The following is a 116,386-nucleotide window of genomic DNA, read 5'->3' as shown; positions in this document are numbered from 1 at the left end:
GAGAAGATGAAGGGCGTGATGCTGACGGAAGGCACAGGATGGAGATCAGTCGTGACTGCACGAATGAGGATGGTGGTCGTGACTGTTACTTGAGCAGACATCGTGACTGACGACTGGGCCTTTGGAAAAAAAACAACCGTCTGAAAAGCAGGAGTCGTCCAGAGTCCATAAAACAACCTTCGTGTAAATGACATTAATTTTCGCACGCTTGTGAAGGAAGCGTGAGCGTGGAAAAATAAATACACAAATGAACGCCACACGACAAAACTCCGTTATTAGGATGTACCTGTGTGTGCTCTGATAAGGTGTCACCGTTAATGCTCAATTATTTATTTATCTGATGGTGTGTGACCACAAGCCGATGCCCCCTGGTTTATCTCCCCCGGCCATGACTCCCTGCGTATAGACAAACCCCATCATCATAGTCCCCGGTGGCCCTTAACACACAATGACAATTTATTTACTTATTTTGGGGGTTACATTTCATTTTCTATTGATTTTATTGAAGCACTTGTGTTAATTGGCTATTAAGGGGGTCATAAATTGTACTTCCCCTCTTGCTACTTTATTTATTTACTTCATTTAATGTATGACATTTTATTTAAGGAATTCCAGTTAATATTGGACCTGTTTTTTTAAGTAACAGTACCAACCATCCATTGTTTGTCATAATTGAATGAATTTATTTTGTATTTTTCCTCAGCACAACATCACCTCATTTATTTATATATTTAATGTGATTTATTTTCCTAACGGTGCCCATTGGCCATTTAATGAATAATTCCCTCATCACTATAACTCTGTATTTTAGTGAGAGCCATAATTGGACCTGTTTGCTGGAAGTGAATCCCACCCAACACAATGCTACTTCATTTATACTTCATTTATATTATTTCTATTTTATTGAAGTATACTGTAACCGTGCCAGTTATCATACGTTATGTCATAATTTTACCTAATTAGTTCAACCTACTTTTAATTTTAAGTCCCCATTAGGCCGTCAACACTAATAAAAATAACATTTTTAATGTATTTTGGTGACTTAATGTATATGTACTCTACTTCTACGAATGCAAATGAGCCATTAAGGGGTCATCTCTGTCATATTTGGACCTGGCACCCTAATATGGATTACATTACACATAATTCATCTTTTCAAGCGGAAAGAAAGAACAAATCCTCCTTTTATCTTTTTTCAGGAGAAATGAGACTATCAGGAAGCCCTGTGTTGAAAATATAAATAGGTCAAAAGCTTAAACTGAGCTTTTGTTTCTTTCATATTGTCTATATTAAAAAAACACCTCGATAGCCATGGTTACAGTATACTACCTCACGTTCTCACGTTGTTACATGGTTGGGTTTTTTTGCCCTCCACACGCCTATATAGCCCACGACAGCCAAATAATAATGAATCATTTCATAAATAATGGCTTTAGGGGCTTATCGGGAATGAAGAGGCCGCCGCCGTGAGCTTATCTCCCTCGGCCACATTGCGGCCTGTGTTCCGCTCCCTCAGCGTGGGGAGCGCGCACTGCATGCTGCGTGGAATAACTCAGTTCCACACACGCGCGCGCACACATACACACGCACACACATATACACAAAACACACACTGGAAGTAGGAAAAAAAAAAACGTCAGACATGGATGACCCACTCACAAAATGGCTCCACTTACACGGTAGCATCAACAACACCACTCCGACGGTAAGTGTTCAGAATGGACATCTCTTCATTTTTTAACATATTAATCGTCATTGGGTTGTGTTTTTTTTTTTATTTTAACGGCACATCTTGTCGGAATTCTGGGAGCTTCAAACGCCATTGTGCTACTCGGTGCTTCGGACTGTGCAGGCTAATAACGGATGCGAGGCCTGAGGAAGATTTAGGAGCAATAAAACACAATTTTTATTGTGTAGAGTTATCTAATTCGGCTTTTTTTAAAACCTATACGATTAATTTCGATGCCCGTTTTTTCCACTACATCTGCCTTCGATAAAGCTGCTCAAAATGACATTAAAAAATATCATGATTGCTATATGCTATTTTTTGCCAACTGGTTTGACCATCAACACATAAAATAAGCGTTACGGAATTGGATAAAGAATAGTGTGATTACATAAGTACCCAATCGTTTTAATATACACGAAGCGATGTTGAAAATAAAAATGTACATGCGCACATAAATGTAATCCTGGCACTATAAATACATTCAATGTATTGTTATTTTATTTGGAAAAGGGCGGTATTTGTCTCATTTTTTCTTAGAAATGTGAAATATTTGCTATTGCAATAATGTTTATTTTAATGCATTGTGTGTTTTCCCTGTTAGCACATTTCACATCGTCGCATGAGTGATGACTAAATCGTCTTATTTTGAACCGGACCTATTGGAATAACATAAAAACGGAAAGAAAATGATGGAAAAAAGGCAACCGGACCTTTGTCCTGGAAGTCCAGATGCAGAGTCCGGTCCTGGAAAGCCTGAGGACTCGATCATCATCACCAGACACATGGAGGAGGAGGAGGATGAGGAGGAGGAGGTGAAGAGGAAGAAGAAGAAGAAGGAGGAGGGGGAGGGAGAGAGGGCAGAGGAGACGGATGACGTCCCCCTGCAGAACTCGACTAACGGGACCGTCATCATCATCAACGGCGTTGCCAAGGAAACTGCCTCTCACGACGACGCCCTTGACCTGAAAAGGGAAGTGCCGGTGATCGAGCTCTCCAGGAGGGACGCTATAAAGGCGCTGGAGCAGAGGGCTGAGAGCCATTTGGTGCCCATCACGGAACTTCGCAGACCTCCACCGCTGCCGCTGCCGCTGCCGCACACACAACGAGACGACGCTCGAATGGTCCAGCTGAGCCCAAACGCGTTTCCTGTCCCGGCCCGGGCCATGCTCTACAACCTGGCGCAGCCTCTCGCCGCCATCAACAGGTAATAAAGACACAAACGGAAACAACAACAAAAAGCCACCATCTTTAGTCAGGAGTCATATTTTATTTCATATTTAGCTGGATTTATGTTTGGTGAATATCGTGCAGATATTGATAATGTATAATGTGCAGAAATGAACATTTTGATAGCCACTGCAGATTGATGATGTAAATGGGCGTATTGCATTGCATGTCCTGTATGTGTGTGTGTGTTCATATCATCCTTAATGGATGTGCACATTATCAGTGTGTGTTCTGCTATGTGCAAAAAAACAACCATATGTGTCTATTTTGCTGCTATCTGACATACTGTAATAACAGTGTGCAAATAATAACATTTTATAATAATAACGCAGACATAGCGTGCATGTGTATGGTGTAACAATGATATTACATACAGTATGTTAGTGGTCTCATGCACCTTGTCTTGTCTTCTCTGACCGCAGTCTCGCAGGGGAGTCTGAGCAGTACAGCATGTACCCCAGCAACAGGGTAAAACGCCGCCCAGCGCCTTATGAGGTTGAACTCGACGAGGGTAGGCGCATTTTAGATCTTTATAAGTATGGTAAGACGCACTTTTGCTGTGTCCTGTTTCTAGCCGCACCTCAGTGTTCCCCTTCCCCATCTTCATTGTCATCCATCCCCCTGACGTGGATCTAAGTTTGCAGAAGATGCTCTGAAATCACACACAAAAAATAATGGTGTGAAATGAATTAAAGGTGGAAGTGGGGTTTTGTGTGAACCACCAGTGCCCACTCACACTGCCATAGCATGCGTGGTAGGAGGATGGGGAGTAGATGGGGGGGTGGTGTGCTGCTTCTACCACTTCCACCTACCTCCATGCCAAGCATTTACTGCAGAGTGGGCTGAGGGATTAAGATAGGCTGGGTGTGTTCCAAGGGCGACAAAAGCCTGGAAGACACCATGGATGGGGGTGTGAAGATATGACGGCACGGGCTGTTTTTTTATATATACTGTACAGTATTTATTGTGCACATAAATAAAATCATCACCAGGACACAGCATAGAGTAGTTTTTCAAGTTTGTGAGCATGCATTAAAATACACTTCAAAAGCGATCCCCGCGTTTCCCCAATTTCTTATCCCTTGTGTTCTTAAGGGGAATGTCTGAGGTCACCCAAATGTCTTCTCTGGACGCTGGTCAGCTTCCAATTTGCCGTCATCATAAGACGGGGGGTGTTTATTTACTTCAACCACAAAGAGAGGACTGGGCATGAATTAGACGCCCTGGACAGAGAATTAGATTTATTTATTTCTGAAATATGAAAACTTGTCATACATAACAACTTCATTTTTTACCCTCAATAAGGATTACGGCGCACATGACAAAGTGGAAAGAAAATCTCTTTGACCACATGCTCATTTATAGGCAAGTAAATGCATTTACTGCCATGCCGATGCTGCCAATTCCGATACCGATCATCCATGAGTGAGATTGGCCGATCACGTGCATTAACTGTACATTTTTCAGTGTATTTATGATGACGGGCATTGGTCAGGGGTGCTGTTAGACAATTCCAAGGACCCCTATTTAAAAGAAAAATGGGGCAGTGTTTTTGTGCAAAGCAATTTTTTGCACTATTTGACACAAACCTGAAGTTTATTCGAAGCATGTTATAGAAATACATGGGATGCAAATAGTTATTATTGTATTAAACTCAAGATAACAAAAATTAACAGAGTAAATTCAGTGTCCAGGTTGCAAGGGTGTCTCCAATGTTCACCACCATTAGAGCTGTATTTAAATTTACATTGTAAACTAATTTATTAACTAAGCAGCTCTCCACACAAACAGTGTGGCCATCGTCTCTATGCCATTTGGTGCAATCACATAAAGGCAGAAAATCTGAATTCAACAGTTATAATAAAGAAATACGAAGACTTGAAGCAGGTCGAGTGGTTAGCATGCAGACCTGGGTTCGAATCTCCGCTTTGCATCACTGTGTGGAGTTTTCATGTTCTCCCCGTGCATGCGTGGGTTTTCTCCGGGTACTCCGGTTTCCTCCCACATTCCAAAAACATGCTAGGTTAATTGGCCACTCCAAATTGTCCATAGGTATGAATGTGAGTGTGAATGGTTGTTTGTCTATATGTGCCCTGTGATTGGCTGGCGACCATTCCAGGGTGTACCCCGCCTCTCGCCCGAAGACAGCTGGGATAGGCTCCAGCATACCCCGTAACCCTAGTGAGGATAAAATGGATAGATGGAAGACTTGAAGCAAATATTTTATGAGCAACTCTAAATCACCTGGTGAGATAGGAGACCCCTGTCATAGCATCAGCATCCTACAGCTGGACACAGCTGTGTTTATGTCCATAAAACAACCACATACAATAAATAATTAGTAAAATTACAATAGAAGAGTAAAGTTGTTCCGTGATACTTGAAAAACCCCATGAATGTGATATCCACTTGCTCCAAACTAAGCGCACTGCTTGTTGGTTTTAAAAACAAAATGGTAAAAAGTCATATTTGGATTCCACAGAGCAGAAGTTAGGCGGATACCTCTAACGAGTGATCAAACAAGCTGGCATCGATTGGCGAAGCTCGTCTGAAGGTCAACATTAACGGTGTCGTTTTGCTGGCAACATTATGTAACACAGCTGACAACCAGTCGGTTTTGTGATTGGCTTTGAAAGGTGTTCATCGATGTAAGATGATCACATGTGTTTTTTGGGGCTGATATTGATCTGTGGCCAATTGATCAGCTCATCCCTTGATTTACTAGCAGCAAGGAACATATGGGCCGGCCAGCATTAACGCTGCTAATGCGTTATAGAAAAAAAACTCAAAAAACAATAGAAGTAACACAGATGTGTTTCATTTTACAGCGCATGCAGACGTAGATAAAGCCAAAGGATGCTGACCATTCATAATACCCCAAATATCATCTTGTTGTGTTAATAAGCCACATCAGGAGGTTGCTGACAGGCTCAGTTCTTAATGGCAATGTTTTCTGTCTGACCCAGCACTAATGAAAGACCTTTGCGGTTCTTTGTTTAGTAGACCGCCCAGTAACTATGGGAGAAAGCAGTTAATTGAAAAGAGGCAGAGAATGGATGATTCGTATATACCGAAGTGGAATGAAATGATGTTAGCCACATTGTACCGAACAGTTAGGGCCGAGACACGTGGACCAATTTCTCTTTCGCTGAATGCATCTCATTAAATTAGACGGAGGTTCAACTTTGCACATTTTGCGCTGCCTTATAGGTATGTTATTGCCAGAAATTGTTGGTCGTAAATCTTGCTGATACACCACAGCCATGAGGATCAATTTCCTTATTTGCACGGCTAATGACATGTACCACGGTGCTTTCTTTGAAAATCAATAGGTGGATTTTGATGTTTCGATATGATCATCCATCCATTTTATATACTGCCTGTACTAATAATAGTTGGGAGCCTATCCTAGCCGACTTTGGGGCAACAAATGGGGTACACCACAGACTTGTTAGCAGCCAATCACAGAACGCTGAAGGATAAACAACCATTCACACTCACATCTATGCACAATTCACAGTCTCTAATTAGACTAATATGTATGTTTTTGGAATGTGGGAGGAAGCTGGACTACCTGGTGAAAATCCAGGCAGCATATCTTAAATGTGATTCATATCTAAGAGGCCTGACTCCAATTAAATGTGTTTCTTTCACCATGACCCATTTCCGTATTGTCACTCGAATTGTCATACAGCGTATGTCTAGCTATTATTTATTCCTAATGTAGTTTTTCTTTTTGCTGTCGCTTCTCCTAGCTGGCCAGCCAAAGATCGTCCGCCGTATCTTCACGAACAGCCGTGAGCGTTGGCGGCAGCAGAACGTGAACGGTGCATTTGCAGAGCTTCGTAAACTCATCCCTACTCACCCTCCGGACAAGAAGCTGAGCAAGAACGAAATCCTGCGTCTTGCCATGAAGTACATCAGCTTCCTCTCCAACCTCCTGGAGGACCAGGACGGAGGACGCAATGTTGGCACCACAACTGAGGGGGAAACCGGGATCATCGTCGGGCCCCATGAGGGTGTCCCCCAGGGTGGACCGCGTCAGGACACGGTGGTAGGCTTGGCAAGGGATGACGTGCTGGGGACAATGTCACCTGGTTCGAGCTGCGGAAGCTTGCCCGACGGCGACGGCGAGGGCAGCCCAGAGAGCTTCATGGAAGATCAGGACTCGCCTCCAGCTCCGAGGACTCTACCGGCGTCACGGGGCCCCGCACTACATCTTGCTGCTCGGGATCTGAGGCGCAATGGGCGCCTGCTGGATGGCTCTGGTCGGCGATGATTCTGTCGCCACAACAGCAGGAACGCAACACGTAAGACTCAAAGTGGGACTGAAAAAGGGTGCGAAAGGGTGCATTCGTTGAAAGCGTTGTTACCTTTGAGAGGTGGACCTGTGAGACAACATAGACAACATGGGCCTGACAACCTACTGTACCTTCCTGTCTCCACACTTGACGCCACTGACTGGCTGGAATGATGTGGAGATTCAGTCCAAACAACTTGTAAATTCTGCATGTCTCTTATTTTTGGAGTGTAGATTGAAACATGTCTTTGTTTGGACACAAGAGTAAATGTCAGGGAAGCATAATTGAATGGAGCCCAAATCCCTTGTCTAGATATTTAAAAAATGTAAAAAAATAAAAAATAAAAAACACCAATGTGCAATGAAAGTAAAACCAAACAATAATGACACAATATTGTCCAAAGTGAAGCAAGATGTGTTGACTTTTAACCACTGCTTAAGTGATAATACTATTGGTTACAATAAGGTAAAGCCAATTATTCAACTCAAATTGCCTAAAAATGTAAAATAGCCTGTTCTCATAGAATTTAGAAGGACTTCACGGCATACGACCGGTTGTTTGTGCATGTAGAGTGCACAGGCATCATGATGCTAATGTTAACATTTAATGGGATTTCCTCCCTAAATGCTCCTGAGAACACACTAACACTCACACGGAGTCCTATCATACTTTTGCAGTGGTGTCTTGTAAATAACTTTCTATTTTCCACTGAACAACGTAATGTGGTTTAAGATGTACCTTAGTGTGTGTTTGTTACATTTAGGCCTACTTGCAGAATTGCAGAGAGGAGTCGGGTGAAGAGCGAACGGCCGAGCGTCGTACATCAAATGTTGGTACCATTTACTCCTGTTCCATTTTCAAAAACAGGAAGAGATGATTTCACTGCCTGAAGGTGAATTCATGTGCTTGGGGAGGTACAAGAACATGCAGCGATTGTCGAGGTGTACAAAATATGGGTCACGACATTGACTCATGGAGTCATTTGGACATGAATGTGTGTGTTTTTTTGTAGTTTAGTAAGGTACACAAATAAATCCCTTCATTGCCACATTTAAAATAAACACACACAATCACAGCACGCACACGCACAGTGTTAATATCATAACAACACCAGCAGTCTGACCGAGACAGTTAAATATTGCTCACTGTTGTTTATTCTTTTTTCAGCAGAACTTAGTAACCTATATTGGTACCTTTGGTGACTAGATGGTATTTTATGAATTGCGGTAAAAGGGAAATTGTACGTTTGGTAATGACATATTTGTTGTATGATAGATGTATCTATAAATATATCCAATGTTGAATCCATGGATTTTCTACAAAAACCTCTGAATAAAAGATGCAGACAAAAAAAGCCTTGTTTATGTGATCTCCATCTAGACGTATTAGGATATTATACAAAAAACTGGACATAAATATGTGTATGCAAGGAAAATGCTTGAATATTATTTCTACACCAAACAGAAAATAAACAAGTCCAAAAATTCGAATATGTTTTCTATGTTTCCCTTTGATATACACACAGTAGTATAAAACGGATACAATTGGCACATGTGCTGCTTTTCCACTGCACTCAGATCAGGTCTACATGCCTCCGTTCGAGGAAAACCACGCCGCACGACTGCGTCAGTCAGAACTACACAGGCTAACAAACAACAACAGTATACAAGGAGGCTGTATGTACTTCTCTGTGTTAGCCGTTTATAACTGGACGGATGCTCGTTTAATTGAAGAGAAGAATGAAGGTATCCAGAAAACGGACTACTGCAGCAAAGTGGAGACTGTGGAGTATAATACTGTAGCGTTCTGAGTCAAGGCACACCAACATGGGTTTCAGATACTAGTATAGTATGTGTTTTTGTTAATGTAATTCTAACTTTCGCTGCTCAGATATTCCAATGAATCGACCAATTACTGACCAGTATTGGTTCACCTCACCGATAAGTTATGGGTTCACACTTATACCCTACAAACTACAACCATGATAATAAACTAATGTCAAAATTGAGCATGACATATCAGCCATGTTGAAAGTGGCATTATGCTAGCGCTTTTGCTAAAACCCCAAGCTCGTCATTAGTCTCCTGCATGGACGCTGGAATCCTCACTTCCTCCAAGCAAGTGACTACTTCCTGTGGAGGTCATCATGGCTCAGTGACCTACAGGATATCCTGCCATTGTGAAAGTGCTTTTGGACAGCCTCTGCTACACTCGTCTGCATGCTGTTGTGTCTGCACTGTGCAAACGAAGCTCCCACTCCATTAGAAGTTAGTTAAAAGTCATCTTTCTTGCACTTTTTGGGGTATTTCAACAAACTGGAATTGCTTCCAGGGGGCATGGGAGCTATGCAGGTGTTTGAAGACCTGCAGTGGGCTGGGCTGGAGCTCCACTGAGGGCTCTCTGGGTTAATCCTTACCTGCTTGCAAAAACTCACCAAAAGAGAGGGCTACAGGGAGTGTGTATGGGTCGAAAACAGCGACGAGGAGAGGAGCCATGTTTGTTTGCTTGCGAGTAGGGGTGTGCGCTGTGCATAAATGTGTGTCTGTGTGTTTATCAGCTCAGTGCAGATGGGTGGCTGAGTGGCTCTTGCAGCCAAATGATTCAGTATGCTAATTAGTTGTTATCTGTGCTGCTGCAGGAACAATATACTGTCTTTCTCTCAGTGGGAATCTAGCCTGCTGGGAACAGATTACACTGCACACACACTGCCGTGCCAGCGGAGTTATTTATATTTTCACACCGTGTAGTAAAAAAAAAAAAAACATAACATAAATGCAAACACACACATATACACATTCACAGATAGGCCTATAAACAAACAAGAAGGATGGTTTTTAAACACCTTCACCAATAACAGCAACATACAATTTGGGGTAATTTGAGAGAAAATTGTTCTCACTTCAAAAACTATCCATATGGACTTTTATCTAAAAGATTACAATGTCGCCTTTCATTTATGAGAGTGCATTTATAAACTCTTACAATTGAGATCTATTTGTTTTACGAAGATTCTTCCCCCCCGGTGGACATCTTATTAGGTACACATGAGATGCAATACAAGATGGATATTAAAAAAATAAGTCATTGCAAACTAACAATACTTACTTTTGAGGGGAAATAATGTAGCAGTATATATTGTATACTGCTGTTGGAATTTGCAGTGGTGTTCAATTGTGCTGCATCATACAGAAAGATGTTTGAAATATTTTCAACACCTCTTCATTAAAGAGCTTGATTGCACCTGCACATTGATTAGTACTCTATTTTATAGATCCCAAGTACCACCGCTAATTGTACACATACTGAATAATAATCCCAACAATAATAATAATTTCTGCTTTGAGTGTTGGAATAATGCCCTTTTGTATATATTGTAAGTGCAGTTTAATTATCTGCTGTGAATCACGTACGACTATATTACAAAACACAGTATCCATTGTTTTGAGTTAGTATTGTCCTGTGTGTAATCGTAGAGTAACTATGCGTTACATCGTAATACAATTGTTTGAATAAATATGCATTGGACAGACGATTTTATAAAGTTTGACATAAATGATTGTAGAGTGAAAATCTTAAAGCTCAAAGTACAAATGATGCACAATTAAAAACAAAATGATTTTGCAATATTCATAAAACATAGTATTCCATTGTAGGATCCTATTATTTTCGAACTGTAAATATGAAAAGATGTATTAGTAAGGATACAGAGTGTTGATGATAAATTATAGTATTGGACAAATTTTTCACAAAAACGTATTTGAAATGTCTGACAATTTTGTATGCATGATTATGATGCTTTAAACAGCTTAAAAACTTTTCTCTTACAAAACTTCCAAGGACCAATAGACTCAAAAACAGCTTCTACCCCACAGCAATAACGAAATTCAATAATAGCCAAAATAGTTCTCATGCTACGAGGTAACGTAGGGTCTGTGCAATGTGAATGAAAGTAGGCTTGAATGGATTGTATGGATGCATTATGAACGGATGTCGGTGTCACCTATTTATGTTAATGTTTATTTAGGCTTTTTATATGTTTGTAGGCTCTTTTTATAGCTTTTATGTATGGTCGTCAATCATGCACTCACTGGTTTGCACTTTAATTTTGTTGTATCACAACAATGACAATAAAGATATTCTATTCTATTCTATTCCACAAGTGGCGAACACACACACACAGTCGTCCCTTGCACAATAATTTTTCGGTAATGAATTAATTATTGCTGTGGTATACTATGGTCTATTATCAGTCAAAACATATTGAAATAAGTGATAAGTAGTATTCTGGTCACAGTGGCAGTAATGACACAAAACACTGATGAGACATTACCTTACATTACATTCCATTACCTCAACACTGCATGATAACATGAAATCAGCCATGACATGTATGACGCAATAGAGTGGAAAAGATCTATTCTCATTCCGTACGGAAGTGGCAAGTGGTTTACTCGTTAGCTTGCTAACTGGCGGCCGTCTGCAGTTCTTGCAGCATAAGAGTTGTGCCGTGTGATGTAAACACTAAATAATAGGATTACAGGGTAATGTTAAAAAACATATTTAGAACAGCTCTATTCTGGAAATTAATTTAGTCGAGTCAAGTCTGGAACCAATTTACTGTTTTAAACGAGGGACAGCTGTTCATGTAAAACATGTGATGCACAATGAACAACACGTGTCTGTCTCCTTTCCTCGTGTTGGCACAAGATCAGTTCAGGGCTGCGGTTCATGTGATGATGCTTTCAAAAGCACTAGGAACTTTTATGTGTTGGACACCACCATTGGGGGCCTGCTAGATGGCCTTGTGAGATGAATCTGAAATCTGAGCGGTCCCATTACTCATAGTAAGTATGTGACATGGGCCAGCACTACAGATTCTGAAGGCCCTGGGCTGATTAGATTGATATGGCAACTAAGAAGCTGAAATCTGACGGGGAAAAAAAAATCTAACATACACATACTGGAAACAGTGCAGACCAGAAAAACGTTACAAAAAGAAGATATTAATACAATTTCATGGAACAAAAAAACATTATAACACATATAACACAGTTATAAATATAGGTTAGTGTTTCTGATGCTTGGAGTGCGGAACCAGGAAGTAGTGACTTTCCGGAATGGTCTGACAAATCTTAAATAACTTTGATCAAACGTAGAATTACTCTAGTGTCCGCTTGAACGCCAATTAAAAAAGTAGTCACTTTCAGCATCCGTGTCTTCATGGTTGAACGCACAATACATAAACCTCCAGCAAGATGGCTGCAGTGTACCAACTTATCAACAGGATAGCTGTTCAACCGAGAGCAGGGGTGCCCTTGACACTGACTCCGAAAGGTAGTGTGGTTCACCTGCATGAGGTTACGTCTTTTTTCACAGTCAGGTGATGAAATTGCAAGTGTCTGCACTCATACGGTGGTTTGTACAGATAATTATATAGTTCTCTTGGGGGGGGGGGGTGTCTGACCCCTAAGGGCGGACATGACAGTAAATAATTGACAACCACCGCTGAAAAAGTGAAATATATATTTTTTAAATGTGTCTTGTAGATGGATTGCTGTTGTGTTCGGGTGAATGACTTACTGCCTCTCTGTGGAGAGATATGGCATTTGTAAAAGCCAATGCCATTTTTCACTGTATGCTGAGGACACAGCCAAGTATAATTTATGGTGCAGCAGAGGGTTATGGCTTACATGTGGTATTGTGCAAAGTGTGTTTCCATGGGTGTGCAGCATCAATGAGGCTTTCTTTTCTTATTGGAATTGGCTTAATGGTGAAGATTATTGAACGTGAATTGGTCTGCTGTGTCCTGGAGGATACAATTCACCTTCACTACAACCTTTTCTTAAAGAGAAACAAAGGGAAGAGCTTTAAAGGTCTAGAAATAAAATTCATCAAAAAGAACTTGGAAAAAAAGTAATATGAAGGGGAAAATGTTGCTATATGCTTATAACTAAGACGAATGCATATTTTCAACATTATTACCCCGTTTGCTTGTTTTCTATTGGATTGAGACCTAAGCAGCATGTGCCCTCTAGCGGCATTTGTGTGCAACATAAAGACATTAAAATGTAATAAAAGCCTATTTGTCCTCATCGCCTGGACAAATTACCCCACGATTCAACTTACTGTTTCTAAATAAAACATTCTTTATACACTCAATCCATTTGTCTATTGTCTATATTTGTGATATTGCAACATAATAAACCGCCAATTCAGATACACATGCATGGAGAGATGCCAGTTATAGGACTGCTAATCGGAACTACTAATAAAACTCAAATGAAGTAAAACTTTGAAGCCCTTTGAAGACCCACCAGGAACTTCATGGGGAGGAACAAACATATATTTACAGAACATTACTGCCACCTAGTGGATTAAGTATGTGGTGAATAGTAATTTGTACTAAATTCATGTTTAATTGCATTGCTCATACTGTACTGAGTAGCCAGGCCTGTTTTGAAAATGCCAAAAAAAAGCAAAACACACTGATCCTTAAAGGGCCATCCTTAAAGCTCCATCCTTAAAGGGCCAGCCTTAAAGGGCCAGGCTTAAAGGGCCATCCTTAAAGGGCCAGCCTTAAAGGGCCAGCCTTAAAGCTCCAGCCTTAAAGGGCCAGCCTTAAAGGGCCATCCTAAAAGGGCCATCCTTAAAGGGCCATCCTTAAAGCTCCAGCCTTATAGGGCCAGCCTTAAAGCTCCAGCCTTAAAGGCCCAGCCTTAGAGGGACAGCCTTAGAGGGCCAGCCTTAGAGGGCCAGCCTTAGAGGGCCAGTCTTAGAGGGCCAGCCTTAAAGGCCTGCCTTAAAGGCCAGCCTTTAAGGGCCAGCCTTAAAGGGTCAGCCTGAAACCTCCAGCCTTAAAGAGCTAGCCTTAAAGGGCCAGCTCTAAAGCTCCAGCCTTGAAGGGCCAGCCTTCAAGGGCCAGCCTTAAAGGGCCAGCCCTAAAGGGCCAGCCTTAGAGGGCCATCCTTAGATGGCCAGCCTTAAAGGGCCAGCCTTAAAGGGCCAGCCTTAAAGCTCCGGGCTTAAAGGGCCAGCCTTAAAGGGCCAGCCTTAAAGGGCCAGGCTTAAAGGGCCAGCCTTAAAGGTTCAGCCTTAAAGGGCCAGCCTTAAAGGGCCATCCTTAAAGCTCCAGCCTTAAAGCTCCAGCCTTAAAGGGCCAGGCTTAAAGGGCCAGGCTTAAAGGGCCAAACTGTATGAATTTGGAGCCTTTGTTGTATTAAGCGTTTCTATGTTGTCTATTACCTTGCACAAGTCAGTCCTATTGGATAAAGGTGGTCTTTGGTCATCCGAGCCCATGTCCTCCATTCAAGTAGCTCTGGAAAAAGAGACAACGTGTTGTTGTGGGAAGCTTTATATTTGGGTATAATGCTTTACAATATTAAGTGGGTTAAGTGACATCAAGACATTCGGTAGTCCTTCAAACCTATACTAAAATATAATTCCAAAGCATTTCCAAATTTCATCAGTATGAATATGCTAGCAATAAAAACAAAATCCATCCATGGCACCCAGAATGTAGTCATTTTTGTTAGGTCACATGATAGCCTTTCCCGGGACCTACAGTATATCACATGACTCGGCCACTCAATTACGTCATCCTAAGTATGGGGTCAATGCATTATAACTATTTCCCACAATGCGTGTCTTGGCACTTATTGTATGAAATTGACATTTTAAGATATCAAATCCATGGTTTTGCTATCTTAGCTCTCTTTTCAAGGAGAGCTCATCCACACTTTCGCTTTAACATCCCATTCTCGCGATATCTGGTGTCATTGTATTGATAACGCTTACTGGTGTTCACTCGTGTTGTAAAATGCAAAGCAAAGCAAGATATCTTCCAACCAAACCAAAGGAAATTCTTGGTATAATAACGCGGTGCAAAGCTTGAGGGATGCGGAGGGGAAATCGGTGGGAGACGTTGTATGATTACACCGGAAGTGAAGGTTACTTCGTACGGAACGTATAGTTTCATGTAATGACTCATCTCGTCTTGTGACGTATATTTGACGCGATGTGTTACAGCAACATTATAGAAGTTTATGGTCAAAATTAGCCGTATAACACCATATCCGTTCTGTCTTTTCAAAATAAAAGCTGTTGTATATACACCTGCACCGGTTTAGAATACATCCGCATTATTTAGCCTTCTGGCTCTTGTTAGACAACATATAAACACGGGGTTTTCTGTTGAAATGGCAAATTGATACAAAGTGGGCAGGGAAACTGAGTAGATGAAAAGAGTAAGTCGTGGACTTGTGTGACCCACCCCCCCCCGTGTCCGCACTTCGGAGTGGGTCCCACCCACCGACATCCGTCCGGTTTCTGTAATGGACCCAGAAACATCGGCTCAGGTCCGGAGTCATTTCGCTGTCGATTAGTAGCGACGAATGAGGGTGAACCGTCGGTGTAATAGCACCCAGCGCTTGTCGGCTCGGTGTGCAGCAGCAGCATCCCGTGCACAGTGTGCAATGCGGCCAGAGAAGCTCCAGCAGGCCTCGGTGGTGGTGGTGCGTTCAATGTTCCGTCAGCGTGTAGCGCGTCTGTTCATGGAGTGAATCGTGCAAAGGGGAGCTGAGACGGAGCGCAGCTTGGCGGCGTGTGATGATAGGAGACACGATGACACTCTTGTCACTTTTGGGTCGGATCATGCGTTATTTCCTCCTCAGGCCGGAGACGTTGTTCTTGCTATGCATCAGCCTGGCCCTGTGGAGCTATTTCTTCCACACGGACGAGGTGAAGACCATCGTCAAGTCGAGCCGGGATGCCGTCAAGATGGTGAAGGGCAAAGTGGCGGAGATGATGCAGAACGACCGCCTGGGAGGCCTCAGTGTGCTGGACGCAGAGTTCTCCAAAACATGGGAGTTCAAGAACAACAACGTGGCCGTGTATTCTATACAAGGGAGGCGAGACCACATGGAGGACCGCTACGAGGTGCTCACCGACATCACCAACAAGAGCCACCCGTCCATATTTGGCATATTTGACGGTCACGGCGGAGAGGTAAGCTGGTGGCCTGGTACACCTCACTGCGTCATTGGGTCCCGTCTAGACACAACACATGACAGTCAGCATCACTGGATGCAGTGCTAGTGCACAGTTTATACGTTAGTATGTGTTATGTTATCATTAACGGTTTATAGGCCTCACCGGCTCTCACTTTTTATTACCCCTTTGTCGAACGGAGCGATTCCCATCCTAACCACTGCATTGTTTCTTTGTGTGCACCCCCCTCCCTTCTGCTGGATTCCCCACAAAGAAAAAGTGTGTGTGTGTAGGCTTTCCTTCTTCCATATACTGTTGTCATGGGTCAGTCGATTTTCATGGCCCAGTCCCCAAGGAAGTCCAAACATATTCTCTAAAAATAATGTTGATTACTTTCCGGAGCACCATTTCAAAACAGTCTGTTTAAGGATCCTGGTCAGGAAATATTGGTAAGGGAAAATTCAGTTGCAGGGTCAAACTGTGACCATCATAAAAGCTGTAGGCTTTGAACGTGCATACACGTTACATCACATACAATTTATAGTTCTACATGTCCATAAGCAAAGCTTAATTGACTGCAGGCTTTGTTTTTAAGTAATATTTCAATCTTATGCTCACCGTTTTGATAATGCGAAATGGAGGCATTAGGGTTTAAGGAAGAGGCAGCCGACTTCATGCATCACACTTTACCTGTCAAGGGTAATAATAAAATGTTTGCTGTGTAGTACAGTGGTACCTTGGTTAACATGTTTTTCAATGAACACTTTTTGCCTTGGCTTGCATTTGCCTGCTTATTTAGTGTCCAAAATCCTGTTGTGTTTGTTTACACCGCCATCTTGGATCACGTGGCCAAGACGAAATCTTGCAATACTTGCACGTGATTGTGCAATGCAGTGTAGGTCATTTAGGTTGTTAATATCAGAGTTGTAGCGAGATACACAACGTAATAAACACATGAGCCGCACAACAGAGAAAGGCAATGGACCATTCCGGAGACAAGGGCGCAAGACCTCCAAATTTTCCGGGTTAAACATTATTTCAGAGGTATGTACGGGAGTGGCTCCATCATCCCGTGTAACAGTCAACCCGGCGACGCCTAGTGGGTGACACTCATTTTGCCTGTCTCATTTTACTCATTTCGGGTTCCAACAACAAAACCTAAGCATTTAAACTTAAGGTTATATGTTCATGGCATCCACAGTCAAACATCGCACACGTCACCACCCCGGTGGCTTTCATTGACGGCTTATTGGGTTTTTCCCCCCCCAACAAAAGTAGGTAAAAGTAATGTTAAACGTTCAGTTGTCCATCATTTGTAATTATTTTTGCATCATTTTTCACATGCAAAACTGAAATTATTGTCGATAGAATTTGTTTTGTCATAACATTTTAATTATTTGGAACGGATTAATTGGATTTACGTTATAGGAAAATTTGCTTTGGTTAGAGTCTGTTTTGGTTTGAGTTAGAACTTCTGGAACGGATTAATGATGTTAACCAAGGCACCGCTGTATTAAAAAAAAACAAAAACAACAATAAATTGTGTATGCTTTGTGAACTCCGAGGTCTCGAACTTACAGCGGTACATGTGCCTGGAAGATTTGCTTTAGTAATTGGCTGTTGTGTGACTTTAAAAGCACTTTCTGTCTGGGGGGGTGACAGACCTTTATAGGATTTGTTTGCATAAAAACACAATACAATGATGCGGATTTCCTTGTAGCTGTTGTATGTATGTACAGTATGTTCCAGTCTATTTCTAAAATGGTTCAGCAGACTCCAGCAAATGCCATCGGCCTCATGCAATGAAGAAACAATTTCAAGTTAAGGAACTAATTTCCTTAGGAATTTGTGTACATGAAAAATAAAATGAAATCCTTTTTTGAATGTGGTTGACCCTGCTGTACAGCCATTGCAGAACTTGACACAATCTCCCTCCAAATAGTGCATCAGTCTTTCATTTCCTGTCAGCTCTAAATCTCCTATAACATGGTCTCCTTAGCTTGTTTTTAATGATGTTGCAAGATACACACACACACACACACACACACACACACACACACGTGTTTACTCAAGTAGACCGCACCATCTATTCCTGTCCTATACAGACAAATATTTAACAACCCAAATAACATTTCTGTTTTTCCCTTGCCATTTGCTTTCCTTCCTGTGTTTAACTGCATGTCAATTACTGTATATCATTTTGTGTTGCTGAAAGTGTGTTTTTCACGAAATTTAATACGAATATTTATGGCTCAGAGCGGACGTCAGCTGCATTTTGATTCATTTCCAACTTTCCTTTCAGCAGCCTGCAGCAAATGATAAGGTATCAAATATCATTAAAGTAAATCGGTCCACATGCATAATTACCATTTAATAATCAAAAGCAACAGAAAGGGAGGACTTCCTTGTGGGATTATTAACATATTGCATCAAGGTTGCATTGAAATTGGATAAATTAAATAAATAAATTAGATAGTGTTGTGAAAGTGTTTACTTATTTTTTTAAGTGTTTGTCACACTTAAATGTTTCAGATCATCAAACAAATTAAATATTAGTCAATGACAACACAACAGAACACAAAATGCAGTTGGCAATGAGTCTCTTACGACGCTGTGGAGGAATTCTGGCCCACTCAACTTTGCAGAATTGTTGTCATTCAGCCACATTGGAGGCTTTTCCAGCATGAAGCGCATTTTAAGGTCATGCCACGGCATCTCAATAGGGTTCAGGTCAGAACTTTGACTAGGCTACTAGGTAGAAATCAGGTCTACAGTGCAATCTGTTTGGCAAATGTTCTGTTTTAAAAGCTTAAAAGGAACTGATATAATTTAGTAGTTTAGTAGTAATTTCACAGCAATTTTCCATACTTTTCATTTATATTTGAGAGACCTACCTGATGTGCAATTAACTCAAGAAGTTTGTATTATTTTGAGGGTATTGTTCAGTGTTTCTCAACAAACTAAGATTAGAACATTAAAAGATGTATACAGTGTTTTTTTTTTATTGTTTTCGGCTAGAATTGGCATTTCAAAGATCAGTGATCATTAATCCAATGAGGTTCATTTGCTCTATCATAACAAACAGTTCTTGAAGAAGACTGCAGATGAGCAGTCAAAACTAGCTGCGTGGAAAAACTAGCCAACACTGGTCTGAAAAACTGTAGAATCGGTGATCATCGACCATCATCGGTGCCTTGCCTACGGTACCTTATAATGCTGATATTAAGCCTATGAAGACCAAAAAAAGTTGTTTTTTTTCCTTTTTTGGACCAAGACTAAGTCTGATTATGTGTGACGTTCCAGCTGTTGACCCTTTCCTGTGTCTTTCACCACCCCAGGCAGCAGCAGACTACGTGAAGGCCCACCTCCCTGAGGCCCTGAAGCAGCACCTGCAGGCATTTGAGCGAGAGAAGAAGGAGAACCCTCTTTCCTATGCCAGCATCTTAGAGCAGCATATCCTGAATGTGGACCGAGAGATGCTGGACAAGCTGTCTGCCAACCATGATGAAGCAGGTCAGTAGGAGTCTGAGAAGGAACAGGGAAAGTGCATGTAAACAGTAAATAAAATGAAAATTCATTCATTCATTTTCTACCGCTTTTTCCTCACGAGGGTCGCGGGGGTTGCTGGAGCCTATCCCAGCAGTCTTCGGGTGAGAGGCAGGGTAGCCAGCCAATCACAGGGCACATATAGACAAACAACCATTCACACTCACATTCATACCTATGGACAATTTGGAGTGGCCAATTAACCTAGCATGTTTTTGGAATGTGGGAGGAAACCGGAGTACCCGGAGAAAACCCACGCATGCACGGGGAGAACATGCAAACTCCACACAGAGATTGCAGGGTGGAATTGAACCCTGATCTCCCAGCTGTGAGGTCTGCGCGCTAACCACTAGACCGCCATGCAGCCCTAAATAAAATCAGGCTACACAAAATAAGCAGGTTCTCCAGGACCAATGTTGCTATGGTAACAATTTACAGAAATTGAATAAAATCCCACAACTTCACGCGCATTTTCACCAATCAAATCCGTCCCTGAGGAGTGGTCAAACCAATCAAACGTGTCCCTGCATCGCCCACCTTTGTCCTCGCTTTCTTCTTTATATTGACAGAAGTGTTGACTTGTGTTGGTCGTCGTCTCTCCTTTACCTGCAAACATCATGTTCATCAGTTACCAAAGGCGGGGGTAAACTACATGCAATGGGATGGGACATGGTGAGGGTTTATGGTCGACAAGCACTTTAAGCATAAAACACCCACATTTGCAACTTGTGCACAACAGAGCAGGAAATAAATGCCAATTTTAAAAGGTAATAGTGACATCTAATCTCTAATATCTAATATCCGATTCCAAGAGCACTGACCAACAGCTGCGGGTCGGCATATATCTCTCATGAAACATTTATTTTTCCTCTTATCCGATTTCTTTCTACTAATATCTTCCCTAGGAACCACATGTCTGGTGGCCCTGCTGTCCGACAGAGAACTCACAGTGGCCAACGTGGGTGACTCTCGTGGTGTGCTGTGTGACAAAGATGGAAATGCCATTGCACTATCACACGACCACAAACCCTATCAACTCAAAGAGCGCAAGAGGATCAAAAGAGCAGGTAGATAAGAAGAAGAAAAAAAGATTAGGATTGTCACTGTGATGAATATGAGACATTTCAAGTACTTTGCTGCCACCTACTGATCTGTTCTTGAAATCCCATCTTTTCCATGTCCTCCCGTAGGCGGCTTCATTAGTTTTAACGGATCTTGGAGAGTTCAGGGAATTCTGGCCATGTCCCGCTCTCTCGGGGACTATCCACTGAAGAACCTGAACGTGGTCATCCCCGATCCAGATATTATGACCTTTGATCTGGATAAACTGCAGCCGGAGTTTATGATCTTGGCGTCAGACGGCTTGTGGGACGCTTTCAGTAACGAGGAGGCAGTGCGGTTTGTCCGCGAGCGCCTGGATGAGCCTCACTTTGGTGCCAAGAGCATCGTCCTTCAATCTTTCTACCGCGGTTGCCCCGACAACATCACTGTCATGGTGGTCAAGTTTAAAAGTGGGATGGGAGGGAACAAGGCTGGGGACTAGGTCAAGTCCATGGGACATACAATAGAACAGGAGGACAGAGATAGGACAAAGCATGAATACTGTACCAGCTGGACAAATACCTGATTACGTTTGGCTCTTATATTTCAGACAAAAAAAAAAAGTACACAACCAGCACATACTAGACTGGCCTCACAGGCGCTTCTTCACAAGAAACAATTAGTGCCTAATCACACTTTACTTTGCGGCTGCAGGGCGTGAAAAAAAAATGGGGAAACACCAACAAACTGCATTTTTCATATTTCCCCAAATCGTGACCTCCACTCCAGTCCACCTGCCATAATCTTCGGGTGCTGACTACACTTGAACAATCCGCCACACCTCAAATTGATGTCTCTTTTCCAGAACACGGCATTTGTAAAGCTGAGGTTTACAGAGGCTGTAATACAATATGTATAATAATACACAATATACAGTCTATATACGGTAATGTCATGCATTAGTACAAATAAAGGCCTATCCCAAATAGACACTTCTCACTCTCTGCAGTTAAGTAAATTAATCCACCTGTGGCCACTATGAGTATGGAATAATTTGTCCTTCCTTCCAAAATATGATCAGTACAACTTCATGATAAAAAATCATTTTCTTACATATCAGCAGTTTTAACCTGCAATTCCTCAGTAAAAGCAAGAGGATTTTAATGTACTATAGAATCAGATCTGATTCAGTACTCTGACCTTTATTTCATGCTCGTGCACGTCAATGAAGCTCATGAACAAAATACACTCTGGCAGCACATTAAGCACTGGCTATGAGTTACATTGCACTGCAGTGCAGCTGCAGCGCTACAGTGCAACAGTAATATGAGAAGCTCCTCGAGCAATAGGGCTGGGGGTGTCAGCGGTGACTGTTCATAGCTAAATTACGGTAAACCATGACTCATCACTGAAAAACTGGAATTTCATAGGGAAAACGGAAGTTTTTAGGACACAGTATTCCGTGCAGTTTTTCATTTAAAATTCTCTTGAAAACCTTTATGAAAAAGTCCAAAGCATTGTCGCCCTCCCCCGAACTTGACCTTTATATGCCTTACTGGGGTTTCTTGTGTCGAGCAGATTGCCAAGTCTGTTTACTGAATAGTCATTTTTGTTGTTTTTTACAATAAAATACATACTCACTTTATTTTGAGAGAGATTTCATCATTCATCACGTTGGCCTCGCATTCAGTATAAAAAACATCTTTACATGAAATACCACAATTGCTCGTAATGATTTGGAGTACATGATAAAGGTGTGGGTGCGTGGGTCTTCTCCAGGTACTCCTTTTCCTCCCACATTCCAAAAACATGCTAGGTTAATTGGCGACTCCAAATTGTCCAATTGTCCAATTGTCCATAGTCCGTATGAATGTGAGTGTGAATGGTTGTTTGTATGTGCCCTGTGATTGGCTGGCCACCAGTCCAGGGTGTACCCCGCCTCTCACCCAGGATAGTCGCCAGCATATCCCTGCAACCCTAATAAGGATACACAGTATTGAAAATGGATGACTGGAATACCAAAATAGTTGTGAATTGGATAATTGATTAATCTTGGATTCATTGTTGCTACATATCTATTTACTAAATCTGGAAAAAGCCGGGAATACTATGGAATTTTCAAATGTCAAATACATGTAAACCCTGTATATTGGTTTAAATAAAGTAAAAATCACTGAATTTGCACATTTCATGATCAATTACAGGGCAAAAACTTAGGATGAGCTGCCATAATACACCATAACGTTCTATAACATGTTTACACATGTTTATGTGTATGTCCTTAATGTAAGTGTGACATCATTATTCCTGCAGGTAAATGTAATATGTGGAGGTGCTTGCCGTATTCACTTCAACCTGAAGGGGTGTGTATTTGCATGAGCTGGAAGGTGCTTGTCACTGCCTTCCTTCCATAGAGAAGACAAGACAATTTGTTTGTACAGCAGCACAAGCTAGAGTGCAGCAAGTCAAATGCATTAAATATATTTTTCTTTGACTGCCAAGGTGGATTATGTAGCCAAACTGACTGGGAAGTGATCAGACTTTTACAACAAAATAAACTTCCCTGGAAAACAAACTTCGTACAGAAATGTTTTTGAGTTAATAAAAAAAACAAACCAAATGGGACTAAAGGAGTCACTGGTCTCAATGACACCAACAGCTAAGTGCCACAACCGACATTTTAAAGAGCATGCAGAGGTAGACAAAGCTGCTGGATGCTGATCACTCATGATACTTTATTTCCAGCTACTGCTATCTTGTGGTGTTAATAAAAAAAAACTACGTAAGGAGGTTCCCTACAACCACGACTGTTCATTTTTAGTTGACGCCGCACTAATTAGAAGCATTTTGCACAAATTGAAGCATTTACAGCAGGGGTCTCAAACTCAATTTACCTGGGGGCCACTGGAGCTAGGGTCTGGGCAAGGCTGGGCTGCATTAAGTTTTCAAAAAAAAGAAAAAACGCATTTATTAAAAACAGAAAAATATACAAACTTTTTCAGTGCTTTGGTTCCGATTTTCTACAATAAAAGCTCTGATAAAACATTCCACTGTTCTCAAATATCTTAATTTTTATTTTTCTGCACAAAATGAGATGAAATGTAAATAAATAAATCAAGAATGAAGAAAATCAATCAATCAGTAATAAATAAATAAATATAATAATAACAATAAAACGGCAAATAATAAAAACTTAAGAAACCACATATAGTTGGTGGGTAGACAAATTATTTTTTTCAGATTAAAATGAACAAAGCATTATTAGAGCCCTGTAGACATGACAAAACACGACTATAGTCACATTTATACTTTTTTATTTACAACATATTGCGCAACTGCAGGGTCTTGAGACACAAACTAGAGAGCGAGTGACTTAAATGGTAGCTTTCAAGTTATTTCCTCTAAACTTAAATAGCCAAAAACTTACCACTTCCACACGGACAGGGAGGATAACTATTAACAGTTATTTAACCTTTAACATGAACATTAATCAAACGTAATAATTTTTTCTGGGTACATGATACCATACAGCATCCATATCAAACTTGCGCGGGCCGCACTAACATTAAACTTTCATATCAAGGCGAGGGCCTCAAACTAGTGTCCTGCGGGCCACATTTGGCCCACGGGCCGCATGTTTGAGACCCCTGATTTACAGTAATTCATTTTACAATACATGCACAGCTCTATCTCCAGGTGATTTTATACAGTAGAATTACGGAACAGCTTCCAGAAGGGTGAATCAAGTCAATCCAAGATTAGAAACAACCGTGACGATGATCAGTGTGATGACTGTGCCGCCCTAACCGTAAACAACGTCAACAAGGCACACAAGCCGGAAACCCAACACCTCAGCCTTGCACGGCCCTGCACGTCCAAGTGATGGCCTGCGCCAGGTGGACGGACTCAGAATAGTCCGGACGGGACCAAAACAGATCCCGCTTTGTACCTTCAAGTGTCTGGTGACCATTAAACCAACAGCGTCACACTACTGCTTGCCGGGAACACTTCAGGGTATTTTGTATACGGATTTGACACCTTATAAGTGAGTGAAAGCAACCAGGGTAGCATTTTAAAAAGGAGGTAGCCATACTTGACAGGACTAATACAGCTTTGTTTGGATTCATCAAATATGGGTCAGCAAGGTTCCAAATCTCCAGCAGAAGCTCGGGTGATTTTCCAGCGCTTAGGCACGGTGGATTTGTGTGCTTCTCAAAGCCAGGTCGTGTGCATCCAGCGGGCCATCAACCGAAAGTCGACGCAGCGGCCTGCACTGGAGAGATCAACGGGCTGCACGCCACGGAGCCACAGCCGCCGAAACACCACAGAGGGACTGGTGTATGTAATGGACAACCCAACCGGTGGCGTATGGGTGAAGCCGAAAGAGAAATGGACCAGAACTTGATGCACATTTTGCAACAGCAACTGAATCAAGCGAAGAGGAACACAAAATGTGATCTTGTTGATCTGCGTCGACAAGAGCGCCAAGCGGTGCCCTTTGACGTGTAGTACAGATCCATGAAGATTGTCTGGTCCGCTCTGGAGGAGAGTGGATGAATGACATTTATTGATTTACTTATGAGACATTCATGTGCTCATTGTTCACTAAGGAGAACATGAAGCCTGAGTGGAAGTGCAGAGGATTTGGAAAACACTTGTTTACGTGACCGTGAAACTGTTTTGGGAGAAGTCCATATTCTTGACTGTTTACAATGAAGACAGCACTGTGTTCAGGTAAACACGACAGGGTTTATTGAGTTATTTTGGTTGGCACAGATTCATTTATTTACTTAACTGTGTTGTATGAGGTGATGGTATTGGGATTAAAAGCAATACAGAAGTCACCAAAGGGTCAAAGGTGCCTGATCAGAAACTGTATTTAAGAAACTCGAATATGCTTCGATTGAAGACAGTCAAAGTTATTCAACAAAAATTGCAATGATTTACTTTAAAGTTGAAAGAAGCTGTTAAATGTTCTTAATTGTGGCATTTAATAGTGTTGAAGCTGTACTGACAATGATTTCCTGGTTAAGTGTCTCACGTTGAGCGAGGACACGCCTAAATGTTGTTTAACTTGATTGTGCATTGTCTTGATTGCTATTCTGACACTCTTCACAAGTAAAATAACTTCTCAACTTCTCTAAGTGTTTTTTTAGTGTTATGTCATGTGTGTTTTGACATGTTGGAGTATCCTATTTATATATTTTTGCAGAATGAATGACTGATTGAGTTCTCTACTTTTATATTCCTTGCATACCACTGTCATGGCGGGGCTGAGATGATTTATGATTGTCGGCCTGCGAGCCACAGTGTGGTTTTATTTACATGAAACACTGCAGTGATGCACCTTATTTTTGTTAAATGCTAATACTAAAACAGTTTTGTTGGCGATGTTTGAAAGTCATATCATAAAATGTGGTTACTCGTGCCAAGAGAGCATGATGGTCCAGCCCAAAACTGTTATGTTTTTGGCTGTAATTTTACATAAATATACAGTCAAAATGTGAAGAAAAAAAAGTTGTATCCCAAAGAGAGAAAAAAGTAAAATAATAAACTGGAAATGTTGCAATTTTAGTAGCATAAAGTTCAAATATTAAAGGCATAATACCGTTTTATTAAGTGGCATGAGAAAAAACAGTTGTGATGTTTGCACAATTAGGTTGGGGGGAAAAGTTATTGTAGCGGAGAGGCTTCTCGGGTTGTGAGATCGTCTCCCAGGATGCACTGGTTTGGAGCGGTCAAGGGTATAGAGCAGGGGTCTCAAACTCAATTTACTTGGGGGCCACTGGAGCTCGGGTCTGGGTGAGGCTGGGCCGCATCAGGTTTTCCAAAAAAAATAGTAATAATGCATTTATTAAAAAAACAATTTTTTTTTTAAAACTTCGCTTTGGTTCCAATTTTCTACAAGAAAAGCTCTGATAAAAGATTCCACTGTCCTCAAATATCTTAATTTTTATTTTTCTACACAGAATAAGATGAAAAATAAACAAATCAAGAATAAAGAAAATCAATCAGTAATAAATAAATAAATAAATATAATAATAACAATAAAACGGCAAATAATAAAAACTTAAGAAACCACATATAGTTGGTGGGTAGACAAATTATTTTTTTCAGATTAAAATGAACAAAGCATTATTAGAGCCCTGTAGACATGACAAAACACGACTATAGTCACATTTATACTCTTTTTATTTACAACATATTGCGCAACAGCAGGGTCTTGAGACACATGCTAACTCGCAAACTACTAGAGAGCTAGCGACCTAAACGGTAGCCTTCAAGTTATTTCCTTTAAACTTAAATAGCCAAAAACTTACCACTTCCACACGGATAGGGAGGATAACTATTAACAGTTATTTAACCTTTAACATGAACATTAATCAAACGTCATAATTTTTTCTGGGTACATGATACCATACAGCATCCATATCAAACTTGCGCGGGCCGCACTAACATTAAACTTTCATATCAAGGCGGGGGCCTCAAACTAGTGTCCTGCGGGCCACATTTGGCCCACGGGCCGCGTGTTTGAGACCCCTGGTATAGGGGGTGTGTTCAAATCAAAGAAGGAAGGTTGGACCTCTTCTGGTGATTTTATTTAGGTTATGATGTGGTACTGATGAGGCATACATACAAAGACAAATACACAATAAATGATAAGTAACGTAATGTAACTCATATTACACAAGTATAATGATGAGCTAAAGGCACGCTACACACAGAAATTCAACAAAGAAACCAAGTAAACATGAATAACGGTTAGTAATAGTTAGCTTAAATACTGATAAGGGTGAAAAGGGTGCCCAAACTACTCCACAGCTCCCACAATAGCTCCCACAATAAAGCCAAAAACTCACCTTTATGCATTCACGCACAGCATCAGCCTGGTGATATGATGTATGAGGCGCAATAAGGCTCAGAGATCTATGAATTGTTCAACCGAAAAAACGTCCCGCACTGTGCTGCGTTGACTGACCGCTGAACACCGTAGGACAAACGACACTGTAAGCCGAATATACAATGCAATGTGAATTCTAGGCTTTCGAACAGTCACATTGTTTATGAAATTAATATTAATGCGTTTTCTGTATACTAAGTAACAGAATGTAATCTTGAACTAACACTGCAGTCTACATTATGGGCTTTCTAACAGTTATATTATGGAAATATAGTCCAAATATCACAAAAGGAAAATAGATTACTTCAGTAGAAAGTTTAAATATTTGGAAAATAAACAATAAACAAAAGACAAGCTGAAGTGGCCAAGACTGAAGGTCATATTAATAATATTCTTTTTGACCTATGTAACAAAGGTGAGCTGCAGTTTAGTCTTGAGATAATATATATCAAGATGGCCCTCATTGCAAAATGTTTGATCCCCCCTCTGCAGAAAGAGTATAGAGGAATATTGTGTTCACTTACTGTCAATATTGATTGTATCGTCTGTGTTACTTTGTCCGCTTATCAGCTCAGTTAATGGTTCAACTATTAAGACAGACGCTTCTTACAGGATATGACGTCGCATCAAGAACACACCTTAACATCTCAGGTAAAAGTTGACGGACAGAAAGCAAACAACGTAACAAGTAACAATAGCGAGGCGCATATCTGCTGTATTCATCTGAATGGGCCAGCGGGGAACCAAACATCCGGAGGTCCGGGTCCTCCTCTTGGGTCTGGACAACGCGGGCAAGTCGACCCTGTTGTACAAACTGAAACACGGGTCGTCTTTCAGCACGGTCCCCACCATCGGCTTCAACGTGGAAATGCTCGACGTGAAGAAAAGGCGGAAGAACATCGCACTGACCGTGTGGGACGTGGGCGGCCAAGCGCAAATGCGACGCCACTGGAGGGGCTTCCACCAGGACACCTCGGCTGTCGTGTTCGTGGTGGACAGTGCGGACCGGGAGCGCCTGGAGGAGGCACGACGGGAGCTGGAGAGTACGCTGAAGAGCGAGCACCTGCGCGGCCGTCCACTTCTCCTTCTCGCCAACAAACAGGACATCGACGGGGCCATGACGGTCACTGATCTTAAAGAGGCGTTCAACCTGAGGAGGATCTGTGGAGAACGGGAATGGTTCGTACAGGCCTGTTCTGCCTTTATGGGCAACGGGCTGGACGACGCCCTGAAACGGCTTAGCCATATGGTGAAACTCCCGTCAGAGTCTGCCGCCACCGTCAAAGAAAACTTTATGGACACAATGGATTACCTTAAAGCCAAGTCTCTGAGACGTTAAATGGACTACACTTGGCTAAGTTTCAACTGAATTGAATTGAAACTCATGAGAACTGTACTATACTCATTATGCTACCCTTTTGCAGTTTGCAGCAAAAATAATGCATTATCATGCACAATTTAAACACAAAAGATCGACAAGAGTTAATAAAAAGTCGACATGCAACACTAAAGAAATAATTATCACCAAAACAAAAATGTTTGTCCTGTATGGAAAGTTGACCATTCAGTTCTTTTGCTAAAAAAAAATATTAAATGATCTATTTAAAAATATGCGTTCAAATAACAAGCAGGGGGCACACAATGTCCTGCAAAATGACCTTATGCCATCTAGATAGTCTTATGGTCTTATCTTCCATCCATCCTCTATGCTGCTTATCCTCATTAGGGTTGTGGGTGTATGCTGGAGCCTATCCCAGATGACTTTGGGCAAGAGGCGGGGTACAGCCAGCCAACCACCGGGCACATATAGACAATATTCATATACCTATGGACAATTTGGAGTCGCCAATGAACCTAACATGTTTTTGGAATGTGGGAGGAAACCGGAGTACCCACGCACACACGGGTGAAAACATGTAAACCGGTGTCATCTTCAATTAGGACAAGATTGCTTTCTGAACAAGTTGACAAATCAAGCGTATTGGGAAATCAAGAAGATACCCTGTGGAAATACATTATGGTTGTCTACAATAATACATTTCTAGTTCTCACTTGACCTCATCCAATATTGTTTAGGACATTTGTTCTCCAATGAATGAATACACAAGTGCCATTTCATTTCCTCTTGGTGGATTTTTGAACTGTCACATACATTTCTGTTCAACTTCCTCACGCCAGTATGTCCACTTCCATCTGGTGTGCTTTGGCAGGCTAATTCATTGCAAGTAAAACATGAGGTCTGGTGAACTAAACAGTGAGCTACCATTAAATGGAGTCTCTGTGATAAGACACCGCTCACAACACATCGACTGTAATGTGATACTTGTTATGCTGTAGAGCTGAAGATGCTGTAGGCAAATAGAGTTCATCATGAGTCATCTCTGACTTTCTGATATTCCAGAAATGGAGCACTTGACATAAATCCTCTGGAATATACTATAGGCGTGTATTGAGTCACATTTTTGTTGACATTTATAATAATTCTGTTATTCCGTCATCATTTTGATGATTCTTGGTTTAATAAATGTTTAACGTAAATAAACATGGAACATTTCACAGGGTTTATGAGTTAGTTGTATTTTATTCATATTAAATACCATCCTGCATCTGTAGCATTATACTAAATGTACTGTTATGTTGCTGAAATTACTTTGCAAAAAAAATGATGCCCATCTGTCTATATGTGCATTATTTACACTATTGTGTACCATTGCGCAAAGAGTGAGATTCAATAAGGCAACTTATAATATTGATAGTGATTTGATTAGGAATATACTTTTGTTATTGTGGTTGTAAAGCTACACTGTAGGTGTTTTTAGTATTTATGCTACTTTATTTAGCAAAGTCAGATTATTATAGAAAGAGCTCCCGGTATGATGTTGTGCAATTACCCAGCACAACCTCCAAGAAGAAAACTGTCTAATTTCTGACAAAATCTGTAATTTTGCTGCTTTACCTGAACAAAGTGACCATATTGAGGGTTCCTCTGAAGCTAAAACTGAGAAAAACGTAAAGTTATTAATAGTTTATTAGAGATGTGCTATCAGGTATTGGTAAATTATTCAACAACATTAGCAAAGCCATTAAAGTCAGATTGCTACTTATGCAGCATCATCCTCATTAGCCAAACTGTTCTTGCTTACGAGACAATATTCCTTCAAAGGGCATCAAATTATAACAAGTCTTTCCTTTGATTAAAAAAAAGTGTCCTTGTCAGGTAGTTTGTCCCACAGAGGAATTGGGCTGTCCATACCGTACTGTCTCCTCGTATGTTGGCAGATGTTTGCACTGATCATACGTGGGAAGATTAGCAATGGTTCCACCGTCCAAGAGACTGTCCGGAGTGGAGCTCCCCACCAGCAGCTCCTGTGATGTTGTAACAGCCGGGTCTCCACTGTGTGCAGGGTTGAGCTGCCTGGACCTAGAACACAACACTCGCTGCACCAAGTATCCCAAGGCAAAGAGAAGAAGCATAATCAGAACACCAGAAAGTTTGCGAGTCACCATGGCAACGTGGTAGTAAGTCTTGTCCTCCAAGTGATTGCAACAGGTTCCCGCACTGGTGGTGGCGTTTCCTCGAGGGCAGCATTCCTGGCCATCTCGGCAAAGAGCGTGTCCGCATCTCTGGATGGAGTGAACAGACGTGCCAAGAAAAAAGCAAATGGTGAGGACAGCCAACACTGAAGCCATTGTTCCAAGCGATCCCGTGCCCTGATAGGAGAGAGCGGATGCAGAAGAGACAAGTCACTCACTGAAGGATGTGGAGACTGACGCATCATTATAGTGTCCACAGCGAAGCACCTCTCTCTGAGCAAGTCCCACTGCCTGTGCTCTGCACAACATAAAAGTCCAAGTGTATTTTGGAGCATCACAGATTTATTACACACTTAGTGGGCCTGTTATAGCCCACCAGTGAATTGCAACCGAAACATTACATGCAATGGCTTATTCATTTTCTAAGAAAGTAAACAGGCGCCCGGGAAATCGACCAGTCGTTTTATCAAAGTACTGCAACATAACCAATGATTTATCATAGGGACATGGGCCAAAAATGGCTTCAGAACCATGGACAGTACTCAACACCCCAAGAACACAATGTGAGAGATGCTGACCAGAGGTGGAGGAGATGCTCGTAAAAAGTATTTGTAGCCCACAGCAAAGGCCCCTAGGTATAAAATCTTAATGGATTAAAAGCTTGTCAACAAAAGTGGTCTTGTGCAGTAAAACGCTCCCTGGTGGTGTGCTGCTGTTGCATGTTTTAGGAATTAATAGTGCAGGTGGTCTGCTTCCAGCTTCCCAATTATTCGTCTGGAGATTGTTTTGTACTAAAGAACTTCCAAATAATGCAAATAAAAATTGGAATAGACACTGTACCCCGCCTCTCTCCCAAAAACAGCCATGATAGCGATGATCCAGGCCACCCGCGACACTAGTGAGGATAAGCGACATACAAAATGGATGGATGGCATTACCACTGAATGTATAGCCTCCCATAACACCAACTTCAAATGGATGGCTATTTCTCCAAGACGGAGTGTATGTGCACACACTATAGACATGCTGGGCTGTACACAGTTTTTTACGGTCGGAATGAAAATGTTTCAGTTTAAGTTCACATTCCAACAAACGGTTGTCCAATTTTTATTGTATTTTTTTTAACATATGCAAACCATACGTGTATTAGCTGTTTTTAAAATGTAATTGGAAACTAAAGCATGACAGACAGACCAAAACTTGCTATAATGTGTAAGTAACATGCAACAATGATATACAACCATAGCTTTGATGTTGATGCTGTTAAAGGCAACTTTTCATGCTACATCAGGGCCCCTGCACAAATAACCAATCAATAAAGTGACTACATGATGGGCAGTTTGTGGGTGGTAATGGAAGGAAGTGCTCCATAATAGCATGCCTGCTTCACTCAGTTCAAAACAGCAGATATGTCGGATTGATCAGTGGACGCCGAAAGGATGGATGTGCGGTGTTTGTGTACTTGAGCAGAAATAGACAGTGCATCTCTCCCATCCATTTCTGTTTGTTGCGCCTAATGAGGTTGAGTGCTTAGAAACCCAAGACTAATTAAATTTAGTTTGCAAAAGTCATTTTGAGCCCTGAAGCGACTGAAAGCTGGAGAAATTCAGATGAGTAGGTTAAAAACAACAAAGCATGGCTCATGTAAAACATATATTGGAGAAACATGTACAGTGTATCAAACAGGGATCAAATGATCTCAGTGTCCTGCGCAGGGCGCCAAGTGACCTCCATGGATTCATCTCCCAATTGGCACCTCAAATCAGAGAAATTGCCATTCAACCACGATAGAGGTCCTGATGCAAGTATTGTTAGAGACTGTCTATTTGACAGTAAGAGGTCCAAACTGGATGATTCGCTCTGTAAAAACAGAGAAAATGTGTTATTAAACACAAAGTCACATCTGTCCACTCCAAGTAATTTGATTTAGTTTGGATTTTACAGTTTACTGCATATGATCCTGTTCAGCTACCAAAAGTAACAGTGGAAACATTAAAGACACTTACAGCCACCTAGTGGGGGGAAGAAAGAAGGCACGTTTGGGGAGAGGCGTTTGTTCAGAAGTACAAACGGAGGAATAAAATAGAATAGAGGCTGATATCTGAGAATATGCGGTAGGTTAATGAGTCTGACAACTTGCACATGAATGTTTGAATGAACAACCAAATGACCATAAACACCATTAATACAATTAACAGTGTCCCCTTTTTCAGGCCAAAGGACCAATCTCATTTATCTGACATCACAATTGGTAATATATGGTAAACCGTGATATGCTCCTATATTTTTGCATGAAAAAAAATAATTTGGATAGCACCTTTAAAGCATGTAGTCACCTGCTTTAGAGTTCATCAGTTCAGAAAAGGAGTGCTGAGATTTGTGACCTGGGAACATTCTTGGGCGGACCTGCAGAAAGCTGCTCGACTGTTTTGGGTTAGTCACAGCAAAATTCCGCATCGACTTCATAGGCTGCTTTGTTTCTCTCTCTGTGGTCGTTTCTTCTTTGACTGCAAGAGGATCACAGGTTCTACAGACATGGTCTTCCCCATCCACTGACCTCCATCTGAACATGGAAACAAAAGCTATAAAAGGGCACACTTTTCTGAAAGAGAATAAGACGAGATTACTTGTTGTCAACAAAAGAGCAGGCCCTGTTTTGAGAGCTGACTGCTGACGTGGTTGGGACTGCCTTCAACCAGCAGGTGATGTAAACCTTGGGAATATACAACTAATCAGTCATTTCCAGAACATTACATCTGGCTTAGGGCACAAAGAGAACATGCAGTTCATCGAAGGAGGACGTTAACCTGACTGCTGGGCCCTTGGTGGAACCTAAACGCGTCCAGCTGAAATCGAAGCGTGTGCTCTTCAACCCTGGACAGGAAGTGAGAGCTGGAGTTTGTCAGGAAGGCATCAGTGAGACATCTAGTGGGGAGGAGGAATAAATGGTATCAAATCAAGATAGACATTCATTCTAATTGCACAGCTGCATGGCAACACCATGATCAGGTCCATGGGGTCTCGCTGTTAGCACTCACCCATTACGCTCAATAAAGTCGTATCTTGCCGTGGACTGTGGGTCAGTGGCGTCTGTGGCCACACAATGGTCGACATAGACTCGCAGGGGTTTGTGTTTGCGGACCACAGCGGACACTTCAAAGTGCATCGGGTCGCCCAAGTAGTACGTATGAGACCGCCTCACAAACTGCCAGTTGTCTTCAACATTAACAGAATTTCCATTTCAATATAGACATTTGTAATAGTGTTATATTAGATTACGTTATACAGTGAAGAAAATAAGTATTTGAACACCCTGCTATTTTGCTATTTCTCCCACTTAGAAATCATGGAGGGGTCTGAAATTTTCATCGTAGGTGCATGTCCACTGTGAGAGAGATAAACTAAAAAGAAAAATCCAGAAATCACAATGCATGATTTTTTAACAATTTATTTGTGTGATACAGCTGCAAATAAGTATTTGAACACCTGTGTATCATCTAGAATTCTGACCCTGAAAGACCTGTTAGTCTGCCCATTAGAAGTCCACCTGCACTCCATGTATCATCCTGAATCAGATGCACCTGTTTGAGGTTGTTAGCTGCATAAAGACACCTGTCCACCCCATACAATCAGTAAGACTTTAACTTGTAACATGGCGAAGACCAAAGAGCTGTCCAAAGACACCAGAGACAAAATTGTACACCTCCACAAGGCTGGAAAGGGCTACGGAGCAATTACCAAGCAGCTTGGTGAAAAAAGGTCCACTGTTGGAGCTATCATTAGAAAATGGAAGAAGCTAAACATGACGGTCAATCTCAATCGGAGTGGAGCCCCATGCAAGATATCACCTCGTGGGGTCTCAATGATTCTAAGAAAGGTGAGGAATCAGCCCAGAACTACACGACAGGACTTGGTCAATGACCTGAAAAGAGCTGGGACCACCGTTTCCAAGGTTACTGTAGGTAATACACTAAGACGTCATGATGTGAAATCATGCATGGCACGAAAGGTTCCCCTGCTTAAACCAGCACATGTCAAGGCCCGTCTTAAGTTTGCATATGACCATTTGGATGATACAGAGGAGTCATGGGAGAAAGTTTTATGGTCAGATGAGACCAAAATAGAACTTTTTGGTCATAATTCCAATAAGCGTGTTTGGAGGAAGAAGAATGAAGAGTACAATCCGAAGAACACCATCCCTACTGTGAAGCATGGGGGTGGTAGCATCATGCTTTGGGGGTGTTTTTCTGCACATGGGACAGGACGAGTGCACTGCATTAAAGAGAGGATGACTGGGGCCGTGTATTGTGAGATTTTGGGGAACAACCTCCTTCCCTCTGTCAGAGCATTGAAGATGGGTCGTGGCTGGGTCTTCCAACACGACAACGACCCGAAGCACACAGCCAGGAAAACCAAGGAGTGGCTCCGTAAGAAGCATATCAAGGTTCTAGCATGGCCCAGCCAGTCTCCAGACCTGAACCCAATCGAAAATCTTTGGAGGGAGCTCAAACTCCGTGTTTCTCAGCGACAGCCCAGAAACCTGACTGATCTAGAGAAGATCTGTGTGGAGGAGTGGGCCAAGATCCCTCCTGCAGTGTGTGCAAACCTGGTGAAAAACTACAGGAAACGTTTGACCTCTGTAATAGCAAACAAAGGCTACTGTACCAAATATTAACATTCATTTTCTCAGGTGTTCAAATACTTATTAGCAGCTGTATCACACAAATAAATTGTTAAAAAATCATGCATTGTGATTTCTGGATTTTTCTTTTTAGTTTATCTCTCTCACAGTGGACATGCACCTACGATGAAAATTTCAGACCCCTCCATGATTTCTAAGTGGGAGAAATAGCAAAATAGCAGGGTGTTCAAATACTTATTTTCTTCACTGTAGAAGTGTTTCCCAACTGTTTTGTCGTACCATTCTCCAAAAGTAGAATGTAACTTATTTTGGTGCAGTTGTTGCACAAGTTGTCTCCCTGGGGAAACCAGCTGAAGTGCACAAGTTCCATTTTATTGTTTGCCTTAATATGTACCCATGCAACTTACTCCTCAGGGTACGCATACCCCTGTTTGGGAATCACTGCAGTATAATATAGGGAATATGAACAGGAAGCTACCAGTCATAAGGCGCAGACGGAAGCCTATATAATGGTGAGCTGAGGCGACAGAGACCCAGGGTACCCAGGTGGGATACAGGGAAACTTCATCCACTGAATACTTTCTGGAAACAAGAGTGTAATAAAACGGAACTGTAGAAAACCATACAAGTACAGAGACAAAGTAAATCAAGTCACACAAATAAGACTCACTTGTCAAAATGGCACTCAACTGGGATAGCTGCTCCATCCAGTTGAAACAAGCCATCAGATGACTGCTCGGGCGAGTAGATCAGCACATTAGAATAGATGAGTATGTCTCCAGTTGACTGGAACGAAGGAATAGCGGAATGAAGCTAGGGTTAATGTGTATTTTCAAAAGGTAAAATGCATTCTTATTGCGATTAACTTTACTTTATTGTACCACAACAGCATTAAACAGTATAAACCAGTGACCCTCCCCCCTCAAGAAAAAAAATTATCACCAGATATGTCACATCATATTGTACCGACCCTGACGTGTTCATGTTGAGTGTCTGACTTTTCCGGGTGACTGTGAATGCACCAGGTGTGGGTGGCGTGTTGTTGAAGAAGCACTGTTGAGTTTCTGGCTGTGGTTTTAGCGGCATGGTTACGGCGGACAGTAGCCATTATTGTTGTGCAATAAAAAGCTTGTTATCGACCACAGTCGTGTCATTTCCATAGCGTCCACAACGATGCTACAATATGCAGCTGCTATGGCTTTATGAGTAGTGTTCGGTCTTAAACGGGTAAGACATCATAAATGTTATATGTTTTGCTATGCAGACCACGTGACTTTATGGAGGTGTGCTGGACCTGGCCCCTGTGCCTCGTTTTATATCTGTGCTGTAAACAGTGGTGTGAATTAAAAATCAAACAATACGCTATTAGTTGATATACAATTTCAAGCCAAAATACAATCACTTTATAACTTTATAATAAAAGGAAATACAGATACCGAGAGTCGAGTTCCACAGTCCAGCAGGTCTGCCAGGATAGTCAACGTCCCCTCTTCAGTCTGGGAAGCACGGCACGACCGCCCTTCACTCGCTGGTTGCGACCCCAGATGCAGATGTTCCGGTTTCAGCAAAAGGCCCGTGTCGAACAAGTCAGCTTGAACCACAACCTCGATAGCGTCGGAGTGACACTTCACACTCACAGGTTTCGAATTACTTTCGTGTTTCTGTGTCGAGAAAGGAGACTGGACAAAACCAGAAGACGCCCGACTCGGGCCTTGAACTTTGAGGGAGCCGTACGATGCATAGCGGCTCTCTGTGACGGTAAAAACAACAAGGACAAATGTCCAGCACCGGTAGATTCGGGACTTGTTGTGATTCATTGTTAGGATCAAATTCCTAAATGTTCATTAATCTGAAACATGTGACCACCGATACCTTCACATTTTAAGTAACGTTTCTTCTTCGTGGTGTTTATTAGCGACATACCGTTAATGAGCCAAAATTGGCGCCAGGTGGCCAGCTGACTGGCGTCATATCCGGTTAGGTTCCGGTTCTTTTCACGTCCAAATGTAAATACTTTTTGTTGCTACTGGTTTATATTTATACTCACATCTAAATCATAATGTAAAACGTAAGTTTTATCAATCACATTTTGTTCATGAGCTATTAACCAACACAGTAATCTCACGTTTTCCTTACAATACTGGAGGTAAATTCTGTTCATTTTATGGACTCCCTAAAATAATTCGGTTCATTTGAGTCATTATATGCTAAATGTCGAACAACCACCAACTAAAGAGTCATCCAAAAAATGCGTGGAAACGAGTCAGTGAAACAATTTCAATAAATAATTGGAGTCTGTATTTCCTGGGACTACCCATGCTTTTCGTGAGTCTGCTGACTGAGTAGCAGCCAGACTGAGAACTCATTGGATCCAAGTTAATGGAGGCCTTGGACTCATGATTCTTGATTCAGTACAAAGATTCGACTCATTAACCTTGACCATCTCTAATGTGTTGCAGATGTTTTGTAAAACAACGTTATTTAGACATAAAACAAACAGTCCACACATTTAAAATGTTTAATTTCTTTACAATCATCATACAGTACATGGCATACAATAGAAAAAGAAAGTTGACAGCATGTAAAAAGGACACACTATTCATGACCAATAAGTGGTTGCTTCCTTCTCTTTGGCATCCTTCATGTCCATATTCTTACATAAAATAGATATGTCAAGTGCAGGATTTACGAATGTTTTGTTTTACAGGTTTATGCTTACCTAGCAAAATGAGCCTCACAAAAAACACACCGCATGTTTATTTTGAGGCAGTTCATCATACCTCTATTTTTGCTCTGTCACTCCCATTTCGCCCCAAATCTCTATCCTGCATGTTTTCCGTGACGTATTAGAAAAAATAAAAAAAGCACAAATAAAGTGTGCACTAGCAGCATTTTTTACATCCAGTTTTGTGTGATTTTCAGTAATGTTGCAGCATTAGAACGTCACATTGAAGCTAAGCTGCAAATCAGCGCTGTCTTGGACTGACAGATTTAATTATTTTCTATTACAAGACTCAATTTCCGTGCATCTGCTCCCTTCCAAACCATCATTTCGTACTGAAAATGTACATTGAAAAACCAATGAGATGACAAATTGGTCTCCGGATGGAATTATGTCAAGAAGATTCGCTTAATTCTTTGAACTAAATCCAGCAGTTATTATTACTACTATTATGAATCCAATGGGAGTGAAAAGCCTATCAGCTGTGCCTGTTTAAAACTCCCCTCCATAAGCTTCATTTATGTTCTTGGACGACATCCAGTGGTGCAATACTTAACTATATGCTCTCTTTTTTTCCTCCAGAGACAGCACAGATGGAGTTTCCGTGGCAACACAAGGGACAATCGATGGAGTGAGTACTAAGTCGGATGGCGTGCAGATGGACACACAGGAGGAATTTATTTAGCGTTGGCTTTCTCTGCCTGGTGCCGCTGGTGGCTGTGAGCATGTCTGTCATAGTAAACACAAGAGGTACTACATAGAATTCCTACAAAACCAAGGAGATGCGAGTGCTTTTACCTGGTGAGGTCTTCGATGTCCACCAGCATGGCATCCTGCTCTACATGCTGCTCATCCCTCATTAGGAGGAGCTGCACCAGCTCCTCATTTAGACCTGCATCCAGATCATATGATATTGAATGTAAATATGGAACATAAAAGTTGTTCATTTATAATCATAAGGCCATCTCAAATAAATCTGCTCAATAAAATGCCATAAACAAATGTACTTACTCTGGATCTGCGAGTGCATGTCATTTGTGATGACTTGGAGCTGCCCAAGACTCATATCCCTCATGTCCCCTCGCCTCAGATTCCTTTTCATCAAGCCTTCGCTGATGTGAGGCAAGTGGGGAAGCTGTATGCACATCACAGATGGATTCATTTATATTGCATCCAGTGGATAACATGCGCTATTGAGCATTATGGAAATGCCTGTAGCATAATGCCTTTGAAATGATTTTTTTTCTTGTGGGATTGAAGTCCACCTTAAAATCCTGATCCAATTAAAGAGGATTTTCATGTAAAACCCTGCTAAATACTCCTATAACCTGCAAGATGACTAGTCCTACAATACTAGGCATTTAGGATGTAATCTGTGGCGCAAATTCTTACTGTGAATATTCCAGACTCACCAGATCTGCCACAGGTGAGCGTCTGTGTAGCTGTATTTGCCTTTCCACCTCCACCTGCATCTTGGCCATGGGTCTCGCCAGAGCCAGTGCCACCCGGGCCTCCTCCTGGAGCCTCCGCTGCACCCGCCAGAACCCGCCGCAGTCATCTAATGGATCTGAATCCTCCTCTGCTGTGTCTCGATCAGATAACGATGAGCTCTGCTTGCTCTAAAGAGGAAGATGACGTGATTATACATTGTGCAGAAACAGGAAGTGTCTTACTGGACATTTCATTAAGTCCACCTGCACAATTTGAGGTTACAGCTATTCCATCTAATAAAGCTAATACTGCCATAAGTGCAATTCTAAAATACAACAAGCACAATAAGCATTGTCACACTAGCACTGCAGAGTGTACATCATAATACTACTCCTGCATTGAATCTCAGAGTTGTTGAGATTATAATAAGACTGTGTGCGTACCACAGGTGACAGGGGTGTATCCAGACTGGTTTCTGTCCTGCTGTCCTCCGCATCGCTGTCTTTGTCGCTGCTGCTGTCGTTGACAAAACACACCTGCAGGTTTTGCAAACTGATGAAAGAGATACGTGTGAGACACTTGGCTAGAAAAAGCCCCATAACTAGCCCCATAATAACTTTCAGCAAAACCACTTTTAAAATACAACAGTGGTAAATGTTATGTTGTAATATGGTCGTCAGGAACAAAAGAATGGAAGGGCTTAGAGCAGCGAGTGGTTTTAAACGTGAAAGGCACCAAATGATTGCTGAGGAAGGTCCAGCAGGTTGAGAAAAATAAAGAAAAAAAAGTAAAAAATAGAATAAAATCAGGCAAATGTGTTTGTTGTGTGTAGTTAGAACTCACAAATAGACCAGTAATTAAATTAAATTAAATTAAATTGAATCTTTAGGCCTGGATGCGTGCGTTCATATAAAATGAATCAGTCATGACACTGCGTGGGAAGAGACTCCTAAAATAAAAAGTAAAAAGTGTGCCAAGCATAATTAAATACCCATGTTCTTAGATGGAGGGGCTGTCAGCCATGTAGCAAATGCAGACATCAAACATGTCAGGCATCAGAAGCAAAAATATTGGCGCCGGCCTTCAAAGGGCCGTGTTGATCAAACCCCTTGTGTCGCATCACACGCTCCATTCAAAAGCCTACCGAGAGGACGAGTCGTTTTTGCTGCAACTGGTGAAGATGACTGGCTCGTCGTCATAGAAACTGCCGAGAGCAAGTTTCTGCCTGATTGACTCTCTCTCATTCCTCTGGGCCTGTCGGAATAAAAACAAGCACAAATAAAAGAAGACTGTACAATCAAGGATATTAAAAGTATATGGGATGATTATGGCCATTCTTTGGCAGCAACTGCACATGGTTTGCTTTTATTTTGCAGCTCAATATTAATGGGGTTTTCATTTATGTTTTGCTATAATATAAAACATGCAACATCTTGCTTGTGTTGCCACACGTACATAGGAATAAACCGTCAGTTATAATTAACCCAATTTAGACTATACTTTATGTACTGTATTATTACATCCACACAAACCATAAACACGATAAAAAGCGTATGAATGTGAATTCAAAACAACTTGAATTTTATTCTTATAGAGAGCGACTTGTAAAAACTGACCCAAGCCCTTTTTTGGCTTTCAACCCTTAGTTTGGAAAACCTATTTTTAGGAAAAAGTATGCCCCAAAGTATTACAATATATTAAGTAAGCCTATACAATAGTGGTATGGACAAGAGACATGTCTTTATAGTAAAGTGCCGCCTAATTACCCCGCAGTGTATCATGGGATTGACGGCCCTCTGTAAGGCTGCTATAGAAGGAATGATGTGGCAGATTCCATCTCCAGTCTTGTCCTGGTCGTGACTTTCTATCATACTACTCACATTTACAAATATGACAACATGTTGTATAATAATTATGCTTGCATTGATCTTTTCCCAATTTCACAGCCACTATTAGTCATTTCAATCCATATTTCTTTCATTTGTCCAAAGTAGTTATCTTATATTCTATTGCCAGTCTACCATCATGCACCTTTCTCTGCTTTTTAATGACCATCTAATTGCCAACACACAGCTTTAACGGGACGTGTGTTTCTATTCAGGCACTGTGGCGAGGCTATTTTTGCATAATGAGATTCATGTCCCAAGGCTATCTGCTTGTTGTGTGTGCGCGCGCCACAAAAACTGGAACATTTGGTAGCGCAATATCAGGTTAGACTGTGATGAGACCATGTTTCTATTTAAAAGGAGGGTAAACTGTTTTAACATAATACAGACCTACCCCCAATTTGACATGAGAGCTAAGCAGACGACAAAAAGAACTCACCCACTCTGCATAGCTGAATCACCCAGCGTCACACAAGTGATGGATGCCTATCATGTAATAATGCCTGACACAATTTTTCCACTGCCTGCGCACAACATCATTTCACATAAACGCAAACAGACACATGAACAGATACACACACCTGGTAAACGTGTTTCTCCTGGTGCACCATCACTTCAGCGCATTGTACTGAGCAGGCACGCCCTGCCCTTCGTCTACACTGCAGTGCAGCCGGACCCAGGAGACCCTTTCATATACTGCAGGAGAGGGAGGGGAAGGGAGACAGGAAAGGGGGAGGGATGTGGGAGGGGGAAGCGTGGGAAGACATACCGTACGTATGCAGGAGAGGAAGGATGGCGAGAGGGAGGTACTCACTGGTCTCCAGATGTGCTATCTATCCCTCCATCTTCCTCCTTCACCAAGAGCATACAAGCGCACTGACCTGACTCATATACACACGTGCATGTGATGGCTGCACAGCAAAAAGAGCGATACAAATAATAATCGGTTCTTGTAAATGTCAGTACATTTAACACTGGCTGGGACGCCGCTGGAGTGAACTCACTGACCTGAATCACAGACAGGGATTTGGAATCATTTGTTTTGCCTCCCATGTTCTCATGTGATGTAAAGAGACAAAACTGCCCAGTGTAAACACACACACACACACACACGCACGAATAAGGCTAATAGTGCTGTGTCATAGCCGGGAATGCTGGGTAAACATTTTGAGTCATCTTTTCTGCTCCATTGCAGATGACTAATAGATGAGTGTTTTGTCTTAGGGGCAAAGGTGCAGGTATTATGAACTTGTATTAAACAACAACCCTGTAAGAAGTCACTCCTACAGTGTATACATCTTATACACACGTATACACATACCTCGCAGCTAGGAGACCCCAGTTCAATCCCACCCTCGGCCATCTCTGTGTGGAGTTTGTATGTTCTCCCCGTGCATGCATTCCAAAAACATGCTAGGTTAATTGGTGACTCCAAATTGTCCATAGGTATGAATGTGAGTGTGAATGGTTGTTTGTCTATATGTGCCCTGTGATTGGCTGGCCACCAGTCCAGGGTGTACGCCGCCTCTCATCCGAAGACAGCTGGGATAGGCTCCAGCACCCCCGGCGACCCTCGTGAGGATAAACGGTAGAAAATGAATGAATATTTAAAAACTTTCTTGTATGTTTTCTTGTAATGTTATGTCTTGACCAGACCAGGGTGTACCCTGCTTCTCGCCCAAAGTCAGCTGGGATAGGCTCCAGCATACCCCGTAACTCTGTCTTTATTCTCAGTGTATTGACTTTATCATAGCAATATAACTTAATATAACCTAATTTTTCCTACAATTGTTTTGTTTCTCATAATATTCTGACTTTTTATATCTAAATTTTAAGACCAGATGAAAAAATTTTAAAAAATTACATTTTGCACTGTTGCATCTTAAGGGAGTTCCAATTAGAGCTTCAAAATGAAAAATGGGACAACTCGAATTCTTGATCAGGAGTGTATTTATAGTCTTTAATATTTTTTATTTTAATTTATGAAATGTTTAGAACAGTGATTTTCAACCACTGTGCCGCGGCACACTAGTGTACCTTGAGAAACCGTCAGGTGTGCCGTGAGGAATTATCCAATATCACTTTTTATAATTAACATTTATTAATCATCATTTGCAAATATTATGTCAATAGCCATTATGTCAATAGTATACATGGACCCAAATATTCCAATTCACTTTGGTTTATTTGCTCAAACGGAAAGAATTGAACAGGGATGGAATATTCCTTTAACCAATCCGATTGAGGTATCTTGTACCCGCTCAAACGGAAAGTTGTCAGGGTGCCTTCTTCTTCGTGGTGTTTTTCTTCTTCTGTTTATTGGCGGTTGGCAAGCAGCTTTTGTATGCATTAGCGCCATCTGTGAAACAGAATCTAAACCCTTCTATACGCCATTCACAAGTGCAGTTTTATTAAAAAAGAAAATATATATCTATATAAAACATGTCCTGAGTTGAATTATAAAATATTAGCAAGATTGAATTTGATCTTTTCCTGTTTAAATTGATCCCGGGTGCGTTCTTTCAGCGCATGCTCAGATATGACGTAACACGCAGATCCAGACGTTCTTCACTTTTAAAAATGGAGGCCAGCAATCGGCACTGGACTAAGCAAAGTTTGTTTTTGATTCAAACTAAATTTCAAGACTGGACAGACAAAAAACTGGCAATACGGAGTTATTCCAACAAGTGAAAGAAAAACTTGGGGAAGCCGGTATCACGTGATGTTGATGTTTACGTTTTACTGGGCATGCCCTATTGACTATTCTGGTTGATTTTCACGTCGCATGTAGACAAGAGATTGGAATATTCCTTTCCATGGATACCATTGTTTCCCGAAAGGTCACTGGGAAAGAGAAAAAGTGGTGATGTAAAAACGTGGCTACTGTGGAGTGTCTGTGGTGTAAAGACTGGCAGAGCAATGTAATATTGGTCCGTGTGGCAACACCTACCTTGTTCCTCCCATAGACTTATTGATGCACGTGTGAGGTCGTGGTGACATTTTGGAACATTTTTGGTTAGTGGTGTGCCACAAGATTTTTACAATGTAAAAAATGTGCCGTGGCTCAAAAAAGGTTGAAAATCACTGGTTTAGAGGGCCAGTAAAAAAAAAACACACAGTTATGGGCCATAAATGCCTCTCTGACACTCCTGATTCAGACTCAAAAGGTGAGTCTTCCCAAGGGATAAAAGATTGAAATAGTAACATACAATACAATAAGTGTACAGGTTATTATTACACTGCTGTTATTATAATAATAACAGCTATATTCAAGTTAATATTATAATACACTGCCATTATTATTAAAGCAGCGTATTTTTGTGTCCTCTGAAATGACAACAAAGCCATTAGTTTAATCCTAGCAACACTAGCGAGTAGCAAGATAATATAGTCTTGCCTACAGTCAAGCATAGTCTGCGCCGAGTTCTGGGGAGCATGAATTCCGAAATGTACGGACATGTTGAAGCAGAGTATGATCGCCTCCCTTGGGAATGTGGGCCGCACGGCAGGTTTCCAATAATTAAAGACGCTCACCGAGATGATGGACAGTCTGGATTGTCCTCCATTGTAACACTCTTGAAGCTCCTCGGCCCAGCTGCGACTGTTCACCATGGAGCCTCTTTCGGCTTCAATGTCCTCCTTCCCCAAGTCCATCCACCAGTGACCTGCTGTGACCCTTCCCATGAATACTTCATCCATGTCCACATCATAGTCTTCCTCCATGGAAAGATTGTACAGTGTCAGGGATGTCAGAGGTGAGATGTGTCTATGTTCCCTGAGATTTAAAAAAAAATGACAAGTATTACTCAAGCCACCTTAATCATGTAGAAATGCTGGGCAAAGTACTCACCTTCATGGCAGAATGGCAACAATTCCCCAATAACATCCTTTAATGAAACAAGAGCTGTCTCTCGCCAATGCTTGGGGACCACACGATATAAACATTCCAGGCTGCATGAACAGAGGTCTTTGCTCGTCTTCAGGGAGGTTCAATAGTGAAGGAGCAGCATCACAAGCACACATCCCTGCTTCTGCAGCACAACATGACTGGGCAGTCACGTGCGGCCCAGCTCCAGTGATGTGTATAGATGTGCATCGTGGCAGGGGTGCCCAGAGGAGATAGCACCATGTGGAAATATATGGGAAGAGACAGAATGGGGTGTGTGTGCATGCGCACTGGAAAGCCTGGGCAGGTTTCACAGGAAAAGCAAAAGGAAACATGGGATCATGGCCTTTAGTTATGGAAGAAAAGCAGATAGCCAAACATGCTAAATATGCTTAAAAGTAAAAATACACAGGCATGGTAGTAGATTACCCCAACGTAACCCACCATCCATCCTTCAATTGTATGGCTACAATATTTCAAAAACATTCTTCTCAAGGGACATTGGATGTTCACTGTGAGGTGTACTTGTGTTGCCAGTTATATAATAGCTGTGTGTTGACAAAAATAAGGATATTAGAAAAATAGTCATTAAGAAAAGAATTGCATAGTTGAAGTATTAATGACGTAAATATGCGACTTTAAAAGTCAAAATACTCATCCATCCATTTTCTATGCTGCTTATACTCCCTTGGGTCTCTGGGGTGTGCTGGAGCCTATCCCAGCTGACTACAGGCAAGGTAAACACTGGACTGGTAGAGTCAAAATATGAGAAAAAATGTGATTTTAGCTCACTTTGGGTAACTACTGTATATCACAGCAATAGACATGTCTTGTAGCTGAAAGTACGTACATTAGATTGCAGAGTACATATACTGCAGTTAAACATACTAGAGGTGGGGTACTCTACATATCACGACAAAGGTTTCATTTGAAATGGTAACCTGTGTGTAAGAACCATTCAGACCACCTTCTAATTAAAACATTTATTGAATGGCATCAGGACTACACCCCTGAAAGAGAAAAATGAAAGACAGTTGGCATCGAGGGGTAGAAAGTATGGAAAGTGACAACTTGGTGATGCTTACCAGCTAAGGATCTAGATCATCCCAGTCATACTCTGGGTCCTCAACCCAGGGCTCTTGTTGCCAGTACTGGTAGTTCAGTAGTGGTCCAGATTTGTAGCCGCTCTGAGGTACACTTTTAGGATCGCTTGGCGTTTCCCCTCTTGTGTTGTATGAAACCTCTGGTGCAAAGGGCGCTGCGGCATACGGGGTAAAGCTTCTATTCTTTGTGGTTGAAGTGGTGGTTCTGAGTTTACACCTTGATTTAGTAGTGGTGGAGGTGGCAGTAGTCGTGGTGGGTTTATATCTAGGTGATACCGTTGTGGTGGTAGGGGTACCTGAATGTTTGCATCTAGATGTAGTAGTAGGCACAGTGGGCGCTTTTGTCACAGTGGGTGGCCTCGCCACAGTGGACAGCCTCGTCACAGTTGGAGCTGGGGTAGGTTCCATTGGTTGGTTCGGCCCTGGGTAATATTGAGGAAAGGCTATTGGACAAAATGCACCTGGCATGTGGCAATAGGGTGCATTTGGGTAGGGAGGAGGAATATAGTGGGAATAGATGGGATAAGGCATTGCAAATTTCTGATTGGAGTCAAAGGGAGCACGAGTGGCGACTTGGGGTGAAGTGGTGGTCTTGGGCGGGCTGTAGCGTAACGGATAATACATGGGATTGTAAACTGGTTGGCCAAACTGATGATTTGCCATCATATTCATGTAGTAGAGGTAATACAAATATGAATGATAATGTTGTTGGTAAGGGTCATAGCTGGAGAATGCCGGGGCTGCATAGCGCTTGGATCGGTATGTGTTCCTGGCAATTGGAGGGATGGAATCTCCAGTGGTCAAAGCGGAAGTCATGGGGCACGCCAGTGTAATTGAAGTCTGCAGGTAACTCATTGGCAACACATAATAGCCACCCTGAAACAAAGCAAAGTAAGCAGCATCATGAAACTTAAAAAAAACAACAATTGGTGCAATGACCAATAGGCTTTTGAATATATTTTATCATCAACTGGGCAGCCCCATTTTGGAGATCTGGATTTACTGTACGTCGCTCAACCTCCCAAAACAAGTGACAAGTAGTGCACTCCATTTTGCCTCAATCGATTCATTCATGATCAACCAACAGAATTCTAATATATCCATGAATTATGCTGTGCATATCACATGAACCTCTTCCAATACCTTAAAAGCTCCCCTTTTATCATACTAAACCTACAGGCTTCACTACATATCTTAAGGGGACCTCTTATGCTTTTTCCACTTTCCTGACCTATAAATGTAGCCAGCTGGGATAGGCTCCAGCATACCCGGCACCCCTAGTGAGGACAAAGTGTAGCTGACATAGCTTTGTTGCCAACATTAGTATCCTACTTTCCAATTCCAATGATTCTAGTCACTTATTACAAATCCGGATCCAAAATCGGTCAAGCTAGCAGGAGAGTTTGCAGGGGGGAGGAGCGAGCAGTGTATCAAAGATACATTTTTACGTTTACATGCAGTCAATATTCCGGTTTCTGAAACATTCGGAATAACCAGTTTAATTGTAAATCCAGATCAAAACAGTGACTCATGGAGAACATCATGACGCAATGCACATCCGCTTCTTCTTCCTGTATACAAAAACAAAAACACCAGCAAGGCAATTAATGAACAACCCGGGACCTGCAGTACTTGCCTTTCTTAGTGCTACAGATAGTTTCCTTCTGGCTCCAAAAATGTGCAGTTTTGCGTGCCGCCATGTTTTCAAATTCAATACTTCCTGTCAAAGGCCCAAGATTCCTTTCGAACACAAATCAATATTAATTTCGATGGGAATATCCGTATACATGACCCAATATTCAGGTTAGAAAAGGTTTAAACCCGTGGTAATATTGAGCATATTCAGGTTTTTCAAAAGGTTATTGGTGTTTACATGGCCGTGTTGAACCAGGTTATTACTAATATTCCCGTTATTCATTCATTTTCTACCGCTTGTCCTCACGAGAGTCGCAGGGATGCTGGAGCCTATCCCAGCTGTCTTCGGACAAGAGGCGGGGTACACCCTGGACTGGTCGCCAGCCAATCACAGGGCACATATAGACAAACAACCATTCACACTCACATTCATACCTATGGACAATTTGGAGTCACCAATTAATCTAGCATGTTTTTGGAATGTGGGAGGAAACCGGAGAAAACCCACGCATGCACGGGGAGAACATGCAAACTCCACACAGAGATGGCCGAGGGTGGAATTGAACTCAGGTCTCCAAGGTATGAGGCCTGCACGCTAACCACTCTATCGCCATGCAGCCTATTGATAGGGCTGGTGGTCCTGGATGGAATCCCCGCAGTATTTGGTGCAATGGGGGTGATGAAAAACCCAACATAGTTTCCTTTTGTGTTAATATCTAATAACATCTGCTAATTGACGAGTGAACACATACCTCTTGTATTACATTGCAGCCATCATAAGGGATTACCAACACAAAGCCAAAAGCATTCTGATGGAGCAAATAGCCACAAGAGTCTAGTGCCTTGCTCAAAGGTTGGGATTGTCCACTGCCTGTGACAAGTACAGAGAGTCAGCTAAAGACATATCCTGACTAATGTTGGAACAGACTATACCCAGGTCTAGTCTCCAGTCTGCAGCTCCAAGGCCCAGGACTGTTAATCTCATCTGATGTAAACCACATTGCAGAGAGGGCTCCATGAAGTCCCATAGTCCTTCTGAAATTGAACAATTATCACAGCAGTTTTAACAGAATTATCTGCTAACATATCTGATCTTACCTGATGTTGGTTTCCCATTGAAGAAAATCTTGCCCTTCCTTACACCCTCACTTGCTAAATTGCGTGGGGGTCTGTGACCAAGACCCTTCCACGAAAAACATCTTAAACTCGGCACCAGAGCGAAGAGAAGCAACACAAGCGCAACAGTCCGACAAGATGAGACACAGCATTGCCTTGGAGCATCTACCGCCATAACGTAAACACTCTGTTATGAGGACAATGCTACAAAAATCTTTGCAACATTAGCTAGCTTTTGCTAGCAGGGTGACGCCTGGTGAGGAGCAGGAGGGATAATACACCTGTGTTAATCAAACTATACACAGGTGAGCTAATTACAAATCAAAATCCTATTGGCCGTCCTTTGTTCCAAATGACACCTAATGTATTCCCCTATTATTTGCCATTGCACGGTACTTGAACATTTCTAACCGTTTAAACATTGATAGTGGTGGTATTATTACGGAGAATATGGTGTTCTCCAAGCCGCTGTTTCATGTGTGAGCTATAGGGGGCAGTGTACTGGTTAGAGCAAGCGTTTAGACCAGGGGTGTCAAACTCATTTCGCATCGTGGGCCACATACGGCCTAGGGAGATGTCAAGTGGGCCGGACCATTAAAATGATACCATACTCTGCTATAAATAACCAAAATATCATGTCTTTCCTTTGTTTTGGTGTAAAGAAGCACAAGAACATTAGGAAAATATTGAAATTTAATGAACTATCCTTTTACAAAACATTTCATGAAACACCTCATATTTCCTTAGACAAATGTGCAATTTACTTTTATCATTCACAAATATGCATTGCAACTGATCCCACTGATTGTACAAAGGCACAATACTTTAATTGGTACTGAAAAATATAATAATGCACTTTAAGATTAAATGAGACTTTTAAAGAAAGGGATTTTTAAACCACTTACACATACGCATATAAAATCTAAATGTAATCCCTGCGTACACCTTACAAACTAAGGAGAGTGATTTTAAATGTGTAATGAAGAAAGTGTTTGCCTGTCCTGTAAATCTGTAAACTTCATACATGAAACATACATACACATACAATATATACTGAAAATGTATGGAGTTGTATGAACAGTAGAATTCCATCACACAACTTTTGTTTTGAAGCTGCTGACTAACATTAAAGTGCACATTTTTTAAATCACCACAGTAAGGATTCATCTTCACAGAGCTGTATTCTTTCAATGCAAACAGTATCTAAGGCAGCATTTTAAAGGTGTTAGTCTAGTCTGGACTTGTATTTGTTCCTGAAACTTGGCATCTTTTGGCCTGTACAAGTGCATCAACACCAGGTGTCATGTCCTGACTAGCTGTCACTTTCAGAATGTCATTTAAGTGCTTGTTTGTGAGCCTTGTGAGCAAAAGCTTGTCGCTTCTCGGGACATACAAGTTCAGCCGCCTTCATCATGCATCGTTTAACAAAGTCACCGTCGGAATACGGCTTCGATGCTAATGCTATTTCGCTAGCAATTAGGTAGCTGGCTTTTACCGCTGCTTCACTGACTTCTCGGTTCTTGATGAAAGTTGACTGCTGTTTCCTCAGACCCGCCAGCAATTCGTTAATCTTATCTCTTCTCAGTTGTCCTTGCAAGCCATCATATTTTTCGCTGTGATGAGTCTCGTAGTGGCGTCGAATATTATATTCCTTCAATACCGAAACTTGTTGCAAACACACAAAGGTTTTCCGTGCATCTCTGTAAATAAATAGGACGTGGTCCATTTTTCTTTGAAAATTCTACACTCCTTATCTACTTTTCTCTGTTTGGATAACGACATTTTGGCTAATGAGGGTGTAGCGGAGAGGTAGAGACCAAGGTATTAACAACGTCGTAACAAGCAGCAGATGGCGCATTGATACCTTCTGCTGTTTTCAGTCTGTCTCAGTGATGCGGCTTGTCTTCTACTCTAATGGAAAGAGTGCGCCCCTTAGCGGATAATCCATGAATTGCAGCGAATTAAAAATATTAATTCCATGTCTTTTATGCATTTTTTCCACTTTCAAATTATCCTGCGGGCCTGATCGAACCTCCTTGGGGGCCGGTTCCGGCCCGCGGGCCGTATGTTTGACACCCCTGGTTTAGACGAAAAGGCGTAGATTAAGAAGATCAGGAAGTGTTGCTGCATTGTTCACATGTGTCGTTAAGTCTGCCTGCAAGACAGTAAGTGCTGCATATTGCTTTTGAAAATACATGCTCAAATGAATACAGCCATCCAGTTATTCAGCGGCCAATATTTTTTATATATTCATTTCATGCATTTACTTCAAAAAACAATATAACAGTTACAGTAATAAAAGTGTTTTCCGTCAGTCTGAGTGCTCTGTCACTGTTGCCAACATTTCAGTAAGATAAGTAGCTATTGGCTGTCCTGAAAGTCGCCAGACAACGTCATCGTCTAATCTGCATATAATTTGCATATGACGCTGTAGGAAAATAAACGTAATCCCTACTGTTGATTTGATATTGGCCATAATTTCATCAAAATAAACAAATATTTTATCTCAACCAGAGCATCTCAAAGCTCTTCCATCACACATTGACAATTGAGAGCTTTTTTAATACAATTGAACAGCCAATAACAGAGTATGCTGTGTTTATTCTGGTAACATGACAGTCGGGCAATTTTTGCTTTTTAGTGTGACATTTAAAATTTGATCAAAGCCATTTCAGTAATTGCTTAGTTACCAAGATATACAATATGTGATGCAAATGAAATCAACAGACATCTTATTTATTCAGCAATTTATTGGAGCAACTTTCAGCGAGCAGCAAGCATTGCAGCCATGAGGTCCTGATAAGCGGGCATTAGTTTTGGGGGGAATTGGGATGGTGCTGCAGTTGTGGTCTCTGCTGGGTTTGCAGTCGGCTGTGGAGGGTAATAAGGATACGGCCAGGGAAAATGGGGACTACTTGGCTGCATTCCTGGATTAGCCGCTTCCTTTTGGCCGGGTGTTTGCTTCCCAGTTAGTGGCTGATGTACTGGGAAATGCCAGGCGTAGGGATTTACCAGTGGGTACCGACTCACTTGTGGCACCAAGTATTGTCGAGGTACATGGAGGTTCTGAGGTGCTGGGAGGCCCACTGGGTACCCAGGGAACTGGGGCATTATGTGACTCCAAGGAACCCGAGACCCAGGGGGTAGAATTTGGGCTTGGGGCTCAGAGGAAAACATGGGGTTCTTAGGCCCAGAGGGAAAGGGAAACAGAGACCCAGCAGGGAGGATTTGGACCGGGGGCTCAGAGGGAATCTTGGGGTTCTTAGGTCCAGAGGGAAAGGGAAACTGAGACCCACGAGGGAGGATTTGGACCTGAGGTTCTGAGGGTAACATGCGGTCCTGAGACACAGAAGGTAAGGGAAACTGAGACCCAGGGGGGAGGATTTGGATCTGTGCATCAGTGGGTAATTTGTGGCTCTGAAAGCCACGGGGTAACACCTGGTCCTTGGGCCAAGTGGGCAAATTGGTGGTCTGAGGCAGCGTAGCAGGGACTCGGGCATTGGAATCATTTGGACCTGACGGTAGTGCAGTGGTTACCTTTGGGGCAGCAGTTGTCGTGGGTGGTTTGGGGCACCAGAGAGAGACAGGAAGTTCCTTCCAAAGCATTGGCAGCACAAAACTTCCACCCTGGAGAGAAAACACATTCTATGCTCTACAATGCATTGGAGACATTTCTTGCTTCTTTTGTAAATATTACCTGTTGAAGCATATAGCAGCCACCAAAAGGGACATACATGAGGAACCCAAGAGAATTCCAGTGTATGTTGTAGCCACAGGTTGAAGGCACGAGGGACAAAGGCAATGGATGTCCATTAGCTTCAGAAGAAGTGGGGAAAAAAACTTAGCGTTCATTTTGTTGCATGTGAAAGATGTACAGTAAAGAGGTTTGATGTTTGATTCACTTTACCTTTCTGCACACTCAAGTAGCTAAGCCCTGGTACATTAACCCTGAGCTTCATCTGGTCACCAGCGCAATGTAGCGAGCTCATAAGCCTCCAGAAGGCTTCCTGAGAGGTTGTCTGTTGTGTTGGTGCTAATGGAAAGTGAGAAACCTCTTATTTATATAAAACAACAAAAACAACAATATACTGCTTCCTACCAGGAACATCAGCTTGATAAAACATGTCATCCTCCACAGACGCGTTTGATTTCTTGGTGTTCATCACCAGAGAATCCCCTCCCAGAACATCCCCGAATACAATCTTGCCTCTTCTGAGGCCTGCAGCTTTGGCCTCTGGATCATCTTGTCTCCTGTCTGCCTTCCTCAGACGATAACAGTCGACCATCAAAACACATGTTAAAATAAGGGCTGAAGCCCAGCAAAGTGCAACAATTGTCTTGTTTGCTTTGTGAATCATGTCACTACGCTTGAGACTCATGAAAAAAGCTCGCCTGTGACATTTTAGGGCTGCTTTTTGTATTGGTAACTACTTCCTTGTGGCAAGTGTGGCAGGGAAAGCAGCGACCAATTAGAAGCTGAGGTGGGCGGGGTAGTTGATCATCTTACAATTGGTTGCACCTGGTCAAGGATTGTTCAAATACTGTATATAAAGTATTTTGGAGATGTAAGATTTTACATCATTGTTGCATTTTTTGCCTTTTTTTGAGACAGGTACGAAACAATGACGTTTCGTGACATATTGGACCCTATTCGGCGCTTTAGCAGGTGTCCGTGCACTGATCTTGTTCTTAATGAAGTGGCCGGTGATTTTATGGTAAATTAATAATAATAAAGCTGCCTCAACCGCAGAATTTACGTAACATTTTGATAGCTTTGACGTCATACAAATTCCTTACTTTAATCGCTGTTATATTGACGACAGTCTTGGTTAACCTGTCGTCCGTCCTTTTCCGACATCTGCTGGTGAAACTGTATAACTACAAGTCCCAAATAAAACCGCAAAGGAATGTGGCGTTGTCACGATAAAACTGAACTTCCAAATTTGCCTTTTAAAAGTTTATTGTGTATTTTATGTGTATATATATTTATGTATATGTATCAATTGTTTGCATTTGTAATAGTATTGGTATTGCTGGTTGACAATTCATTACACATATATCAGGTGGGTTGCCACGGTTACTCATGACAGCCACAACTAGCACATCGTCATGGTTACTGACAACAATCGTAAGACTGAAGCAGTGAACACATGCCTAGAATGTGGCGTTCTGGTATGTCTGCTACTTTTCCACATTCTATTGCATCTTACAATCAATCTGACATGCATTTAGAAGCATGTTTACTTACCTGCAATGCATTCATTTTGAGTGAGGTGAATATTGCACGATAGAAGCGTTGCACAAGACGTGAGTGAAGTCTGGAGAGGAACAAAGTAGAGAAAAAAAGATGAGGTCCAGCTTTTCCGGTGAGTTTTCTCCTGGTATAATGCAAAAATATGGTGGGTTACATCTACTTGTGCTCTCTGGGCTTCTTGAATTGATTCTAAAAATGTTTTGTCATTAGATAATGCGGTTGCAAAGTTAGAACATGATCTCTGCGAGCTCCTCCATGACCTAAACAACTATGTGAGTATATTTCCATGCATCCACTACGATCATCACTTTCCCGCTAATGTGATTCTCTATAGAGTGCAGACCCACCCAGCCGCTGCATCAGAGCAGGAGTTCTGAGCTACTACCGCGAGTCTGACAACCCCAGGCTCAACACAGCAGACAGTCATTCAGAGGTAGTGAAACAAAATGTATCCTCAATAGTAAAGAACCTAAACGCTCCCTCATGTGGTTGCAGCCTCCATTTGAATGGCTGGGAAAGTGCGAGTACTGCAACAAGACCGCCTGGCCTTTGCTGGACGTGAGATGGGAAGAGGAGATGGAGGTAAGACTCAACTCTGGGGACCTAAACACTCCATCAACTCAGCTCACGTCCATCATGTACCTTTAGGTGGTGCCAGGCTTCTGCTGCACCGAGCGCCAGAAACTGTGCATGGCTCTGGTGAAGAAGAGGCCTTTGGCGGAGGCCGAACAGGAAGCGTCCCCCAGCATGAGGCCAGGAAAGCCCACCACGCAACTTGCAGACGCGCTTCTCAGAGAGAAGAAAGCCCGCAGTATGAGCCTGGAACTGCAACGTGGAATGAGGTGTTCTTCGAAGGATTTAGCAGGCACTGATAGTAAGAAATTCATCTAAGTCATTTCTTCCGTCAGGGAGCGATCAGGATGGAAGAGGGGCGATGAGGCAGTCCAACAACGGACAGACACATGTGAGTAAACAGACAAGCTTCATCATTATTATCACATTGAAGTCATATTATACTGTACTATTTTTCAACTATTTTAAATCAGTTTCAGTGTTTACTGTGTACTGTGTACTGTATTGGAAGTGATTTGAAAGAAAAGTGTTTTTTGGGAACACGTCATTTTGTGTGTGTAGCTTTAATGCAAATGAGCTGTGTTTGTCCACACCTCTTTAAGACAGAGCTGCACTAGAGGGGGACACAATCATTAGCTATGGTGCTAACATTAGACTCACATTGTAGCAGCATTGTCATGCTATCTTAGCTTATTTGCTGAAAAAATAAACAAATAAAATGTACTTTTTTGTGGGTGGTGTACACATGGGACCAATAATTTTATTAAATATCCATAATTATGGGGCGGCACGGTGGTCAAGTAAGGCCAGCCTTAAAGGGCCAGCCTTAAAGGGCCAGCCTTAAAGGGCCAGCGTCGGTGGTCAAGTAGTTAGCGCGCAGACCTCACAGCTAGGAGACCAGGGTTCAATTCCACCCTCGGCCATCTCTGTGTGGAGTTTGCATGTTCTCCCCGTGCATGCGTGGGTTTTCTCCGGGTACTCCGTTTTCCTCCCACATTCCAAAAACATGCTAGGTTAATTAGCGACTCCAAATTGTCCATAGGTATGAATGTGAGTGTGAATGGTTGTTTGTCTATATGTGCCCTGTGATTGGCTGGCGACCAGTCCAGGGTGTACCCCGCCTCTCGCCTGAAGACAGCTGGGATAGGCTGCAGCACCCCCGCGACCCTTGTGAGGAAAAGCAGTAGAAAATGAATGAATTAATCCATAATTATGGATATTAACATTGATTTGGACCTGTAAAACAAAATACAGTTGCCTTTTACGTTCATCTTGGAGCTTAATGCAAGCACCCCCATCTGGAAAAATCCTATGAAATGTAAAGTATTTTTTTGCAAAGGACATGGTGAAGGACTTTAGAATAAATAACATATACCTTTGTTGTCCAACAGCCCCTGAAATAAACGTCCTCAGCTTCCGGTTCGGTGCATGTGCAGATCAACCGTGTTGGTTGGTCAATCGTAACCTGACTGAAAATGTTGTGCACATAAAGGAGGAGGCCAGCATGTTTGTTTGCGACCACAAGCCAACTCCTTTTGGTATATGTCATCATAAGGTGAGACTAATAGCAAACCAATCATATGCCCATCACAGGCGTGAGTTCCACCAGCGGTACGCCAATTAAAAAATAATCCTATCCTCCAAAGTATGTTTGCCAAACAATGCAACCCTTTTTTGCATCATTATCATGCAAACATACTGTACAATTTATGAGAAGAATTCTACCTTCATACGTTGTTTTGTCAGGACGGGGAATTTCAACAGAAGTTTTACATGAACGGCAAGACCTTTGTCAACATGTTCCCAGATGGCTCAGCTCAGCTCTTGTATCCAGTCACTGCAAAAATAATCAGATTATACCTTGAAAAATGTTTTGTACATCGCACATGCTGTCAAACCATCCTTATCAGTGTGGACAGTTACCCCAGCGGCCTCGTGGCTCTTGTTGTTGTGGTGACCAAAGACAAAGGAAGGGTTTGCATATTGTATGACGAGAGCCTCACACCCCATCGACCGATTCGAGCCATCTTCCAGTCCAATGGCATGGCGACCTGTTACCACAGAAATGGAAAAATATGGTAAACAGATGGTAAAAAGGATATATTGACTAATATATGATTATTGACCGATATCAAAGCATACTGAATATGCTGATTGTCTTTTAGGTTGAGTCTGAATAGACTAGGTGGTCAGTGTTTGGATGAGACCAGCGCCAGAGTCCGTCGCTGGACCTGGAAAACCCTTCCCCCACCTCACCTGCCTCCACTCTTCCTGTCCCTCAATAGAAATGTTGGGATTCGAGTGCTGGGGAAGGACCAAGTGTTTGTCTCCTTCCTGGCCAATGGTCAACAAGCAAGGTGTAGCGTGGGTAGCTGCAGTGCTCAGGTAAGCCTGATGTATTCCTTATTTGAATAAAACTACATTCAGTGTCTGTTGCACAGTTTTAGTTTAGCAGGCTCAGTGTATCTCAGTTTAGTGTTAAAGGTTACACAGAAAAATGCCTGTTTCCCACAGTGTAAATGCACAAAAGAGAGGCCTTCTTGCGGACCATCGGTACTGAAGGATGAGCTCTTTGTGCTGGCGGCCAAAGTGAAGCTCCACCAGTGCATCCAGCATCTCAACTGGAGCCTGGTAACACCCTTGCAACAGAAGACCATTCCGGCCCCGAGCATCCGTGCTTTTGGCAAAAGGCTTCTGGAGGTCAGCACCAACATGTTGATGAGCCAGCATGAACGCACCTTCATCCAGGGCTGCCTTCAAGACTGTGTCTAAACCAAAAACTTGAGAGAAGACCACTGTTTCCACAGTTACAATAGCTTTTATTCATCGTATCAACTCATTCCAAGTTATGCAAATATAAAAATTACTCAGAAATCATAGCAAAACAATTTCTCCAATGTTATTTTGACAATAGCATGACAAAATGTGCATTTCTACAGGGCATTAGATACTCTTAGAATAAACCTTTAATAATTCTACATTTGGCTCAGTGGTATAAATGATAATTAATTCAATCACAATGATCAATAATATGCAACCAGTTAAAGACTACTGAAGATGCACTCATGGATGTCAAATCTCTCCTAATGTGATATCTGCTGGGGTAAGAAGTAAATAGTACAAGAAAAGGACCAACTGGCTGGCAGGCGCGCTGTGAATCCCACTCTGGCGTCAGTGGTGGGGCATCCCTAAGGGGCATGGTGACGACAATGAGGGCATCCAGTCTGTGCTGGCAGTCTTCCTGCCTTCAGCGCAGACCTTCATAAACATCCCGTCACAGCCCCAGGAGAGTCCCACCTCAAACCTAGACAGAAGCACACAGAGACTTTAGCTTAGCCTTACCTTACAATATAGAAACATTGAAGTCAAACACGTCCTTACATGGAGGGGCTTTTAGCTGCTGCCACACAGTGAAGAGCGGTGTTAGGAGTGGTGGTGTGGCATTGTGTTCATGTGGACATTCATCTTCATCTCATTGTCCAGGATCTGCACCAGTTGCTGCATGGAGGGCAGGTGACCAGACTCCAATTTGGACCACACTGGCACATCTACATAGACAAATTTTGTTCATAATTCCACACAACTATCAACATACAGTGGTGGCACCTCGGTTAGTGATGAAAATGTATGCCAAATTTTGCCTAGGTTTGCGCATATTTTCCAGTTGATACTACATGGTAACAGGAACCTGAAGTCAGCGCTGTCACCTGTCTATGATGTCATCATCAGGCGACTAGGTCTTTGCTAACAAACAGTTACACCACAAGCCTCATCTTTTCTTTTGATCACGGCTACATAAAAAACCCACAATGGAGGCAAACAAAGTCGCAGGTGCCAGAATTTTAATAAAGAAGTTGAGTCAAGAAATAACTCATAGCAAAACATGAATGTGACTCGGGTCTCCTGAATCACTCGCTGTCAACAATTACGTCTTCAATCAAGGTATAACTGAGACGCATCTTCTGCAACTGTAATTGTGAAACTACAGTGTATCCGGAAAGTATTCACAGCGCTTCACTTTTTCCACATTTTGTCATGTTACAGCCTCATTCCAAATTGTATTAATTTAATCTCTTACCTCAAAATTCTACACAAAATACTCCATTATGACAATGTGAAAAAGTTTTGTTTTTTTTTTTACTTTTTTTGAATTTATTAAAAATAGAAAACTAAGAAATCACATTTACATAAGTATTCACAGCCTTTGCCATGAAGCTCAAAATTGAGCTCAGGTGCATCTTTTTTCCACTGATCATCCTTGAGATCTTTCTACAGCTTAATTGGAGTCCACCTGCAGTAAATTCAGTTGATTGGACATGATTTGGAAAGGCACACACCTGTCTATATAAGGTCCCACAGTTGACTGTGCATGTCAGAGCACAAACACCAAGCATGAAGTCAAAAGAACTGTCTGTAGACCTGCGAGACAGGATTGTCTTGAGGCACAAATCTGGGGAAGGATACAGAAAATTTTCTGCTGCTTTGAAGGTCCCAATGAGCACAGTGGCCTCCATTATTCGTAAATGGAAGACGTTTGGAACCACCAGGACTCTTCCTAGAGCTGGCCGGCCTTCTAAACTGAGCGATCGGGGAAGAAGGGCCTTAGTCAGGGAGGTGACCAAGGCCCCGATGGTCACTCTGTCAGAGCTCCAGCGTTCCTCTGTGGAGAGAGGAGAGCCTTCCAGAAGGACAACCATCTCTGCAGCAATCCACCAATCAGGCCTGTATGGTAGAGTGGCCAGACGAAAGCCACTCCTTAGTAAAAGGAACATGGCAGCCCGTCTGGAATTTGCCAAAAAGCACCTGAATGACTCTCAGACCATGAGAAACAAAATTCTCTGGTCTGATGAGACAAAGATTGAACTCTTTGGTGTGAATGCCAGGCGCCATGTTTGGAGGAAACCAGGCACTGCTCATCACCAGGCCAATACCATCCCTACAGTGAAGCATGGTGGTGGCAGCATCATGCTGTGGGGATGTTTTTCAGCAGCAGGAACTGGCAGACTAGTCAGGATAGAAGGAAAAATGAATGCAGCAATATATAGAGATATCCTGGATGAAAACCTGCTCCAGAGCGCTCTTGACCTCAGTAGACTGGTCATGTACCTTGACCATACAGACAGTAGACATTAGCACACAGCCAAGATCTCAAAAGATTGGCTTCAGAACCACTCCGTGAATGTCCTGGAGTGGCCCAGCCAGAGTCCAGACTTGAATCCGATCGAACATCTCTGGAGAGATCTGAAAATGGCTGTGCACAGACGTCTCCCATCCAACCTGATGGAGCTTGAGACTTATTGCAAAGAAGAATGGGCAAAACTGCCTAAAGATAGGTGTGCTAAACTTGTGGGATCATATTCAAAAAGACTTGAGGCTGTAATTGCTGCCAAAGGTGGATCAACAAAGTATTAAGCAAAGGCTGTGAATACTTGCAAATGTGATTTTTTTGTTTTCTATTTTTAATAAATTCAAAACATGTCAAAAAACCTTTTTTCACATTGTTCTAATGGAGTATTTTGTGTAGAATTTTGAGGTAAGAGATTAATTTAATACAGTTTGGAATGAGGCTGTAACATGACAAAATGTAGAAAAAGTGAAGCGCTGTGAATACTTTCCGGATGCACTGTATATAAATGTGTTAAAAACAGAGGACGGGCTATTTAACTTGTCAATCTTACCCAATTTTTTTCGGAATACGTTGTCTATTGTGAGCACAAACATCTTAGCTAAAAGCTAAGCGAAAATATATAGATCCGTGTCTTTTCAAGTTATTCTCAAGACACTCACACACATGACTTTCCATTTTCCACTGAGAAATTCATAAAAATACTTTCCTATTCTTGTGTAGGAACCCTGCATTAACTTTTTTGGCTTTCTGGAACAGATTAATTAGTTTGACATGATTTCTTATGGGAAAAATGTATTGCTTTAGTGTACGTTTATCAGTGTTTGGACCATCTGGAATGGCTTAATGACGCTAACCAAGGTTCCACTCTTAAGTATTCATAGCATTACTGACCCATGTGGTCGCATTGACCACAACACACTTACCATTTAATGTGATTTCGAAAGCCCCTGTGGACATCAGCTGATTTTCGATCATATTGCTGAAGAAGAACACCATCATGCACGCATATATCTGAAAGTAGTGGGAAGGAACATTAAAAAAAAAAAAACAAACTAAGAAATGATCCATAACACCTCCTAAGACTCATTTAAGCACGATATCCAAACACACCCATCATTGGCCCTGAACACTAATGGAACTTCCTGATGAGGCAATACACAGTAGACGGGCTAATTAAAGCCCATGGGCTTGCACTATACTTGCCACACAATATGTTATGTGTCATGTGATCTATGATAACACACAGCACTCATTGTGATGCAGTGCAGATCTTCGCTGCTGCAAACTCCAACCATGACAATCAACACTGTTCCATATAGAAGGCGTACAACTGTACCTTATTTCCCTGGCCCCACTCCCAGATACCTGGGGCTTGAACACCAAACAGGGCAAACGGATCCTTCCCAATAATGATGAGACCGATCACCAGCAGTTTGAAGACAGACAGGAAAGAAGCAATATGCCTGAGGGAGAGATGACAGACAAGACGCCAGCTTGAACAAACAGACCTTATGTGATTATGTTAAATGTGTTCAAACCCCTCCGGATAGCCTGCATATATTCTGATGGGTGTGGCTTAATTGTACATATAGACGCATGTACTGTTAATACCATTCATAACACAATCATCCATTTTCCCCCAATTTCAAATGTAAAGCTTTTAAATATGTATTTTTAAAATCACATAATAGGCCAGTGGTGTCCAAAGTATGGCCGGGGGGGCATTTGTGGCCAGCAGTCCATGTTTTAATGTATTTCCAAATGGGGACAAAAGAGCAAAAAGGGGGAATGTAGCAAAGAAAGAAAAAGTTCAAATGTTGGTGCCAATGATTACAAAAAACCTGACGCGGAGGCAGAATGTGGCCCCTGATATGAAAGGTTTGGACACACCTTTTACAAGGTGTGGTATTAGTATTTAAATAAAATGTCATGTTTCCTTGAGGAAAGGGGAGGGAAATTATTGCGTTTAAAAAATATTTACAATTACACAATTTATTAGACTTGAAAATGCAATACAGAAGGAATTTTGACAGTGAAACATAAACCAACATAAACCAACCTTTATGCATAACACATCCATCCCGTGTCTTCATAGTTAGGTGTGAGTCCAAAATGTCTTTCCTTGTTTTGTTATAGTTAAATGTGTGACTTAACAGCTATTAATAAATGTTTTACCAGCATCACAGAAGGAACCGTGCTCACCCTGAAAGGTTCCTTTTCAGGTCACTGGTGTGTTTATTACCAGCACAACTCATGCAGACCCCGGGGTCTTATTAACGCCTAACAACTTGGCCATTGTAGCCTAAAAGCATTCGTCTTCACTAATGCAGTCTGTAGTGAATCACCTAGTACAGTATTCATGAGGCGGTCACAGTAAAAGCTGAAGTATTTTGCATGAGACAATAATCCAGGTCCATTTCTCAAACCACTGTGACAAAGAAGCTTACAATCCACCAGATAATCTCTTGCTTACCGATAGACGGGTATAGGAAGGTAGTTCTCCCCCTCAATGCGGATGTCTGGGTACCGCTGGTACAAAGCCTGCGTGTACTCCTCAAACACCCGCTTGTACCCTCAGGAGATGCTGCACGAACACAAACAATAAAGTTACAGAAACTAGTGCACATCAGGCTACTAAATGAACCATGACCTCATAATACTGCATGAGTTGAAATCTTGTGTTAAAATGTGTTAGAGAGATAAGAAACTATAGCATCAAATGTAACTAGTGTGTGCACATACACAAACAACAATTTTGAGTCCTGGTGAGGTTACAATGCTAGACATTCCATGTAGTGGTGAAATGATTCCTGGAGTAATTTGAGTATCCTAATTACGAAAATGTATTTTCTTTCTGCCTTGAGGAATCGTAGCACCCTTAACATCACCAATGCGGATGTTTAGTTGAAAGAGCAGGAAGATACATTTAATGTCGCTGAACGTTATCGTACGTACTGCACTAAACATAATATAAGCCGTGTGGAGGGCTAGCTTTCTCTTCAGTCTGACTTCACAATGTGGGGCTCATAATTTCTTACGTATTTATACACGTTTTATTAAAATTGTATACAGAATCGTTGTACCCCTAGTTAAAATCCCACATCACTCGCCACCACCTGTTGTATGCTATCACTTTTTGTCGTCCCATGGTGTTTTCCCGTGTTCACAATGAGGCTCGTCGTATTAACCTTCCCAAGTCCTGTGCCTTTAGTGCATGGTGGATAAATACCATTTGTGCCAATGTACAATGTGAATTCATGAAATAAACCGCTATCTAAAAAAAATAACCAATTGGTATGTCATGATTAAGTAAAATATGTATTTTTGCTTGTACAAGTGCTCTAACCAAGCAAAATGTGTTTTATCCAATTACTCGAAGGAATTTGCAGTGGAATACTCAATAGCTACATCCCTAATTCAATGATAGCAAAGGTTAGCAGCTAAACTTTGCCAAATTGCTAATATTAGCTGACAACAAACATAGCTAATGGGTGTGTGGTTGTGTGACATGTCTCCTGCGGAACAGTTACTTTGGTTTGCTTAATTTTTTTTCAGTACAAAATATACTGTGTTTGGATGAACCTTTTATCTTAGTTAATTCTTAGTTAATGTTTCGCAATGTTACGCAAATTACATAAAAGACTGTAGCGCGGCTCAAAACGCATCGTAAACATGACTGTATTTCAAGACACTTACTGTTTCTTTAAATCACGTGTTTTGACAAAAATAAGGACTCGAGGCCTTCTTTTCCACTTATAACTGGCCGGAAGTAGATAAAAGAGAACGGTTTAGAACTATCATTAGCTAGCTAGGAGATTAGCCACTACGTTCCGTTGATGTCTGCTAGCTTGCGATGACTCGCCACATTTTCCGCTCGTTCGCTCACCAAATTTGAAACTTCAGCAGGGGCCCTGCAGCGAACTGCATTTTCATCTTCTTCACACCACTGGTGTCACCAGACGTGGCGAGGCACAGCGACAAAACCCCGAAGACGAGGACAGAAAAGCGTAGCCAGTTCATCGCCATTCTTTCCGGGGTGTTTCCCGACTGAGGCTTGTTGAGCTTTAGGGGCAGGTGAATGGTTGGTCCCTGGCTTTTCTTCACTGGCACAACAGCGACGTAAATACACGTGTACACTTGGTTTAGCACCATCTAGCGCCTTGGCAGTCAAACTACAACTGCAATTACGAAACTGAATTATAGCAAGTTTTAATCTAAGGTAACGCTGTTCCTTTATTAATTTGCATTATATTGATTAAAAAATCAAATAACTAGCATTCAGGCAGTCAAAATACACACAAGGGCTGCACAAATCCAACACACACAAAAAAATTACTCACTGCCCATCCAAAGCTTATTCCTCTCCATATGTGCCGCAGGTTGTGTTAACAGTCCCCTTTCAACTGCCCTTCCTTTAATTGTCAAGTCATTTCACTAGTTTATTTACAGGTTCATTGCAATAACCAAGAATATCATGCAAAAACACAGCCGAAGGCTGAAGGCTTGGGTCTTTATTATTAGCTATAATTTCAACACTTTAAACCTTTTTGAAACTGCAACTTCAACCATTTATTAATGCATTTAAGCATTTAGGACCAGCATGTCATGTTACAATGCCTCTAAAGTTGTGTAATCAGACATAAACAGTTATAAAACATTTGGCAAAAAAAGTTACACAATAGTATCAGGCAGATGTAGCAATTAACTTTTGACTACACGAAGTTAGAAACTTTTCACAAAATGTATGCATGACTAAATTAAGAAACGAGGAAAATCTTTATTTAGGATACATTTGTATGAATTTCACATATATATATATAAAAACCTTAAACTCAAACCAATGCCAAAAGAGTTGCAATTGTTACCCCCACAGTTGCAGTGTGCTGCAAAATGCATGGAACATTTTAGTTAGTGCTTGCATTCCATTCATTTAATACACAAAACAATAAATCCATCAAGTAATTGCATCTGAAGCCATTGATGTTGATTTACGACTCAGTGGTTGAGCCTTGCCTTTCTCTCGTCTGCTACAGCGGTCTGCAATGCCAGGACAGTGTCTGTTGATGGTGATGATGGAGAGTTAGTATTAATCACAGAGAGGTAGTCCATCACATTCCACATTGATTTCAGGATTTGCACAAACCCAATAACTTCTGAGAGTAGTCCATCAGGTGTGGGAGTCCTGCTTCGATGTTATAAGAAGTTTGCTCCATTGCCTTTACCAGCTCAGTGGCCCTCTGAGAGACAATAGTTAAAAACAATGTGTTCAGACAAATTTGAATTCATTTTTATTTAAAAATGGTGCTGCAAAATAAAGACAGACTACCTGAAGCTCTGCATAAACGTTCTCCTCTAGTTCCGCCACATGGCTTATGGCGTCGTACACGCTCCTGTCCACAACAGCGTCCTGTGACACACAAGCCATAAGTAAAACACCTCTTTAGTTTGCTTTAGTGTTAGTATTAGCTTGAAGCCGGACATGCTGACCTCCTCTGAAGAGCAGTCGACAGGCTCCTGAACTTTGGCCTCTCCGCTGACTTTGGAATTACCATTCAACTCCTTCACTCTGTTGAACACATGAAATCTTGTTTAAAAAAAACAACACAGTATAATCCCATACAAATATGTAAAATGTATTTTTCAATGTACCTGTCAGCGTAACGTAGTGTGTTCATTGTATATTCACATGAAGCCATTCCTGGGGACACCATAGCGATCTGATCAGGAAACGAGGCGGAAAAAGCAAGCATGTAATCCACGGTAAAGTCACACACTTTGTATTGCAGACAGCCCGTTCAGAAAACAGCAGCACAATCAAATCCATGTCTGTGCCTCCATCCATCCTTCGCTTATCCCAAGTTGTGTTGCGGGGGCAGCAGCCTAAGCAGGAAAGCCCAGACTTCCCTCTCCCTGCTACTTCGCCCAGCTCCTTCCGGCGGATGCCAAGGCGTTCCCAGGCCAGTTGGGAGACTCTTGGGAGTCTCTCCAAAGTGTCCTGGGTCTTCCCCGAGGCCTTCTACCGGTTGGACGTGCCCGGAAGACCTCCCCAGGGAGGCGCCCGAGAGACATCCTTACCAGATGCCCGTGCCACCACATGTGGCTCCTCTCAAAGCGGAGAAAAACAAAAAAAAAATCGGCCTGCATCTCAAACCTCCAATTTTGGCACTCAGATTCCAGCACGCCCATCCAGCAGCGACCAGATAGCGCCCATGTCATCACAACAACAGTATCTGCTAGTGTGCTAACAAAGTAGCGAGGAGGCACTACCTTTTAACATTAGAGCCTTCTTGACATGAAATAACACCCCTATAGTCATCTTAACATTCGTATTACTCTACAGTTAAGTTAATAGTAAATAAGGCATTCAAAACATGAATAGGACTTGTGCTTGCGTGTGTTTCTAGAAATGTGTTCCAAGAAGTGTGTTCCAGGAGTGGGGAAAGGAAGCGACGTCGGGGGATTCAGAATAAAGATCTTGCCGTGGGTTATGGCCACAACAGTCTTTTGTGAGATAATTCAAACCTGCAATAAAAAGCCTGTTGCTATGGCGATACGTGATTCTGTGTGTCAGCATACGTCACAACATTACTGACACACAGTTGCTAACGTAGAATACTACAATGTCTTGTGTGTCTTTTGAATACCTTATATAACACTAGCTTAAACATGTACTATATGATTTGACTAATAGGCTGTATTCAACCACACATCAGCATGATTTATTACTTAATAATCTTAATAATCTTGAATAACCGTGATAAGAGTGAAGCGTGAAATTAAAATCCAAAGTGGCGAAGGAGGACTGTATTGCCCTAAGGTTAACATGTGTCATGTTTACATACCATGCAGATCCTGGAATTCTCTCCGATGAAGGAATCCCGAAGGACCTTGGTCAAAGTGCTCATCCTGAAAGGAATGTGATCACTGTTCATGCCAAGTGACCGGATGCACTCCTGTTGTTTAGGAGAAAGAGGAAAGGGTCCTATGATGAAGTTCTTATGTACCAAATGCATGATCCACATGTTTAGATTGATTATTGCCTAGTGCACCTTTAGAGCCAAGAGACTGCGGTTGATCTCGGCCGTCTCCACCAAAGTGGCGCGGTCATTGCTGCAGACATCCGTGCCGCGCTCATTGCCGGCCAAGTCGACCAGGGAGAACTTGCCGTGCAGTGTGTTTGTGCGGTTGTTGCGCCTGAGGACAATCTGGAGGACGGCATGGGAGCGCGAGGAGTTGGCGTTGGCCGAGGTTTGGCCAAATGTCCTAGAAGGAGGAAAAAAGGGAAGCAATGATGTTGATGCAGAACTTGTCTGACTTTGTTTCTGTCAAGGGCAGATTTAAGGTGAAAGCCTTCAGCTTGTACCTTGCTGCACTGCCTTGCTGGATCATCTTTATGACCTCATCCGCTGTGGACACATAGACCTCCTCCAGGCCCACGACTTGTACCTGCTGACGCTCGTCCTCCAGCACACGGAGCTTGGCCTTCTTATTTAGCAGGTCATATACCTGGACACAAAAAACAGCAATAGGGCGACTGAATTAGAACCTGACAGAGAAACAGAAAGAAGAGGTGTTTCTTACTTTGCCGTTGTAGATCTCAAAGAAGCTGACGTAGACAGACAGATCCAGGTTGGCATACCTCCTGTGACCGAGACAGGCGAACACATCCTGAGCTAGAAGGGAGAAAATGTGAAGAATATTATGTCAGGGAATTAAAACTAGAATTAATTAGCATTCCTGTGAGTTCTACCTGCTAAAGCGTAGATTCCCTTGGCGCAGTTCTGCTGCTTGCCTGAAAAATCACCTCCCATTGTCTACATGCAAAAAAATCCCCCCACATTTTTCATCAAATCATGTTACAAACGCAATCTTAACGCCCAATTCACTTACATGCGTCTTCCCACTTCCTGTCTGACCGTAGGCAAAACATGTGGCCATACCACCTTCGAAGATAGACTGCACCAAAGGTTTTGCAGTGAACCTGAAAATCACAAGAGGCATTATTATTTTTTTTTAATCGAAATTTCCAGTGGGTTGTTTCCAGGACCGCAGGCCACACAGCTAGGAAACCAGGGTCAATTCCACCCTCAGGCCATCTCTGTGAGGAGTCCTCCCCGTGCATGCGTGTGTTTTCTCCGGGTACTCCGGTTTCCTCCCACATTCCAAATACATGCTAGGTTAATTGGTGACTCCAAATTGTCCATAGGTATGAATGTGAGTGTGAATGGTTGTTTGTCTATATGTGCCCTGTGATTGGCTAGCAACCAGTCCAGGGTGTACCGCGCCTCTCGCCCAAAAACAGCTGGGATAGGCTCCAGCACCCCTGCGACCCTCGTGATTGGATAAGCGGTAGAAAATGAATGAATGTTTCCAGGGACTCACAAACTGCTAATTCAAAATATTCCTGTGCCCCAGTAGGAGTATGGCAGAAAACAAAAACTGAACCACTGCCCTACAACACATTTAATTTTGGCACCTTAATTGCATTTATAAAGAAAACAGACCAAATTTCACAATAATAAAAGCTTTGATTATACAAACAATAAACATTTATGTCCAAGTTAAATAAATCTGCTACGGTTTCTCTGGAAAAAAAAAATGAAATAATAACAATACCTGTAGACCAAGTCATTGGTGGCTGTTTCATCAAAGGAGTAGTCGAACCGGAAGATTTGATTGTCCAAGTACTTGGTGAGGTCCACTTTCTGCTTTGGCTCATGGACCAACAGGCCACCTCTTCCGGGTACAGAGACCACATCGATCTCCTTTCTATTGAGCTCTAGAAACACACAGCAAGAGAAAAGGCTCTTCAGGCTTGTGAAAAGGGGACAGCAAAATGACACTGACTGTACATCGTGGATACCTTGCTTGTTCAGGGGTCGTTTACGGACACACACGCAAATCCTGTGAGGTTCAATCTGCAAAAATAAACACAAAAATGCAAAAAGACATATGAAACAAAAATTTTAAAAAGGCTCATAACATTTAGTTATTCAAGTTCGTCTTTGAATAAAATCTTACCACATCATCTGTCGATAGCGGGATGATTTCCAGGGTTTCCCTGAAGTCTTGGATCATTTCGTAGAATTTCTGGTTGGGCCGCGACGCCTCTTTGAACTAAGAAGGCAGAGGAAGTGTACATTTTGACTCATACATTTCAATCAAAAACCGGACGGGGGGACCGCATAGATGACTACCAACCTTGCCCTTCTTGGTCTGAATTTCAGTGGGTTTGACAATGCAAGAGAGTCTTTTGTTGCCTTTGTTGAGCTCTTGAGGAGCCACGGTCTTCCTTCTGCCTGAGGAAAAAAAAAAGTTGTCACTGTGACTCAAATGCACTTTGAAAACCAGAACACACCAGATGACAAATTACCAGCTTATTAAGCAAAACATCAGTCTGATGCAATACAGTTTTACATCACTGAAAACGAACAGTATAAGTCAGAAGGAAGACCATGGATGTGTCAAGCCTGAGCGCCTATGTATGTGGTGCTGCATGTGTGGAGACAGCCACATTCGTGGATATACTTCTAGCAGACTCTTTTGGCGTGGCAGCATTTCAAAGTAAACAGAGCTGTCAAATCAATATTGGTAAATATCCAATTTCTTGGTGCCAGGAAATTCAAATTATGTGCATCCCCAATACTGACCTTTAGCAGAGGATGGAGGATTCTTCACCGGTTCATCATTTTCCTTTATAGCCTCTCTGACAAAAGGCAGCGACGTGGCTGCTTTAGCCTCCTTTTGATCATTCCGAATCACTGGACAAGGCAAAAGAGAATTAATATAGGGCTAAAAAGCATTTGTCCTTATTATAGGTCCACTATTGTGCAAAATGTACTTTTAAATGATGCTGAAGCACTTTTCTCCTCCCAGCATCAAAGCTAGATGTTGGCCATCAAATAATACAAATATGGGCCATACTTCTAGAAGATTTCTACCAACCAGAGTTTGTGAGGACCAATGAAGTGGGAGGTCCAGAGGAGACCATCTCAGTAGGTTCCTCCGAAGATGAGCCCTGCTGAGCGACAAGAGCCCGGGACTGGAATCTGCAAGTCTGCCTGACCTGAGGCCGGCTTAAAACTGAAAGGAAAAAAAAACAAAAAACAAAATCAAACATAAAAGCAACACCTGAGGTTATTACAGAAGCAACAGAATCACAACTGAATAATACTAGATTGAACTTCTATCCACAGGTTTCCCCGGTGAGACCCAAACCAAAGAATGTGCAGGTGCATCTCAATAAACTCCTATATTCTACAAATTCACTACAGAGTGAAATATTTCAAGAATGAATTTCTGAATAATTCTGACGATTACAGTGACTTTTATAGTGATTTATTTGCACGATATTCACATTTACTGAGATGCACCTGTGTGTATTATTGCTTGTCACTTGATTGTAGGAGGAGGAAGGTGTAAAAATCAGTGGTTGCTGGCTACCATTTGCTAGAATTACAACTACATCCCATTTGTGTTTTGCACCAGTGAAGCAGTATTACAGGATCGGTGATTTGCAAGAAGAGCAGTGCTGGCTCTAGGCTTTCTTTGTCCCGATTGTTGTCTTAAATATTACTTGGGTTTGACTTATGTTGCTTATCAAACATAACACCTCCAGTATCCATGCCCCTAGTAGTGAAAGCATAAACATTGTACATCTAAAGTGCCTTGAAAGTGGTCAGAACCTTTCTGATCATGTGGCTGTGGCCCTAAACAAAGACATATGAGTTTTTAAGCCAGGAGCCAGCCCTGAATAAGAGGGAGGGAGAACACCTAGCTGACCTGACATGTCAGCCTTGGTCACTGCTGGAGTTGAGGCTTTACGGGGGAAGCAAGCAATCTGGTCACCAATTCATAATACACATTTAGACAAGTCCAGTTTAATTACGTACAGGAGGGCGGGCCAGGAATCCTCGATGAGCGTAGTCGACCCTCGTACTTCTGAGGAAGGCACAAAAACAATGAAAACATCCACTGTACATGGCGTTGTTTTGGTGTAAACACACACTTTCTCTGGAGGAGGGCTGGGTGGCTGAGCAGGTTTGTTCATGACATCTTGTATTTTGGGCAGCAGCTCTGGATTGAGTACACATAACTCCCCCACATCAATCTGGATCGAAGTGCAAGAAACGGGATTGTCAACTTCTGATGATATGACACACTACTTACATGTTTTGACCGACCTCTTTCCCTCGATACGTATCTAACTCCTTCCACTCAGTCATGACAGTGGACTTGACGTTATCCACAGACTTCACCGTTGCAAGGTGGACGCGGCCTACGTAAACAAGTCAAACTTCAGAGCTGACACCTATGATGGCGTCTTAAAGCAGAGCAATATATCATCATCGACTCACCATCGCTGCGACTGATCTGCACCGAATGTCCAACAAGCAGTCGAGACAGCCTGGACTCCATTGTCACGCTTTCTGGTTGTACTGTAAGAAGAAAGCCACAGTGTGCTAGCTTAAACTAATGCTAAAACGATGCTGCTACTGTCAAAACGTATAGCCCCGCTTGAATCGATTAAAACGCCCGTATTGGCATTGAATCGTCTTCCGGTCTGATTTCTTACTTTACGTTTGTCTTTTTCGTAATCTTCAATGCGTCACAATTGTTAACTTGTTATCCGCTCGCACTTCAAAGCCGCTCAAAATTTAAAATGGAGTTATTTCCGAGTGTTAAGCAATCTGATTGGCCGTCGTCATTCTGCTGCTTCTTCTTCGTCTTCCTCTTCTTCTACTCTTTTGGTCAAATGTGGCATTAACACCGCCATCTAGTGCATTTATGGAAAATAGCAATCTCAATTATGTATCCTAGTAGTACAACAGTAACCATAATAAAAGCAATACAACATATGAATAGCATTTTAATAAAAAACGTTATTCACGTAATATTATGTAAATGTGTATTCACATAAAATATATTACACATGCTGCCCTAAATTTTTTAAAATTTGTGGATCATTATAAATAAAAATTGAACGCATCTTTTATGAAGCAGGTCATAAATCATGCAATAAACATATCTAACAAAAAAAGCAACAGGAGACAATCCATGCTAATGTAGCCTGAAATGCTAATGATTTTATATTACTTTTATAGGGCAGATACACTCCCAAGCTGTGGAGGTCAGGTGTCAAGAATATGTTCACGCCTCAATGAAAGATATTCCTAAAAGGTAAGACGGTGTAATTTTTAAAAAGCATGTATGTTAAACAGCCACCTCTCGAATGCCCTTCAACTCCGATCCAAAGTCAGTAGCCAGACTAGGGAGTAGTCACAACAATTGCATGACATGAACAGCACAGCATCACATCTGGTTTATGTCAATTTTCAAAAACCCTTCATAGTACCATATCTTTTGAACAGATAATAATATAGAAATAGAGTAGTCAGTGCACAGCTTATTTACTTGTATTATGTTTACCATATTGCAGCAATACGAGTGTAAAGGTGACTCTAGGGGTGCTATGTCATGTCTAGAGGGCTCTAATAATGAAAAAAATAAAATATAATAAAATAATATAACAAAAAACATATTTAGAAGGTGAAATCCGGGCCTGTTTCAGTGAACATATTTTTAGTCAAGAATTATTTTCTGACTGTTTAAGTGAAATTGGACAATTTCCCATATCGCACCTGATGATATCGGCACCATGTTGTTTTCTTCCCCCATTCTGTGGCCGCGCCCCATGACATCAAGAAGCAAGGACAGCTGGAGACTGACCCATAATTCAGTTCTGCATGTGAGGCTTCCCATTACCCCCTGTCAAATCCCCTTCCAAAGTCTAAACCCTCCTTTGTGTCAACACCCTCTCATGCCCCCGACAAACTATATACAAGCAGGTATACACACTTCCCGCAAGTGACGTATGACATATCAAAGGTTTAATAAACAGCTCGGGTTGAACACACACACCCTTCGACCCCCTCCTCCCATCAGCAAAGCATGAAAAATAAACAGATCACTGTGGGCTCGGCCATTTGGTGGGTCTGGCCTGTGGATGACTGGGTGGCCCAGGGCTGCTCGGTGTGAGGCCTGGGATGGAGCCACAACTGTTTCCTGTGAGCTGCCCAACCCCCAGAGCCTCTCCGCAACTGGCTTGGTGGGTGGCATTCCCCTCCACCACCCTCCCGCTGCCCCCCCAACTCCCACACCCCCCCCCCCCCCCATTTCTCTTCACTTCCCATCCACTAGCTGAAGCTAAACTTGCCCTAGCGGCAAAGGATGTAATTAAAATTGTTTTTTATCTTGCATCAAATAAGTATTTTGATAAAACGGTTGTCAGCCCCTCTTAAAGTGAAATGATGGAACGAAGGTGAGTGAGCTTACATATGGAGCCTCATATTTTCCACAGGTAGTGTGCTATTTGGACAAAAAAAACATTGGAAAAGCTGTAATCATGGCTATTACAGTGAAACCATTCACTTTACAGGTCATTTCGTAATAAGTGGAAATGTATCTATCTGGATATATTCACAGTATTACGTAAAAATTAGGAAAAGGTTTAAAAAGTTCAATAGATTATTCAGTCATTCATTTTCTACCGCTTTTCCTCACAAGGGTCGCAGGGGTGCTGGAACCTATCCCAGCTGTCTTTGGGCGAGAGGCGAAGTACACCCTGGACTGGCGGCCAGCCAATCACAGGGCACATATAGACAAACAACCATTCACACTCACATTCATACCTATGGACAATTTGGAGTCGCCAATTAACCCAACATGTTTTTGGAATGTGGGAGGAAACCGGAGTACCCGGAGAAAACCCACGCATGCACGGGGAGAACATGCAAACTCCACACAGAGATGTTCAATAGAACATTAAAACATTATGATCATTTTTTCGTCTTTCAGTTATCCCTGTCAGGGGTCACAACTGCAAGTCAATCCTATGCAGAGATTTGCTTTGTTTTAACCCCAGACGCCCTCCTGACACAACCTTCCATTTGTCCATTTGTCTTGGGACTGGCTTTGGACATATCAAATGGCTCGCAGTAGGGGGCCCTTGCCAGGAATCGTACCCCAGTGTCTTTAAAAAAAAAAGGAGTGTACCATTATGTGTGTACCATTACACCAGCAGGGTAATATTATTCAGAAATAATGTTTTCAACTTTATATTGTGTGGGACATTCATGTTTCAGTTGTTTGATGAAGTTGTTTTCATGACACCTGTTGGTTTGCATGCAGAAATAGAGCTTAAACATAGGCTTTTTTGAAAAATATTATTTTCTATTCAACTATCACACCAGTGGCATGGGTTCGAATCTTTGTGTGGCATTTGCATGTGTGAGTTAGGTACTCCGGTTTGCTCCCACATTCCAAAAACATGCATGTTAGGTTCATTGGAGACTCTGAATGTGAATGTGATGGTTGTTTGTCTATATGTGCCCCCGCCTCTTGTCCAAAGTCAGTTGGGATAGGCTCTAGCATCCCTCCTGTGATTGTCATGAGGACAGATAGATGGATAAATGGATCACAGTAAGACTCCCTATGCAAAGGTAAACAGAATTTCCAGGAAGGAAATAAATCATTTTGATTTTTGATCCCAGCAAAAAGTGACAGCCGTCCAGGTTTTTAAGAATAACCCAAAGAGTCTATCAGCTGAATCCTTGTCTCAATCACAAGATCCCCCTCAGATGTCAAAATGTGGAACGGAAACCGAGCCTTGTAAATATAATAAACATCACTGAATCATGTAGGCTGCGCCCTCTTGAGTGTACTTTAAGTCTCATTAGCAACAGTGTGAGCCACATGTGTTGCTGGAGCTTTGCAGCACGTTCAGGTGGGATTTCACAAGAACTTGAAGTAGGCACCTTATTAGTGTCATTTGAACCATCCACGAGAGACGGCCAGCATGTGTTTCCACTCATGAGGTTCAAACCAAAGATGAAATAAAACGTTTATGCGAACCGGCTTGAGTTTCCATGCAGACAAACCTGCGACGGCCAGCCTGCCACACGACTTGTGCAGATAAGATTTTGTGGGAGAATACTTGAGCGGTAATCTGCCTAATGACTGTGCAATCATTGGAAAAGAAGCTGGGTGAAAAAAAGGCGGCAATGTTAGTGTTGGTGGTTTGACGTGATAGAAGGACGGGGGTGCTGTTGTATCTGTTGGCCCTGAGTTTGTTTGACTGCTCCCCCCCTTTTTCCATCTGAAAAATGCATACTTTTTTTCCACTCAATGTAAAGAAAATTGGCTCTGTTACGCTGTGCAGACTAAATAAACACACATGCATTCGTTAGGTGACCTCCACAAACTGACAAACCACCCAGGAAGCTTGATGCTTCCCATCAACGTTTGTGTTGTTGTTGAGCGACATGTTGGACAACTTATATGTGTTACTCAGAAGTGCAACTTCCTACATTCTGAAGGGTATATATTTATTTTTAACACATTTTAAGTTACATATAACAGCAGGTGAGCACCTCAATTCAAAACCAAAATTGATTGATTATTGATTATTTCAATTTTGACCTTAGCACAGTGTGGCCTGGGAGCCAGCCGCTGCTGTTTTAAAAAATATATAATTTAACAAGAAAACAAAATGAAAATAGCAAAAACAAGCAGTATTTTTATTAGAATAAGCTCAAAATATTATACATCGAAAAAAGTTGTAATCTAATGAGAAAAAGTCATAAGAATAATATTAGGAGGTCAAATAACATAATTTTACTTAAGACGTTTGGGGTGGCTTGGTTTCAGGAGGCGTGGTAAAACTGCCCCTTTGTGATGTCACAGAGAGCATAGACATCCTTATATGGGTGTGTTTGTAAGTCAGATAAGCTCTCTGCCCTCCCCCAAGTTCTGCTCCTCTGTTTACTTGCTAGCAATGGCTCGTACGGGAAAGTTGTTGTTTACAATTCCTAAAGATGCCACCATCAGGCACAATTGGTTGGAGTTCCTGATTCCCTACAAGCAAAAGAAATGCAATCTGTCATTTTAGCATTTCACACTGGATTGTTTTGTGAAAATGGGCCACGATGCAGCTGGACTAGCCAACAAACTTTCCAACTTGACTTGGTCAGAAGAGCAAGCAGGAAGTAACAATTGATCAGTGTCCTAACTGTGTCCTAAAAGTGGTTGTCTGTGTAGCATTATGAAGTGTGCATAAAGGGAGTAGGGTTGCTAATAGCTGTTTCCCACCACAATTAGTGGTCACATTTGTTTACCAATGCTGTAGAAAACCGCTAACACTAAAATGCTAAAGCTACTTACCATTGAGAGACGTCATGAAGTAACCTCTTTTCGTGAGAAACATCGTACTGTCCAGTCTCTACTTCCAACACATACCGTTACCAGCTAGCAGCACAAAACCAGAATTGTGACCAACCACAGCAGAGTGGGCGTGCCTGCAGGCAGACCGTGGGTTATTACGACCCTTGTTGGGATAAGCGTTACAGAAAATGGATGGATGGATGTTATTATTGTGCCTGTTGTGAGATCATTCAAAACTGCAAAAAAGCCTGTTACGGCGATTGGGTGTCAAACATTACAGGAACTTTACTGACACCTAGTGACCAGTGTAGAATACTACACAGCATCAGCCAGTCTTTTGGCTTTTTCCTGATTTTGGAGTCGCCAGAGCGGATTTTTTTGTATTATTATGTATTTTAGTTAATTTAGCCATTTTTATGCCTTAGAATTCTTAATATAGGGGGAAAATTGACGTAAAATGTAAAAAACATTTTGACTAACAATAGGCTGTGTTGAAACACAACAAAGCTTGACTTAATATATTTATGAAAAACTGTGATAAAGTACAACATTGGAACCGTGATGGGACACTCTGACTTATCAAGTGAGGTGAAAGATAGATTTTTATCATCCCATTTGGTCTTAATAGACATTTAAAAAGTCAATTTTTCATAATAGGGGACCTTTGAAAAGAAAAAAAATGAAAAAGGTTCTTTTTATATTTTGGAGCCTGGAAATATTAGTATAGGTAGTATAGTGTACATATTAGTATAGTGTCAGATTGATCGTTTTTGGAAAACAACTAAGATTTGATGCACATTCTTGAGCCGATTGCTGACTGCTAGCCGCAAAGCCACCTGCTTTGCTGCATTGCGGGGTGTGGCCACTAGAGGGAGCTGAAGCTACTAGAGAAGAGCATTAACCTGAGTTAAACACTTGTGTGTCCTTTTCACTGACCAGTCTCATTGATTCATGACTAAACCTTGTGTGTGTCCAAGCAGACAAGCAGCCAAACAGCATGGAACAGTCTGGAACGTTCTCTCATTAGAGCACATTAGTATTGGCGGCACACACTGAAACACGACCATTTTGGTTCCAAGAGCATCATGAAAGAAAAGCTGCCATATATACTAAGCATACTCTTCAAACACATCATTTAAAAGGCAGAGGATGGAGCGCTCAAGAAGAAGCTTATTCACCTTTGAGCTGGGGCACGGAGACATGCGGCTGTGCCAGCGGCCACCTAGGTTTGCCCAGCTGGCGAATTTGATCCGTTTCTTCATGTCTTAATTTTGTTTATTTATTAGGTCTGTGTAGCAAAAATGTGTGGTTTGTAGTACACACAGCTGCATGGCACCACAGGAATGGTTTGTGTGTGTGTGTGTGTACAGGATCACAGTACCACCATTTCTTGCCACTGGCAGCAGGCCCTTCAAACAATTTAGTATCCAAGCTTTATTTATTTATGACATTAATAAAATAACTTTACTACAGGAAGAAGGCATAATTGCATATTAGGTCTTTGTTTATGCTGTGTTTGGCAGCAAATAGAAGTTTTTCGCTGCTATCGCGGTTTTTACCAGTCAGCAGTAGCACTAATACTGTAATGATTTTATTTTAAAATACCTAAGCAGGCGGTTTACTCGTGAAGTTCAGTGTGATTCAGACCTACAAGCAACAAAAACGATATGATGATAAGATGTGATGTGACTTGATATGACTCAGCAATAACTAAAAATACAATCAACACATCCGTCCCCAAGTGGAGGAGTTGAAGTACCTTGGGGTCTTGTTCATGAGTGAGGGAAGGATGGAACGCGAGATCGACAGGCTGATGGGTGCATCGGTCTGTTGTATTGAAGAGGGAGCTGAGCTGAAAGTAAAAGCTCTCAATGTACTGGTCGTTCTACGTTCCCTACCTTTACCGATGGATGGTCATGAGCTTTGGGTAGTGACAAAAAGATCACGGGAAAAAGAGGCTGAAGGTTGGCTAGGCTCTCCTTTAGAGGTAGGGTGAAAAGTCATCCGGAAGGAACTCTAGAACTGCTGGTCCTCCGCATTGAGAGGAAGCAGATGAGTAGGAGTAGGAGGCCTCAGGGAAGACCCGAGGTGCGTTGGAGAGACTATGTCTCTCAAATGGCCTGGGATCCGTCAGGAGAAGCTGGATGAAATAGCTGGGGAGGAAGTCAGGGCTTCCCTGCTTAGGGTGCTACCGCTGTGACCCGATAAGCGGAAGAAGATGTATGGATGGATTGATAATCAACACACACTTTATTGCACTATTGTGGCATAAAACTGCACTGCATCACACAAAAAGTAATATTGCTAATGTTTTGGCTTACCGTATTTATACGAGAACGCCTCTGATTTTCATTCATTCATTCATTTTCTACTGCTTTTCCTCACGAGGGTCGCGAGGGGTGCTGGAGCCTATCCCAGCTGTCTTCGGGCGAGAGGCGGGGTACACCCTGGACTGGTCGGCAGCCAATCACAGGGCACATACGCCTCTGATTTTGATGCAATCGATCATTAGAATCATTGGAAATTTGATATTGATTAGCCAGTTTCAGGCAAAATTGACCTCGAGCAGGCATTAATATAATCTTTAATGAGAGCACCAACTGGAACCGCAACCTAAACATAGCACTAAAACGTGTTAAAGTGTGTTTTTGAAATGAATTCTTTAAAACGCGCCACTGTAACGCCCCCACTTTTTTTTTTTTATTAGTGACCACAGCAAAGAGGCCATCTGTTTGCACTAGCATAGTGATGAGTGCAACATGTGGCCCCCCAAAATTTCACAAAGTAAATTCCATTATAGGGTTTTTAACCTCCCGTTCCTTTACTCCACTAAAGAACACAATATTGACTCTAATTATAACCTATGTAGCTCTGATTATTGATTTTAAAATCCAAATTGTTTCTCAAAACTAGAAAACGTCTGGAACACATCAGCCTGTATTGCAAACAGAGTTTATGTATATTTATGACTTTTTTAATGATCGTGGCTTAGTGAATACACAAATGACCTAATACATTTTGAAACATCCACCAGAATCATAAAAACCAAATATCTTTGCAGCAACATATTGAAGTGGAAGCTTCAGAGTGTAAAGTTGTATTCTCCACGCTTCATCAACAAACTATTCCACACCCTTGATAGAATTGGTAACATAAAGTTGACCTTTTGCATGCCTGAAATGCAGACTGGACAGTCACAGAGCAGCACGGAACGAGTGCTGTATCCATCTCAATCCAACATGCTGAATTCCTTGACCTTTTTGATATATTCATTCATTCATTCATTTTCTATATTGCTTATCCTCACTAGAGTCCGGGCATGCTGGAGCCTATCCCAGCTGTCTTTGGGCGAGAAGCGAGGTGAGGTGCACCCTGGACTGGTCACCAACCAATCACAGGGCACACAAATAACCATTCATATGGACAATTTGGAGTCACCAATTAACCTAACATGCATGTTTTGGGATGTGGGGGGAGAGGGAGATGGGATGTAGCAGCCCCCTTTTTATATACCTTATTTTCTGGACTATAAGTCGCTCCGGAGTATAAGTCGCACAAGACCAAAAATGCATAATTAGGTAGAAAAAAACATACATAAGTCGCATTTTTATGCAGGTAATTTATTTTACAATCTACTTGACCACAACAAACATTACGTCCTCTTGGAAGGCAAGTTCTAAAAATAAAAGAATAGAGAACTGGTTGAATAGGTGTAAGATATGCTAACACAATGCTTATTCAGCTAAACAAAACATAAACACGAACAGAAAAGATGTCCAGTTTTTTCATTTATAAGTCACTCTGGAAGGGCTGCACGGCGGTCGAGTGGTTAGCGCGCAGACCTCACAGCTAGGAGACCAGGGTTCAATTCCACCCTCGACCATCTCTGTGTGGAGTTTGCATGTTCTTCCCGTGCATGCGTGGGTTTTCTCCTGGTACTCCGGTTTCCTCCCACATTCCAAAAAACATGCTAGGTTAACTGGTGACTCCAAATTGTCCATAGGTATGAATGTGAGTATGAATGGTTGTTTGTCTATATGTGCCCTGTGATTGGCTGGCAACCAGTCCAGGGTGGGATAGGCTCCAGCACCCCCGCGACCCTCGTGAGGAAAAAGCGGTAGAAAATGAATGAAAGTCGCTCTGGAGTATAAGTCGCAGGAACAGCCAACCTATGAAAAAAAGTGCGACTTATAGTCCGGAAAATACGGTATATGTTTGCTATTTAAAAAGGTCATTACGGTTCTTTTTCTGTTGTCTCACTAACCGTGTTCCGTGAAAATTTGCAATGCAATTGTAACAAAGCAAAACTGTTCTAGTAAAACAATCATACAGTTCACTCTTACTGCATCACAAAGCTGCTGAACAGGACAGGTTCATAAAAAAACTGAATAAATTGATGTGGTCATCAGCCATTGTTATGCCCTTATACAAAACAGACTCCATATTTTACACTTGCTGCATATCAGATGTATCATATGCTTTGGTGAAGATAGCAGAACAAGAACAAAGGAAGCCACAGTGTGCCCATGAAAGACGTTACCAGTGGATATGTATTGTTTCAAGCCTATTGGAGTCTTCAGTGTATGTGAAGAAATGAAAAAGCCACACTCATGCATGGTGTCAATTACAGTTTTGCCCAAATAGAATAATGCCGGCCTCATTGCTCCACGGCCTGGCCTGGTCCTCCTATTCCTCTTCCTCCTCCTCCTCCTCCTCTTCACCACATGAAATGTCTGTGTATGCCAGCCTAGCATTGAGCCTTCATTAGCTTTTACTACCCCACTTGGATGTGTTTAGCTTTGCTTGCCACCCCCTCCCCACACTCTTTCTGACTTGTCTGTCTAATTACCAACCCCTCCGTCTTTTGCCTGCTTTTTGGGGTGGGAGGAAAAACCCCTCGATGCCATGCCACCGTATTATTACACTGCGGCTGCAATTGAAGAGCCCCTAAACTGTAAAGAGCATACACACAGTGGGGGTCCTGAGACACATGGACACACACACACACATGCGAGTCAATGCACAATGATCCAGCGTCACGTCTGGTGCTCAAAAGTGTTATCGTTTGAACTAAACAAACCGCTTATAAACACGCTGGGCCCTCAGCCTTACGAGGCTCATATTTAGAGCCTTCTGTAAACAGCCCAGCACAGAATGAATCAATTAAAAGGGCATTACGCCGGTTCCTGTTTATTTAAAACATGTTTACACTGCATGGACCCTCCCGCCTGTCTGCATGATTGCTGGATTCCTCCTCCTCCTTCCAGCCTGGTCACGGCCAAGGTATATCAACACACACACACACACACACACAGGACGTAGATTGCAAACACATTTGTTATGCTGAGGAACACTTTGAGTATATATTGATTTCCTTCTTCCGCATGTTGATTAGAAGGTGCAATCACAGCATGAAAGAAATGGCTGAGTGGGAAGAAAGAGGGGAATTTTATGATTGAGCAAGTAAATCAAAAAGAGCAGAAAAGTTGAGCAGAAAGCAATAAAGAAAAAGAAAGCCACAATGTTGACAGTCATAGCATGTAGTGTCTTGTCACTGTATTCTTGTCTGTATGTCACCAATTACCGCACAGACATTATTATGAAATACAATGGTGGCCTGACTGTTCAGTGCATCATAACATGGGTCTACAGTATAGATCTCCGCTTTTCTGAGGGGTCATGTTCCAAGACCACCCGCGAATGGCGTAAATCTGCACTCAGTTGAGATGCTCGTAAAAATGTCTTTGTTTGACACATGGCTCACTCCGACCCCTCTAAACTCTTGACGTTGACGTTCTCCTCCGAGTTTGTGACTGCTGCAATTATTAGATTTGATTACATTTCTTCGACCCTCCCTTGCCTCTCTCCAATATGCCTCATACATTTCTTAAACACATTTTAAAGTATGAAGTATAAGTATATGTACTCACCACCATCCATTTTGCATATCTTCATTAGGGTCGCGGAGGTATGCTGGAGCCTATCCCAGCTGACTTCAAGAGAGAGGCGGGGTACACCCTGGACTGGTCGCCGGCCAGTGTACTCACCATTAATGAATGATAATTTAAGATGATCAATAAACAGATAGAATCTGAGTTTCACTTCTGTGCCTCACAGCAACTATGGTGAGTTCAAGGACTACAGAACAATATCAGTGAGGCATAAACATGTAAAAATTGTGGACTTGGCCCCTGGCCCTGAGTTTGACACATGTGGAGTCAGCCATGGCATGTCTGACATAACACAGTGAAAGGTTATCCTCCCATTCCGTGTGGAAGTGGTAAGTCTTTGGCTTCTTGCTTTGTCCTTCTTCCCCACTCCATTTGAACCCCTTACTTAAGTGTAGAATAAATACATTTGAGGCAAACTCGTGAACTTGGTAGCATGCTATGTTTAAAGCAGTGGTTGTCTCTTGTGTCTTTGCAGTGATCCAGTACACTGAGCATTACAGTTGCAGTAATGTGTTTGTGTAAACAAAGACTAAAAGGACTGTATACATGACTGTAGGGGTTTCATTTAATGTCTTACAGGGGTCCAATAAGGGTAAAAATCATATATGCTCAAATTAGGAAAATATTCAATTTACTAATATTGAATCCTACTTCACGAAATTCACTTATACACCCCAATACAGTTACACGTCACATTTGGGAGTGTCCTTTTATTGTGGCCAACCTAAGGAAGACCTGTGTAATAATCATGTTGTCTCATCAGCATCTTGAGGTGGCTAGCTAATGACTGATGATTGCTCACTAACAGATGTAGACATGCTGCTAACAATATATGCTTTATCTATATATTTCAGTTGCCTGTAAAAGATGTAAAAGAAACCCCACATTGTTTTTAATAAGTGTAATAAATGTAGTGTGTTGTTCCAAAGAGAAGAGAAACAATCACCGTCCTTTAGAATGTTTGGTATGTCACCTTTCTTGCTGGCTTTACTGCTAATTCCTCCATTCTTCCCTCATGCTGTGCTTAGTGCAAAAGTACAAACACACACCCACACGCACCAAAACCTCGCCTCACACAGACACGCATGCTGGTGCATGTTTTGTGAACACACTCCCAAACACACACACACACTCTTCTTTACTAATCAGCCCTATTGAATTCCTACTACAATGGCCGCTCATCCTCAGGCCACCCAAGCGGGGCACACACACATTGACACACACAAACCATCAGCAGCATCAGCAGATCACAAGTTCACTCTTTTGTTCCCTCATTGTGTTTTCTTTCCCTTCAGTGCTCTCACCTTCACACCGTCAGGTCAGGAGTGCTATCTGGGCTACCCACCACCATCTTGGCCACACACACAACACACATACACACAAGAGATTGTGTGTTTTATGTGTTGCATCTCAATGCGTCATCTTTGAATAAGTGTGCTATGACGTATGACGTGTTAACAGACAAAGAACACTCCAATAGATTGTGAAAGGGAAAACAGATGAGTTTACCTCCTGTTGTGCACCACAAAGTGGCCACTCTGCTTAAAGGCTGGTAAGGGTAGTGCCCCACCAGGTGGTGCTGTTTTGATTTATTTGGTAATATTGCTTTTAGAGCATGTCTTTCCATCATATGGGACGAATACAGTCATAATGTCTTCATCCGTGTATGTAAACACTGTGGAACAATGGGAAAGAAAGTAACGTGAAGCGATGGTGTGGTCTGATTTTTTTGAGGAGCTATTTTGTGATGCAAATGTATGACTCTTTTGAACGCATATTGTTTTGAGAAGACAAACTCTACTTAAAAAGGAATTGCACTTTTTGGGGGAATTTGGGAAAATAATTTGCAATCCTTATGTGAAACATAAACTTTCCCTTTTCTGTGTATTATAACACAAGAAAAACAGTTCATTTCAGCTAGCTTACAATGTTGTCATTGGTATACACCAATTTCGACTATGAAGCCCTCTAAGAAAAAACCTCTAACAACATTGCATCGTTTGATATACATGCTGTGATCATGCATTAACACGTACGCTGATGATAACATGTAGTAGTTGCAGTATCTTGCCACGTTTTAATGATTTAAAACACTACCAAAACTTTTTTCTCTGCATTGATACACATACTTGTTGTTGTTAGTATGTTAGTTCTGTCAACATCAACAGCAGCGACAACACTTACGATGTCCGTGCTCCTTGGAATGGCTGTGTCTTCCAGCACAATACGTGTGCTGTTGGGTCTTTGTTGCGATAATTGAGAGCTAGGTATCCGGTTGTCCGTCTGAGAATGGCGGTGAGACTAGCATTTAGCGACACGCTGTGTAAGTCTGTGAGATAAAACTAGTTTATATACAAGTAAGTTATGTAAATGGAACACTGATTGCATTTTATTTTTTTGGTGAGGAAAAATAGGTAGGTATTTCCCATGACGCCCGTTGCTAGCTAGTTTATATTAACTTGTTTTCTCACACTAGAATGCACAGAAAAGGGAAAGAAATATGTGTTCATGTTTCACAAGGATTGTGAATGATAAATTCACAAAAAGTTCAGTTCCCCTTTAGGTGGCCCCACCAAGTCATCAGAACAACACCAGACTTCGTCATGGGATGAAGTCGGGGTGTAAGTCACCGTTGATGCACTACAGAACTACCCCTTTAACTTAAAATTGTATAAATTCAATGGCCTGGTTGTAGTTGTCTACAACTTTCATCTTTATTAGATCTGTCAACTATTTCTGTTTTATTTATGACTGGCAATCTTTAAATTGTATTGTATTTTATTTACCATTCCACTCAAACCATCGACTTTATACTATTTTGTGGTCCTTTGTCATTATATGAAGGCATAAAGTCTGAATTCAAGAGTTAGAATTAAAAACTATTAATAGTTGAAGAAAATATTCTACTCAAAATCATGTGGTGAGATAGGCGACACATGTCTAGTATCACCATCATAAGGTCGGGCTGGACACACTATGTGTTTATTTTAATTAAACAACGACGCACAAATAGTCTTTTGAGGACAAGACACAATTAGCATAATGGCAACAAGAGAGCAAAAAAAAGTTAGTACGTACCCCTCCGAATTACCTGCATTGTTTGTTTGTTTGTTTTCAAAACAAAATGTCACTCTGGTTAAAAAGTATTGTTTGGAGTCCAAAAACAAGACGCTAGCCAGATAGCTAGCTAGTTTACAAGATAGCTTTCGCCAGGGCCAGCTAGGCAAATCGTGTACACAGAGATGCAAGAAAAGTCGAACAGCAATAGATTTCACACGGGAGTGATCAAACATGCTGGCATCGATTGACGTAGCCTGTGTCAAGCTGTCAGACTGACTGCTTAAAGATGCACACATTTGGCTGTATTCAATGTTAAAAATATTATAATGAAATATAGTATTTGAAAATATGTTGCTTTAATGGCTCTCTTAGTCAAAAACGTTCCACATAGGCGTGGACATTTGTTGTTTACGTGGAGTTTTGCACATATTCTAGAATGATCACTTTGTGTATTTAGTATGGGAGGTTTTGGTTTGTTGGAGCGCTGTATGTGCCATGACAGCAACTTAAAAAGATGAAGGTATCAGATGCAGACAAATGCGTCGCTGTTGTGTGTGAGAAGGAATTTACAGGCTCTACCTTTCATCTACACAGGTGGGCCTACTCTGTGTGTGTGTGCATGTCTCAACTGCTTTTATAGTGCATAAACACATTGCCTTTATTTGTATGCATGTGCGTATGTTGACGTATGTGTAAGGGAAAGGATGGAATATGTGTACATAAACACATGGTATGTCTGTGTGTGATTTTGTTTTTCAAGGCCTAGGGAAGAGCTTGAAATGTTTAAAATCCGATTTGAGTGATAAAGTGCATTTTTTTTAACCAACCAAGCCGGTCCAAAAGTTCCATAAAAGGCCATGTTATGGAATGTATGCACAGGTGATGCCATGCAAAGTTAGTGTTTTTATATAGAACCACATTATTGTTGCTGTAATGTATGAATATATTTGTGCACACACTCCATAAAGGCAAAACACACACACACAGTAAAGAATTGGTTGGCTTCAGACTTAAGGAATGTTTTTTCTCATTCAATTTATTTTGTTAGTTAATTTTCTATAGCAGGTGAGAGAACATAGCGGTCACACAAAGTGAGGGAGGGGGGTTCTTGAGCATAGTTTTCAGAAGTCACAGTGTTTTAGACATGGACATTAAAAAAGAAATGACAAGATGGGCCAAGAAGGTAAAAGTGACACAATCCTACACACCTTCATGCTCCTCCAACTAAACTAAAAAAAACAAATAAAAACAACATAATGACTTCCCCTCCCTCCTAAATGCAAACACAAATCAAACTCAGCAACAAATAGATATTTATTTATATATAATATATATTTACTCTTTAAAAATAGAACTTCAGTCTAAATACTAACATCTGTACAAACTACAAAAATAAAATTTTAATATAAATAATTTATATGGCATGACATTAACATTTTTAAATCTTAAAACAAACTACAAACAATGCATAAGCTTCCCCTCAACCTCCTCCTGGCTGGAGTAAACTGCCAAGGGTAGTTATTTGTGATGAATCTGTTCAATTTTTCAAGTTGCTACTCAATTTTACACCAAAAACCAAAGCTGCCACTTAAAAAATATAATAAAATAGAAAAAAAAAACAAAAAAAAAACGGAAAACAAAATATTCCCTGGATATTAAACTGGCAGTGATGAGACCACTTCTGGAGAAGAATGTATCGCAAATGAAGTGAAAAAAGAGCAAATAATAGCTTATCGTTAATTCCATAAAAATACAAACAAAAGACTCCCTTATAATTCCTCATGCGAACAAAAAAAATGACACCTTCAAGTAAATTAAACTGCAAAGAACACTGGATGATACTGACAATGATGATGGAAATTCACCAAAAGTGAGGAAGAGAGAACTTCTACTGCTAAAGGCACGTTGATAAGAATCGGCTAGATCTCACAGTACATTATTGTGCAGGCAAAATGTGTGTATGTAGCTTTAAGGGGGAGGAAGAGGGGCTACTGCATTTTTTTTAAGGCAAATCACATAAAATGACTTTGTGTAGCAGCAAAAAAACAAAATTGTAGTACAAATAGAAATACAACACTGACCATGTATGTTCAATAGCCAAATATCTTAATAGGATCTCACTTTGTGTGGACACTTTTTACATATAACACTTTCTATACACTATAGAGGGGCAAACTAAAGTCAACCACCCCCCACACAAAATACTTTTACACGAGTATACCCAAAGTTACACAGTACTCTTTTAAATAGCTTCCCTCTTGTTTTTAGTATTAAAATATATACTCATAGATTTACATAATATTCTCCTTCAAATAAATCCTATGTGGCGTCTTATGTACAGTTTCCAGAACAGTGAAGGAGAGCGACTAGCACTGTTTGGCCGTCTGGATCCTCAACACGCCTGTGGCAGAGAAAAAAAGGAAGTATTAGGTTTGGTTCTGGAGGCATAACCTGTGTGCATTGCGGGTAGAACCCAAACAGACCATCTCACCTTGTGCTGGTGTGTCGTATGATCCTGCGGCGATTCCATGTCCTGGAGCTCTAAAGAGTCTCTCTTGGATGAGGAAAAGTTCCTTTTGTCCCCACAAGTCCTCTTAGTGGCCTCATAGCAGTCTGACTCCGTGTCTGTGTCAAAACCTTCATGCATGTAGCCTTGGTACGCCGCTCCGGGCAAGGTCGGATGCACGGCAACAGTTACGGAGGCTGTGGCCGTCACCATGGTAACGGGTCCCCCAGAGGAGTTGCTAAAGCCAGCGGGCCCTTTAGTCCTGTTTGGCTGAGGCCCCCTGCTCCCACTCTGCAACCTGGGGCCGCTTTGAGAAGTCCGCCCAGGTGCGTGAGCTCTGTCGCCGGGTAAGTGTTGTCCCGGCTGCTTGGGTCCATCCCAGCATGTCACCTGCTGCGAGCTCAAAGGTGATGGAGCATTGTGCAAGGATTCAGTTGATGGTTCTATCCTGGCTCCTGTTGTGTTGTCCCTCAGTGGCCTCACCACCTGGCACAAAAATACAACAATTAATTTCAGCTCAGTAAAATAACAAAATAGGCAAAATCAGTGTTTTGTCATGCTCACCGTGAGTTTAGGGAAGCTGGGGTTCTTGCTGGCTTCCAGAAGAATGTGAGAGGTGGCAGGTGGCGGCACGGTGTACGAGCTGCGATCGCAGTACTTGTAATCTTCCTCGCCGATCCCAGACGTGCTGGTCATCTCCGAGTAATATTCCGAATCGGACATCTCAGTGGAGAAGGCCTGTTGGCGAGCAGAACGGGGGTTGTGGTGGTCTGCGAAGTAACCGTGGTGAGCCATCGGTGGAGGGAGCGGCGGCTCGGGAGAAGGCGTGGGAAGGCGGTTGCCATTGTCGACCGGGCTGACTTCAGCTGGGGGGCCCAGCATGGAGAGGAGCACCGGGAGCAGAACCAGGCCATTGAGCATTCCCAGAAGTGTGAGGATAGCCAGCACGGCAAAGAAATACCTGAGGATAGAAGAGATGAGGAACGTTAAGGAGCTATCTATGCTTGTCCTCATTTGGGCGAGAGGCAGGTACGCCCTGGACTGGTCACCAATCAATCAAAGGGCACATATTGACAAATATTCACACCCATCAACAATTTGAGTCTCCAAAAAGCCTAACATTTTGGGGATATAGGAGGAACATCTAAACTCCACACACAATGTTCCAACAGAGAACTAAAGCCAGACCTCCAGACTTTTTCCAAAATGTCTCCACTCATGCTCCGTCATGTAAAAAGCTTAGCAGCCTGAGAAGAGGAAGTCGAGTCAAACGTGGTGTTTGTGTATCAAAAGACACAAGAAGTGGGGGCAAATCTGATTCTTGCTTGCCCCAACCAAAACATACTTTGATGCTTCCGTCCTCGCTCTTGTTTTCTACTCACTGCGTTGCGTGCGTCTCAGCAAAACTAGCCGTGGAGGCACGCCACAAGAAAGCGCTGCCGAGAAAATTAGAGGACTCCACTTAAACACTAACAGAAAGCAGAGCGAGAGAGACAGTGAGATGCTAAAAAGAGGTAAAAAAAGAAGAAGAAGAAAGGGGCGAATATAAATAATGAAAGAGGGTTGGAATGAAGACAACAAGGACAGGGATATTAGCTCCGGAAACAAACATTATTACGACTTAACTCGGAAAGAGTTCATGGACTTATATGACACTTTTCCTCATCCTTTCCCTCAGATTCCAAGCAGCACTTTAAGCTGAACTTATTTCGCTTGCTTTGAAGCTACGCACATATTCAAACTGAAGCTGACATGCAGGCGCTGAAATCACAATTGGGCATTGTGCCATTTTGCTCGCTCGGGCCCCAAAACTACACCCACAGTCTTCAGAACACAAGGGCAGAGTGAGACCTCCAACGGCGTCTCGCTCTTCGGAATTCTGTTGTTTATATAAACTTTAATCTTTTCCATTCGCTGTTGGGGTCTGGGGAGTTGTATGTGAGAACGAGGGCAGCGTTATTTACACATGTGCACATTTGTGAATTTCCCCTTGTGTGTGTATACACGCTGAATTGCGCTGAATTAGGCGTGCTGTTTATTCAGTGCATTACAAGACTAGGAGATGTTTACTGCAGCGTATTTATGCTACTCCGCAGCTAGCCAGCCTTGGCCTGCTCCAATCGCAGGACCTCCAACAGAGATACCGAGACCCCTCGGCGTGTCCCTTTCTCACCTCCATTCTTCTCACTAAACGGAAAAGCAAACAATGCTACAAATGCACACCTATTACCCTCCACATGGGTGCACGAAAGCCACCCTCGTCTTCTACTGTCTTCATTTCTGCAGACAAACTGTGCTTTTTATGTCACGGAGGCCTGCTGCAGTCTGTGAGCTCAAGGCTGTGGTTTCGGGTTCTGGGCCCGAGACCGCATTCAGCTGAAAAACATTGAGCTATTTGCCTTTTTTTCCACTCTGACCATGAAACAGTGGTAAAAAGCGAGCACACGCACAATCCAGGCACACAAACACAGGACATCCATGTCTGCTGGTGGCCCACCCACCATCAAACTGCCTGACCAGCTTCAAATTTAGCCTAATTTTTTTTTTTTTTACAATGGCACCCAATACAGGGGCCAAACAGATGATAGGAATTTTAACAGATTCCCGTGTGTGTCAGAGAGAGAGAGCGAGAGAGACACCACCCAGTGGGTAGGAGAACACTTCCATGTTTACGAGCAGCTGCTACACACCCTTGATGTTTTCCCCATTTGTTGTGTGTTCTGAGGTTGGAGAGACGGATGCGTGTGTGTGTGTGTGTGTCCGGAGTGACAGAACCAGGTGCATGTTTGTTACTGTGTGTGTGTGTGTGTGTGTGTGTATAAATAGGGGTATAACATTTCCACCTGTATGCAACTCTGACCTCCCACAAGGCTCCATCAACCATCCTGCAGTGAAGCTAGACAACTGGCCTCACACACACACACACACACACACACACACTAATGGTGCTAAACCAAAACACAGCATCCACAGGAGGTGGCATATGGACGGCGTCAAACGCACATACAGAGAAGTCGATACACACACTGTGTCTCACCTCATGATGAAGTCAAACTCAGACCCCGCCAGCATGAGAACGCCCAACAGCGTGGAAATGGCGCCGTCAACCACCGGGGCAAACATGTGCTCCAGAGCCACGGCCGAGCGCGTGTTTCTGCTGCCAATGGCTGTCAGGAAGCCCTGCCGCAAAAGGAGGGGGTGGGGGGGAAAGGTGGAGAAGAGAAATGAGTTGGAAATCTTGCCGATCGCACAAAACTTGCGCTTGTGGTGGCGAGGCTTGGCACTTTGTAGAATTCCTGGATTTGTTTTAGTTGGGGGTGGCCATGTCTAATGCTACAAGATGGTACAGGTTTGAGGTAGGAATGCCTTTCTTGATACACCAATTGAATTTAATGGAATAAAAAATGTTCTGTTGCATTAAGCAGAATAATACTAACCATAACGGATGTACAGTACTTGAGACTGAATGAACAGCGCCTCTGTTGGTTACAGCCAAGTTGTGCACTCAATTTTGCCCCCATGACTTAATAAACCACATCAAAGAATGGATTAATATGCCCTTCCCTGAAGGCGCTTAATTTCCGTCTTTCCCTCCTTCTTGTGCCAACTCACCAGTGCAATGTGAACAGTGAACTCCACTCCAATTCCCACCGAGGCGATGAGGATGACCACGGGGATGGCGCTGAGCTTGATGCCGATCAAACCCATGATGCCGAACAGCTCCACTGTCATCATAGCCAGGATAAACACCTAAACACACAAAAAATGGTGGTTGCTGAGAATGAATATAAAAGAATGGAAGTAAAGACCACGTGAAGATTAAAAGTGAGCTGAGCTCTTTTGCCTTTTCACCCCACACAATCTTTGACCTCGGGTTCTCAGCCGTGTGGCATCAAATTACTCAGCCTTGGGCTAGCACTTCTCCATCCCACCATGCATTTCACCTCCTCCTCCTCAGAGGTGCTTGTATTGATTGACACTGAATGACACAATAGCGGCGTTCATGTTTATCTGTCTGCTAGTGACACATAGCCCAGCTTGGCATTTATGTTACTACAAATTAAGTTGTGCTAGTGCAAAGTTACTTGATGAGAGGCTAGCTCCTGAGAGCTTTTCATCCCAGTAAATTGCAAAATGATAAAAGTCGTTTTATAGCTCGACCACATACAGGCTGGCTGAAAGCTGCTGCAGGCGGGCGGATGCACGGAAACTACACATGCATATGTGTGTGTGTGTGTCTGACTATAGTCAATTTAATCACTGCTGCTGGGGAGCGGTACTTCCAATTAAACACATTCCAGCTGAAGCTGCAACTGTTGTTGTGCTTCACTTCAGCCCACCCCTCAGAAGGCTGTGGACATGCATTTGGGGTGTGTGTGTGTGTGTGGGCACCAGCTTGTGTGTGAAACGTTTTCTAACGACTCCACACTCAGACCGTCTCTTTTTCTGGCTCACACATCGCCCTGATGGATGGGTCGAGCAGGCCAAGGTCACGACTGGGCAGATCCGTCCTGTCCCCAAGCCTCTCACTCTCCCTCTGACAAAAGCAGTGATGGAGTTGGAGGTAGAGGCTTTGGGAGGGCAAAGTCTTTCTTGCTTCTTTGCATTCCTTTTTCTAAGGCCAGCCCTGCCTACATTAGAATGACAAAGGTTCCCGTATGTGTGTGCGCACCGGCCCTCCACAGAGAAAAAGGGGCCCCCCGTTGGACTACGTTATTGAGCTGTGATGAGCGGTTGAGAAGAAAGTGAGAGGAAGACAAGAGGAGGAAAGGGGCTAATGATGTTGTTGAGGTAGGATGAGGTGGAAAATATTGCATAACTCTGCAAAGACGGAAAATGACGATAACGAAGAGGTGACTCACAATTATGCCAGCAGTCCACGGGTTGAGCAGGAGGAGGGCGCACACCAGGAAGGTGCATGCCAACACCACGCTGATTGACAGCAGGAACCAGTGTCTGAGGCCTATGTACTGCTCCCAGAATAAGAAGGGGTATCCATTGGGGTAGTTTAGCACGCCCTTGCGGCTGAACTCATCACAAATGGCCCGCACACTCTCGATGGCTTCCACAAAGTCACTGGCTTGCCTGAGACCATTAAGGTAGAAGGGAAACTGAGCAAACTCCAGGGGCTCTGCGGCTGGAACTGCCAAAGATAAAGAAAAAAGTGGCATATGAGGGACTTTTTTTTAAATGAAGAATGAAACTGTGAGAGATTAGAGTAGAGTTGTTGAGACTTACTGCGCAGATTTTCTCCTGTGGTGTCGTATTTGTCGTGAATCCACTCTCGGGGATGGGGGTAGAAGTTAGCCTGCGAGGCAGCGTAGCCCAGAGGATCATTACTAACCCAAACCGTTAGATAAATGTAGAACACCTCAGGGGGGATGAGACCCTCTGCATCCACCAGCCGACGAGAAGTCAGCTACAAGGCATCATTGAGGCGATGTTAGAACAGACGGCAAAGAGACACGTTGACACGGCAACGCAGGTGGACATCTTCTCTTACCTGGCTGTAGTTGAAGGGTTCTTTCTTGGAGCCGGTTTGGATGAGGAGCTTGTATGCCAGAGCGCCGTCCTCTGTGCCATTTCGATAGCTATCTGATGTAATCTTCCCCGTCAGCCAGTCTGAATCAAAAGCGGCCTGAAGACCTGCAAAAGAGACAAGAAAAGATTACCGTGCTTGTCATTTATCATTTAATTTCTGCTTAAGTGAAACTATAAGAGCAGCCTTGATGTGTGTGTGTGTGTGTGTGTGTGTGTGAGTGAAAAATGTGAAATATCAAGTTTCCTTTTCTGTCTCGTTTTGTGCAGCTGGCTTTGATTGACTTGTTAGCTATTACTTCCTCCTGACTGGGCCTCTGACATGTCCTAGCCTGAGGACACACACACGCACATGCATAGACACACATGCAAAAGATAACCTTTGACCCCAGCCCAATCTGTCTGCTGCTCCACCCCTGAACCCAGGTGGATGGGCGTAAACAGCACGACTGAACTTTCACTCACCCTTCGCACATCAAACCAACCCCCCACACACTGCAACAGTCATTCATTCACTCGCGGGCTTTACTAAGGCACACCTGAAAAAACTCCAACACCCCCCTCTTCTACTGACATCACTATCACTCTATTCCCTGACTCACTTGACAAAAAAAACATTACACATACCTCGAAGCCAGTCCTGGAAGTAGTGCAGCCACATGCGGGGCAGTCTGTTGTCACTGTCTCTGACCACGTATCTAACAGAGTTGAAGGTGTTGTGTAGCTGAATCAGAAGACGCTGTGAGCGAGCGTAATCAAATCCGTCCATAGTCACCAGGTACATGTTGTAGAAGGAGAAATATTTGAATTGGGCATCGATGAAGTCGTACTCCTTGGTGTCACGTGGCACAATGTCAGTCAAATAGAGCCCATCGTGCACCATGGTGGTCCCGTACAGGCTGAGTCCCAGGAGGCCCAGGAAGAGAATGACCACAATGGCTTTACTCTTGGGCTTGAGCAGCAGTGGAGCGTATTTCTCCCTGGCAAAGTGGGACAAGTTCCAGTGGAGGAATGGCAGTGGAACACACTTCTTTCCCAATTTGGAGTCCTCCACCTGGGCTAGAAGGTCCCGTGTGGAGCTGGAGGTAGGTGTGAAGAGCTGGGAGCCGTAGGGATCCTGAACAGGGGTGTTGGCTGTGGGTGTGATCGCTACAGGGGTAACATAAAATAAGAGTGTTACAACTCCATAAAAAGTCATATTGTTCTACACTGCTGTTTAGAATCCTTTACCTTGTGATTGGGAGGTGGGGCACACAATGATGGAAGTAGGGCTGGTGGAGATCTGAGAGGTTGGCGGCAGGATGGTGACGATGTGCTGCCCGGCTGCATCGCACTGAGTGAATGCCTGCACTGTGGTGGTGATTTGTGTACTGGTGGTGATGGTAGAACCTGTCGTGTACTGATGGGTGTGCGTGGGTGTTGCATGGGGCTGCTCGGCGGTGTCCGACAACTCGTGGGGAGAGAGGTGGATTACGCGGTCGGCGCAGGGGCTGTACAGGCAACACAGAACATCCAAACGCTTGTCCTCACGCCGGTGGAGGTCCAAACTGAGGATGGCGGGGAAGATGAGCAGCACCATGGCAAAGTTAAACACCACCACAATGGCTGCCTGCAGGGAGAATTAACCACAGAAAGGAAGGAGATAAACAAAATGAGATTGGGAATTTGTGAAATTATAGACACCCTGGAGCTGGAGGGAGTAAGGTTGTTTTTTTTTTTTCCAGCATCTCCGACCACAGTCCTGAGAGGAAAGTAATACTTTACTCTAAATAATAGTCCGGGAACACTAAGCAGTCCAGGCAGGGAGAGACATAACAATGCCAGAAATATTAGAAAGAGAGACAGAAAGAAGCTGGGGGGAGGGGATGGGGGTGGGGGGGTAACATATACAGCACATATAGGTTGCAAGTCATCAGCCTTCAGCAGGCCTCGCTGTAGCCCCTGAAGCTGACGTTCTGACTGGCTGCGGTTTGCACTGTGTGTATTACCATGAGTGTGTATTTGTGTGTTGCAGACCACCCAGAGTTCGTCACAGATCAGAGCAAACCGCCTTGACGGCCGAGTGATATACGGATCCAAGTTCTCTCTCTCTGTCTCCTCATTGCCTTGCTCGGATTCTTCCACATTGCACGCACATACAGACATGCACACATTTTTGAAAAAAGAAAAAAAGATTGGCTCTGTTGTTGGTGCACCAGCCATAAAGACTCGGGAACAAAGGACTTTTCCTGCTCTGAATAAATGTCACTTCTACTAAGTTACCCCTTCCATTTTCAAAGGAGCCGCAGGGCGTCTCAACTGTGTTTACATGTGTGTGTGTGTGAGCGCACAATGGTGTGTGTTAAAAAACTAAATACCTGCAAGGAGAAAGCTCGCAGGGCTGGGATGGGCACGAGTGCAGCCATGAAAAAGGCAATCATGTTGTTGATGGAAGTCAGAGCCACGCTGGTGCCCGTGCGACGCAAACAATCTCCAGTTCGCTCCTGGGAGAGACAAGCACAACTTAGAGGAAAGGACAGAGGAGGAAAAAAGGGATGGGATGAGGAAAGGAAGGTACCTTAAAGGGAATGTTACTCCCAGCCTCTGTGAAGGAGTGAGCCAAAAGAAACATGTCATCCACACCAATTCCAAGTGCCAGGAAGGGAAGCACCTGGGTTGAGAAGCACAAAGGGTCAGAGAAAGTCCTCAACATTAAAATGCAGCCTTTTAAATTTGCTGTAAAATACAATGATACCTGAGTGGTTGCAGCATTGAAGGAGAGTCCCAGCAAGGAACACAGACCCAGTCCCGCAGCTACCGACAAGGCTACCAGCAGCACGCCGGCCAGCCCCACGGCCCCTTGGGACTTGGCGCAATCCCACCTCAGCATGGTTACACAGGCGTAGGCCAGCTGGAGAGAGAACACGTGTGTCAAATCTTCAGTAATCCATGCAATGGAAAAGTCTTACTAGTCATAATTGATGAACAAATCAAATGCTACGCTCACCATAAGCAGGTACCCTCCAGCTACCCGTAGGACACTGACATCGGAGAAGGACTTCATTATGTCGTTGAGGGTGGTGGTGGAGAAGGCGTGAATTGACTGGCTGGAGTTTGACGGAATACTCTGGTGGACCACCTGAGGGATAAACGCCGATAAATCACCACAAGCCCTGCAAAGTACTTCCAAATCTCATGTTCAGCATGCTGTTAGCCACATAAGACTGGGTCGGATTCTGCACACTGTCAAAACTCTTTATGTTGCAGACGGAGACAAACAATCCTATGTTTATTTAACATGAAAGAGTCCAGTATCACCAGTGCTTGCATGTCCCTTTCAACGCCACCGTATTTAAGCAGAAAAAAAATCTCTTTGAAAGAGAACATGATAGTGTGCGTGTGTGTTTTCACATGTGCTAGTGTGTGTATGTATGACAACCGAGGAGTAATGAGCACAGATGCCAGAGGTTGTAGTGTCAAAGGTGAAAGGAATGGGATCACATGACTGTGGAGGCGGCCATGAACGCACCACGCAGCTTTATGTGCTTCCTTTGCAACATCTCAACCCCATTTATTGCTTATGTTTTATTCTGGTTTGGAAGTGTTTGGATGTTGTCCACATCGTCACTGTGCTTTTTCCCCAAACGTCATACACCCCGCCTCCTTCCCAGTGACCCTCTCTGCTTTGCCCCACAGTGGTGGGTGTCAGCTATCACAGCAACAGCTTGTTCCCATAACGAGGGCTCTGACAGAGGGAGACGATTGGCCTGCGCCACACACACACACACAATAGTGTGCGATTTGCTTACAAAAAAGCTGATGGAATTCCAACACAAGCGAGTGTGTGTAGTAATAATAATAGCATGAAAGTATGTCTTTATTATGTGAATTGTGATTGCTATGATATGCTTTGATGGGTTCACCAGTGCTATAATGAAGCAATTTTCTGAGTAGCAATGAGTAGTAGCGCATCTCCATACCTCCACAAACTTCCTTTGCCATGACTCCAGGATGGCTGTAGCCTTTTCTTCATTCCAGTTGATGTCGTGGATCTCATAGTCATCTTTAAAGTGCTCATACAGCTGCTTAGGGCTCATCAACAGGAACATGGTTTGGAGAGCCTCAGCGCTGCAGAAGAAAAAAAAAAACACACACACAAATACATTAAATTTAGCACACATCTGAGACAGCTTTTCCTGTGTGTGTGTGTGTGTGTGTAGACTTGAGCTCATCTGTCAGTATTGTCCCCAAAGCTTACAAGAGCTTCTAAAAAAGCAGGTGTTACTGTTATCTAGTCCGTCTGGTTTTCTGGGATGTGATCCCAGATGCCCAAAAAGGGTTTCTCGGCAGAAGTGCGTTGCTCGAAATTATCGTAAATCACATCTGAGTGTTAAGTGTGACTGGGAATCCTCTTTCATTCTAAGCTGTGTTAGGGCCCGTGTGGGTCGCAATCTGGGCTCTGACCCAATGCGGTCACTGCAATTGTAGTTTCATGGCTTTTTAAATGCAGTTCAAGCCAGTAGGGGTAGAGGGAAAAAGAGGGAGAACATCTTATTGACAGAGTTGGCTGCTGAAAAATGTGAATTCTTCTTTAGTCGCTTATACTACAAATGCCTGGCAGGAGACTTTTCAGTGGCTGTAAGTCATCTTTAATTGGTCTATGCTGCAACAGGGTCATGCAGGAAACCGATCCCTATGAGTATGGGGCATTCCGAGCATGTGTCTTCTGGGTTATTAGGGGTTACACAGATTCCACAGCTCACAGACTGATGGACAGCTGCTCGCCCTTACACCTGCACTCCACTGTGCTAAAATAAGACCGCTAACAGGAGCTTACCTCATCAGAGCATCCTGGGTATTTTTCACACGTCCTCCCAGGATCAGCTCCTCCTGCCAGTGCATGAACTTCCGGCTAAAACCGTGACAACCGCCTTGGAGATGCCCGGCAATGTCAGGAGTCTAAAAGGAGAGATGAAACATTTTAGCCATCTTCCTCTGATTGCAAGTGGAAAACACACTGCATGAACGTGTACCTCTCCTTGTTCTTTGTTGGGTGCACTAAGAGGGCAGTCGCTATCTGATGGGTCCAAACAAGGCCTGTTCATGTAAGCGTGGCCCACCTACAGAAGTACATGTTAGTAAATGCATCGAAACACGATGGAAATACAGTACAGGACAACAATAAGTGAACCCCACCTGTGCTTTATCCAACATCTCCTTAAATCCTTCCAGGGAAGTGAACTGACTCAGTTCCTCCATGAGCTTGACTGGATCCAGATTCATCCACTGGATGTCCGGCATACCCCTGCAGAGCAACCAGTTGATGAACATGCTTTGTGCACTCTGTTTAAAGAAATCTATGAGTCTTTCAGTGCGGCAGATACAGTATAAAATGGCCTTTATTATCCTATTTCACACTGCCACAATGCTCAAGGGGGAAGGCACGGTGGCTTCCATTCCTCAGTGCCATACACAGAGTCATAACAATTACCTCTGCCTGCCAAACATCTTGATAAGGGGCCAGCTTTTTGAAAGGGTAGCAGGTAAGAGGTAAAGTTTGAATTCAGGAGCATATAAAGGAAGAATCCACATGTATCTTTTTGCTTGGCTGAACCAGGTTTGGACCCTTTTGTTCTTTCATAGGTTATTTTTCTTTTTTTTTTTTGCCTTTCTCACCCTCCTTTTTTGGTGCATTATAAAACCAGCCCTGAAGTGAAGCAGATGCGAGGACAAGGACAACAGGGGCTGCTACTTAAAAACAAAAACTCATGATAAATAAATAAGGAAGACACTGTGGGAAGGCTCTCTTTCATACAAGCCAAGTAGGAAATGGGGGGGTGTCCTGCAACGTAACAATGTTCCTGATGACAACATAAACACATTTGCCAAGAAAGCTTGGGTCCCGAGTACTTTTAAATTGAAATATCACTTCTGGCAGTCTTATTCACAGACTCAATTTCTCAGTGTCAAAAAGAGGAGAAGCGGGTAAAAAAAAAAAAAAAAAAGTCCAAATACGCCCAGACTTCACTGTTAACCGTCTTGTTGCCTCTCTGTGTCTTTCTCCGGGGACTTGAGGTTTGAATGCTGCCCATTTTATTTGTTGGACAACTTGGGAGCTGGGAGCCCAGGGGCATTACCATGAGAATGGCGAGTGTTAGCCGTGAGCTGACAAAGCCGGGCACCCCCCACCCTCCCTCCGTCCCTCCACCAGGGCCCCTACACTGATGGACACTCACTCGTAAACTGAAAGAATGCTTACCATTGTCTGACCCAAAGGGCTGCCCTGCCACCACCACCGCCGCCACCTCCCCACCCTCCTCTGCTCTACCAACCCAACCACCCAGTGCAGCCATCTCCCTCTTTCTACTTTCTCTTTTTGAATTTCCCTGTCAGAACCCCCCCTCCCGCTCAGTCCCTCCCGGAGACCTAAAAGAACTCTATTACCGACCGCCGCTGTCACTCACTGAAACCACTGACGGACCACTGAAAGCTTGACTGTATCTTTCCACCGAGCAAGTGTTAAAAGTTACCCATACAGCACAAAATAATCTCCTCCTATGGTGTCTCCAAAGGGGTGTAACATGGCAGCAAGTCATCAAGAACAGCTGGAAACCGATCTAACTACCATTTCCTGTCAAACTGGATGCTGTCCCACTGCATTCATTAAACATAGTTTGTTTCTTTGTTTACTTGGCAGAGAAATAAACCCTTTACAATGATGTGACAAAAAAAGCTTTTGCTGGTTAACGTCACCTGGTTATGCCGCCTGTAAAACTATCCGAGAAGTAAAGCGTTACAAAGAAATGCACATTTAACTGCTAACAAAAATGTGTTGAAATGTTAGCTTTAAGCTATGAGTTAACATGGTAGTTAAAGTCGCATCACTAGGTTATGTCACGTAGATGAAGAATTTAAAGTTAAAGAACATTTTATTGTTGTGATTAAAAAATGAAAGCTTTGGTAGGCTAGCTTTGAGGCTACATCAGGCTAACATCACATGCTTCCGTTGGTTTAAGTATAAATGTTTAAATAAAAAAAAAGAGTCAAATGAGGACTACTATAATAAAAACAGGAAATGAGGACCAAAGAGGTAAAAGAGTAATACGCATTTAACAACTAGATATGATGAAAAAGATGTTTGTGTGTTAGCTTTCAGGCTACAAGCTAACTTTGGCACATGCTTTTGTCGCATTAAATATTTATGTTTAAATGAAAAAAAAAAGAGTCAAATGAGGACTACTATAATAAGAACAGGAAATGAGGACCAACAAGATAAAAAAGTAATACACATTTAACAACTAGATATGATAAAAAAAGATGCTTGTGTGTTAGCTTTCAGGCTACAAGCTAACTTTGGCACATGGTTTTGTCGCATTAAATATTAATGTTACATTTTTTTTAATGAGTCAAATGAGGACTACTATAATAAGAACAGGAAATGAGGACCAACAAGACAAAAAAATAATACACATTTCACAACTAGATATGATAAAAAAAGATGCTTGTGTGTTAGCTTTCAGGCTACAAGCTAACTTTGGAAGGCTAGCAGGTGTTTACACAGTCATGTGGCTCATTACTGTAAACATGGAAATAAAGAAAGATGCTTTCCCGTAATTGAAGGAAGTAGCTGTCTATTACAAACAGACCCCATAAAACAGTATTATAAATGTTATGGGTGTGAGTATTCCAAGACTTACGGTAAATAGGCAGAGCCTCCCTGCAGTTTAGCCCCTTCCCAAAAACAGTCCAATGGAGTGATTATCATACAAGGGAAAAGCTTGTCAATCATCTGGTTGCAGGAAAGAGAAAATGTCATGTAAGATCAAGAGGAAATGTTCATATAGTTAAAAAAATACAATAATAATTCACTTCACTTACCCTTTCAATCATGACATTTTCTATTATAGGGACTCCAGATTTATAGCATATTTTGTTGAGATCCCACGACCTACAAGAGCAAAAAATTAAATCAAATCAACTATTTTTATCAAACAAAACACAAGAAATGTATTCTTGGCATGTCAAAGCTCTTGACTTACTTTCCAAACAGTGACACCTGGACCTTGCTGGCAGACAGGGCGGCTTCCATGTGAACCAACAAAGCTTCCTGGGTGAGAATATTGGTGCCCTCTTCTTTGGGGGTCTGGATGAGCATCTGTGAGGTAAATATGGACTCCTCCCCTTGCTTCTCCCTGGTGTAGTGAAGCTCCTGGCTCACTCGGCTACCAGCTTTAAAAAAAAAAAAAAGAAAAAGAATGACTGAGCTGGATGGTTTAAATAAATATTTGTCTGTCAGTGCAGGCATCCATCAATGCTACACATTTAACAACGTGCGTTCATATAGTTGCACACGCACGGGCACATACACACATGTATGTATCGACCAACGCCCTTGGCCCTCACTAGTGTTGGTTTTGAAGGCACTTCACACAAGCAAGCGTCTGGCCAAAAGAAATGACTAATACAGCTTCTCATTGGCTCCTTCTGTCAAACAGATGTGCCCTGTTAGTTTGAAGGAAAAAAAAAAAGTACAAGTCCCCTGATGCATCCATCCCTTCACCAACCCACTACGGATGACAGAGACGCCAATCTGCACGGGAGCTTAGATGCCAAGACACACATAGAAGAAGAAGAATACAGTGGCAGTTACCAGGTGCGCGTTTCATCTGCGACCATATTTGCTAACTCAGCGCGTGTTCAAATTGAACCGTGAGGCTGCAATGCACAGAAGCTTGAGGATGAAAAGTGTGAATGAAGGTAAAGTCCAAATGAAAAGTCATGTAAATACATTAAGGTGCGAGTCGGAGACAGACAGCAATGAAGAGCGGGATGAAAAGAGGTCTTGAGGAATGTTGCGCTGTGTGCTATACGCTCCAGCCTCCTAATTACAGGAGGTTGCCCTGAAAAGAGTTTGCCAGCCGGGGGGATCTGTGCCTGTGCCAAGTGGACATGAAACATGCCGCGCTGGATCACAAGAGGGCCCGTCTGCCCCCTCTCTCGCTGTCCCGCTACATGACAATACCGATGAGGGGAGGGGGAACTTTGGAAAAGTAGCTCCTCCTTAATTCCAACTCTTGTCACTCTTTGAGTCACTTTCACAACTCTGCACTCAATCCTGACTTTACCTCATCTCTCTCTTAACGCCTTGCAATAGTCTACTATACTACTCTGTAGCTGTGCCACCACACCCCCCCTACTCCCTGAAAACCAAAAGCGACCTATAATTGATGGGGAGAAAAGAAAAAACAAACATGGAGGCCAATGAAAGTGTGAGATCAGGCTGGAGCTCGGGTGGCCCCCTCGGAGACGCCGTCCAATAGTTCCCTGCCGCACTTTCAAGGCTTTAATTACCTTCAGCACACCGAGGCCTCCGAGGATATCACATCACCTCGTTTATTTGCAGTCGCTGGTGTCATCCCTAAAATGGACATTCCTCGGAATGTTGACATAGACGTTAGACGGCAAAAGGTCATTTCCTCTTGGCTCGATTTGGCTCTAGTGGTTTTCACTGGAAATCATCTGCTGGGTGATGTACGTTTCAATGGCTTAAATGGGGATGGATAAGCTTTCTGAACGTTCTGAACTCCTTTTTTAAATGCCTAAGTGTAAATGGCATTTGTGGTGGCCCCTATATGTTGTGGAAGGCATATCCTTGATAATTATTCCACAAATGGTCAATGACTTATGGACATGTTTTGCTTGGTGGCGGACATGTTTTTCAACCAATCTTGCTCTAATTGTACAGATGTGTTGGTCAGTCTCCTATAGGTGTGTAACCACATTTTGTGATGACTTGACCAAACACCCTAAAGCAGGGGTCTCAAACACACAGCCCGTGGGCCAAATGTGGCCTGCAGGACACTAGTTTGAGGCCCCCGCCTTGATATGAAAGTTTAATGTTAGTGCGACCCGCGCAAGTTTGATATGGATGCTGTATGGTATCATGTACCCAGAAAAAATTATTACGTTTGATTAATGTTCATGTTAAAGGTTAAATAACTGTTAATAGTTATCCTCCCTATCCGTGTGGAAGTGGTAAGTTTTTGGCTATTTAAGTTTAAAGGAAATAACTTGAAGGCTACCGTTTAGGTCGCTAGCTCTCTAGTTTGCGAGTTAGCATGTGTCTCAAGACCCTGCAGTTGCGCAATATGTTGTAAATAAAAAGAGTATAAATGTGACTATAGTCGTGTTTTGTCATGTCTACAGGGCTCTAATAATGCTTTGTTCATTTTAATCTGAAAAAAATCATTTGTCTACCCACCAACTATATGTGGTTTCTTAATTTTTAATTATTTGCTGTTTTATTATTACTATATTTATTTATTACTGATTGATTGATTTTCTTTATTCTTGATCTTATTTTGTGTAGAAAAATAAAAATGAAAATATTTGAGAACAGTGGAATGTTTTATCAGAGCTTTTCTTGTAGAAAATCGGAACCAAAGCAAAGTTTATTCATTTTTCTGTTTTTAATAAATGCGTTTTTTTCTTTGTTATTTCAGAAAACCTGATGCAGCCCAGCCTCGCCCAGACCCTAGCTTCAGTGGCCCCCAGGTAAATTGAGTTTGAGACCCCTGCCCTAAAGGTACAGTGGGTGTTTTGTAGAGCGCATTGACCTGTGGGAGAAATTTCAAAGCAAATGGCACTAGTGTCCCATGATTTTGGGAGGGGGAAAAACGGGTATCAAAGTAGTTCAGATGAGGAAAAGCAGCTGGTGTTGATTTATTTATTTACCTTTATTTACCCAGGCGAGCAATTTAAGAACAAATTCTTATTTACAAATGCAGCCTGTTGATAGAGTTAATACACATAAATGTCCATAGAAATGATTGTAATGATAATAATGGTTTCATGAATAAAGTAGAGGCGTGTGTGTTTGTCAGAAAAATAATAGCATAGACAAACACAGTAGGGGTGCATGTTTTGACAAATTGTCATCCAGAAGTTCAGGAGGAGAAGAGTTAGCTTAAACTCACAAATACATTGAGCTGACAGCCTGTTTTTGGCGTCGTGAAAAGTAAACAATTTCACACAAAATCCTGTTTGATGGATTATTATGTCCAAGAGCACCAAAAGACAAAAGTGCAACCTCTTCCGTCCTTGCGCCTCGTTGACATCTGTTAAACCTTTTTTGACATTTCATATGCTAACCTCTACAGCGTTTGGGGTTTTGATCCTAACAGGAACTGGGTGGCTCGAAGAGAGAGACTCAGGCTCTGTAATTACAGGCCTCCTGAAGTAAATTATAGCTATTTGTGTCTGTTCCTCCCATCTGGACCACCCAGGCTGCCGGCCCGCTCTCTCTCCCTCTCCCTCACTACTTCTCGCCTCTTCTCTGTTCCTCCTACCCCTGGTCCGGCCTCAAACACCTCAACTGAGCTTCACAAACCACCCGGCTCTGCCCCCAGAAGGACAACTTGTCTTTTTCTTTTCTCTCTTTTTCCTCTCGTCTTTCTTCACCATCGTGCCCCCAGCCTCTCATTGCGCTCAGCCTGTGGACCGCAACCTTAAAGAGACAGTTCCTGGAAAAAAAAAGTTCTTCTTTGAGGGTATAAAAAAAATACCTTTGAGGGAGGGGGCTGGGGTTTTAACACCCAAGTGGATGGTTATTTTACTACTGGCTGGGGCAATTTGAGGACTAAAGCTGTTAGTCCATGGTTGTAAATGTGATTAAAGATTGCCTTAAAATAACAACTATAATACTTTCACTGGCGTTAAAGATCTTAGTTTCTCCACGTTTAAGGAGTGAAGGTGAAGAGCCAGCAAAAATATAACAAGCCCTGACATGGTTCCATGACTTGAGGTCGTGCAGACATATTGTTTGTATCAACGTCTGTGTGCTTATATACTGTATACGTATGTGTGTGTGTGTGTGTGTGTGTGTGTGTGGTCTGGTATAAATGCTGGACTCCAACCAGTCATTTCCTCTCCTCCTGACCCTTCCTCTTGGAGAAAAACGCTCACTCACATTTCCCTGTAGCTGAGAAAACTATGCAGTATATGAGGCAAACTATTGTATAGTATTGTGGTGGTAGTGGTGTACAGGACTAGTCCCAGTTCCAGGCCGTGCTAGGTCAGGCCAGGCCACCTTCAAAGTTCAGTGTGGTAGATTAGCTGGATTAGGGGGGGCCTCTGAAAGACCCCACGCTGTTCTGGAGGAAGACCGAAGAAGAGGAGGGCTGAAAGTGACGTGGGCTTTTTTTTTTTTTTTTTTTACCTGCTACTTAAGAGCCATGCTTCCAAGTAGGGATGGGCAACGTGGACCAAATGTGGCTCCAAATAAAAACAAAAAATAGGATAAGAAAAATGAAATCAATCAAATTGCATAATTGTCCTGCAAACTGGAGTCATTGTGTTGTTATGATAATCTATACATTGAATGATGGATAACATGAGTAGCTAAACTATGCCAAATTGCTATCATTAGCTTGTAATAAACATAACTGTATTACATTATCTTACGTACTCAAAGCAGGAAGAGCAATGAGAAAGAATAATTTGTCTTGGAAAGTTCTGAACTCCTGTTTCAATGACCCACCAGAGGCGGGACCGGCCCAGTCTGCCCGACAGCAGATGGGCCGCCGCATGTCTACAGCACCACCCTGTTGTCAGTCAAGCCTTCCATTTCTTTCAGATGTTTCCCAACAAACAGCAGAATAAAATAAAGCGCAACATTTTTCCTCTCTTTTCCTCACAACAAAAAGCAAATGGACCAAAACGTTCCCAGCCTGTAAAACAATGCCAGACTCCACTGTGGGAGTGGGAATGGGAGGTTGGATAAGGGGTGTGTTGGGGAGGGGTGCAAAAAGACAAGCTGGCACTTAGCTATCTTACCTATAGAGACACAGTGTGGGCTTTTTCGTCTTCTTCTGTGTTATGTTCATCAATTAGCAAGGATTATAATAGCGGGAGAGAATCAAATCAATATGCGGATGTGAGAAAGAAACAGTATAGAAACAGTAGAAAGTAACATAAAAAAATCTGTTTCACTTACATTCTATTCAGATGTGCCAGCGGTGTTAGCCACCACACATAAATTTCCGCCAGAGCTGGCATTTAGGCACTTTCTATTTCCATATGTATAGGCTTGCCTCTGCTAATTATGCTAATCGTGGGCAGCGTTGGCCACTGTGAAAAATAGTCACATTAGACACTCCACTGACCGCTAATACTGCTTAATGTGTGGTTGAAACATACATTCATCCCGGCCTGAAAGGCAAAATTTTTCCACATTGCTGGTCTCATTCAAAGCAGAAATGAATTTATTGAGCCCGGGAATCATTTCTTTTTTTTATTTTTTTACCCCCTCCTTCCAAGTGGCAAGAAAACATCCAGTCTCCCTCCACATCGCTCTTCAACGTTTTATACGACAGAGGTGTACGCGGTGCAAAGGTGACTGGTGTCGCTTTATGTTGTGCACGGCAAAGACAAAGGTGGCTCTTGAGGGACGGAGAGAAAGGGTGCCACCCTATATTGATTGAATTTTCATTATGCCGCTTTTTTGTGTTGCTTTGTAGCTTTTTTCCCCAACAGCACCATTTAAGTTTGACAGGCTCATACACCTAGAGATAAAGAAGCAGAAGAAAACATGCTTTACACCGCGTACATGGCTTGGAGCCAACCTGGACGTAATAATTAATGAATTGATCGTTAAGAATTCTGTCTGAAGGAGTTGATTAATTGCGTTTTGAGGCAATTGAGGCGCTTCTTTGCTGCAACCAGCTGAGGTGCTTTTGATTCAGTGTCAACAAGAACACTGTGACGACATTGAGCTATGGCGTAATAAACACTCATATGGAAGTAGGCGTTCAGAACATCCCTACCTTGATAATAGCAATGAATTGCTAATCAATCAAAAGGTAGGACCAATCAATAGTACATATATATCATGTATAATATAATGTACAATGATGAATTTCTCCTTCTAGTGTTGGATGAACGTGTAGCTAGAGTTGTGCGTTGTATGTTTATTTGAGGGGTGGTCCTGGTCAGAGTGTGCGTGTTTTGGGGAGTGGGGGTGGTGGGGGTGCTGAGAAAAGCAAGGCATGACTTGGACTGAAGGATGGAGTGTAAAAGGGGGGTGAAATAAACATTTGGAGGTGACCCAGGTTGACTCTGCTCTTGTTTGTTCTCTCTACCAGTGAGGTCCTGGGCCCTGAGCACTGGGAGTTTATTTATCTAGCTGGGGCACCAGCGCGCACTATTCACCTCCAATAATGCCTCATAGAGCTCCCTTTCTCTGTCTGAACTGGGCCACTGTGTGCGCTCTGATGAATTATAGCATTTACCTGCTGTGGTTTGTTGAGAGAAAAGCCCTCCAAACACTGAAAAACTTGCGTATTTGGTGATTTTGTGCAAAGTCAAAAGGTTTTTTTTCCAATATTTCTCTCATCAAGTCCACAAAAGACCTCATTTGGATGCGAGGTGGCTATGCTAGTTTACTGTATGCACATTGCTGCGGTCTTTAGCTCTCCCCCTTTCCTCTCTGAGTCCTCTTTACGGGACATGTGGTGCGCCTGGTAGGCCTTCTCTCTCTGCGCTCATGTTTGGACAGTTGGAATCACTAAACGTGTCTGTCACGGCTCACCTCAACTCCTCTAGGAAACATTTGTTTACAGAAACACGGAGGCCATTTCTCTTTTTTTTCCCCTCCACAGATGTTTTTTTATATATATATATTTTACAAAAGCAACACCTCACCACACTGATAAAACGAGACACGGCAAAGCAAAAAGTGTCAGTGAGCCATAAGCTTCCAGTCTTCCTGTCCCAACCATCCCCCCCCTCCATGGTGTCTACTCCCATCACTCTCCTCTTCCTGCATCTCCTTTTACGACCCCCTCCTTCTCAAGGACAATACTGGCCCGGGTGACACGTTGCCAAGCTCAACTTTCACACTTGAAAGCAGGAGGGAATAATGATTGTTTACAGTATGCAAACGTTGTATTTTCTAACAAATGGACAAAAGCCCTCGTCAGACTCAACACCCTTATTCTACTCTAAAAACTGCTCAGCCTTGATTCCTATAAAGGAGGGAGGGGCCTTGGTGGTTCAACAGGTAGATACGTAAACACAGGCGCTCACAAAGCAGACAAACAAACAAGCTGTGTACGCAATAAGGTGACAAAGATGACACTTGCCAATCAGTGATGTGAGGACAGCTCTCGTAATCTAAACATTTAAACGTCATCTCACAAACATTTAACAGGATATTGCACAAAATGTCAGCAATTTGACATGTTTAAAGGACACTTTGAGCGTCACGTCATGCTATAAAAGCCATGCAGTGACAAAAAATTAAAAATCAAGAAGAATTTCTACTGATTATAGTCTGTGACTTGTCATAGAAAATAAAAAATCGGGGCAAATGACACCAAACTATGTTGAAACCCTCACTATGATATCGTCTGTCTTATTAGCGGCTCTTTGTCTTGTGCTTTCTGTGCACTGGTGCGAGTGTTTTCCTGAATTTGTGTGCGAGAGAGAAAAGCGAGAACTAACCTCTCCTTGTTCCACAAGCACTTTACTCTCCATTGAGGCCCTAGCAGCTTTGTCAATGGGCTATTGGTGGAAACAAGGCAGGCAGAAACTTTAGAAACATGGCCACGGCCTCTTAAAGGCACAGCCTTCCCTTTTTAAACAGCCCCCTACCCCACCACCTCCCCTCTTTTCCTTCCTTGAGTCCCGCAGCAAAACAACTGGCACACAAACGTCTAAACATCTCTATTAAAAAGATGGCCCGGCCAATTAGCTCAAGAGGTAATCCTGAATCTTTACACTGTCGAGAACTGAAAGAAAAGAGAAACAGCAGATGCTCTTGTTGCATGTTATTGCAGGCGTTACCTGTTTGTTTTTATTCATATACGACCCTGATTTAACAATAAGGCTAATTCCGGCAAACAAACAATTGCTACAACGTCTCTGGAGCCGTCTGGCCCCGTCCTTCAGTGACATGGTGGGCCAAAAAACCCTATAGGGTCTGTTTACCTTCACCAACTGCTGCGGCGCTTTTAGAGCATGCAAAACAGGTGGGTAAACTTCAGCTGCATTCACTTATATTTTTTCTACTTGTGAGCAGGAGGTAGGCAGCCAGGAGGAGGTGGTTTAGGGGGGTGGTGCCTGCCTGCCTGCCTGCCTGCCTTGCCTCTTGTTGAATGGAATCCAAGAATAGTTAGGGACCACACAGGGAGCCCGGGAGGAGGAGGGAGAGGGGAGTGGGGAGGGGGGTCCGAGCCCACCCATCCACCCCCCTTGCGCCCCCTCCCTTCCCCTCTCAAAGATGGCTAACCATTCACACAGTCCATCTGCTGCAGGGATCAGCCCCGGCACTGAAAGCCTGGGGGTTTAAAAGGAATTTGGCCAGTGTGAAAAACCAAATAAAGCTGCTTCTGCCCCTGAAAACGTGCAGATAACTTTGACCCAAAACACGCACAGAGGACTGTCCAAACACGGCATACATAAAAGACACATCATATCATAAATGGGTATCATAATTGATCTTGAGAAATCGATAGTTGATTCCATGAAGCAGTTGAGGAACGAGTGTACACAACCTCCTAAACTTGGGTGCTGTCTAAGGAAGACAAGCTGATCTACTACTACTATGACCAAGCACAGTTCCACTGTCCTGCAATGGCATGTAAACAGGAGTTCAGAACATTCACAGAGCTTCTCTCGCCCCTTTACAAATATCTGTGCCTAAATATTATAGAGAAAAACTGCAGTACATTGACAATCTGCATCATCAGCTACTATTCAAGCACAGCAGCTATTCCACAACGCAACGCAATTCCCGTCACAAATTACAGCATCAGGAACCACAGCGGCGTCTGACTCACCTTCCACCCATAGCTGCTCGATGTCCGTCTCGATGGCGGCCACTCGGAGTCCCACTGAAAGCGCCCCGAACACTAAGAGTCCGATAAAGAGCACCTTCCCGCAGTGCCTCTGGATATGGCATCCCAGAGAGAACAGGAGGGCCTGGAATCTCGCCCGGATCCACAGAGGAGCTTTCTGACCTACTGCTTTCCCCTAGGAGTACAAGATATTAGGAATAGGTGTCATTGTGGTGTTTTTATTTGTTATTATAAGCAAAAGGAGCTGTCTTTAGGACCAGACTCTATCACCTGAATCCGGTCCAAAGCTGAGGCAGGATCTCCCATGACGCAACACAATTAGGAAGATTTGGAATGCACAGTTGAAGCAACATCAAACCTCCGAATGGATTCAATTTACAGCCACAAGTGTTTCATATTAATAAACACACACAAGAAGCCGTGTACTTTTGGACATGTCTATGCAATAAAGCCGACATCCATGGTGTGCATATTGTGTTTTAAATGGTTACAAACTGTCACCGCTTGAGTTTTTGTCTTCCCGTCTCAGCGGTGCTGAAACACATCCAAGCATCCGGGCGGTCCAAAGATGCTTTGTCAGATCAAACTCAATGAGTGAATTCCTTTACAAGACCCACCGCATTTCCAAACAAGAGCTCAGCTGAAGCAGGGAAACATGCAATGTGACATTATGAAATCAACTACATGGGAATCTAAATAAATGTGCTTTAAAGAAGGCCTTAACCACTGTTGTGTTGGTTCAAACTAACACTCATACAATGTGTTTATTCACGTGGAATTGGAACACTTTCTGAAGGTATTCCGGTTATGGGACCCCCAGTATCAGAGCCACAACTCCGGGTAGCTAAAGACACATGAAGACGCCTCTTAAATGTACAAAAACGCAGCTTTTGTAAGAAAACAAATCCACATTCGTGATCACCTTTGAGATGTGTTTAAGTGCGAACGCAGCGTGGCAGTAGCTGGGTCTCCGCGGGACGTCAGGATTGGTGGCCGGCTGGGAGCGCGTGTAACTCGGGGGTAAATCTCCAAAGACGCCGGCGGCCCCTGGGACCCCGCGATCCGACGCCATGGTCCGAAGAGGCTGGGAAACGAAGCGACACAAAGTGGGTGCGATTTCAGAGAGGCCGACGACAATAATCCAACATGGGAGAGGAGCGCATCCGGCGCGGACAAGTTGGAAGAAAGTGTTCTAGTCGTCCTTGGAGCCAAACGAGTCTCGAAACTCCATCCCAACATTATGCGCCCAAATCCGTATCGATCCTTCAGTCGTCATTCGTTCACAGAGTTTGTCAAACAGCGTCTCGGATAGTAGTAGTTGTTGTACAAGTACAAGTCGTAGTAGTAGTAGTAGTAGTAGTAGTCCGCGCGTCACGTCTACCTCCGATCTCGTAGCGGCAACATTTGGATGAGATCGCCTCTCTGCGAACGCTGAAAAGGGAGGTTTGATGGAAAAGTGCTGCGGCTCCCATTGGCCGAGGAAGAGGCAAATTACTTTGCAAACATCGCCTATTATTAGCTGCTAAGCAACAGCTCACCAAAGTGCAGAGAGAGAGACAGAGAGAAAGAGAGGAGGGGGGAGACCACCCAGGCTGCATGGGGAGGGGAGGAGAGGGGAGGGAAGGGGAAAGGAGGAGGAGGAGGGAGGAAGGGAAGGGGGGTGAGAGAAAGAGAGAGAGGCACTCTTTCAATAAAGCGTGCACACGCACACATGCACGCCTGCTGACTGCATTAGCCCTCCTGTTTGTTACACATACTCATATAGCAACGTACACACTGGTGGGGGGGCTGTTTGGTGATTTGGGAGGGGGGGGCAAGTCAAACCTAGTCACTGGGGTCCTCCACAGACTTCTTTTTTATTTGAATTTTTACTCAATGTGAGGATGTAATTTAGGCCTCTTTTTCCTTGCTTTTGAAGTCTGGTACAGTTGTGAGTTACAGTGGTGTGAAAAAAATATTAAATAAATATAAATAAATATTAAAATATTAGTCAATAACAACACGACTAAACACACAAAATCCTATATGGCCCTGTGTGGGGAAAAAAAGCAATTGCTACCCCCCTGTTAACTGAGATTAATTGAGATCTGTGTGGAAAAGGTTCTAAAGCAGGGGTCTCAAACTCAATTTACTTGGGGGCCACTGGAGGTCGGGTCTGGGTGAGACTGGGCCGCATCAGGTTTTCCAAAAAAAAAAAAACGCAATTATTAAAAACAAAAAACAAAAAAATTTAAAAAAACTTCACTTTGGTTCCAATTTTCTACAATAAAAGCTCTGATAAAACATTCCACTGTTCTCAAATATCTTAATTTTTATTTTTCTGCACAAAATAAGATGAAAAATAAATAAACAAATCAAGAATAAAGAAAATCAATCAATCAGTAATAAATAAATATTATAATAATAATAAAACGCCAAATAATAAAAACTTAAGAAACCACATATAGTTGGTGGGTAGACAAATTATTTTTTTCAGATTAAAATGAACAAAGCATTATTAGAGCCCTGTAGACATGACAAAACACGACTATAGTCACATTTATACTCTTTTTATTTACAACATATTGCGCAACTGCAGGGTCTTGAGACACATGCTAACTCGCAAACTAGAGAGCTAGCGACCTAAACGGTAGCCTTCGAGTTATTTCCTTTAAACTTAAAAAGCCAAAAACGTACCACTTCCACACGGATAGGGAGGATAACTATTAACAGTTATTTAACCTTTAACATGAACATTAATCAAACGTAATAATTTTTTCTGGGTACATGATACCATACAGCATCCATATCAAACTTGCGCGGGCCGCACTAACATTAAACTTTCATATCAAGGCGGGGGCCTCAAACTAGTGTCCTGCGGGCCACATTTGACTCCAAGAGTGCAGTGACGACTCAAGAGGTCACAAAAGACCCCACAACAACATCCAAATAAAAAAAAAAAATCTGCAGTCTGACAAGACCAAAGTTGAACTTTTTGGAAGGTTTGTGTCCCATTACACTTGCATTTCAGAACAACAACAACATCATACCTGCAGTAAAGTATGGTGGTGGTAGTGTAATGATCAGGGGCTGTTTTGCTGCTTCAAGACCTGGAGGACTTGCTGTGATAAATCGAACCACAAATTCTGCTCTCTACCAAAAAAATCCGAAAAGAAAATGTCCGGCCATCTGTTTGTGACCTCAAACTGAAACCAACTTGGGTTCTGCTGCAGGACAATGATCCAAAACACACCAGCAAGTCCACCTCTGAATGGCTGAAGAAGAACAAATTGAAGAATTTGGAGTGGCCTCGTCAAAAACCTGACCTGAATCCTACTGAGATGCTGTGGCGTGACCTTAAAAAGGTGGTTCATGCTGGAAAACTGTCCAATGTGGCTGAATTACAACAATTCTGCAAAAATGAGTGGGCAAAAATTCTTCTGCTGTAAGAGACTCATTGCATGTTCCAAGTTGATGTTGTTATTGACTAATATGTACATTTGTTTCATGGTCTGAAACATTTAAGAGTGACAAACGTGCAAAAAAATAAACCAAAATGTTTCACGCCACTGTTCATAGCCATGTTTATCTACACCCCCCCGAAACAATTCTATATATTGTTTATCATCTTCTATCCAAAAAACCCGATTAGCCAAAACATGAAGACATCATGTTGTTTGTTTTGAACATAGTCGATTTAATTAATTTTATTTTACCTTTATTTACCCAGGCAAAATAAAATAAAATAATTTTATTATTATAAAATAAAAGTTTATTTTATTTTACCTTTATTTACCCAGGCAAAATAAAATAATTGTATTATTATAAAATAATAGTTTATTTTATTTTACCTTTATTTACCCAGGCAAAATAAAATAAAATAAAATAAAATAAAATAAAAAATAAATAAAAAATAAATTAAAAATAAATTAAAAATAAATTAAAAATAAAAAAATAAATAAAATAAATAAAATAAATAAAATAAATAAAATAAATAAAATAAATAAAATAATAAAATAAATAAAATAAAAGACTATGTTCAAAACAAACAACACGATGTCCTCATTTTTTGGCTAATCGGGTTTATTTTAATATTACATGTCACCTCAAAGAATGTAAATCCGGGTCCAGAATTATATGAATATGTAGATGACGAAGATTGGATGTTATTTTGTGCCTTGATGGAGGAGACGAAAGATCAACAACAGGAAATTATAGCACAAATACGCCAAGATCTAAGAGGCCTTCTAACACGGATTGGAAATGTACAAACACAGAACAACAGCCTCAAGAGATCGATGATACAGTCATAAACCTTAAGGAGGAAAATAGAGGACTGTGCAAGGATACCAAGGCACTACGAGATGATATGAAGGTGACTACAAGATGATAACGCTCCCTTGCGTGCTGCTTTCAATGAGGTTAAAGATCCTATGATAGAAAATACAGCACTGTGCAATGATATCAAGGTATTACAGGATAATATCAAGGTACTACAGGAGTCTAATAATGCTATCTTGCATACCACTTCTGAGGAAGATAAAGAAGCAAAGGAAAAAAAATGGAACAAATGGATCAGAATGCACGAATGAACAATATGATCCTCACGGGGCTCTGAATTATATCTCGGACAAAATTCTGGGAGGATCTGACAAAGCCGAATGCTGACATCACCAAGAAAGTACATGACTTAAGGAAGCAGGGAAAGGTATTGTCAAAAAGGTTACCGACCCCTGCTGCAGAGGACGCCAGGTGAGATACATTACAGTCGTTTCCAACTGCTCGTATGTGCCCGCACTTTTATGTCAGGTCACATTTAGCTATGCATGCACAAATTAGCATTCCTCGGTGGTGCCTGCCCCTATCTCTGAAGGAGACCTTTGGAAAGTTTCCACGTCCTGACATGCATGATTTCATGAGTTCAGAAAGCTGCTCACATGAGCCAACAAAAGAAGGTTCTCAGACAAAAACTGTTTTCTAATCTTCAGAATAAAATTAGTTCTAAGTACCGTACTTTGAGGCGTGCGGGTGTGAAATAAGATGAAAATGAGTGTGAAGAACACACACGTCATCAGAGCGCAGTGTTCCTGCTGCTGCTGCTGTGTAGAACATTTGTCAGACACCTGCTGCTAATTTGAAGCCCTTTGCTGGACTTAAAAAACAATTGGAAGCTGATGTAAAGTAAGTAAGTTGAGGTGTTGATGCAGTTGGTTCGGCCCAGTCTTGACAGCTGCAGGTTTTGGTGCAGTCCATGTGGACTGTTGGTTAGTGTCAGGTAGACTTGTCAGGTAGTCACACTAGTATGGGGTGCTAACAAATACAAAAAACAAACAAACGGCACAACCTCCTGAGCTTGAATCCATGAAATATCTACACATATCTACACATATACATATATTTACACATCTATTGTATACGCTTATGTTCATACTCAGCACTTCCTTAGTATTATGGCTTTATTTATATAAAAAAATATTTCCTCCTCCTGTGGTTGAACAAATCTTTTCCAGTAATATTCTAACATTATTCTCATAAAATACAAGATTTTTTTTTCTTGTAATATCAAATTTAAAAACATTTTTTTTGCAACTTTATTATGGTAAAATTACAACATCATCCACAAATATTATCCTTATTATTTCCCTGAAATATTAAG

General features: G+C 42.4%; 10 protein-coding genes across 11 annotated transcripts; 4 read left to right on the top strand and 6 right to left on the bottom strand.

Annotated features, from left to right (window-relative positions):
* Positions 1 to 1,424: 1,424 nt before the first annotated feature.
* On the top strand, positions 1,425 to 8,730 carry tal1 (T-cell acute lymphocytic leukemia 1). Its single transcript, XM_058065663.2, has 4 exons — positions 1,425 to 1,705; positions 2,331 to 2,933; positions 3,379 to 3,467; positions 6,712 to 8,730. Exons 2-4 carry the CDS (start codon positions 2,416 to 2,418, stop codon positions 7,233 to 7,235), a joined length of 1,131 nt encoding a protein of 376 aa, XP_057921646.2. The 5' UTR covers positions 1,425 to 1,705; positions 2,331 to 2,415; the 3' UTR covers positions 7,236 to 8,730.
* Positions 8,731 to 15,559: 6,829 nt separating this feature from the next.
* On the top strand, positions 15,560 to 22,666 carry ppm1la (protein phosphatase, Mg2+/Mn2+ dependent, 1La). The gene is made up of 4 exons (XM_058068750.2): positions 15,560 to 16,260; positions 19,581 to 19,755; positions 20,694 to 20,855; positions 20,979 to 22,666. Exons 1-4 carry the CDS (start codon positions 15,862 to 15,864, stop codon positions 21,329 to 21,331), a joined length of 1,089 nt encoding a protein of 362 aa, XP_057924733.1. The 5' UTR covers positions 15,560 to 15,861; the 3' UTR covers positions 21,332 to 22,666.
* Positions 22,667 to 28,348: 5,682 nt separating this feature from the next.
* arl14 (ADP-ribosylation factor-like 14) lies at positions 28,349 to 29,133 on the top strand. The gene has a single exon (XM_058068619.2). The coding sequence runs from the start codon at positions 28,458 to 28,460 to the stop codon at positions 29,067 to 29,069; it is 612 nt and encodes a 203-aa protein (XP_057924602.2). The 5' UTR covers positions 28,349 to 28,457; the 3' UTR covers positions 29,070 to 29,133.
* Positions 29,134 to 33,887: 4,754 nt separating this feature from the next.
* LOC131125503 (zona pellucida sperm-binding protein 3-like) lies at positions 33,888 to 37,891 on the bottom strand. The gene is made up of 6 exons (XM_078791040.1): positions 37,343 to 37,891; positions 36,577 to 36,692; positions 36,385 to 36,488; positions 34,303 to 34,480; positions 34,072 to 34,189; positions 33,888 to 33,977 (listed from the first exon to the last, which is right to left on the bottom strand). The coding sequence occupies exons 1-6, from the start codon at positions 37,721 to 37,723 to the stop codon at positions 33,888 to 33,890; spliced, it is 987 nt and encodes a 328-aa protein (XP_078647166.1). The 5' UTR covers positions 37,724 to 37,891.
* Positions 37,892 to 38,410: 519 nt separating this feature from the next.
* On the bottom strand, positions 38,411 to 46,078 carry LOC131126109 (schwannomin-interacting protein 1). Of its 2 annotated transcripts, XM_078791615.1 has the most exons (8): positions 45,796 to 46,078; positions 45,480 to 45,720; positions 41,204 to 41,313; positions 40,503 to 40,611; positions 40,041 to 40,247; positions 39,640 to 39,763; positions 39,427 to 39,520; positions 38,411 to 39,357 (listed from the first exon to the last, which is right to left on the bottom strand). In XM_078791615.1, the coding sequence occupies exons 2-8, from the start codon at positions 45,666 to 45,668 to the stop codon at positions 39,306 to 39,308; spliced, it is 885 nt and encodes a 294-aa protein (XP_078647741.1). In that variant the 5' UTR covers positions 45,669 to 45,720; positions 45,796 to 46,078; the 3' UTR covers positions 38,411 to 39,305. The 2 variants fall into 2 exon arrangements, with proteins under 2 accessions (XP_078647741.1, XP_057924291.1); XM_058068308.2 differs by lacking the exons at positions 45,480 to 45,720; positions 45,796 to 46,078 and adding an exon at positions 42,527 to 43,429.
* A 6,339-nt stretch (positions 46,079 to 52,417) lies between these two features.
* Positions 52,418 to 54,148, bottom strand: LOC131126108 (uncharacterized). Its single transcript, XM_058068304.2, has 4 exons — positions 53,785 to 54,148; positions 53,593 to 53,718; positions 53,383 to 53,501; positions 52,418 to 53,312 (listed from the first exon to the last, which is right to left on the bottom strand). The coding sequence occupies exons 1-4, from the start codon at positions 54,062 to 54,064 to the stop codon at positions 52,449 to 52,451; spliced, it is 1,389 nt and encodes a 462-aa protein (XP_057924287.2). The 5' UTR covers positions 54,065 to 54,148; the 3' UTR covers positions 52,418 to 52,448.
* Positions 54,149 to 54,983: 835 nt separating this feature from the next.
* On the top strand, positions 54,984 to 59,138 carry LOC131126107 (glutamate-rich protein 6). The gene is made up of 11 exons (XM_058068302.2): positions 54,984 to 55,051; positions 55,150 to 55,211; positions 55,274 to 55,372; positions 55,435 to 55,521; positions 55,588 to 55,781; positions 55,848 to 55,903; positions 56,904 to 57,067; positions 57,259 to 57,338; positions 57,432 to 57,590; positions 57,678 to 57,897; positions 58,027 to 59,138. Exons 1-11 carry the CDS (start codon positions 55,033 to 55,035, stop codon positions 58,282 to 58,284), a joined length of 1,398 nt encoding a protein of 465 aa, XP_057924285.2. The 5' UTR covers positions 54,984 to 55,032; the 3' UTR covers positions 58,285 to 59,138.
* On the bottom strand, positions 58,311 to 64,723 carry selenot1a (selenoprotein T, 1a). The gene is made up of 6 exons (XM_058068311.2): positions 64,527 to 64,723; positions 63,114 to 63,224; positions 61,977 to 62,103; positions 61,564 to 61,651; positions 58,894 to 59,060; positions 58,311 to 58,816 (listed from the first exon to the last, which is right to left on the bottom strand). Exons 1-5 carry the CDS (start codon positions 64,664 to 64,666, stop codon positions 58,936 to 58,938), a joined length of 591 nt encoding a protein of 196 aa, XP_057924294.2. The 5' UTR covers positions 64,667 to 64,723; the 3' UTR covers positions 58,311 to 58,816; positions 58,894 to 58,935.
* A 578-nt stretch (positions 64,724 to 65,301) lies between these two features.
* Positions 65,302 to 72,218, bottom strand: kif2c (kinesin family member 2C). Its single transcript, XM_078791614.1, has 21 exons — positions 71,998 to 72,218; positions 71,824 to 71,918; positions 71,649 to 71,750; positions 71,533 to 71,581; positions 70,586 to 70,723; positions 70,291 to 70,401; positions 69,842 to 69,939; positions 69,662 to 69,757; positions 69,504 to 69,558; positions 69,257 to 69,419; positions 68,531 to 68,621; positions 68,391 to 68,454; positions 68,222 to 68,313; positions 68,004 to 68,146; positions 67,690 to 67,903; positions 67,483 to 67,593; positions 66,290 to 66,357; positions 66,128 to 66,206; positions 65,967 to 66,047; positions 65,784 to 65,877; positions 65,302 to 65,697 (listed from the first exon to the last, which is right to left on the bottom strand). The coding sequence occupies exons 1-21, from the start codon at positions 72,056 to 72,058 to the stop codon at positions 65,636 to 65,638; spliced, it is 2,067 nt and encodes a 688-aa protein (XP_078647740.1). The 5' UTR covers positions 72,059 to 72,218; the 3' UTR covers positions 65,302 to 65,635.
* A 14,683-nt stretch (positions 72,219 to 86,901) lies between these two features.
* Positions 86,902 to 112,278, bottom strand: ptch2 (patched 2). Its single transcript, XM_058068403.2, has 23 exons — positions 111,674 to 112,278; positions 110,734 to 110,926; positions 101,935 to 102,124; positions 101,774 to 101,843; positions 101,593 to 101,684; positions 99,092 to 99,200; positions 98,929 to 99,015; positions 98,733 to 98,854; positions 97,876 to 98,023; positions 96,903 to 97,034; positions 96,651 to 96,806; positions 96,474 to 96,566; positions 96,274 to 96,399; positions 95,147 to 95,525; positions 94,544 to 95,065; positions 93,882 to 94,024; positions 93,617 to 93,797; positions 93,241 to 93,521; positions 91,991 to 92,128; positions 91,416 to 91,558; positions 88,943 to 89,339; positions 88,364 to 88,864; positions 86,902 to 88,273 (listed from the first exon to the last, which is right to left on the bottom strand). The coding sequence occupies exons 1-23, from the start codon at positions 111,821 to 111,823 to the stop codon at positions 88,265 to 88,267; spliced, it is 4,362 nt and encodes a 1,453-aa protein (XP_057924386.2). The 5' UTR covers positions 111,824 to 112,278; the 3' UTR covers positions 86,902 to 88,264.
* Between the last annotated feature and the right edge of the window lie 4,108 nt (positions 112,279 to 116,386).

The sequence above is a fragment of the Doryrhamphus excisus genome, linkage group LG6, assembly GCF_037039965.1.
Source record: "Doryrhamphus excisus strain RoL-2023G ecotype Guam linkage group LG6, RoL_Dexc_Guam_v1.1, whole genome shotgun sequence".
Classification (NCBI taxonomy): Eukaryota; Metazoa; Chordata; class Actinopteri; order Syngnathiformes; family Syngnathidae; genus Doryrhamphus; species Doryrhamphus excisus.
This window is presented reverse-complemented; position numbering and strand designations above follow the sequence as displayed.

Bases quoted from the DNA above. Each gene is read 5' to 3' on its own strand.
- tal1 (XM_058065663.2), top strand. From the start codon at position 2,416: ATGATGGAAAAAAGGCAACCGGACCTTTGTCCTGGAAGTCCAGATGCA. The intron at 2,934-3,378 runs GTAATAAAGACA...CTCTGACCGCAG, and splicing joins CCTCTCGCCGCCATCAACAG to TCTCGCAGGGGAGTCTGAGC. The intron at 3,468-6,711 runs GTAGGCGCATTT...CGCTTCTCCTAG, and splicing joins TGAGGTTGAACTCGACGAGG to CTGGCCAGCCAAAGATCGTC.
- ppm1la (XM_058068750.2), top strand. From the start codon at position 15,862: ATGATAGGAGACACGATGACACTCTTGTCACTTTTGGGTCGGATCATG. The intron at 16,261-19,580 runs GTAAGCTGGTGG...TCACCACCCCAG, and splicing joins TTGACGGTCACGGCGGAGAG to GCAGCAGCAGACTACGTGAA. The intron at 20,856-20,978 runs GTAGATAAGAAG...GTCCTCCCGTAG, and splicing joins CAAGAGGATCAAAAGAGCAG to GCGGCTTCATTAGTTTTAAC.
- arl14 (XM_058068619.2), top strand. From the start codon at position 28,458: ATGGGCCAGCGGGGAACCAAACATCCGGAGGTCCGGGTCCTCCTCTTG.
- LOC131125503 (XM_078791040.1), bottom strand. From the start codon at position 37,723: ATGAATCACAACAAGTCCCGAATCTACCGGTGCTGGACATTTGTCCTT. The intron at 36,489-36,576 runs GTGAGTCTTATT...TCTTGTTTCCAG, and splicing joins GTTGAGTGCCATTTTGACAA to AAAGTATTCAGTGGATGAAG. The intron at 34,481-36,384 runs GTAGCTTCCTGT...TTAATGTTGAAG, and splicing joins CCGTCTGCGCCTTATGACTG to ACAACTGGCAGTTTGTGAGG.
- LOC131126109 (XM_078791615.1), bottom strand. From the start codon at position 45,668: ATGGAGGAAGACTATGATGTGGACATGGATGAAGTATTCATGGGAAGG. The intron at 39,764-40,040 runs GTGAGTCTGGAA...ATGTGCATACAG, and splicing joins GCTCACCTGTGGCAGATCTG to CTTCCCCACTTGCCTCACAT. The intron at 39,521-39,639 runs GTAAGTACATTT...ATCTGGATGCAG, and splicing joins CATGCACTCGCAGATCCAGA to GTCTAAATGAGGAGCTGGTG.
- LOC131126108 (XM_058068304.2), bottom strand. From the start codon at position 54,064: ATGAGTCTCAAGCGTAGTGACATGATTCACAAAGCAAACAAGACAATT. The intron at 53,719-53,784 runs GTAGGAAGCAGT...ACTTTCCATTAG, and splicing joins TTATCAAGCTGATGTTCCTG to CACCAACACAACAGACAACC. The intron at 53,502-53,592 runs GTAAAGTGAATC...CTTCTTCTGAAG, and splicing joins CTACTTGAGTGTGCAGAAAG to CTAATGGACATCCATTGCCT.
- LOC131126107 (XM_058068302.2), top strand. The intron at 55,522-55,587 runs GTAAGACTCAAC...ATGTACCTTTAG, and splicing joins GATGGGAAGAGGAGATGGAG to GTGGTGCCAGGCTTCTGCTG. The intron at 57,898-58,026 runs GTAAGCCTGATG...TGTTTCCCACAG, and splicing joins TGGGTAGCTGCAGTGCTCAG to TGTAAATGCACAAAAGAGAG.
- kif2c (XM_078791614.1), bottom strand. From the start codon at position 72,058: ATGGAGTCCAGGCTGTCTCGACTGCTTGTTGGACATTCGGTGCAGATC. The intron at 69,758-69,841 runs GTTGGTAGTCAT...CTGCCTTCTTAG, and splicing joins TTCAGACCAAGAAGGGCAAG to TTCAAAGAGGCGTCGCGGCC. The intron at 66,048-66,127 runs GTCAGCATGTCC...TGTGTGTCACAG, and splicing joins TCGACTGCTCTTCAGAGGAG to GACGCTGTTGTGGACAGGAG.
- ptch2 (XM_058068403.2), bottom strand. From the start codon at position 111,823: ATGGCGTCGGATCGCGGGGTCCCAGGGGCCGCCGGCGTCTTTGGAGAT. The intron at 98,855-98,928 runs GTACACGTTCAT...CTCTCCTTTTAG, and splicing joins CCAACAAAGAACAAGGAGAG to ACTCCTGACATTGCCGGGCA. The intron at 96,807-96,902 runs GTGAGCGTAGCA...TTCTCTCTCCAG, and splicing joins CTGGAGGGTACCTGCTTATG to CTGGCCTACGCCTGTGTAAC.